The sequence below is a fragment of the Phoenix dactylifera genome, chromosome 12 (genome assembly GCF_051530095.1).
Source record: "Phoenix dactylifera cultivar Ajwa chromosome 12, Ajwa_hap1_PhDact_Kaust_v1.1, whole genome shotgun sequence".
Lineage (NCBI taxonomy): Eukaryota > Viridiplantae > Streptophyta > Magnoliopsida > Arecales > Arecaceae > Phoenix > Phoenix dactylifera.
This window is the reverse complement of record NC_143201.1, coordinates 21,293,250-21,436,661: the sequence shown is the minus strand read 5'-3', so window position 1 is coordinate 21,436,661 and position 143,412 is coordinate 21,293,250. Positions and strand designations below refer to the sequence as shown.

Sequence of the window (143,412 nt, the reverse complement as noted above, 5' to 3'; positions counted from 1 at the left end):
CGATCTTTCAAGCAGTGCCTTGCAACAGTGCAACCCCTTCTGAAATGCTTGTAGCAAAGAGAGAAGATAGACGAACAATTAAGAGCTAATTACTTAATTAATTACCAAGATTTATCATTAATCATGAAATGGAAAGAGAAAAGAAAGAAAGCAAGAGCACGCTAATGGATGATGGAAAGCCCTGCGGTGAGCAGACTGTGAGGGCTTTGCATACACGGGTTATTCCGGACGGCACCAAAGACTGATGACCATCTTAATAACATCAATTAATTTAGTAGATAAGATGATGATGATGATAATAAGAAGGGTTGGTCGGGTCATTAACAGGATAATTAATGGAGGGATCTCATGGATGTGAGGCAGCAACTCAGGAGGAGGTGGCAATGCAGCAGGGCTCCAGAATGAAGAGCGGCCTCCGCAGCAGGCTGCACCTCCTCATGTGGTGCAGCAGCTCCTCCCGGTTCCGCCGCTTCGACGTGAACAGCAGCTTGTTGTCGTCCGGCGGCGGGCAGTCGTCCGGCGGCGCGTACTGCCCGCCGCCGAGCTGCGGCCCCCTCCCGTGGAACGAGTGGTGGTGGTGGTAGTAGTAGTAGTAGCCCTCCGACGAGGTGCTGAAGGTGGAGGCGGCCGCCGCCGCCGCAGCCGCCGTGGTGGTGGTCGTCGGCGCCGCCCGTCGTGCAGGCGCCGCGGTCGCAGTGCTGCGGTGGTCTTGCAGGATTTCCTTTTTGTCGGGTGCTATCGGCTTGCATTCTGCCATCTTCTCGGCCCATCGGGTCTCGCCAGCCCCGACGAATTTGTTGATCACGAACGACGACCGCTGCACCTTCATCGCGCCGCTCTGTTGCTGGGGTTGTGTGCTGACCTTCACCTCTACCACTGTTCCTCTATCCACTACTTCCACTTCTTCCTCCACCTCCTCCTCCTCCTCCTCTTCCTCTTCCTCTTCTGCCTCTTCCTCCCCTTCTTCATCACAATTCTTCTCTTCTCTCAATTCTCCGTCTTCTGTTTGTGCCATTGACGTTGCTTCCTCCTCCTCCTCCTCCTCCTCTTCTTCTTCTTCTGGTTCACTTGGCTTAAAAACATCGTCTTCTTGCTGTTGTGTCATCACCAGGGTGTCGGAAGGATTGGTCTCGGCGTCATCAGGACCGTCGAAGGTGGCGTCGATTAAGGAAAGGAGCAGGCGGCCGTCCTGCCGCTGGGCGTGGAGGTAGTTCTGCGAGCGGACAGCGACTGCCTCGACGACAAGGCGGCCGTCGCGGCGGTACGGCCTCATGTGGATGCAGGGCCCATCGCGCCGGGAGATGGAAGAGAGCGGAGGTGGGAACGACCGTGGAGGTGACCTCCTGCTAATCGAGCAGTGGTAATTCACCTCCACCAGCTCCTTCCTTCCGCTCTGCACTCGTCGTTCTTCTACCGCCTTGGCCACTCTGAAGCGTGGCACTTCTTCCGCCATTGAAGTGCTGTAGATGGGTCCGCTGTGCTCTTCCTTCTCTGATTCAATCTTGGATGAGAGGCAGTCGAGCTCGTCGAGGAACGAGGAGAAGTCGGCGGAGCCCGTCTCGGACCCGAGGCTCTCGGTGCAGATCTCAAGGCTTTTTTGGCTCATCAGTTTCGACGACCGCCGCACCAGTGGGTGGACATAAGGGGCCGGGGGATCGGCGGTAGCGGCGGCGGCGGCCTCCTTGGCCTTCTGGGACTGGATCGAGCTCCATAAATCGAATTGCCCGGGCCGGTCATCGTCCTTCTCAACTTCCACCGGGTTTTCGACAGTCGTGTATTGCTCTGGCGGCGGCAGCCACTTCGTAAGCGAGATCGGTATGGTTTCTCTTGCTATGTTAGGCATAACTATGGACTCGAAGGGCGAGCAGGAACTCCTGCGCACAGCCACCGACATCTAGGGCCGAGAGAGACACCCGCAAAGTTCGGAAATGGAAAGGTACAAGAGATCACTGGAGGAAAAGAAAATCAAAAAGATGTCAAGCCAAGAGTTTTTACCACAAACTTAATTCAGAAGGATGGGAGCGGAGAGTCCGGCCCAAAGGTAATAATATATACTACTGTAGAAGAAGATCGATGTTAGGCAGTCTAGTTAGTACTAGTCTTACAAAGAATAGGCAAGTGGGTGTGGATAGTAGCAATAAGTGTTAAATTACCTCAAACAAGAATAACATCCACGGTCCAAGAAGCCGTTGGCTGGTTGCTGGTAGATGGAAGGACAGAGTGAGAGAGAGATGAGGGTTCGAGACAGAGGGAGGAAGAGAGACCACCAAGGGTTCCTCTCCACTCTCTCACTCTCGTTCTCCTCGAGCCGGAGCTATCTGGCTTCGGGTTCTCTGAACAGACGGGCCGATAACAAACGAGGGAGGACGGTGTGGTATTTGTAGGTGTGGAGAAAGGCAGGCTCTCCCCCTCTCACTGGCTGGGGGAACCTTTTGGCCGTCCAGGGCCCTCCACCACCACTATCCCCTCCACAATCACACCACCTTTTACTTTTTCCAGCTTTATATTGTACATTTAATTTCTCTCTCGCTCTCACGCACGCACCCTCTCACTCAGCTTTTTTAATACCCTTGGCTTAATTATTCTCTACTTGTTACCGCTTTCTGTTTAGCTAGCTTAGCTCAGCTCAGCGTAGCTTAATTCCGGTAGCGTCTTTTTAGTAGTGACTTGGTGACAGCAGAGCTCTCCTTTCCCACCGGCATCACAGTACCGGTTCCCGCTACATATTCTTCGCCCCCCACTTTCACGAATTACCGGGCTATTGATGCCGACTTCTGACGCCAGCCACCCAGATATCCCGTTTCTTTATTCCTCCCCCCCCCCCCCCCCCCCCTCTCGTTAATTTTAAACTAATCGAGTTGTTCTTATTTATCAAGTCCAGCCTCTAAAGGCGAGCAGGAAGAGCCAGGGATTCCGCTCTTTTTATTTCCTCTTCCTGTTGTCTTTCCATCCCGAATATATTATACATCGCTGCTTTTCTCCTCGCAGCTGGCCTAGCTTCCCCTCTCCCTGCTTGCCGGCCCCACTGACGAGCAACATATATATATATACCATCGCTTCCAAAAAACGTAGGAGCCTTGTGATTGGGTGACTCGGAGCGCTCTCCGGCACTCGTCGAGCCACTACGTTCCACGTGTCGAGAGACGGGACAAGCGCGTCCCGGCTCTCGCCTTTATGCGGACGCCGCGGAATCTCCGCCCTCGTGGACCAATCCCCTCCCTACCATCCGTAGGAAGGAGCATCGCATCCTCGGGTGCTTTAGCCTTTGCCCGCTAGTGGCACCAGAGAGAAGGGGATCCGCTTCTCAGCAGCAGCAGCAGCAGCAGCAGCAGGATTCCTTCTGTGGATAGATATATAGAGGCTGCCAACCCGACATGCCGATAATAAGCTATACGCCACACAACATTCTATCGCCGTGGCCTCTCCCTCCAATTCTTCGTTGACGCGGCTCTGCTCTCGTCCAAATCCCCTTCTCGCCTCAGATCAACCCATCAGGAGATCAGGCACGCGCGTAACAAAGCCTGGGTCTGTATGTGGTGCTGGGGCGAGGGGGGCTGCGGCCTGCCACGCGTTGCCGGGGGATTGGGCCCTAAAACCTCTAATCCGGACCTGGACGGGCCCAAAGCAGCCGGGCGCGGCCGTCATGTCTGGGCCCCGGCGTCGAGGGGCTATCCGGGCGAAGATTGCGCGTCACATCCCCTGCGTCCCGGCTTGGAAGCCCCAATTCTTAGCGCCTAAGCAGGAGGGGATGTTGATGTCGCATCGCAAAAGGAAATGAAAGGAAGGAAAAAGTACACGCCCTAAACGTGCAAGCCGGGAGGGACGGGGCCTTCGGATGGCTGATGATGGCCCAAAAGGCAGTTGGTGTGTCGATCATCTCAGAATTGGACTAGCAACAGCGGTCCGTAGCACCGCCCCCAGCAAATCAATCGGTCGGTGGCAACCGAAGATTCTGGCCCAAGTGGGCCCGCGATGATCCGCCGTACTGGGCGGCCAGAGGGGCCTCATGGCCCGCCCCGGATCCTATGGCCCACTGCAGCCAATCCGCTTCCTATATCGTGGCTGGTGCTCTGTACGTACTTCGCGTGCAGCCGCCCATCTGCCATTCATTCATAAATTCCGATCGAGAAATGCGAATTTAACAGTTGAAAGGTATATTTACTAACTTTGATTCTAGCTTGGGGCAGACATGTAACCTAATCATGTTATTTACTGTTCTATCGCCATCATCATTATTATTATTAAAGTTTTAAAAAAAAAATCTAAATTTTGTCTTGGATCAAGCATCATAGCGACTTGTATTGCACAAGAAGGGTCGTGTTAGAAGCAGCAGCTACCAATGAGAACTAGGGACTTATCTCCATCATTCTCTCTCTTGAAGATTCGGAGAGGACAGTATCTTGGAAATCTAGCGGATGGCTGTCGGGCTAGTGCAGGTTTGGTCAATGGAAATTTTGTACAAGGGGTAGCCGGTAGAGCAATACAAGATCTTTCATAATAGAAATGCAGACGCTACGCGACGTATGACCGAGCGTTGCTCCAACGACCGCAGCAAGAATATTATCCTTGCCATGAATCATTGGGACTGGACAATTTTTCCAGGCTTGGCTTGATACCGCTCCAAGTCAAAGATCAGCATCATGATTGCTTTTTTTCAAAGAAATCCATTGTTGTCGGGATTGGAGATTTCTGGAAGATCTTTTTCAATGGACTGATGATAGTCAATTAATTAGGACATGAAATATCAGAGACAAACCGGAGAAGAGAAAAAAAAATAGAATTTGACATCCAATCCTGCAGGGACACAAAGATCGCCCTTCACCAACAAAACTGGGTGATATTTTTAGCCAATTTACGATCTTGCGAGCCCAATAACCAACTTAATACAATTTGGATAAATAATTAGCCTCTATGTTCATTCACCTAAAGGAAAAATGTCTCATCCCGTGTTGAAATAGGGCTTGATACGCCACGGTTTCTCCTTGAACAACCTCTCAGTTTATGCCACTATTAACTTAGCTCAAGCTGATCACCAATGGACCTAATCTGGATTAACCTGCCACCTTATCCACATGATACTGCTCTTGCTTTGGATAAAAACCCATATTTATAGACCAAAAGACTTGCCTGCATGTCAATGTCCATGCTTCTATGATAGTATGATCATAAGACGGGTGAGAAGAAACCATTCAGGCAGTGAGATTTGGGATTCCTCATGCAGAATCCCCCCAAAAAAATGTGCTATGTTCGGTGCTTTTCGTAGATGGTATGTCATTTTCTTTTGTTTTGCTATCGAGAATGTTAGCTAGGGAAAAAGACAAAGTATATTAGATTATTATACAAATGGCTTGAGGCTCGGCCATACCTAATCTAATGTGTCGAAGGGTTGGTGCTAGTGGATCTGACCGTCAGGACCAGACGTAACCCACTTGACCACCTTTTTCTCTCATGGATGCACAAATTTTTTAATTTCTACGTAGCCTTGAGAGTTGAGATTCGTCTTTTGCATTGCCACCAAAAAAAATAAAAAACTAGCATCCACTCTTTTGTGGCACCGAGGCCTGCCATACGCCAATATAAAGGTAGCATCACGCGAGCAAAATTGACAACAGATCCAGTGCTTACGCAGAGATTCTCATGCAAACAGTCAGAAGATCGCGACTTGTCATGAATAATCCCAAGATCGAAAGCTACAATATGTGTAAACAAATCTACAACTAAAAATCATCCCTTGAATATTGCAAAATGCATTGCGAATCCCTTGATACAGGCATACTCGTAATAAATTTGATCGCAAGAAGAAGATTTGTTTCCTTTCCTTTTCTTTTCTTTTATTGATTTTTTTTTTCTTAGTTGGGAGGGGAGGGAGGTACACAAAAAATTTCTTTTCTGTAAGGATTCGTTTGGTTGGGTACGTCATGTTATGATATAATCTGATGATTTTTAGAAATTATTTATCTAAAACAATAATTATGGAAAAAATAGAATTTATCATGTTTAGCTAACAAAGAAATTATCATGAAAAATGGCATCAATAAAATATTACCATATTTAGCTAAAAGTAATCTTATATAAAAATATTGCCAAATTTACAACAATGCTCTTGAATAAACAATTGAAGTAATAACATTTTTCAATATTGGCTACTTCGAATATTGAAATATATTTACACGTTAATAAATATTTTTAAATTAATTATACATATATGAAAAAAATATAACTCTTATTATAAATAAATTTTAATATATTTTGATATATAAATAAATACATTAATTATTAATAAATCCTATGTTTGGTTATTGATAATTAATAAATAATTTTAATTTATTTATTAATAATTAATATTCTAATAAATATATTAATATATTAAATATATGATTACTTATAAATATTATCAATTGATATATTGATATATTTATAATATATTTAATATAAAAATAATATAATATATTAAACATAATTAATTCTAAATATGATAAATTCAGATTACCTTTACTTGGCAGTTTAACATAAAAAAATAAATTTATTTTACCTTCTCTCTCTAAAAAAAAATATAAGATCCATCATTTATTTCACTATGAATTTATTTTTTCATGCTAGATTATCCCTATCCAAATTGGCTCCAAGGAACATCTCCCCCTCCACTTAGCAAACACTTTCTATATTTTTAGAGTATAACCTTCTGAAGCTTGTGCAGATTATTTTCCTGCTCATGTTGTCTAGTGAGGGCATTAATCCATTTGTTTTGAATGATGAGTATTCTTATATGGGAGAACAAATTTATTTTGTTTCTCTCGAGAACAACAAATTTTAAGGACATTGTGGATTTTCTTTGATTTGTCTTTGACTTGCAGATTTAATTTTACTCATGTTACTGTGCAGTAAGGGTGGAAAAACGACATGGTGCACCACTAGTCTTTACCTCCTCCAGTTCGGTGGAATCTGAAGCAGCTTCCCATCCACCCTAGTATCATTTTCTGCATCCTGGTCCTGCCAAATGAGCCCAACATTTATTTCTCTTTTAATTGTGGGAACAACACCAAGATCTATAACCTTCTAGTGAAGGTGCAACCAATAGGTCATTTCTGTCCACATCGAACATTTTTCTAACGGGGTAGGAGCCCACTGGAGGCTGCTACGCGAGGGTGGGCTTGTCCCTTCCTCCCCCCTTCCCTTTTTTTAAAGCAAAAAAAAAAAAGAAAAAAAAAAAGAAAAAAAAGGTGCAACCAATGGGTTACAGCCCAGCTTGCTGATTAACCCAAATCCTTGGATTTCTACATGGTGGGGACAACTTGTCGTGTCTACTATTACAATCCAAAGTTATATTATATATTCCATAATGTAATAAAAGACCACTTGCTCATCTCTTTGACTCCATCATCACATCATCAAAAAGGTTCTTCAATAATTGTGTTGTTCCTTTTTGTTTTGTTTTGTTTTTTTAACAATTGCAGGGTAATACACAAATATGTTTCTATCATACGATGTTGAATGATTACTTTGATGCGAAGGATGTATTTGGGTTATAGAGATTTGCATGCTCCTTACTTTTAATTGTAACAGTTAGTGCACCCAAAAAGATCATTTGTTGCTTATAAATGCACAGGTTTCTGGATTTTTTGTTCTCTAATAAATCTAAATTATCATGCATTAAATTGAATGACCTCAATAATCTTGGACTTAATTAGATTTTTAGAGACACTATAATTAGAACACCGCACTTGCATCTACCTTCAAATCACTACGTATACCCAACTTTGTATGCACTTGGGTGGATTGCTGCTTGCAGAATCAGCTAGCATCCAAACATCAATTATGTGATGCCTTTTCTCTTTGCACTTGCTTTTCATGGTTTTAATCATGATCTAAATCATCAATGATGCACGCAATATGCACGTGTTCTCCTTTTTCTCTAGCTTGATTATAGTAACTTACGCATTAAGCAAAATTTTTTATTTAATGATGAAATTATCAGCTGTTGTTGCTATGGTAAAATTATGTTGAATGCTATCTCTACTTGATATAAATCATTCATTAAACTTAAGCCGGTTAGCCACTCTTGCCCATCTACATGCTAAATTTTATGGGTCAAGAGCATTATTCTCCTACATTTGAAGGGTTAAATACTTCAAACTGACTCTCATTTTGCTCCTTAATCTGTCCATGTGGCGCAATTTTTGGTTGAGCAACTACTTTTTGTTTTCTAACTATGAATAAGGGGACACATAAAATATTTTGATCCTTGATTTCAGTAGCCGAGGTGTTGTGTGCATTTCTTAATGGGCAATATTCCTCTCACAGTTTTGTCCTTTTTAAAAGGACCCTCTGGAAGAAAAGGGATGGCCCCTTCTTATAAGACACAATCTTTTTCGCTACTATTTCAATATGGGACTAAAGTACCAGGTCTCCCATCCGCCTCCCAACAAAACCAAATCGGAAAACATGGTACAATATTGCGCGTGTTGCCATCTCTGCTCGATCTTAATCATCTATATGTTGTAACTTTAAGCAATAAGATGCATGACATTTGGTAATGTACATGGCTACCTTCCTTGGTCCCAATCATCCACAACATGCATGATGGTACCACCATTATTGGATGGTGGAAGCTCAACCAACAGCTAAATCCAGTCAAGGAAAGTTTTGGTGAGGCCACCACCGGCAGCACCGCCCAACCCATTCACTGTGGACCATGGGCACCTCCCAATACGAGAACATGACCCACCGTACGCCATTCTCCCGGCATGCAATCTAGCGGAGGATCCACCCTCCAACACGACTGGGAGTCGAGATCCATGGGAGATCTCCCCTTGCCCCCATTTCCTCGGGAACAATCCAAGCCGAGAAAGATATAGCTTTTGAAGTGGCAAGAAAAGAGGAGAAAGGCTTTGCAATCTATACAACAGCATGAATCCAAATCTTTGAAACGTTCACCACTAAAATGAATGTTCAACAGTAACTTATGTTAAAAAATTTTGAAATTTTGAAGTATCTTCCAAAAAGAATTGCATCTCACTCATGTTCGCCAACTTTATTTTTAATTGTTAATTACAGCCATCCAAGCGTCCTCTCGTGTGCAACAGATACACATGAGCCAGAATGTAGTAGCTGCAATGCATGCAATATGTGGGTTCTGGAGTGAATGCATTTCTGACAGACGAAAGATAGTCATAATTCATGCCACTTAGGCCATGGATTTGATTTTTGAGTCACAGTCCCTCTGACATCGAGCCCAGCTCTTTCAGGTGCACATCAGGCACGTTGGTCCAGCCTGGGGAAGATTGGAACCGAGCCTGCAATGTAGGAAGTTTGGCCCCAAATGAACCACTTGATTTCTCGAATAATTTTTATCCATATTTCCCCGTTAAAATACACTTCAACAGCTCTGCAACAACTACGTACAAATGCACGAATTGATTTTTGTCACATTAAACTGTTACTTAGGCAGGGTTATAAGCAGTTATTCAACCCAGACCAAGTCATTCTTGAAGGGGATTTATTCATACCAAGAGAGAACAAAATATTTTTCATTAGGTGTGCGACGAGCAGTATATAAGACCAATAACGATGGTTGAAATGATCACTATTTTAATCTTCGTCGCTGAAAGAAGTGGAGTCTTAATCTGAGACCCAGGCGTGGAAGACTGGATGCTAGTTTGCTTGGGTTTATATTGGTTCGGCCGGCTGTTATTTCCTTTACGAAGAACGGAAATTTACAGTTTTGGAGGGGATATTGCTTTGGGGACATATTGGCCTCACTGAAACCTTATATTAAATTCATTCACATAACAAGCTCCAATCTGACCAGGCCTAATAAATGTCAGATTATGGCCAAGTTTCAGATGAAACCATGCTTGCTAATGATTAATTTCAAGCTTCAAATGAAAAAGAGAAGCATCCATGCATGGATGCTATATCACTTTAGAAGAATTAGATGGTACATGTATACATAAAGAAAATAAATTACGCAGTCTAGAGAAGCAACTCTGACATGAATGCTAGTCTCATCTTGCGAGTATTCAAGCAGAATAGGTTGTAAATCTGCTAAATGGGACTGAAATGTAGGGCCAATTGTTTCAGTTAGAGAGCTGAAAAGGATCAAAGCCACATAGCATAGAATCAGAAAAGCAAAATAAACACGAACCACCAATGAATATTTAGAAGAATTGGTGATGCACATAAATTACAAATAGGAATGCCAAGTTGTTCAAAGAAAACCACTCAATCATCAACCAAGAACCAGTAACTTTGACAGAAGAATTGGATGCGAAACATATATATACTGATACATATAAGTTGCATAAGGTGCACACCAGAATCATGAGAATGTGGAAGCTTATAATGTAATGTCAGAAAATAAAGCAAAACCATATATACATATATACATTCATACACATATACATAACACACACACACACAAATACATAATTTGGGCAACTTCAACAATATTATAATTGTCGTTTGGAGACCATCACAACTCAAAAAAAAGAAATAAAAAAAAGACTGTATATACATACACACACACACACACACATACATATAGATATTCAAAATCCCCATTTAACACAGTAGGAAGGAATGTACTCCTAGTATACAACTCCATGCCATGGGAGCAGCAATAATTGAAAAGAAATTTCTGATTTTATTGAATGAAATATATTAACCACTTCAAGCTCAAAGGTTTACAATGACTATTCATAAAGAAAAAAAAAATCCGCTAATAAAAAGATTTTTCTATAACAAAAATTTTTAAAAGTAAATAATTCTTTCATACAACCCCATGCCAGAGCAGCACCAATAATTGAAAATAAATTTCTAATTTAGTAACTTTATTGAATGAAACATATTACCCACTGCAAATATTTAGGAGAGTATTTTAAGAGAAACAAAAATTATGATCAGATTTTACTAGATTCATGCATAGGACCAAGAAAAACTCGGATCTACCAAAAAGGTTGAAAGGAATTTCAAAAAAAAATATGAATTATGCGGTGATGAATTACATGCCTTCCCCCAATTTTAGACCTAAGCCCAACCCAACTATTGCTCGAGGTGAGACATAGATCTGTAGAGAGAAAGACAGAAGCAGCAAGTGTCCACAGTGCAACTAGGAACACTATAATTTAAAAATGTCACAATATACAACAACCTTTATTGGCACAGTGAAAAATCTTCAGGTGCACCCACTTCTCTATGGACTTCTTGTGAACTTTGCTGCATTGAAAAAGAAAAGGTAATAAATCAGTCCACCCTCTAGCTGGGACAGCATGTTTAGCAAAAACACTCACAACATTGGCACTTGCTTGCCTCATTGAAGGACTGCAAGCAACATCACATTCATTGATTAAATATTAACAAATACATTATCCTCTCTATTTTATGAGATGCACTCAAATGACTAAAAAAGGAGGAGAAGAATATAGATGATACTATGATAACAACAGTACACAGAATTCGAAGCAATCTGGAGAAACAAGAGTTGATCCCAACCTATCCTATCTGGCGATGGGACAGTGAAAATAAATTATAAAGTAACAGACAAAGGGCATACATGTGATCATGGAGCAACATGCAGCATCCCACAACAAGATGCATGATAGTTAATATGAGATGCAGCTAGCTGTTTTAATATATGATGTGCATCTAAATCATACATGTTTGCAAGTTGCAACCTTGAAAGCTTTCTGCTTCATGAAAAAACAGAAGGTACTCGGGTAACTACACATCAACATAAACTAAGAAGGTATTAAATTCAAGAAACGTTTAAATTATGGCCAAAAAAGTTAAGACACTAATGGAAGCTACATGGCACAAATTGAGGAATAAAAGATAAAATTCCAAATCTAATAATACTGTAACAGCCCAGAACCTCGTCCCAAAAAGTTAACCGGAAGGTATTATTTGGATTTCTTGGCCATGTATAAGTATCCAACATCTATTTGGTGCATAGCCGATATGAGACTGAATACATGCCCGCACAAATCCTCATATACTTCCCTTGTTTAAGCTCTGGCATCCTCGCTAGGGTAAGGGTTAAAAAATTCATTCAAATCTAATCACAAGCACCACGATCGGCCCGTGGTTAGCCCCAATGGATAAGTACTACAATATCCCCTAGTCCACATAGGTCATGGGTCAGATCCGCTCTGATACCATTTGTCACAACCTAGGGCCTCACCCAAAGAGTCTAGTTAAAAAGCATTATTTGGATTGTTTAGCCATATATAAGTACTCAAGATCTACTCAGTGCATAGCCGATATAGGACTATACACAAGCCCACACGGATCCTCACAAATACAAAACTAAGGCAGAAGGGACCCAATACTGAGGAATGGTTGGCGTTGAGTAGATACATACATATGTATGGATGTATATATGTATATGTTTTCTAGTCGTTCCTCTCATAAGAGTTTACCGAAAAGAGTTTACCGAAAACACGATAAAGCAATGACTAAACAAATACTAGCCTGTTAAAATAATGATGATACTTATGGTTATTGCAATTATGTTCACGGAGCTGACTCCTTTGGAGTATGAGATAAAGATAACCACAAATTTGTTCCAGAAAATTCAACAACAGAGAGAGTTCAGACTGCAAGAAGTTAGACTATGAACTACGAAGAAATTCCACTCGCACATGCACATGAGAGATAGAGAGAGAGAGAGAGAGGTCACATGTAGGAAAGAGTACAATAGGAGCATGTTCATAAGAGATAAAAGTGAGCGCCCGAAGCTAACCACCTCAATAACCTATCTGGAACTTCTCCAGCACAGGAATGGAATCCAGATGAGCCAATGTTATGTACTTGTGGCAATAAACTATGGGTCCACTTTTCTGATAGGTAATCTCTGAAAGTTTTTTTCAGTCCCATAGACGGTATACATCCTCATTCTATGATGTGATCAAGAAGACGAGTAAAGAAAACTGAGGTTTTAACACGATAAGCTGATCAGCCATCTGACCATGCCCTATATGTTGTTTTTTTTTTAACCTTGACTTCCAATCAAAATGGAGGCTAGGACATCTATTATAATGACATCCATTCCAATCGGCATAAGACTGGCACACATCGCCTTACTGGTGAGGCAGCAATTGCATGGCGCTAGCTTGGAATGCTGCCAAGCATGGACACAGCACTGGCACAGAGGATACTTTAGTCGTTAGGCCAAGATATAGAGGGAAGTTAAATAGAAGGAGATGGCTTGCAAGATGATATGCGCCTCTCGTGACATATGGAGGATTCCCTAAAAAGAAGATTTTTCAAATTTAGTTCCCTCTCAGCCTCTTTTGTTTTAAGCGATTACAAAAGCGAAAAGAAAAAAATCATGCCAGATTTGGTTGTCTACATATTAATTAATATTAGAGCACCTTCCACATCCTCATTCACATGCACCAATAACTTTGATCCTACATTTGCATGACTATTTTGGAGATCATCAAAGTTTTGTTAGAAGGGTGGAGGAATGCTAGAGAGACAATTATGCCGGAGGTTTGAATGAAATTTTGTCGCATCAAATTAGACTATATTCGACAATCTGCACTGAAATCTCAATCGTACTATCTGTCGACCTGTCCACCAGAAGATAAAACTAGAGAGTCTAAGATGTTTGGTTGCAGCAAGATCAATAGAACCAGATCATGAACATCTCGTGAAAAGGAAAGCTCAGGATCCTCATCCACCAATTTCAAGAAAAGGTCATACATCGATACTCCTCTCCAATGTTCTTTACAAAATCTGCACTGAAATCTCAATCGTACTATCTGTCGACCTGTCGATCGGAAGATAAAACTACAGAGTCTAAGATGTTTGGTTGCAACAAGATCAATAGAACCACATCATGAACATCTTGTGAAAAGGCAAGCTCAGAATCCTCATCCACAAATTTCAAGAAAAGGTTATACATCTATACCCCCTCTCCAATGTTCTTTAAAAATCATCAGGTAAAAAAGCCGCCTGTTTCTAATTTCTTCGTTTGTTCAAATCGATAACCGGGGAAAAAATCTTCCTCTGTAAAATCATTCGCGCAAAGTTTTTTCCGCAAACCAAATAAAGAATCTCATGAGTGCTTTGAGAAGCCAGGAGAAGAGGAGGAGAAAAGGGAAGAGCAATTAACAGAAAGAGCATGGAGAAAGAATTCAAGAAAGAACAGATTGAAGGAGGAGGAGGAGAAGAAGGAGGAACACGGGGGAAGGGGAGACGGACCTGGGGTCGAGGGTGATCTTCTTGCGGAGGAGGACGGCGGAGAGCTGGCGGACGTTGGAGGTCTTGGCGGTGCCGAGGTGGTGGACGACCGCCGGCACTACCTGCGGGTTCTTCACCAGCCGCTTTATCTGCTCCTCCGCCTGCCGCCGGCGGCGTTGTCCGGCATCAAGAATTGGATCAGCAGCAGCTCCAGCCACCGCGCCATCGCTCTCTCTCTCTCCCTCTTGAGGTGGACGGGGCCGCGAAGTGAAGCATTTCGATGAGAAGGGGAGGAATATGTATTAATTTGATCAAATGGCACAATAAGATGATTATAGAACTGGCATTGCCGATTTTTTTTTTAAAAAAAAACAATTCATAATTTTATTTTTGCCTACAGAAAAACTGTTCTTATATGTCAAACCTATAATATCCGGATTTCGACTAAATTTATAGCCCTGTTCTTATAAAAAAAATTGAAAAGGTTATAGAGAATGAGTTTATGGTAGAAGAAAACTTGGGTCTTAAGGATGTAAACCGTTTGGATTTTAAGTAATAAAGGGCAATTTTATGTTGGATACAAATCTAGCTGAATCTGCAACCCAATCTGAAAGTCAAAACCTTGAATAAAGTTGACAGGCCCGAAGAGGATGGAGGGGACAAGAGTGGCAAGGTCTTAAATCAATGCAGGGGAATCTGCCAGGTTCAGTCGAGGCCAAAACACAATATAAAAGAAAGATGGGAGAAAAAGGTAGCAGGGCGACTTGGTTCTAGGTAGAAGGCTTGGTCGAATTCTAGCTAAGTCCACCCTCATTAATTCAATTTGGCCCCTGACAAGGCCAGCTCACAGGTCCATCACTTGAGCCTGCGATGGACCGACTCTTAATGATCTTGCGAATTTGCTTGTTCTAATGATTGTTTTGCTGGATTTATAAGAAAATATGAAACCATTTCATGGGCGTTTTTACATTTACACGTCTGGAAATACCATGAGAATTTTCTCATATTATCATACACATTACACAGTATGTAAGTCCATAAATATTACACAGGAGCATTCGTGCTTGTGTCATACATGGACCGAAGTGGGCTACCTCAAACAAACCTGATCCTGATTCCTGATAATTTTTCTGGAAATAATGGGTATGGACAAAACATGGTACTGCTATATGATAAGGATACCTTCCCCTTCCTTCTCCATGGTTTATCATCCTTTCTATTTCTACTCATCCCTTGAGCTTGTGTGTTAGACTCCTTATCAGGCCATCAAAACAAATAGTATGTTTCAATTAATCAATATTGTCGCTTGTTTATCTTTGTATTCCGATAACCATGCATTGACATCATTTTAAACCTAATTATGCCAATGTTATGCTAATTTGTTCTTTTTATTGCAAAATGATATGATCCATATAGCTGAGTTGATACTATATATCCTTCTAATTCAAAAAATTGGCATGTGGTGTATGTCAAGTTGCTGGGTAGAGAGATGAGATATTAAGGTGGGATATGGGTATTCCTCATTTTCCATTATTCCCATCCAAACATTGATAAAATCGGTATGTTTGCTTTATTTTTTAATACTTCTTCTAGAACATTAAGAAGATTAGCTGTGAAGATTTTTTTTTTTTTTTTTTTTTTTTTTTTGGGGGGGGGGGGGGGGGGGGGGTACTAAGGAGAGTAAGAAACTAAATCAAATGATTGTTTTTTCGTCGACACTTTTTTTTTTTTTGCCGGTATCAACAAATAAGAGAGAACAACGAAATAGAAACAAAAACTATCATTTGATAATTTCCACAAACACAAATTCTACAAGGTTAGAATTCTAACTCTTCTAAAATAGTATCTCATTGATGACCCGGGCTCCCCCAGAAGGAGGCCTTTTTAAACTTCCATCTAAATTGTGTAGGAAAGGCCCAAAACCAATCCTAGAGAACTATAAAAATTTATAGGGACTTTCTATCCACTTGCAAATAATCTACATCTTCACACACATGTCTATTTTAAAAAGCCTCTCTTTGAGATAGCACCTAAGTCGTTATGCCTTTCGTGTGGGTTAAAATTGATAAATTTCACAAGCAATTATCCTTTTTTTTGTCCCCATATTTTGTTCTCCATTCAAGAGCTAACCTATGGTTAAATTCAACGACAAATATCAAATCACACAAAACTTCTACGACATACAATCTACGACCCAGTGAACTTGCTGAAGCGTTCAACAAGACGGCAATTTTTGGTTATGACGATAAATCTAGTTTAATACTTGTGAAATATTTAATTATTCAAATGTATCAATAGAATTAAGCGAAAGCTTCGACAATGCATTTTAGGGCACTAGTACCTAGTTGCTTTGGTGAACCCCCTTTTTTTTTCATTTTTTCGCTTCAAAATAATAAGAAGCTTACTTTTTTCTATATCAAACATCAAAAGGACAATCCAATTATCATTGTAAAAAACACTGACCATTTTAAAAGCCTAGTTTCACTATGATTACGGAGTTTTAATCCTGCTGTAGAAATTTTCATGTTTGGTATATGTTCAATAAACAATGCACAAGCATGTCTATCTATTATTCTCTCTTCTCAAAATTACTTGTTTATGATTAAAACAATAACAAAAAATGAGAGCATATACTGTTACCTTTGGACATGAACATGGTAAATAGGGTATTATTGAATACCCAAAACGAGCGCCACGCAATTCTGCTTCCTTTTTTTTTTTTAACCATGAAAGCATTCCTTTAAATCATGACCTAAATTGATTATAGGTCTGTGATGGGTCAAATTGGTTGTTTCCAGCCTCTGTTTCTTCTCAAATATTCTCAATCAACCGAAAATGATAATAACTACCTCCATGGTAAGTATTCTAAATTTTTATTCACAGTTTACATATTCGAGAAGAAATGAAGATATTGAAAGATTTAATTAGATTCATCCAAAAATCCATATATATTATATATCTGTTATTAACATATTTAGGATTTGAAATCTAGTAAATGATTTATTTATCTATCTTTTTTTTCTATGATCCTAGTTGTTGAAGACATGGACGTATCTATTTGCTAGCTAATCATAGTATCCCAAAACATCCAAATATTACACTATGAAATCGTATATTATTTTAATAGTCCCTCCTTGCTTTGTTTAGTACTCCTGTTACCTCCACCAAAATACTTTACACATATGCATTTATCTTCACCTTCCTCATTGAAATTGTTTATCTATAGTATTTGCATGTATATAAGTACACGTGGACATACATAGATACATTTATACATACATTTACCTTGAGTTTTATACCAGATAGAAATGTGAAGATAAATTGATGAGAAAATGTTGCCAAGAACGAAAAGTTGCATGATCTGATACCATTGATCAATGTAAGTAGTTTTCTTTGCTCACGAGAGGTGAATGCTGGGGAAAGATTTGGACAACAATTTTGACACTATGACAAAGTGTCGTGCTAGCATGATGTTCCATGTAGATTGGGTGAGGGCCCATGCCAACGAATAGTAATATTCACCATATAACTACTCCATGTCGACATATAACTTTTTTTTTTTTGAAAATTGCTGCCGAATTTTATTTTGTATGGTATGGTCTTTTACCACCTGAGGGGCCGATCCCACAAAGTGTCGACCCTCATCTCAGGGCCGGCTCAACCCTTAGGCGACTGAGGTGGTCGCCTAAGACCCTGGCCTAAAAACTCTAGCTATAAATACGGTCAAACCAAATATGTTGGAGGATATAACCATTCCGATTTTCATTTCAATCTATTACGATTCCAGCCGCAAACTAATCACTCTCTGAAAATGTAGTAGAGATGTCAACTATGAAGAGTTCAACTCCATCCACTCGTATTACAATAATTAGATGTTGGATTTCGACAACAAAAAAAATTGATTCATAAAATAGTATGCCCTTTTTTTTACTAAGACGAATGTATGATACAGACCAACTCTCTCTTCCCGAAGAGCACTGAACAACTTTCTCTCTCCCTTAGCCAAATAGTATCTTCGGAGTGGTTGGTTATACATAAAGCCACCAAATCCACTGTTCTATTGATCTCACGATATATATACTTGGCGTAGAAGGCCAATCTATCGCAGGCCATAACCCGAATATCTCCAACCAGAGAGTGAAAGTCGTCTATACCAACTTTACTTTATTGGATTCAGCTAATAATCGCTATCAATAATTGTTGCCGAATCTTCCTACAGTATGAGCCCGCAGAGTCCGCCAAGCATTTCAATCGGTCTTTAACTGACCACACGCAGTGTACATGCAAGCTTTGAGCTTTATATAACCCAGACTGTCGACAGGAGCATTGGATTGTCGTCGTCATGAATTCCATACTCGAAGGAGGAGGCAAGTTTTAATGCCCTGTTTCTAACATGCAACAATTTATGCAGGTGGACCCCGGACAAGATCACTTCCCCACCAAAACATGCATGGTTTCCCGTCCGGTGTCCAACCAGGGATGATTGCGTCTGAAATTAAATGGGGAGGGCTCCAAAGCCTAGCACGCCATAAGTTGCTGCATTTCAACTTTTTTTTGCAGCGTATATTTATTGTTTTACAATATAATGCAATTTACCCCACTATTTGTCCATAAAACACAATCCTAACAGTAACTACATCATTATTCTGGTACGGATTTTTACAACTATATATCCCTTCACTTTTATAGCTACCAAGATACGCATTTGGAGTCAAAGGGGATGGTTATTACATTATGTCGGTAATCATGCAGTCTAATCCAAAATTCCAAGTCCTTAATTATTGTCGTCATGGAGAACGGTCCAGCTCGGCTGTTCCCAACTTGCCACTCATCTCAAAATATCCTTAGATATCAAAAATAATAATTGGCCACCCTAACGAGGCCCGGAGCAATGATATGCATACACTACCTAATTATAATTGACCCCGTAATGGAAAATATATATTGATGAGAAAAATTCCTACGGACCCGAAATTGCCGCATCTACCCAATAATAGCAACAATAATCCTCACCTAATCCTCTAACAACAAAATCTAAGTCCAACACCAGATCTCCCGGTTTCCTAATTATTCTTCTCAAAATTTTTTTAAAATCTGTCAAACATAAGTATTTGGGCTATGATGAGTGGTAATATTTAAGAACGTAGATTGGATGGTTTTTTATATAGCCTATTTTTTAAAAAATATTTTATGAACTAAAGAGAAAAAATTGTTGAAAATATTTTAAAATTTATTTTTTTTAATTTTATTGGGTATATGTATACTCAAAGCGGCCTGTTTTTAATTAAAAAGAAAAAGAAAAAAAGGGAGTTCACCAAACATAGGACCTTCCCACATTACCGTTGCCGTTACGAAGAATAGCTTAGCCCTAGTTTCCTCACGGCCCCCAGTCAGTCAACCAAACTCTCCCAAACCCATACGGCACGGGAGAATTGCGGGGTAGGATGGTATGTTATCCGTTTGGGACAAGGGTTGGGCCGCGACGGGACTTGACATCGCACGTTTAGTTGGCGCTGCTGTAATGGCAAAGCGGTGGGTCCCGGGGGCACGAAGCGGTGGCAATGGGACCGCACCCGGCGCGATGGCAATTTAGGAAACTCGCGACGACGAGAGGAAGATTTGGTAGGGGTGCGGACAAAAACAGGTCGCAAATGCCATCCAAATCGATTCCTTTTAGTTTGATTTGTATCAATTTTTTTTAAAAAAAATTAATTTGATTTCGGTTTGAAAAAGTTTGAGCCGTAAAAATTTGATTCTATTTTAGTTTAAATTTTCAGAAAACTGATTGAAACTGACCCGATTCTTTTTTTTTAATATAAAATAAATTTTTCATATTTAAATTTTGTTTTATCTATACATCTGCAGCTCTATTAAATATTGATTTTATATAAAATAAAATTTTTATATTTAGATTTAGTCTAATTTATTTATTAGCCTAAAAAGAATAACTTATACAATTATAGTATAAAAATATATATAAAAAATTAAAATACAATACATTTCAAAATGTTCGAGATAATTCCATCTTATTGGTTCAAAAAATGCTATATGAATGATTTACCATGAAGAAAGCCATTCAGTTTACAGCTCCATTTACTTTTCTGCAAACATGCTTTGCTCATAAGGCAATACGTTCGCCAAGCCTAATTTATTGAATATGCATTTGGTGAATTAAAAAGGCAATTGGCCAAATTTTTTTATCAATTTTAAAATAATTTTTATAAATAATTTATTTTGATTTTAATTAAAAAAATCTGGTTAAACCGGTTCGATTTTCGATTTAGCTCCAAAAACATAAACACGGGTGAGGAAGCGGATCCCGTCTTTGGCCATCCCGTCGCGTCGCGACGACCCAGGGAGGCAAAAGTTGGATCCCGAGGGCATGTTCGGCATTCCGGAGCCGCTTTGCAAGGGTAATTTCGGTATTTCAAAGAAGAATAGGTCCTTTGGGGTTTAGAATAATAATACTATTTTATTTTTATGACCCTTCCGCATCCTCCAGATCCCCTGCAACGTTCCCTAGGCCAAGGGCAAAGCGCAACACCGCAAAGCAAAAGGCCGGTTCTCTCTCTCCTCTCTTCTTCTCTCCTTGCTCTCTTTTTATAGCGTTTTTTTCTTTTAAGAGAGGATTTCTCTTTTCCATCACCTCATCTTCTGGTATAGTCCTCTGGCCCTTGTGGTGTGGTCTCGCTTCCTTTTTTTTCCTCTTTCTGGAAGGCGAGAAAGGGTGCGAGCGAGCTCCCGGAGAGGGATCTGGAGAAATGCGGGCTCCGATCGAGGGAGATTAGGGCTCGAGAGCGGCGGCGGAAGAATGCGGCACTTGGGCGCGGAGGGCGACGCAAGCTCCACCAAGAGACGAGGAGGAGGCGGCAGCGAGGAGGAGGAGGGGGAGGAAAGGGAGAAGCCGTTGCTGGCGGCGCCGCTGGCAAGGGTCACGACCGTGGCCGTAGCGCACCATCACCACCACCACCACCACCACCACCATCACCAGCCGAGGAACAGATCACAGGGCGGTGGGCGGCGGGTGACGCCGACCACCGGCCTAGGGGAGGGGGAAGCCGAGGCGGTGGTGGAGAAAGTGCTGCCGAACGGGGATCTGTACAAGGGAGGGTTCGCCGGGAACCAGCCGCACGGGAAGGGGAAGTATCTCTGGGCTGACGGGTGCATGTACGAGGGGGAGTGGCGGCGGGGGAAGGCGGCCGGGAAGGGCAAGTTCTCGTGGCCGTCTGGGGCGACCTTCGAGGGCGAGTTCCGGTCCGGGCGGATGGAGGGCTTCGGGACGTTCACCGGATCGGAGGGCGACACGTACCGGGGGTCGTGGATCGCAGACCGGAAACACGGGTACGGGAGCAAGTGGTACGCGAACGGGGACTACTACGAGGGGACGTGGCGGCGGAACCTCCAGGAGGGGCACGGCCGGTACTTGTGGCGGAACGGGAACCAGTACGTCGGGGAGTGGCGGAACGGGGTCATCTCCGGTCGCGGGGTCCTCATTTGGGCCAACGGCAACCGCTACGACGGCCAGTGGGAGAACGGTGTCCCCAAGGGGAGCGGCGTCTACTCCTGGCCGGACGGTAGCTGTTATGTCGGCAGCTGGAGCAAGGGCGAGCCGAAGACCCTTAATGGCACCTACTGCCCGGGCGCCGGCGGCGGACGGAAGGAGATCGCCGGCGGGAGGAGGAGCCCCTTCTCGCCTCTGGCTGATGCACTGTTGCCGGCATCGAGGAAGAGGTCGTCGGTGGACGGAGCGCCGGGGAGGGTGAGCGCCGCCACCGCCGAGAAGAACTTCCCCAGGATCTGCATCTGGGAGTCGGACGGCGAGGCTGGGGACATCACGTGCGATATCATCGACACGCTCGAGGCGTCGATGCTGTACAGGGACGGGACTTCCTTCGAGCCGGGCGGCGAGGACCTCGGAGCCGGTCAGCGGCGCCGGAGCCCGGGCAGCTTGACTGCAGGGGATGTGAAGAAGCCCGGGCAGACGATTTCCAAAGGCCACAAGAACTACGATCTCATGTTAAACCTTCAATTGGGCATCAGGTAGATGACGCGGTGACTCTTCTTCCCTGAAATAGTGCCCACCAGACATTCGTGGTAATTGGATCGGGGAAGAGTTTTTTTTTTTCATAATGATTTGATTTTGGGTTTCAGATACTCTGTTGGGAAGCCAGCTTCGATGCAGATGAGAGACCTCAGACCAGCAGATTTCGACCCAAGGGAGAAGTTTTGGACGAGGTTTCCTCCCGAGGGATCCAAGATTACTCCACCCCACCAGTCTGTCGAGTTTCGGTGGAAGGATTATTGCCCCATGGTCTTCAGGTAGCTTTATCTCATCCACTCGATATTGGAGACAATTTGATAGGCGTAATCTGTATAATAAATCAGTTGTATCTCATTGAGTTTTTGTTACAATTCATTTGATTTGCTTTTTGCTTGATGTATGAAATGATTTTTTTTTTTTTTTTGGATTCTGGCTTCCAGACACTTGAGAAAGTTGTTTTCTGTGGATCCGGCTGATTATATGGTCGCTATCTGTGGGGATGACGCATTGAGGGAACTGTCTTCGCCTGGGAAGAGTGGGAGTTTCTTCTACCTGACCCAGGATGACAGATTCATGATCAAGACAGTGAAAAAATCTGAAGTAAAGGTCAGATGACTAATCTTTATTCTGTATGTTACTCTTGGTGCTTCTATATTCATATGTACATTTATCAAATGTTTTTAATCCTCATGAAAAATAGAACCTCAACTTTTTTTGCGTGTCGAATTACTGTAGATGCCCTTAGTTTTGAAGATTGTCAAATAAGGACTCCTGAAGCAGATCCTTAATTGCTTCCATTAATATAAATGCAATTAGTAAAATGGGTACCTATAGGTGCAATATAACTTTTGATGTAGCTTAATAGTATGAGATTGCAATCTTGATGTGGAAATTAGCTACATTTGTTTTGCCATAGAAAAATGCTTAATGCTTCCAATCCTGTTAGGTCTACAAGTTAGAACCTGTTTGTTTTGTTTACTTGCTTTCAATTCAGATCTGATAAATGAATTGGTATGGCTTCTTCTTACAAATATGTACAACAGAATTTAAGAATGTGTCAAGGCTTATTTTTCTGCAAATGTAAAACTGGTATTGGAAATTCATTTAGTTCTGTGTGGATGCATTAATTCTGGCAAATATGCAACATGGATTAGAATTGGGTTGCTGGGTCCTTCATTTGCTCCACATTTTGTGTGCAGGTACTTATTAGGATGTTACCCAGTTATTATGAACATGTTCGTCGATATGAGAACTCGCTAGTCACAAAGTTCTATGGTGTGCACTGTGTAAAGCCAATAGGTGGGCAGAAGGTATGCAAATGTTAAACAGAATCTATAGTTATGTTAGCTGTTCTTTAGACTTTCCTGTATTAGGTGACCATTACATGGATTGTTTATAATGCTCATATGTGGAAAACAGGTCCGTTTCATTGTAATGGGCAATCTGTTCTGCTCAGAGTATCGTATCCACAGGCGATTTGACCTGAAAGGCTCATCCCATGGTCGAACAACTGATAAGGCTGAAGCAGAGATTGATGAGACGACCACCCTCAAGGACCTTGACCTCAATTTTGTATTTCGCCTGCAAAGACATTGGTTTAAAGAATTTATTCTGTAAGTACACTTATCTAAATGCTTGGACTGTATTGAAGTGGGCTTGACCATTTTGTGTTCTGCTGTGGGATAACATCTATGCATCTTCAGACAAATTAAGCGGGACTGTGAATTCTTGGAAGCAGAGAGGATTATGGATTATAGTCTCTTGGTGGGACTTCACTTCCGCGATGATGTTTCAGCTTCTAAGATGGGTCTATCTCCATACATTGCTTCTCCAAGTAAGTTGATGGCTTTGATAACCATGTTTTTAGACATGAAAGAAGCTGATGGGGTATCCTCGTTTGACCTAACACAAACAACATTGCTTGATCAGATTTTTTTGGCGAGAGGGAATCATTTCGAGGTGGAGGGAGATTGTCCGAGTTTCGCTTCTCAGTGTCAGGCTGTCAGGATATGGATTGGATTCTGGACGGCTGGTATGTCTTACCGTTTAATTTCGATATTCCTATTTAAATTTAATAAAGTTTCATGGGATTCATGTTTTTGTAAGCAATAGCCAAACGTCCAACTATATCAGTATTAAAAAGGAAAACAACCTCTAGATTTTATGGTTTTAGATTTGTTACCACAATAATCCTTAGTATGATGATGGATGATAATGACACCAAGATGACATTTCACTTGTTCTAATCCTCATATTTCCAGCTCAGACTGTTGCAAGAGGATCTTGTGGTCAAGCTTTATTCTTGTTCTAGTAGAATAATAGTGTTTAAATGCATCCTTTTATTGAACTTGACTTCTGAATATGCTATTGGACGTAGAGGTTCCTTTGCTTACGCTGGCTTATTTCTAAAAGAGAAAATGGTGGATTACTTTTAGCAGTCGCTGTCTGCTTTATTTCATGGATAAAATCAATTGTTTATGCAATCTTCTGCTTCTGGGATTTTGTTTTGTAACTTTCAAGATCATTGTTGCTACCTTCTTACTGAAGCCAGATGATTTCGTGCTCTGTCTTGCTTTCATAAACTGTGCTAGCTGAAACTCTGTTAATTCCCCCTTCTAAAGTCGCAGAACTTAAAATTCGCTATCAACTAGCAATGAGTGACAGTCTACTTATGTTCCTATAGAAATAGTAAAAGGAAGCAGCAAAACTCTTCTGAATTTGTCGCCTCCTTGCTGCCTCACCAGGTCCCACATCTTCATTCTAAGTGAAATAATGCAGTTCTCATAATGATGTTTAAACTTCATTGCCGTCTGCTTGCCTAACATAGGATGAGTGTGGCATGATTGGGCGCTAGCTGTTTGCTCCAACATTTTACAAAGGAGATAACATGATTTCTTAATTATTTTCATTACAATGATTATTGATCATTTTTAATTACGAACCAGCTACTCATGTTTCAAAGTTTTAATTTACACTTGCGCCCATTCTAATTGGATATTCCAAAATGACTTCTCTTTGCTCAGGAAGCCATTGATTCGGTTGGGTGCAAACATGCCGGCAAGAGCAGAGCACGTGCTGAGGAGTGAATCCGAGCCATGTCCTCTGATTGGAGGAGGGTTGTTGACATCTACCCAAAGTGGTGAAATCTATGATGTGATCCTCTATTTTGGGATAATTGACATCCTCCAGGATTATGATATCGCTAAGAAGCTGGAGCATGCCTACAAGTCATTGCAGGCGGATCCGAATTCCATCTCAGCAGTGGATCCGAAGCTCTACTCCAGAAGGTTCCAAGACTTCATAAGTAAAATCTTTGTGAAGGACGAGTGATAAGGAAATAAACAGAACAGACACCTAGGACAAAATTTGAGCATCCACAGTAGAAATGTTCAGGAAAAAAAAGACCGAATTAGATAGAACCATGGAGGAGGGACTTCTGTGATTTGAGGGATGTTCTATGTGCGCTCAGCAGCCATCGGCAATTGATGCATATTTATATATCTGCAGCTCCATGGTAGGAAGGGGAGAGCTGAAAATGCTGACGAATTGGGGACATGTTTTGCTCATGGGGAAGCAATTACAAGGTTGCTATAACTGGCGGGTAAGGCTGAATTTTGAAGCTCAGCCATGGGGAAGGCTTGTACATGCAATTTGGTGAGGAGAATTGGATTTTAGATTTTTTTTTCTTCCTCTTTTTTTCCTTTTCTTCCTGCTGCTTTGTTTCTTCTTTTTTTTTTTTGGCCCCCTAATGTTAAGATAGGGAGGGAATAGAATTTTTATTTCCTTAAAAGAAGGATTCTTAAGTTATTGGTTATGTAATAAGAAATGTACATGCAGACAACGGTCATGAGGATGGCTGAATCAGATTTAAATTACCCACTGCTGTATGTTGGCCGCTCACTTTGCTCTCCACCCTTTTGTTATGTTGTTTTCTCCTTTTCCAGTATTCATTTGTTTAGGGCTCTGAGGAGGACTAGACTTTTGCAGAGGAAGGCAGCGAAACTTACTACTACTTGTACCCCTTGTAGCTTGCGAGAGAGGAGGGGAATGTTGGAAGTGGGGAAAAGCAGTGGGAGGAAGGCATCAAAAGGAGGGAAAAGCTCTACAGCGAAGATGCGGGAGCTGATCCGATCTGTTGCTCTCGCGTATATATCCAATCCCCTCCATCCCTTCTCTCTTTCTACATTGCTTTGTCCCAAGCCAGCCCGGTCTTAATTCTTTTTTCTTATCTAACCTCGTCTTTTGCTTTCTATCTTTGAAGGGGCGAACGGGGCCAGCCTTTGTTTGACCGGTCGGACCCGGATGGGATACGACGGGGCTACGGGTTTGGTGGCTTGTCCCGGAGGGAAGAAGGGTGGAAATGGAAACCACGGAGAGAAGGGTATTTTAGTAGGGGATCATTTGCAATTCGAGGAGGGAAAGGAACGGGTGGGACTCACGTTGGCCATCGTGCCACCCTCCTCATCTCTACTTGGGGTCAAAGTCCATGTCAGGTCTTAATCTTAACCCTTTCCGTACTTGTTCTCTTTTCCACCTTTTTCCTCTCTTGTAAACTGGACTTCCATCACCAAGTCTTCTGGTTTTAAAAATAAGACGGGATGCGAGGGGAGGGGCTGAAATCTTTGTTTTTTCTAAACGAGATGGAGTACCGCGGCATGCACCGCAATCCAAAGTAGGTAAAACCCGTATCTTTAGATGCTGTACGTGTGTGTATCTTCTACATCTCGGTTTTCTGGAAATGAATCTATTCCATTATTCTACAAAAGCTTGGGGTTTTCATATTTTGAGGGAAAGGCTATGCGACTAAACCGGCAGCTTATATATGCCCCTGATAAGTCTTTTTTTATATATCTTTTAACTCATCGTCTTTTGATGTTTGATTGTGGTAAAGTAAGTTCTGCGCAGTCCCTCAATGACTTCGAATTTATTCCAAGAAACTCTTTCCTTGCAATAATTTTCACGAGACTAAATGTCTATAACTAATGATGTATTTCTTGAGAAAAGATTAATATGCTTTTATGCTCACGGTTTATTAGGTACTCAAATAGCGGTCATTAAATACTAGACAATAAGACCATTTCATTGCTACACTAGTAGAATAGCATATTTAAATTTTATTTTATTGTTGTTTACTGTTATTTCTTGCGCCGAAGACATACTAGACTGGTTGGACGATAGCCACGATTTCCGTTACCTATAAATGTACATGTGTATCTTCTAAATCTTACGTGCCTGGAAATGGAACTATTCCATTATTATTCGTGGCTATAGCTATCAGTATTATTGGGCTTTCCAACGACATTCGATTTTGTGTCATCTGGGAACCCACAATCTTTTGGAAACTGGTCTATTTGCAATCAGATGTGGATCTCATGCAACCTCATGTGGCAAGCGCCATGAATACCCACCCTTGTAAGTTTTAATTTCTGGCTATCTAGAATGAAAGAAAGTTCTTGGTAGCCTCTTGACAATTTCCCCAAAAGTTCCAACCATTAGTCCAAAACTAGAACCATCAGCATATTAAGCTCCAAATTGCTCATTGGAATGTAGAGAAGACAAGGGAAAAAGGAGAAGGAAAGGTAGCATGAAGCCGGCCGTGAGTGCTGCCATGTCTGAACATATAGAGCAATCCATTAATGTGTGGAGTCATAGGAGGAGAAGGTTTTCTACATACGCGTGATAAGGCTGTTGTTCCATCTTTTTGGCAGACCCCCCGTTCCAGCTAGCTTTAGTAGGTTTTAGCTAGCTGTTGCATCCTCAGGCCCCGTAATAGCTCAAAGGCGTTTTGTGGGAGTTGGTAACGTGGATGAGGCCATGACAAGTGGTGGTGGGGTTTGATGCTAAAGTTGGCGATTTGCTGCCGCTGCCGCAGTTACTGTTTCTTGTGCTTGAATCTTTTTGCCTGTTTTAGACCCCTGCTCTCGCAGCCACTTCTCGTAGCATTGAGGCTAGCAGGTCTTGGAACAGGTCACAAGGGAGGGGGCCCATTCAATTATTCATACAATTAAAGAATAGCTCTCAAAGGAATAATAAATACAACAGGACTAGCTTTTCAAAGAAATAATCAATACCATCCTGCTATCAATTCATGCCTCTTATTTAGGCCCCATTTGGTAGAGTTTTTGTATAATACCATACAATATCTTTTATGATCATTTTGTCATACTAAAATTACTTTTTCAATTTGTTTACTGAACACATATTAAAGTTTTACAACACTTTAGAAATATGTTACCAAACAGCAAATAGCTTTTTATAAAAGCTCTACTTTAAAAAATTCTACTTCTGAAAGCTCTACTACCAACAACTCTGTCAAACGAGGCTTTAGTATCAGCAATTTTTGCTTAAGGGGGTGCCATAAATGATTTTTGATTTTGGTTTGGATTCATATATAGATAAAATATCAAAATGCCTGGGGGAGAGTGGATGATGCTACTCTTTGGATATCTGGCTTTGTTGGTGATTTTTATTAGTTGATTAATTTTTATTTTTCTTGTTTAATGTGGAAGATGCAGCTTGATTGATTGAATGATTATATTAGCTTCATCAGACACATCCTCGACAAATGATTTTTTTTTTTGTTGTAAGTTTCAAAGAATGATTTTATGCCCATTAGGGCATCGGTTCCTCCAGTTCATTCATGGAATATTTGTGTACATGGCAATTTTGATGAGCCAGCAAAAGATTTGTATGAGATTCTTTTTTCCCTATAAATCCACCATTCCCGAAGAACTGGGCAAAAACTAGAGTTGCATAGGTAGTAAAGATCTGCAACCTACTCGATTCAATCGTAGGAATTTCCTACACTCGGGTTGTAGAGGTTGACACTCCCTGGATAGTGTTTCATGATGAATTAGAATACGAGACAAGTTATATGCTCTTGGATACCAAAGCACATGGTCTCACTACAAGGACCACTCAACTAACTAGCGAGAGAGATTCATGAACGTAAGTTGAGTTGTAATGAACCCCATTTGGATCGTGGGACCATCCATCGACATAGCTGATTATGGGAAAATAAAATATATTCATACAAAGAATTTGATCTTTGTCCTCGGTCCTCCATGCCAAGTGTTGACTATTACAATGAATCAAGGTATGGTTTTCTCTCTAACCAGTAAAAGACATAATTTCTTCTCCTAAATATGAGTTTTTCGACTGATAGATTCTCAAAGAAATCTTTGATTCAATAGCTTCTAATTATCATATGCTTGCAATGTGCATGTTTACATGACAAACTTACGCCAACATTTGGTCATGTGGTTCGCCCAATCTTTGGCTGGAAAGTCGAGGTTTGCTCGACTTTGAGCAGCAGCCGAGGATGCATGGACTGATACCTCTTTTATGACATGAAGGAACAAGAGTTTGGAACCACCGGGGACTAGGAAAAAAAAAATCTATGTCAAAAATTGGAATTTCTTTATCTTTCCCTATCATGCAAAACAAGAGACAAATATGATATATTGGTTTTCTAGCTTCACCTCCTAAAATGTCTTGCGGATTTAATATTCCAGATACTTTTACATCTCAAGTTGAATATTGGCGACCACAGCAACAAATGTGTTCTTACTATACACTCTTTGATGCCTCCATGCTTTAACAAGAGACCTGATTCCACTCTTGAATGTGGAATCATAGCCCAAGATGATCGAGTTGCATCAAATAATAAAATACAAATAACATATAATTATAATAGAACAACTTCATCTTAAAAAATATATGACAGATCTCTCTTGGGCTTGCAAACTTAGGTCTGATCTTTATGTCTAGTTTCTAATTTGGCCTTAAAGAGTGCCACAATCAAAGGGCCAGAAGACTACTGCAAGAAAGTGATTGATGGAATCCGTTTGTATAAAAAGTGCAAATGAAACTTGCTGCATGAGTGAGATGTAGTTTGGTCGAATTAAATTTTCATTTTTTTTCTTCTAGTCCAATACCTGACTGAATATCTTATAAGTGACCTATATTGCTAGATTATGTACTTGGGCACATAACTTCAGAAAGAAATCAGATAGAGGATTACCAAACCCACTAATGGCAATTCATGTATTATTTTATGCGGTTTAGCTAAAAAGTTCCTTTTTTTTGCTGAATAAAAAGTTCCTTTTAGCTGTGAACTAAAATGGTCATGCAATTGCATCGTGGACAGATCAAACTGCCCTCTCGTATCTTGTAATTATTTGCATCCACATGCCAAATCAGATGGATGGACACACCTCATGTGAACTATTTCATGTTTAGTCCAAAGGTTTGCATGTCTACATTAATCTAAAAACTATTTCATGGTCTTCTGCAGCATTCATTCATATGTAGACTTTATTATAGCAACAGCATGTGACCCCACAAGCTGAAGAACTTATTAATCATGGGCTGCAAACTAGTGAACAAAGTTGGAGCGCCGACCAAGGAAGAAAGCTTGAGCAGCATCGTCAATTTTGAAGAGCTATTATTGATTGGAAGCCTCAACCACCTCAGGCATTGTGACATTGCTTCAGACTACGACCCTGTTTGGGGGAGCTGTTGGCAGTAGAGCTGTTGAAAGTAGAGTTGTTGGAAGTAGAGCTGTCTGAAGTAGAGCTGTTATAAAAAGCTGTTTGTTGTTTAGTAACTATATTTTTAAAGTGCTGTGGCACTTTAACATATGTTTGGTAAATAAACTGAGAAAGTACTTTTATATGATAAAATTACCATAAAGGACATTGCATAGTATTATACAATAGAGCATGATAAAACATAACATATATTAATACATAATATACGATATAGTATTACTGTAATATAAAATATTATTATTATAATATAGTAATATGATATTGCATAGCATACCATAATGGTAATATAATTATTAGAGTAAATTAATTTTCTATAATATAACATAATATTAAATTATTTAACATAACATATTAATGTATTATGATATAATATAATATATATTATATTTATAGTATAATACAATAATAAAGGTATAAAATATTATAATTATTAGTATTAATTAATTTCTCATAATATAACATAATATTAAATTATTTAAAATAACCTATTAATGTATTATGATATAAGGTAATATAATATAATATGTATAGTATAATACAATAATAAAGGTATAAAATAATATATTATTAGTATAAATTAATTTTTCATAATATAACATAATATTAAATTATTTAACATTACATATTAATGTATTATGATGTAATGTAATATAATAATAGACTTATAGTATAATACAACAATAAATAACCATTTATCTGTTTAATAGATTATCTCTTTACTTAACTATTTGCAATGGCGACAAATTCACTGTACTTATCAATATCATAAGGATCAGAGATTATTTGCCACTCACTCATTATTTTTCTTTATATTTATTTATTTATACGTTCATTCGTATATATATTTTTATTTATGCATTTATTTATTTATTATTTTATCCATTGAAATATATTTATTTATTATCTTATCTTATTTATTCATTCATTCATTCATTTATATAAATATTTATTTATGCATTTATTTATTTATTTATTCTTTTCTTTTCTTTTCTTTTATTTCCTTTTCTTCTTTTTTTTTTCTTTTCTTTTTTTCTTCTCTTCTTCTCCTTCCTTCCTCTGCCCCCTTCTCCGTAGCACCGGAAGGGGGCCAGGCCGCGGCGGCCGCCGGAGGGGGCCGAACCGTGGTCGGCGGCAGTCTCGGTGGCCGACGGCGTCGGAGGGGGTGCGGCACTACGGCGGTGGGGGAGAGGGACGAGGTGCAGCGGCGGGGGAGAGGGAGGGGGTGTGGCGGCGGGGGAGAGGGAGGCACTGCAGCGGCGGCGGGGGGGAGGGAGGGGGTGCGGCGGTGGGGCACTGCAGCGGCGGGGGAGAGGGAGGCACTGCAGCGGCGGCGGGGGAGAGGGAGGGGGTACGGCGGCGGGGGAGAGGGAGGCACAGCAGCGGCGGTGCGGGGGGAGGGGTGGGGGTGCTGGTGGGTTGGGAGAGGAACAGGGCGGGGGGAGGGGGGGTGGGGGCGGGTCGGTTGGGAGAGGAACAGGCGATACGACGAGGTTTTGAGGGATGAATTTTTTTTTTTTACATGGGGATATTTTGGTCAAAAATATAGCTTTCCGAAAAAGTCAAAAATATAGCTTTCCGAAAAAGCTGAAAACAGCATTTTCGGAAAACTCCAAATTGGAGCTTTCCCCCAAAAGCTGTTTTCAGCTTCCCGCAAATCAAAAAATTTACCAAACACCATTTTTTAGCTAAAAGTACTTTTGGAGGGCTAGAAAGTGCTTTTTGGCCCTCCAAAAGCTCCCCCAAACAGGGCCTACATCCAGCTCGGAGTTGCTCATCTGAAATGGTTTACTTATCTGATTCAAAATTTCGAAGATCTAATCAAATTCACAGGGCAGGGAGAGAAATTTTTTCAGAATCGAAGCGTTAATTGCAATGTTTCGGCCAACTTAAGTGCTAAGCCATAGAGTAGTTGGATATAGCCAAACAAAATTGTGCCATATTATAGAATATTATTATATTGTATCACATTATTATATAATATTGCTATGTTATATTATATAATTGTGTTATAAAAATAAAATATTATTATATTGTTACAATATTAATCATTTTTCATAAACTACACTATTATAATAATATAATATATAGTTTATCAAACTTGAATTCTAATTATACTATAAAATAAGACTTTCTTATTATTATCGATACTTAAATTAATTTTGCTCTTTTCTCATGAATCAATCAAACATACAAATTCGCATAAGACTCAAGGATAGCGAGGTCACACTTGTGCACTTCCTAAAAAACTTACCTTTACATCCCAACAATCAGGCAGCTATGTCATAAACCCATCCAGACACATTCTTTAGGGGGGGAAAAAAGGGACAAAAATCTAGGTTTCACAAATGCAAAATATGTTTGAAATCTATAAAGCTAGGTTTCATTCACAATACCTGATTTTGAAAGATGGTGCTTTGGTAGAACTTCCTCTATTTATGCAGCAACAGTCTTAAATGCTTCTGATCCATGGTGAGAGGCTCAATTTTATTTTGGAGGATTCGAGAAGGATGATTTTCTCACCGAGCTCTTTTTTTTTTTTTGTGATACATACACCGAGCTCTTTCAAAACCATACATATATGTATAGAGATACGAATAGTGTAGCAGACTAGATGGCCTTCTATTATTTAGGACTCGACTCGGTTAGCTCCATCGTAGTTGCAAGCAATTCTACATGTTGATGCTCATGGTAGTATTTATTCCACAGCCGTATAATCGTGCCGTCCAATATTCATACATGTCAAATATCCATAATGTTAAAAAGAAAAAGAAGAAGAAGCATATAACTATACATACCTTTTCATGACTAAGTTACTTATGCTACTCTACTAAGATTAGATTTACTGAGTAATAATGACAACATATTACAAGTCCCTCTTCAACTCTAGGCTAGTATGTCCAATATCGATCATTCGTCCAAATCTCTCCATGGAGGTGATAGCAGCTGTCGTTCGTTGCGAAGGCAGGCACGGAGGAATGCTTCCTAATAAAGCGTTTTAATATGTTTTTGCTTGGGGACCTCGGCAGGCCTTGTTGTCCGCCACCTTTTTGCTCTCTTGGTGCCGCGTGAGCACCGACAGGCCCCGGCCGGCCATCCGAGGACCCGGTCGTCGTGCTTTTAAGTTTTAACCTGGGGTGGTTGGTCGGACCCGATATCCCAAGCGCGCTTCTCTTCTCGTCACCCCAAGTTGCTCTGAATTCCTCTTCAATTTCGATACAACTACGCGTACGCGCAGGCTTTTCTTTCTTTTGTAAATGCTTTTGTTTCCTTCTCCTTCTCTCTCTGTGCCGATGGGAATTGGCCGCTTGCTTGCTTCATCTAGAACTGTTGCTGCTGTACGAGGAGAACAGCAATTATATTCCTTTTTTAAGAACTCAACTTCTGCCAGTTCAATAATAATAATAATAATAACAATGATGATTATCTTGTAGCGAGCAATATTATTAGATAGCACTATTATTGTTGTCATGGTATTTGATGTTGGTATCCACTACATCAGCTAAACGATCGATGGCTGTTGCTTTGTTTTAGAAAGCTTGGTTTAGGAGCAGAGATTGGAAGATCTTGCCAACTTTTATTAGAAGGACGTCGATTTTGAGCTCGTATATATCATATACAATCTTAGTTGTAGAAAATTTTCATTATTGAGGGTATGCAACAAATTTTTTATTTTGAAAGGTGAGAGTTTGAGACATCTCCTTTGAGAACGCAGGCGCCAGCCGTTGGCGTGTGACAATTTTTTATTGATTGTATATTAATATAGAGGATATCCAATACATAGAATTGACCAGTTCAAGTAAAAAGAGAAACTTACCAAGATCTTTGCTTGGCTGAGTTGGAATCCATATCATATTCACCAAATAATTTTCAGAAGGAGAGAGATACTAGCGTAGAAGAAGGAAGAGAGATTGGCACTTTTGGAAGAAGTAGGAGGCCATGAATTGTTGACGACTCTTAGTAATGAGAAGTTCCTTCTTAGATTATATGTCTATAATTTCAGAATTGGTCAGATATTCTTACCTCCAAAGTACGCTGTCCTCTGAACCCTCTCTTACTTTGCCGGACGGAATATTCTATGGACAGTAGATATGGACATCCAGCAAGCCAGTTTTAGCTTTTTTATCTTCGTATACCACCACCCATCTCCTATCTCTTAGCACTAAAAGGCTAGCATGAAATCAAATTTTGCAGTTTTCTTTTCAGAAAGAAATTTCACTTTGCACCGAGATGATGCATCCTAACTTTTACTATATTTTTTGGGGCGAGCCAAGCATTCTTGTTTTGTTTATATTGGATGCCCCACCTACGCTTTAAGATTTGTCTGCCATTGAGTAGACTCCATATGTTGTAGCCCATAGTACATGATGATCAATTAGAATGAGGTCTTTCTTGTGAAATTTTTCTATCATATATAGTCCATTATTCCCATGAACATGGTAATGGTCCCTTAAGATCAAGGTTACGAAAAAGAGGCATCATGGAAGTATCACAAAAAGATTAAAAATCTTGATAAAATTTATATTTATTATACTTATATTCAATAGTTGGCAAAACTTATGCTTATACCGACCGTTCATATTGTGTGAAAAGTCAAAATTGCTCTTGCATAGAGAGAAGAATGCATTTATTTTTTTATATTCTTAGATGACTGTTATATTGCTTGAGGTTATTTTGGTTATTTTTTAATTTTTTCTGATATAATATTTGTATTTTATTTAAGGTTAACCATCTGATTGATATTGTATTAATATAGGTTAAAATAACATATAAATATAAATATCAGAAAGTAAGTGCAAGCTTTTCGAGCTGCTGGATATAAGTGTAATGTATCTCTAATTTGAGAAGAATTTTTTTAATTTCTTTATGTATATAAAAAAAAGAGGGTGGTGTGGGGGTTAAGGGATGAAGTAGGAACCTAGGCCGCCAGGCAAATCAAAATTTTGTATACTTTTTACTAGAAGATAAAATATTTTAAATTTTCTCTACCAACTTACTTTTTTTTTAAGAGCAATCATTTATGTTTTATTTTTATTTATTTATTTATTTTTGAGAGGGGAAGCAATTCTAAGTCTAAATTGTGGTAAAAAGGAATCTAAATCCGTACTCACCCAACCCAACATGAGTCGGAATCCAGGCCACAAGGCAAATCAAGTCAGAGACTCTTAAAAAACCAATTTCAAACTTTTTTTTTTTTTTTTGGATATGACGGATGCATCATCCCATCTAGTATGACTATCTAGTACTCCTATGGATCGAGACTTCACTTCCTCGTCGAATTGCCTGTCAGCAATTGGAACCGAATTGTACCGTTCTTGGATTTTTTTTAATCTTTTTGACCGCCCACTAATTAAAAGCATTTTTCTTCACTAAAATAAACCATAACCATTCATGTTTATGGCCATCAAATTAGATCATTATTGGTTTGTTTGATCAATAAACAACTCCTGTTCACGAAGACAATTCACATTTTCAGAGTTTCTATAACTTCAAATATCAACGCATTTGGTATAATTTACTTATGAAAAAAAAAAAGAGGGTGGTGGGTGGGTAGGGACTGATGAAGCAGGAGGATGGCCTACGTTGTTTTGTCGTGACTTAATCATCACTAAGCTGACCACTGGGCATGGTCTCTATCAATCCGTCCATCTTGTCTGAGAGAGATGCGAAAGGCGAAGGAGTGGTCTGTCTCTGCGCCTCGCTGCCGCCTGGCCGATGATTCCATCGGTTGGTTGGTTGGTTTGGGGGCATTTTTCCGGGAAGCGACGCGGTTTTCGCTGCGGAGCTCCCGATGCCATCAACGAACGGACTGGAAACGGCCCCCCTCTTCCCGCGTCCAAACGCCGTGGGGGGCTTGTCTTGTCGTTAACGCCCAGCGAAATGAGTTCAATGTGCGGCTCTGTCCGAGCGACCGCTGGCGCGTAAACTTGGGCTCCTGAGAGTCAGATCAGCACATGGAGTGCTGCGAAGTAATTGGGTGTTTCATTTTTGGAGCGAGAGGAATCCAGTGCTTCAAGAACACGCCTTTCATTTAAGATAAATTAGAGCACGTCATGTGGATCGCATATGACAGGGAGTATAGGTGACTGTCATTCTCCAGTATGACAAATACATTTGCAATTTTAGGTGGTTTTTTTTTTCTTTTGTTTTTTATTCGAAGTAAGAATTTGATTAGAGTGATATATGTTGGTTTTGAGATGAGAGTAATTATTGACAGATTGAAGAGATTTTGGACAGCTGGTATGCATTAAAAGCTACTCTACTCCCCAAAACTTCCAATCAGATTGAAGGAGATTCAGCCACAGTGGCTGTGTGGGTTAATGGAGTTAGTCCTTTACATCCAGCGGCAAGAAGGATCAAATCTCTAACCGAGAAAATTCAAAATAGAGGATCACTTGCTTCGAAGCATCATGATGGTGATGAAAAATAGAGGGTCACTCAGATTAAGCATGTATTTAGAAAAATTAACATAGCTATGGATTGGATGGTCGTCTATGTGGCCAGCCATACCGGTAGCACTTTGTGAGCTAGAGATGAGGAGCTGCCTCGAAAAGTCCACAACATTCTATTTTCCGATTTTATTGGATGCATTTGTACACTGAAGTACCTGTTTTAGCAAAAATAAATAAATAAATAAAACCTTTTCATACTGCCATGTCTTCCGTGAATGGGTGCGTTACCAATCTATTGAGCTACAAGGTTGTTTGGTTAAAAGGCAAAGGCCTTTGTTAGAGGCGTATGTGCGCCCGGCAATTTCAAGATTTTAGAAATGCATTATTTGTAAGCATACGGGAGATTAGAAGTTGACGCTACAAAATAAGATTCTGGGTAAGTTAAATTTGAGAACATATGTAAGTGTGGAAAACCTAGAATGTTCAACGTCTTGATATGCCAACCTCCAAAGAGAGGTTGATCTATGCTCCCAGAGCATTCATTTCAAGAGCCTGAGAACGTAACACATCTATGGCATCTTCTTCAAGCATGAAACAAAAGGCTAAGCCAGGAAACAGAATGGCCAGATGCGGATTGCGGACTTTTCCACGGTTCTGTTAAAAGGTTTCCAACATTTGCTATTGCTTCTTGATGGTCAGCGGTTCCCCACAACCCAAAAAAGTTGTTTCGATGGCACGCTTTAAGACCCACGCATGCTATGAAGCTCATCATAACTTCAAATCGATCATGCATCACCCAACCTCACGGGTAACATCCTGTCTTCTATTGTACATCTCCGTCAATCAACGTAGTACCCTATGCAGTCTCATTAAACTCACATGACGAATCAGAGAAGCGACTTCGCCATTTCATCAAATGGCAGGCAGGTTCCGGCTCACGTGCAGGCAAAGGTAAGAAGAGTACAAAGGCAATAAGTATTATTAGCCCAAAGAAAATTACTGCAATGGATTAAAGGATCTTTGATATGATTTAAGAATAGGTGGTCTCACGTGCAGTCATGGTACGATGGAATCAAAAATATAGACTCAATCATGCGGTGAAAGAACAAGTTCACTGCATGGCCTCCATGACTACCAATAAATTTGGCTCAAAATGATGGATAGCTCAGCATTATTCCAAAATTCACCATAAGAAATGACAATAAAATTACCCAGAAGAATCAATTGCTAATTAATGACCTCATGTAATATTAAACTAGACTGCAAAATCCCAACCTTACCGGAATTTGGTTTCGCCGTACATCGTTATGGTAATTTTCAGAAAATCCTGCTTGTCAGATCTACATGGTAAAATTCTAGCATGCAAGATGCTACCTTAATTGGATATGTTGATTCTCCCGCAAACATGAAAGCAACATCAAAATATTTTGTGAGACTCTTTCAGCATCCATCTTTAATCCCAATTTTACTCGAATCAATTCATTGCAAGTATTGGAGAAGAACAGGGTTCTGTTATTCTATAAAAAAAACAGATATCAGAAACACCATCTACCTTGTTTACAAGCCACATGGCCTTGAATGCTCGAAAATGGCGAGCATGCAGAATGGAATCACGAGATCCCATCAATTGAAAGAGACAGCAATAGGGGAGGGGGGATGGAAAAAAGAATAAGAGCCTGCTTCTATTCCAAACTGCCCGTCAGCAGATTATTTGATCACTGGGGATTTGGCCAAAGATATCAGGACATCCATCCCACTTCCCCTTTTCCCTGGCCTCCCAATAACCGCCAATGTAACGATATGCATCGCTTCCTTTATCTTTTGCAAACCACCTAGGCTTCCAGCCACTTTCCTGCATCTTCCGTGCCTGCATCACAACCAAGCCAGTCTATCATGGACAGCATCATAAATTTTTTACAAAACAAATCATGCAAGGAAAGTAATTAGCAGGATGTGATGACACTAGGCAGTGGAACGTAGACGGTAGACACACAAGCCCAATATCTGCCCCTCGAGTTTATGCTCTCATTTATGTGAGCATTGATGACATAAGGAAAAGGTGGGCAGGAGGATTGTGCCAGCTCAGTTGCTCGCAATCCATAAAATAGAATTGTACCAAAATTAAAGGTGACTCCTGATGAGCTCCAATTCTAGCAGTATCCTTGCCAAGCTCATGAGGAAAATAAATTCACTTTGGAACAAAGTTGATATGAAATTAACCTGTCGTTGCCTCTGTTCTAGTCTCAACTTCTCTGCATTTGCCTTTTCATACTCCCCATTTTCCAAGCATCTCTGATCAGGTCTTAGCCTTGAATCCGTGGGTGGCAGCTTTTCCTGCTTATCATTTGAGACATTAGCAAACATTGCAACAAGAAAGAGCTTTTAGTTTTATAGGACCAGGAAACTTGCAAAAGACAGATGGGTGAGGCTGAATTTAAAGCTTCTCACCTTTAACCCAGGGGTGAGTTCATTCAGTGTAATTGCAAAGCGTGTAAGGTTGTATCTCGTGGGGTTCTTAGGCGGTTTGCTACGATTCCACAATATGTGGGCCTCAGATAATGGTTCAGATCCCTTGCCCTTACCCAAGCAATCTCCATGAACAAAATGCATGCTCTCGTCCCATTTTCCAACGAGTGTTGCCACTGTTTTCCCATTCCGATCTTGAACTATGCCATGCACCTGAAAATGCATTAGTAGATCATGTAACAACAGTTTGTTTCATTTGTTAAATGACACAGGATGGATTCAATGGATTCTTGCTCGAGGGGAAAAGGAAAATGCCCCAATCAACAACAATCAATAAAAATGTTATAAACACCAGAGCAATTTATCTAGAAGATCATATAAATCACATGCACCCCAACTGCTTGTTTTATTTTTTATATGTTCTCGAAAAATAACAAAAAGGGAAAATATTTGGAAGAATCAAATTGCTACACTAGTTAAAGAATTAAACCATTGATTGGGAATTAATTTGTACCAATTACATCAGCAACTACTAGGCAGGAACAACAAAAACTTAGTAAATTGACTGGTTCATAATCACAAGCAACTCCATCTCACAAAAAATGGTCAACACATGTTTAAGCCCATAATTCACAAGTTCTCTTTCTTGATGAATGCAAATAACATTGTTTAGTTATATTACAGAGTTCTTCAACGAAGGAGAAGAAAACTAAAGTTATACAACAGATGCCACACAAGTATGAAAGTTCGGATACTTTTTTTAAAAAGAAATTCCAACTAATAACTAGAAGTCTGCATAACAAAACTAAAGAGATCAAATACAGTTTGAAAATTATGGGGTGATACACTGACAGCATTTACTGATGATGTTATATGAAAAGCGCACTTCATTGTGCTACCATTCAATGTATAAAAGGGTTGAGTGCACAGTTGAATAAAATGGTCACTTATGCTCAACCTTCAGCAACCAAGCGTATCAAAGACCACTAATGTGGTCTCCAGCAATATTGCCTCTCAACTATAGACACTCTTCCTCGGAGTTGCTCCACACAACCGTGCTCTTACATCATGTATTGACAACAAGGTGACACTAGGATATTTATCAGCAATATGTAATAGATTGGCTTCAATGCCACCAATTAGACTTTAGGGCTTGTAAACACTGCAAACATGTGATGAGCAACAAGCTTGAGAACAGAATATCATGATAGATAGAAATCCTTATCATTTTAATCAGAGGGCAAAAAGAAATCATAGGAAGGACAAAAGTTCCTAATTTTCTGATCTAATTTATTTGCATATATATGTTCACATCTAAATTTAAAAAAAAAAATCTGAGGAACAACAACAGAAAGAAACGAGGGAGAAGAAGATGAGGAGACAATAAAGGAGCAGGAGGCGTGGGATGAGAAGTAGAAGTAGAATAATTTAAATCTGTCATTAGATATGAATATATTAGAGTTTGAAAATTAATTAGAAGGTGTTGAGAGTTAAAAAATAGGATTGTTTATCATTATAGTTTAAAAATAATTAACAAAAATTGCTTAGATTATATGTCACTTATAAAGGATAGATTCTGTGAGAGTTCTATCTTTTTCACGAAAGGTGAATAGAGGGACAAAAGCTTTGGGTTAGCACAATCAGTCTACTTCACCTTTCTCTATTTGTTTTCACTTTCCACGTTCTTCCTATTTTCCCTTTTCAAACTTTCAGATGACATATCTAAGCTCTTCCTCTTCTTCTAATCCTGCTTCCCCCTCTACTCTTTCCTTCCCTTCTCTGCTAGGAACACTTGCCATCCATACTTATGAATGTAAGGAAAAGCTTATATGATTGCTTACACAACAAACTTCACAGTATGCTAGCCACTTCAAACATCTTTAAAGAAACACAAAATAATTATTATTAAAATCAAGCTTTCATTGTTTGAATATTTGAATTCATGCACCTCCTAAGAATGCAACCACTAGTTATATGCAGGCAGCATCTTTTATATTCAAGCACATCTTCCCTGTAGACTTCCTATTTATTATTAATGCATATGAATTCTTCCAGATTTATACTACAATTCTGCATACTCTTTCATGACCTTGGAGTTCCAAGTAACCTGCAGCTGTATCATTGTCCCAAAACCTGTGATAAACTTACTAACTATAATTCATAAAAAGAGCGATCGCCAATAGTAATGCAAGATTTTCACATATTCTAGTTACTACTCCAAATATTCAAATAAAATAAGTATAATACAAATGACACAATAAAATTACATTTTCCTTGACTTACAATTATATGACAACAACAAAAATGCACCAACCTTTCCCATCAACATGTTGTTGTCTATGGAGCATAACTCATTTGATATTGCTCCATAACATGATTGAGCAGGTTTTTGCAACCATCTGTTACACACCCATGACTTGTGCAAACACCCTAGGCCAATACTTCTTAGCAAGGAGGTTATTTAAGAGCTATTGGACCTCTAATAAAATAAAATAAATATCATTCTACCTAACTCTAATTTACCTGATGTGCTTGCAAACAACCAGTTCTCTAAGTATGACCGCTATAAAAGGTTAATAAGATCTTATCCATAGTAAAAAAAGAGCCCGATAAAAATTATAGACATCAAATTATTAGAAAAAAAAAACATATTCAAATAGAATAGGTCCCAAACAAGGGATGAGAACAATTCATATATGACATCTTTGACCAGCATGGTTTAATCTCAAGGAAAAAAGTAAACAATTATTGCTTCAAAAAATTAACCCCCCCAAGGAAACAGTTAAAATCAAGTGAGCTTTAACTATTATTTTGCTGGTCTATAAAATATTAAGGTGGAAAAAAAAAGAGAATCACCTGATGGGGGTTGCGATCTATTATTGACTGCTCCTTGAACTTTAGTTTACATGAGTATTCACGATTTCCTTGTATGCGCATGGTACCATAATGATCACAATAAAGTTTCCCCAATATAAGGTTGTAAATGGAAGTTGTCACCTGAGATAGTAGTTTACAGGTGTCAGAAGAAATCCCAAACCAGAGTTCAATTTCTTATGAATATATCCAATACCTTGCTCCATTGAAACACTTCACCATCATCAAACTCAAGTGTTAGAATACCAACAGGATCAAGCTGAATTGAACGACCCCAAAACTTGCTTTTCAAATTACTATCTCCCCAAAACTTCCATCCGTTACCCTCACAGTGACATGCGACAATCATAGGGTGATGACTGACCTGTGCAAACAGCGAAACAAACTATTAACCACCTTGCTGACTTGCAGCCATTCTCCATTCATAAAAAACTTCGTATAACATGAATGCAGTAACAATGCATAAAATTGCAGCAAAAAAAAAGAAAAAAAAACAAAGATGTGGAGAGGGGAAAAATGCAAACACAAGAAATGATGATGGTGATATACAAAGAAGCAGAGAGGGAAAAAAAGCAAATAAAAGACATGATGAATATGAACTTTAGTAAATATAGATGAATTTTTATTGCACCAGAATACAGCAAAAGAAATATAAAGAAGTGGAGAAGGGAAAGAAGTAAACAGAAGAAATGATGAAGGTGATATACAAAGAAATAGAGAAGGAAAAAAAGCAAACAGAAGATATGATGAATTTGCACCCCAGTAAATATAGATGAATTTTAAATAGAAAATAGGGTGAAAATAAGAATCTAGCACCTGACAAACAAAGAAAACATATATGATGACATGGTGGAACCAGTGCACTAAATAATGCTAAGTTACACAGCTTGTTGACATGTAGACTAGCAGGTGAAGTTGTCACACTACCTTAACTATGGAGATAAAGCCGCATTAATCAGGGAAATATGCAACTTTTTCTTTGCTATGTAATTCTTATATGATATTGGAAAGTGAGCATGGAAAGTGAAACAATTAGAAAACTTCTTGCAAAAGGAGGCCAGTGACAACTATATTTGTATGAAAAAAACTGTAATGTTAATAATCTATTTGATTTTATGGACAATATGTTGACAGTGCTACTATCCAAGATGAACTCAGGATCTCTCCATGGAGTAGGGCGCCAACATGCTGAGTCCAATTAGCTAACTCTCAATTTTTAAAATTTAATTTTTAAAATTTAAATATACTTAAAAGAGCAAGACTTCAGATATAAAAACAAAAGGTAGGATCACCAGCATCTTGATGCCCAGAATAAATAAAAAATGATATCAATAATTGAAATCCATTACTTTACCAACCTTTTCTGAGAAAAACCGGAGGCCTTTGTCTGGATAATCAGCTTCATATGTTTCCCCCAAAAGTGGATTGAAAGGCTTGCAGTGTCTGCCATCAGTTGAAGAATATCCAGAAACAGCAAATGCAGCAACATTAAGAATCCTCATAAGACCATTTCCCTAGAAAATTACATCAAGATTCAAATGTTAAATGATTATGTGAAAGACTCGTGCAGACAACATGAGCAGGTCACTGTTAATTTATTCTAAATTTCATATGAAATTACACTGCATAATTCCAAAGCAAAAAGGATGTATGTCGTTAACCATGATGGCGCACATTCTAATTATTACTTCTATATATAACAGAGTACTCCAAAAAGTTCCATGAGAACCAAGCAAAACAATAAGACTAGTGGCATCAACTCTATGACACAGAATTCTATCAAAACTACTTATGTAAAAAAGGCCTTCTCCATGTTCAGTCAAATCAAAAATATTTGAGTTACCAAAGATTACATCCATATACAAGTACCTTATATAATAATATCTTGCAGACATTGTATTTCTATTAAAAAGGATATCTCGCAAGGACAGCTCTTAATAAAACATATTGGCAATGCTGAAGTCAGAAATTGGAGAGCAACAATATGAATCTTTCTAAATGAAAGCATTCTAAAAGATGTTGAAAGGACATGGCAACGTCAAGTCGGCATATGGGCTCAAACTTCCCATAGTCACAGGAGTGTTTTGGTTATTACAACCACAAACATGATAAATCTACTTCGAATCTAAGGTGGACAATCGGGGAAGGCACATTCATGGATACCATGTACTCAACTACACAAGTACACATATTTCAGTAATTCAAGGTAAACAAGAACAGTTCCAGTTCCAACTATTTACATACAGCATCAAATGTAACCCCCTGGCTCAACGAAATTATGTAACAGTGGAATACCAAAGACTATGGTCCTGCTCCTTTCTCTTTGACAATGAAGCTTCCATGAAAGTCATCCAGTATGCAGCAAAGGTAGGTAATATTTTCTCCTATTTCTATGTTGGCTTGCCTTTTGAATTAGACTTTGAGACTACAAAATCTTAAAAATATATGACCAACCAAAACATAATCCTAAACCCCAATTCAACTATTTGAGCAAATATCTTACATAAAAATTCATTCTCATTATTCTGTTTATGTAATTTAATATGTGACCATATGAAGTTGCTCAGACTAACTTAACAGGAAAAGGAAAAAAAAATAAGACATGATAATTCGTGGGTTAACTTGAGATACAAGTTATAGTCAGGAGCAATTATACATAAACAAACAGAAGCAATTGGTCTGAGAGATTTAAATGGCTAATCAAGTCAAATAGATGCAAGAACTTCGTTCTTATAAAGATCTTCCAAAAAAAGGACATGATAACAATCAATATACTCACTGTATCAGAAGGTTCACCGTCTCGGTACTGGACTCCGTACCGGTGCCACACTAGCATAGTGTCGGTACGGTATGGTACGGAATTTTTTTGGCATACCAAGGGTCGGTACGCCACCAATACTGGTATGGTACGGTACGGTGCACCCGGTAGTATCCGGTTCAGTATGGTACAATATACCATATTGTATCATGGCATGTCTGCAAACCAATCACAAGTATATACTCAAATATAATCAACAGACCACATACCATTCCTAATCACCATATTCTGCACTGCTTTTTGGTTGCAAATGATGGAAACAAGCATTTATATTAGAAATACACATGCAACTATAAGGTGAATGTTCGTAGATTTTTAATAATAGAGGATACACAAGACAACTACACAGGAACAATAACACTCATATTTGGAAATCCATAAGCCAACTACTTAACCATACGCTGCAACACATATACAACCCAAGTCAAACGTTTTTTTTTTGGGGAATTGGGACATATTCATGCATCATATGCTATATTAACTCCAATTCCCAATTGTTTAGATGATAGAAACTTTTATACAAATTTGAAGCATAAAGTTATATATATATATATATATATATATATATATATATATATATATATATGTATATATAAATACATAATGCTGAAAGACTTTCATTGCAAATATCTGCATTAGAAGATCTAAAACAAAACAAAAGAGCAATAGAAATAACAAAAAATGAAAAGATTTTCACAATTACTGATGCCTAAAGATGAAGTAGCATTCATATTTCAATCACCAAAACAAGTAAAAGAATTTCAATGCGTACAAGAATCTACCTTTCTGCCCAAGTCATATGCACGGTCAAGGAGGTAGGAGGACTCCAGATCTTCAAAACATTTCTGTAAGGATGACAATGGTTCATTAAAATACACAGGAAGACAAACTTTGGTGAGATCCTTTCCAATGTTATCCTTAATCATCGACCAGAGGCTCACTCCTTTCTCTTTTTCAACTGGTTCGGGCAACTTTTTACGTCTCCTAACATACGGGTTACTAGTTCCCACTGACTTCATCGAAGCATCATTACCATCAACTTGACCAACTCCATAAAATTCCTCATCATCGGAATCGATTTCAGATTTATGAAATTCAGACTCACTGCTTTTAAAAGAACTTGATGAGAGAAAATCTCGTGTATCAAAAAATGTGTTTTCTTCATCATCAGTCTCCTCTTCAGCAGCATCATGCCTTTCATTCTCATCCTCAGTTTCACTGGCACTTCCCTCTGAACAAGCATTTGCACAAATAAATACAATCCGAAAATCAAATACAAGCACATGTTACAGATTCAAGACTTCATGCTGTACTTCATCTTCTGAAAGACCAAAAGAAAAAACATATGACAATTTTCATAGTAGAATAGATTTCCTTGAAAGAGAACCATCTTAATTTCAAGTCAGCAGGCATAAATAAATTGACAGTAGATCAAGAGTTACTTTTCAAAATGAGACCAATTGAATAATAAATCCTGATATTCTTTCTACTACTGCTAGGTTATTCCCTGTATGACAAAAAAATAACCTAGTTGGAAAAAAGGCAAATGTTTGATTTGAGGCATAAACAAAGTGAAAATGTGCTTCTAGAAACAACATGTTCACAACACAATATGTGTTTCTGAGAACACAAGCATGGCAATTCAGGAAAAATTATACAAGAAAATAAAAATGGAAAAAAATTGCTAATAGAAGGTTAAACAATAAGGTGCGTAGAGCTGCAACCAGTGTTTTGAAAAGGGAGATGTGTGGTACGTCAGTGGAAAGGGTACTGCATAGCACTTAGATAGAAAGTGGGCGCTTAAGTGGATGCCTATAGATTGGACCTTGGTTGCCAGAATCAAGAGCAGGTGCAAGAGCTGATATGGGTATGGAAGTGGGTGAGGGTAAGCAGATATTTTGAAAAAAACTAAGTGACTAGGAAATGGATGTGACTTAAGGTTTCTGATGAATTTCTGCGGCGGGTAGATTACCCTAGACAAAAGTTTCATGCTACAAAAGATTGGGCAGAAAATATTAAAAACTTAATCAAAACTCATTAACATATTGTAAGTAACTAAAAGATCAAAAAGAAAATGACAATAAATTTGAGAGAAGAAGGAAACTAAAGAAACACTATGAATTATCTGAAACCTATTCTAGTGTTAACTAGTAGAAATATAAATTTTCCTAACAAATTATACAATATTATTCCAATGAACATTCTTTAGCCAAAGATGCAGGAAGCCAAGCAACAGATTGTTGCTGCAGCAGGTGAGAGGAAAGCTTCACCAAACTTGCATATTATAAAGGATAGATGGGACTTGCAGATGGGCAGAAATTGCACCTGGCATGTATAACATGATTGAATAACATAATCTGAACTCTAGTATTTATCTGAACGACATTTCTTACAACTTAATGATTGTAAATTGTCCTTCATCATATGCAACCTACTACTTAAATCCAAAGTACCGATAACTAAGAATATAGGCCTTGAAAAAGATCTGCTATAGGCAGTCAGAGCAGTGATGGAATGGATGTTGAGGGATCTAGGCTTGGATGCAGAAGAAATCAGCGAGGTAGCAAGCTCAATAGTGAATTATATTTCATATTTAACTGACAGTAACGCCGAGCCTATATTATATGATCAGCGAAAAATGTTTTGAGAGAGGCGAGGAAGCTCCAAATAAGTAGGAGCTCAGCAATCAATTTCTAGGATGTTTGTAGGAACCATTAAGAAATTATTCCAGTGAGTTATTCTTTTAGGATTCATAGGGATTTAATGTATCATAGTCTTACTTGACCCTAAATCACCTGGATGTAGTGGAGTAGTGGGTCCAGTGGGACACCTATGAACTCACTTTGAGGAAGATTAACATCCGAGTCCTCTTGTAGACCATCTCGTCCAGAAGATGAAAGCAGAACTGGAGTATCTTTGCCTTGATCCATAGCAAGGTACGAAAATGCCTAACACGCAAGAGGCTACATGACTTAGCATTCACACATAGAAGTACTTGAATCAGGGCAAAAGAACATACAACAAGACCCATCAATGGATGGCTTTGTTCATGATGATGATCTTATTGTTCATGGGTTGCAGATTAGTCAGCTCGTGATGAGCCAAGGAATCCTCCATGACCAGCTAGAACCATCACAAAAGCAGTTGGCACGTGCGATGCGGAAATGTGTGTAAAGCATATTTCACCCACCATGAGTGAGGCTAGATAGGAATCAGAGGACTAGTCAACAATTTAATAGATAGATGTTTGGGTCACAATGCAGTGCGCTGGTCTCCAGGGCCAGTGACAACAGTAGGCAAAGCAAGTCCGAGGAAAGTACTAGTCATCAAACAATGCAGCTAACTATATAACACTTAGGAAAGATGACGGCAAGACACCAGATCCATCAGATCTCGTCTTGCCCAAGCATCTCGTGATACCAATGATAGTGATAGTGACAATTCTAATGATGGGTCTGGAGGTCAAGATGAACATGATGGTCAGCCTGCAATTAGTGGTGGTTATTCTTTGAGGTTCAGTCCATACACCCGCGAGTTAGAGTTCTTGTGCACGTTGCAGGATCATAACCGCGAGGCCAGAACAAAATCTAGATATGACAGGAAGATGCTATCTTACAAAAGGAGAGGATCTGAAGGTGGTGCAGCTTAGGGCACATAGGATCGAGGTTTTAAGGAAAGGTACGTAGAGAGATTGGAGAGTTGATAACTTATGTTTAAGCGTAGGAGGATTATATGCACACCTGGCAGGTTGGCACATTAGAAGCAAGTTGATGGAAAAAATTCGATGGGAGGGAAAAAAAGATGAGTAGTACGGCAATATCTGAGAGTTGTTACGTTGAATGAAATGAAGATTAGTGACAAATTGACGAGTGTATCAAATAGCTATAGTGGATAGCAGATTTCATCATATGCTGGAGGCTGATCTCCTAATGATCAGATAGTTAAAGTGAACAGTATGCTCTATCCATGTACGATTCATATGCACTCATCTTATCTAGGAGGATTGGACACAGCACGTTACCCCTTCTGGGGAATAACCGGGGACTAGAGCAAGATGTTGCTTTCTACTTTCCTGAACATGGATAGCCAGCCTCCTACGATGACCCCACTTATACGCAGCCACAGTATCAGGAGGCACAGATGAATCTCATATGACCAGTAGGAATGGGGATAGTATCTAGGTTAATCTAATATCCAAGGTCCGAAATATGAACAAGACCTAGATGTCTATAAGAACCATAGACACTCTATCTGGGATTGAATTTCCAAAGTGAGTTAGCATGCATCTTCTTTTTACTATACTCTATTATCATTTTAAATTATAAATGTTGATAGTTTATTGATCCATGTTGACTCAGTCAGTGTTGGTACTGATATCAACATTTCATTATCAAATACCCATTAAAAATGCAACTAAAACACTAAAAATACAAAAAAAGTCACCCAATAGATATGCTTGCTAACAAAAAAAAAGAAAATAAAAAACAAAAGAGGGACTTTTTGGTGTCCCAATACGTATGGGAATAGAGCCCTGTACCGTGTGTCATGGGATGGACCAATACCATACCACTTCAACCAAAAACTAGTACCACCTCTGTTACCAATTTTTTAAAACCTTGCATTGGAGTATTGGTCACGATGCCAATTTAGAGATAAGATGAAAAGGCTGTAAAAACTCCACTAAAAAACTCCATCACAATGTGAAGCACTGCATTTTACTCGGCTACAGTAAGATCGGTGAGAATTCAAGCTACTTAATTCTAAATGATGTCAATACCAGTAGTATAAGCATTAAGTTGAAAGGTTAAAAAAGAACATGCACGAATATAAAGCTTCAACATGGAGGATAAAAAGAAATGATAATGATATTACTGATACTAAATATGTAAACAAGGAAATAGCTTAGTCACATTACTGGCATACAAAATATTTAGGATGCAAACAAGTCAAATGACCTAGATAAACAAATAACTACATGAGGAATTAAGAGGACTTTCCCCAATGGCTGTTTGCAATTAGTCATATGCATCTATTTCCTATATATCTTTAGGGGCATATCTAGAATTTTAGGTACCAAAAATACATATATTTTTTCGCAGAGCGGTAAATAACCAATTGATATTTTAAGAGCACTTATGCCAAAATCTCTGAAGGAACAAATTGTTAAAATAATTTGGTTATTTTCCTTTTTGTTAATAGGATGTCATCCTCAACAAATCATCAAAGCATATACGCTAATTTCAAATCTTTGTAACAGCATAAGACGAAGCTTCAAATTTTTGGTGGGGCATAAATGCACATTTCAGAGTTTTGAACAAATATATTTACACTTTTACTTTCTGAGGGAAAAATAAGCAAAAAAGCACTTTTTGAAAGGTAAATCACACACACACACACACACATATATATATATATATGCACGCGCACACACTACAAAGATCCCTTTTTTTATTGCTGTCATCCTCAACAAATCATAAAGGCATATACGCTAAGTTCAAATCTTTGTAACAGCATAAGACGAAGATTCAAATTTTTGGTGGGACATAAATGCACCTTTCAGAGTTTTGAACAAATATATTTACACTTTTACTTTCTGAGGGAAAAATAAGCAAAAATGCACTTTTTACAAGGTAAATCATATATATATATATACACATATATATATATATACATATATATATATACATATATGTATATATATATATGTATATCTATATCTATATATGTATATCTATATCTATATTTATATGTATATGTATATCTATATGTATATGTATATGTATATGTATATGTATATGTACATGTGTATATATATATATGTATATATGTATATGTATATGTATATGTATATGTGTGTGTGTGTATATATATATATGTATATGTATATATATATGTATATGTATATATATATATATGTATATGTATATATATATATATATGTATATATATATATAAATGCAAGCGCACGCACTACAAAGATCCCTTTTTTTATTGATTTTTATTTTTTGAAGAAAAGGAAGTAAGCCACTTCGCCCCCCCCCCCCCCCCCCCCCCCCCCCCCCCAAATTTCTTCTCACTGATGTGAATCAACAAAACAAAAAAATCCTTTGATAAATTCACGTCTATTGTTTCCCTATGCATAGGAGAATGAAAAGACAAAAACACAAATAGTTTGCTCTTTCATTAAAATTATATATGAAAAGAAAAGAATTGCCCGAACATCCATCCAACATGTCAAGGCTTTGGCTACACATAGTTAAGTAGATACTAACAAACCTTCACATTTGCCCATTGAATATATTCCGTTTGAAGTAAAGCATCAGTCTGATTACAGTCAAGAGTTAAAGATTCTACATACTTTTCTAGGTATAAAAGATAATTAAAACAAAGATTATAGTACAAAAATAGCAAGAACATGTTTAAAACTAACATAAATAATCATACAAATCACATAATAAAAAAGAACCATAACAGATGATGTTTAACATAACACACATAAAAAAAATCTCATAATAAAATCAAGCAGGGTTTTGCTAGACAGGAAATAAGCAGTGGATTATGACAAAACATTCTATCATTCATCATACCACTAAATTTCTCATGTCTTGATCTAGAAGCAGATCCATACTCTTTTGACTGTCTTTGGCTCTCATCGACAAGGGTATTCTCCAAATCAACCTTTTCTGTCTACATGACAAAGCATCAAAAAGTAGTTTTTAAGCAGACAAATATGAGATATAAGATAAGATAATCTTGCTAAGCCAAGTAAAAATTGCTGTGTAAATAAAACAGAGGCTACATACTTGTCACTACTATATGGAGTACACAAGCAAAGGAAGAGAAGTGCAATGCTAATTGCATAGGTAGAAACAATCAAGTGCTGCTAATAGGTAGTGCATACAAGAAGTGAGAGGTGCTGACAACTTAGTGCAATTGGCGAGTATAAACATTTTAAGGTGTAAGACAGAGAATTGTCATTTTCTGTATACATTATAGCATTATATTGGTTCATAATATAGCTCCAAGAATATCCCTCAAACTTACGGAATAAGTATGCCTTCTCCGCAAAAAATTGTAGATTATTTAACTTGGTAAACAAAACAACTGCCTTCTCATTGGGTGCAATTTCTATAAATGAGTTACCTGTTAAACCTAAGTTCTTTTTTTTCCCTTTTCGCCTTTCTTTCTGCAAAGCTAAATGCAAGTCTTAAGTTGGACACATTCATAGGGAATAGTGAGATCTATGGAGAAAATTGAGGTACTATACTCGCCCCTTTATGTAGGTTTGTCGATCTTATAGTTTTCTTTAACGAGATCTATAGAGAAAATTGAGGTACTATACACGCCCCTTTATGCAGGTTTGTCAATCTTATGGTTTTCTTTTCTTTTTTTTGTGTGTGTGTGTGTTTTTTTTTTGGGGGGGGAGAGAGGGGGGGGGGGGGGGGGGGGGGGGGGGACGTGATAAACATATCAAGCTTAATTTCACGTCAGACCTAGACATCATCCTAACTTAATTTCACTTAAGAAAGAGTAGGAAAGATAATCGTAAGATGAGGAAAAAAAGGTGAGTTTCGGATGCCACAGGTTTCTTATATTTTTTAGTAGGATTGTAGAGAGAAAGAAGAGTATCACCTCCCAACACATACACCATGAATTCTGTGCCATTTTTCCTCCACTAGAGTCTGGACTTGGTTTGGTGCACCATATCTTCCCCTCCAGTTTTCAGTTGTTTCCTGACTGAATCACGAGGTATGTCAAGGGCTGGTCTTTCATGAGGATAGGTTTAACTTGCAATCAAGATCATATAGAATCTATAACTGGGTTAGGTTGCAGCACCTGATGCCACTCATTGAATATAATATCAGAATTATTTTGTAAACGTCAAACATTGGAGTAGAATTGTTGTTTTTGCAGCATTACACTTGCCAAAGTTTGGATTCAGATACATTGATTCTGTAAATACTGAATTTAGCCTTATAATTTTTATTCACTTCAGAGCATTCCTTATGCAAAAGTTGAATGTTGGAATAGAGAGTTACAAGAAAACCATTGGTAACAAACAATTTGCAGAAACACATTTCGATGAAGCATTTGGGACATCGAAGAGTATCAAGTGGAAAGGAGGTTGCCTTGCATAATCTCTACTAAATGTGACTGAAAGTAAACTAAAACTTGAGATGAATGGCAAAGGACTGTATTAGAAGATAAGTGGGAAGCCTAGACGAATGCATCCATTCTCACCAATAGCTTGTGAAATCAACATGTTAATCGATAAGTTGAAAACCAATGATTTAAAGAACTGCTTATTTTTGAACATCTTGTCTTGGGTTCATCGACTGCAAAAATCAACACCTAATACTGATTGGTTCCTTTCTACAAAGTGCACCTCAGCAACAATATACATAAGATAATATGAGATTCAGATAATGGCAAGGAAAAATTGCAAATGTTTGTCAAGGTCCAACATGGAGAATAGGACCAAGAAATGATGAGAAAGAAAGGTCCTCTTTATACCTCTAATTGGCGAAGGGTGTCGAGGAGGAGAGACTGCTTCTGCCTGAGGAGCAGAAGCTGGTTCTGCATCGAGGCGAACTCGGTCCTCATGATCTGCTCGCAGTCCTGGATGGCGGCTTCGCGGACCCCCTCCTCCTGCAGCCTCTGCCTTAGCTTCCCCGTCGACACCGCCACGTTTTCTGTCGGCGCCATCAGCTCGCTGTTCGACATCCTCGGGAACATCTCCTTCACCGCCCGCAGCGCCTCCATCCATGCCGCCCTGTCCTCCCTCGTCTCCGCCCTCAGGTGCAGCCTCTTCGTCCCCGTAAAGATCGAGAACCTCCTGTCGTCCGATTTACTCTCTCTAATCGATGAAACCTAAACCAGTAAAGATCCAAATAAAATTTTTAAAAATTTTCAGATAAAAAACAAGAAGGATGGAATCAAGATGGGATCGGATCTCAAGGGTGGGGAAAGAAGAGATTTGTTTCTTGCTTGCTTGCCTTGAGATGGACTTCGCCGAAGGGTTTGCGGAGTGGATGAGATTGGCCGTTCTTGCGGCGGGACAAACGACGCATGGACTCGTCCCCAATGACCTTGGACACCTTCTCGGTTTCGCAGTTGACCTCGATCCGATCGGGCCCGTGGATCTTGTAGTAGGAGAGGACACCATCCTGGAGGACGAACCACCGGGGCCGCCACCCCCTGCCGTAGTTGACCCATTTATACAGGATCCCGGCGATCCCATTGCCGACGATATCATTAATCCTGACCTCGCGGTGGTCCCCGCCGTGGAGGAGGAGGCCCTCACGCAGCGACGTGGACCGCAGGGACCCTGCGGCGAGGTCCGACCCCGCCGGCCGGTCGCCGCCGCCGTTGTTGGCGGGCCAGCGGAATCCATTGTGATGGTGGTGGTGAGGGGAGGCGTCGTGGCTCCGGACGGCGGCGGCGGAGGCCGAGTTGGACCGGACGGGGGGCGCCGGCGGCGGGGGCATAGAGGAGGGGAGGGGGGGCGGGGCAGCGGCAGCGGGGGAGACGGGGACCGTCGGGGCGCAGCAGAAGGGATGCATCCGAATACAAGGGGAGGAACCGAGAGGGGGGGGGGGGGGGGGGGGGGGGTTCGCGGATCGCGGGGGCGACGGGGGCGGCGACGTGGAAGGGAGCGGATCGCCCCCACGTGTTGCTACGTTTCCGAGGCGACGGTGGAAGCGGGGTGGCCGGCGAGATCGCTCGACGTGGCCGCGCAAATCGGCTGCAGTTTTGATTTCGTTTCGGGCGTCCCTGTCCACCCCCCAAAACCACCACCACCACCGCTCTAATACAAACCCATAAATACCCCAGGCTAAGGAACGAAAAACGTTATTCCTGTTATACTACAGATCGTCTATCTTCTTATAGATTCCTACCTAATAACAATAAATAATAATTACATAATTCTGCGATAAACTGTAGTAGTGAACAAATATTTATACGGCAATGTACCGGCTACTGCATCAGATGATGATGATACCAAGATCTCTTCACGGAGTCGGAGCTCCGTTGGGTACGGAGAAGGACTACATCAAGTATACAAATAGAGATTTTTTTTATAAAAAAAATATAGATCCGCCTTTTATATTTTTTAAAATTTAAATTTTATAGGTTCGAATATTAAAGATAGGACGCGAGAAAAGGATTACTTGATTGCCTCCGTGTACAAATGCCAGAGAAAAACTTGTGGCGCGATCACATGCTATGTGAGAAGGGGACCACTAGGCCACTCCTGCTTCACCGGCAGAGAGTTCGCTGCCGGCGCTTAGCATCCGCGCGACAGCTGGACTGGTCAAAGCCACTGACGCGTGGCGAGCGATATCGCCTAGGATTGGCCGCCCCACTCGGCTATTATTGTTTTCCTACCAGCTTTAAAAAATCTTTAATGAGGCGGCCTTTTTTTTTTCTCTCTCTCTCTCTCTCTGTCTTTCTATAATTTCAGGCCCCAGTCCCGGTCTAAAACGCTGGATCGAGCACGGGCGACATGGCTGCACGGACGCTGGGGGAATAGCAGCGTAGTGTGATGCCTAATGGGGCGTCGCCATCCACCGTCCGTCCGGTTCTAATTATTATAAGGCCGGTTGGTTGGGGAGGACCAAAAGCGTTCTTGAGACGCGATCCGTGATTTCGTCAGCGCGCGGACGTTCTACAGCGTAGCCTTCCGTTCGTTTTTGGCGTTAGACCGCTGCATTCGAACGTTAGCTTACCGGTCCGAGAAACTCTCTCCACGAGGTCCCAGCGACTCGGAAAGAATTTTACTTCACTAAAATACTTTTTAAACAAATTAATATTTAAATATATTATATTTTTTTAAAATATTTTTAGTATATTTGGTTAATTATGAAAAATAGTAAAAAATATATATTTTCTGAGTGGCTATGTTTAATTGAGTTTTTTTTTTTTTTGGAAAAGTTATGTTGTAAAGTATTTTTTATATCTTTAATATGGGCCATAGAGGGGAAAGAATATCAGCCATTAGGATTAAAGATATTTTTCTAAAACAAATTAGCTTAATTCCTAGCCGACTAGAAAATAGGTTTTTTATATCTCATATGTATTTCTATTTTTTATGAAAGATGGAAAACTTGTTTCATAGAAAAGCTACTTTTCTATCTCTCTTATTTTAAACTTCCAACCAAATATAAACTATTTTTGTCATTTTTTAGTTGACTATACTTTCTTTTTTCTCTTTTGGCGACCTGCGCTTACATCTCAAAACCCCAATAACTTCTCTTCCTATTCCCCTTTCTCCTGGTTGGGTTTTGTTGGATGTGATTGAGTACAATGAAGATAAAAAGAGAAGAAGGCTAAGGAAGAATACAGAACATAATATTGATAGATCTCTAGCAGCATATAGTAATAAAGGTATGGAATAGTTAGCATAATTTTAAGAATCATATAACAATCTGCATCATTTATAATATATTTTTTATTGGCATGATTATGTATCAATATATATTATTTTTCTTTATTAACATCATCTTTTTAAAATAATTTTAGAAATCTCATAACAACTCGTATCAGTTGGTAATATTTTTTATCTAATATTTTAGTCTCAACATCCACGTGACATCGATGTGTAATGCTGAGCAAAAAGAAAAACAAAAATCGTAAAAGGTTAGAAACTAATTAGAAAGGCCATTTTTTAAGAAAAAAAGCTACTCATCATCCACCCTTTTATTCTTCACTTTGCCCCTACTACAATCCAAGTTAGAGAAGAAAACAACAAGGACCTTTCCAGAAAGGAAAAGAAAACTTTCTGTTGCTGGTGATCCAAACCGAGAACGATTGACACGACGGTGTGAACGGGGTTCCGCCTGAGTTGTCTTGGTTGGTGCTGGTTGCGCTCCACCTTCCGCCAAGGAACCTGCAAACAAGCCTTGCACCACCACCAGGGTGGTGATGGCCCTCCGACGGTCAAGTCAGAGGAGATTGGAGGAGGAGAGATGATAATCACAAGTGGGAGAGAGTGCTCTGGGAGGTATTGCTTACCCCCCCCTTCTCCCCCCAGCCGCATATATACCTGGCTGGGAGGTCTCTCAGGGGGGTTTGTCGTCGTGGGGCACGATAGAATGGCCACCGACATGGCCGTTACGGGGCGTCGTGGAGCAGCGCTGGGTACGGTCATGGCAGGGCGTAGTGGAGCTCCGCTTTGTACGGTTGATACAGGAGATCGTGGGCAGCATCGGGTACAGCCGTTGCAGGGAGTAGTGGAGCAGGAGGCCGCGGCGTGCCTCTGGAGAATAGCCTGTCGTTATCAAAAGATCTCCGACTCGGGGTCGGAATGCTGGATCATAGGGCAGCCGACCCGGGGTCGGGCTGCGAAGCCGAGGAGGTCCGACTCGGGGTCGGAGTGCTGGATCATAGGGCAGCCGACCCGGGGTCGGGCTGCGGAGCCGAGGAGGTCCGACTCGGGGTCGGAGTGCTGGATCATAGGGCAGCCGACCCGGGGTCGGGCTGCGGAGCCGAGGAGGTCCGACTCGGGGTCGGAGTGCTGGATCATAGGGCAGCCGACCCGGGGTCGGGCTGCGGAGCCGAGGAGGTCCGACTCGGGGTCGGAGTGCTGGATCATAGGGCAGCCGACCCGGGGTCGGGCTGCGGAGCCGAGAAGGTCCGACTCGGGGTCGGAGTGCTGGATCATAGGGCAGCCGACCCGGGGTCAGGCTGCGGAGCCGAGGAGGTCCGACTCGGGGTCGGAGTGCTGGATCATAGGGCAGCTGTAGCTTTCCTGGATACGCGTGCCGATCACGTGGGGCATGGCGGCTCAATTCCCCCATAACAGTAGCCCCCCACTTCCGAGCCTGGAACCAGAAGGGGAACAGGTGAAGGGAGTGATGTTTCGAGATTGCCGCCATCCTTCGGAGAGGCGCGCGCGCTTCAAGCTTCCCGCCTTCTTTATGGCGTATGGCGGTTGCTGCTGACCTGGCAACCTGAGGATTTCGGCGGACATCCTTCCTTAATGGTGTCGATTCGCCTTTGGGGTGCGAGCGACCCTTCGGCGGCCAGGCGTCTTCTGGCGTCATCGAGGTGTCACTTGCCCTTTCGCCTATTTAATCGGGGGCCCTCCCCCGTCCGTCTTCTTCTTTACGGACATTTTCGAGTTTCTCCTTTGCGCTACCATTGTTGCCGCCGAAACGTTCGCTTGCTTTTCCTTTGACGCTCTCGGAGCCGTTCTTCCTCCTCTTCAAGTGAGTTTCCCACTCTTCTACTTTGAGCTCTTCATACTTTTTCTTTTTGTACTAGTGCACCCCAGTCGTTCCGGCCTTTCCCTCCTTCTTGACCCCGTCCTGACCGTAGATTGGCCATTAGGGATGGGCGAAGTGGGAGCAGATAGCATCAAGTCAAAACTGGTCGCCGAGGACTTAGACGGATTTGTGGCTCGGTACCACCTTCCCGAGGTCTGCAATGTCACGCTCCCAGGGCCTGAGGAGAGGATGTCTCATCCTCCTCGAGGGAAGATCGCCATCAATGAGGGCATCCTCCAGGCCGGGTTCCGCTTTCCCCCTTCAGACCTAGTCTTACAGGTGCTCCGGGGTTTAGGAATGGCACCGACGCAACTGGTGCCGAACTCGTGGCGTGCTCTGACGGTCTTCCAGGTTCTCTGTCGCTTGCATGCGATTCCCGCCACCTTGAACGTTTTCTGGGAGCTCTACGGCCTGAGCGGCCACCCCCAGGACAAAGGGTGGTGGTGCTTCACAGCGCGGCGAGGGTGCGGCCTTGTCAAGGAGGGTCCTACCTCCATTCACCACTGGAAGGAGCGCTTCTTTTTCGTTGATGCAGACCCCTCCTGGGAAATCAGGGCAATCTGGGGGACGCCGGTGAAGTCCCCAATTGGCCTGTCGAAGTTGTCGAGGGAGGAATCCGAGGGCGTCGCCGCCTTGAAGGGGTTGGTCGCCGAGGGCCAGCTTCCCCCGGTGGGCCGCCTTATTTCTGAGGATACCTTGGTGAACGTCGGTTTGAGCTCGGTCCCCACCGACCGTGAGTCCGCCATCGTTTCTTTAGCTCTTTTCTTCTCTTTCGTTCCTTCTTCCTTTCGGTTTCTCAGTCCCTGACCATCCCGTCCTTCTTGCAGAGGTCGACGACGTCATGCGGTCGGTGAAGTCGAAGGCTGTTGGTAGGGCGTCCCTGCTGGAAGCAGTCCGGAGGAGGAAACGAGCTCTTCCGAGCGGGGCCCCACCGGCGAAGAAGTCCTGTAAGGAGATACCTCCGATGCCGACCGACGAGTCCGGGCCCACCGGTCAGGGAGATGTCGTGGGCACCGACCGGCAGCTGACGCTGTATCAGCCCTCCGGTGGTAAGGTTGCCGCTACTCCGGAGGTGCCACCTGAGCCTGCTCAAGACGGACGGGTCGGACGTGATCGGTCCCCGACCCGGCCTTCGACTCGGTCGGCTCCTGATGACTCGAGGAGGGACGCGCCGAGGCCCCGGCCGAGCGGGACCCTATCAATTCCTGGGGCGACCCCCGCCCCGAGCGCGATCAGCCGGACTCTTCCCCAGGCGATGGATAAGGGTAAGGCTGCAGAACCACCATCCGGCTCCAGGGAGAAATCGGGGTCTGCCTTCACTACCGATGGCGCCCGAAATCTCATCGAAACAGTGTTGCTGGAGAAGGACCGTCGGCGGGTCCGGGAGTTGGATGTCTCTGACGTTGGGGCCGCCAGCTGCGTCTGTCTCATGTCGGTGAGTGTTCTTCTGGCCGTCTTTCACCATTTATTGGCTCTGTTGTTCTCCGCCTGACTCCCTTATTTTTCCTATTTCTTAGCTCGCCCAGTACATGATCCGTCTGGAGGAGTGCTACAAGGAACAGGCGGGGCTTTTGGCGAAGGCCGAGGACCGGCTGAAAGCAATGGAAGAGGGAGGCCGGGCTGCGGCAGGCAGGACGACCGGGGACCTCGAGGCGAGGCTCCGGGAGGCCGAAGAGCGGGCACTCGGCTTCGCCGCCCTGGAGGAGCAACTGTCAGAGGCTCGGGAGCAACTCAAAGCCGCCTCGGGCCTCGAAAGCAGGGTCAAGAAGGCGGAGGAACGGGCTGAAAAGCAGTCCCGGAAGATCGCGGACTATCGAGAGCGGTGGGAGAAGGCCCAGCGGTCTGCCGACAACGCCTGCGACCGAATCCGCTCTTTTGAAGCCAAACTAGGCGAACTGGAGTCGGCCCTGGAGAAGTCATGCACGGACGTCCAAGAGCTCCGTTCGCGCCTGAAGGAAGCCGAGGCCGCTCGGGTTGCTACCGAGGCGAAGCATAAAGAGGCTCAGGCTGATCTGCTGAGGGTCTCCTCTGAGGCCGAAGGCCGGATTGTGGCGAAGGTCTTGGAGGCCAAGGCTCAGATTATGGAGCGAGCTGAGGTGGAGCTGGCCGAGAAGAGGGCGGAAATCGGGCGTCAGGCGGTAGAGGCTTATCGCCAGTCCGCCGAGTTCGCCCATGATATGTCGGAGGCAGTGCGGACCTATCGCCAGTCTGACGAGTTTGTCCATGACGCGTCGGACGCGGGGGCCGAAGCCTTCACCTTGGGCTTCGAGGAGGGCCTGGCAAGGGTGTCAGCTAAGTATCCCGAAGTTGACCTGAGCGAGATCTCCCTCCTGGACTCCTCTCCGGCGCCATCGCCTGCTGGTTCTCCTGCTGCTTCCCTACCTCCCGCGGACGAGCCCGGCGTTCCCGACCCGGGAGTTCCTCCAAGCTGACCTCTTGTACCTTTCATTGTCTTTTTTATTTTTGTATGTCGGCGTTTTGCCCAATTGTATGGGCCTCGGCCCTGAAAATTAATGCACGTTGAATATTTCTTCATCTCGCCCTCGTCCTCTTTTTTTTTTTTTTTTTTTAGCTCTTGGTTGCTTCTTGCTGACTTTTGATTCCCGAAGTTCTTCCGGCGCTAGGCCAGGCATCCGAGGGTTAAACCTCAGGAAACTCTTCCGGCGCTAAGCCAGGCATCCGAGGGTTAGGCCTCAGGAAATTCTTCCGGCGCTAAGCCAGGCATCCGAGGGTTAGGCCTCAGGAAATTCTTCCGGCGCTAAGCCAGGCATCCGAGGGTTAGGCCTCAGGAAACTCTTCCGGCGCTGAGCCAGGCATCCGAGGGTTAGGCCTCAGGAAACTCTTCCGGCGCTAGGCCAGGCATCCGAGGGTTAGGCCTCAGGAAACTCTTCCGGCGCTAAGCCAGGCATCCGAGGGTTAGGCCTCAGGAAATTCTTCCGGCGCTAAGCCAGGCATCCGAGGGTTAGGCCTCAGGAAACTCTTCCGGCGCTGAGCCAGGCATCCGAGGGTTAGGCCTCAGGAAATTCTTCCGGCGCTAAGCCAGGCATCCGAGGGTTAGGCCTCAGGAAATTCTTCCGGCGCTAAGCCAGGCATCCGAGGGTTAGGCCTCAGGAAACTCTTCCGGCGCTGAGCCAGGCATCCGAGGGTTAGGCCTCAGGAAACTCTTCCGGCGCTAGGCCAGGCATCCGAGGGTTAAACCTCAGGAAACTCTTCCGGCGCTAAGCCAGGCATCCGAGGGTTAGGCCTCAGGAAATTCTTCCGGCGCTAAGCCAGGCATCCGAGGGTTAGGCCTCAGGAAATTCTTCCGGCGCTAAGCCAGGCATCCGAGGGTTAGGCCTCAGGAAACTCTTCCGGCGCTGAGCCAGGCATCCGAGGGTTAGGCCTCAGGAAACTCTTCCGGCGCTAGGCCAGGCATCCGAGGGTTAGGCCTCAGGAAACTCTTCCGGCGCTAAGCCAGGCATCCGAGGGTTAGGCCTCAGGAAATTCTTCCGGCGCTAAGCCAGGCATCCGAGGGTTAGGCCTCAGGAAACTCTTCCGGCGCTGAGCCAGGCATCCGAGGGTTAGGCCTCAGGAAATTCTTCCGGCGCTAAGCCAGGCATCCGAGGGTTAGGCCTCAGGAAACTCTTCCGGCGCTGAGCCAGGCATCCGAGGGTTAGGCCTCAGGAAACTCTTCCGGCGCTAGGCCAGGCATCCGAGGGTTAGGCCTCAGGAAACTCTTCCGGCGCTAAGCCAGGCATCCGAGGGTTAGGCCTCAGGAAATTCTTCCGGCGCTAAGCCAGGCATCCGAGGGTTAGGCCTCAGGAAACTCTTCCGGCGCTGAGCCAGGCATCCGAGGGTTAGGCCTCAGGAAATTCTTCCGGCGCTAAGCCAGGCATCCGAGGGTTAGGCCTCAGGAAATTCTTCCGGCGCTAAGCCAGGCATCCGAGGGTTAGGCCTCAGGAAATTCTTCCGCTCGCTGGTCGGCCAAGGCTGGCGCAAGCCGAAGCGACCGGTCGGGGCTTCCGGCTAGTCTGCTCCCGGGATGATCATCGGGTTAGCCAGGCATCTGAGGGTTGTCAAGCCTCAGGGAAATTCCGCTCGTTGGTCGGCCAAGGCTGGCGCAAGCCGAGGCGACCGGTCGGGGCTTCCGGCTAGTCTGCTCCCGGGATGATCATCGGGTTAGCCAGGCATCCGAGGGCCGAGCCTCGGGAGATTCCACTCGTTGGTCGGCCTAGGCTGGCGCAAGCCGAGGCGACCGGTCGGGGCTTCCGGCTAGTCTGCTCCCGGGATGATCATCGGGTTAGCCAGGCATCTGAGGGTTGTCAAGCCTCAGGGAAATTCCGCTCGTTGGTCGGCCAAGGCTGGCGCAAGCCGAGGCGACCGGTCGGGGCTTCCGGCTAGTCTGCTCCCGGGATGATCATCGGGTTAGCCAGGCATCTGAGGGTTGTCAAGCCTCAGGGAAATTCCACTCGTTGGTCGGCCACTTGTCGCTCGCCGCCCATCGGGGTTTCTCCGTGCCCAGCCGCGACCGTGTTTCTCCTCTCCTCCAAGCGTTGCCTGGGGGGAACACGAGAAGGGTATTAAACGCTAATTAATGCGTTACCTGGGAAATCAGATCGCCAGTTGCTGCTGGTGAGGAGTGTTAGTTGAGCGGCCGCGATACGCGGGTTCTTCGAGGAGGATGCGGCCTGGGCGCGAGCGGAGACACGTGGACCTAGGGGTATACGTCACCCGGATCGTCCTTTTTAAATTGTCTTTCTGGCCTTGTTGAAGCGGGTGAGATAATCCCGCAGGCTCTCTCCCTCGTTCTGCCGGACATCGAAGAGGGAGTCGGAGACCAGTCTTCGCCGGCTACTGACGGCGAAATGGCTGATGAAGAGACGGGTGAACTGGTGGAAGGACTGGATGGAATTAGCCTCCAGGCCGGCGAACCACGCCCTTGCCGGGCCGCGGAGGGTCGCCGGGAAGGCCTTGCAGAGGAGAGGATCCGATGCTCCATGGAGGAGCATAAGAGTCCTGAAACTCTCCACGTGGTCCCGTGGGTCCGCCGCCCCGTCGTAGGGTTCGATCGCCGGCATTTTGAACCCCGGCGGGTTTAGGGTTCGCAGGATCCTTGAGGCAAGCGCCGGCTGGGAGGAGATTTCCAAGTCGGCGAAGGGATCTTTGGAGTGGCCCTTCAGGACCTGGAGCTGTCTGTGGAGATCGTCCACCCGCCGGTCCAGGGAGCGCGACCGGTGGGTGGGAGACAAGGAGCGGCGCGAGGGGGACCGACTGGAGTGCGGGCCCCTCGAGGACTGGGGTGTCTGAGAACGCGCCCGGGTCCGCCTCTCGTACCCCGCGCAGCTCCGATGAGAAGGTCCTGGCAGAATGGACCGCACTCGAGAATCCTCCCCGCGCCGGCGCTCCTCTCCATGGGAGAGGAAGGAGCGCGGGTTGTGAGGAAGAGGCGAGTGCTCGGGGAGCAGCGGCTCCTGAGCCCGCTGCGGCACCCGAGAGATCACACCCTGCAGATTCTGCACTGCGTCCGCGAGGGTGCGAACCTGCTGGGCTAGCTGGTCGAACTGAGCAGGTTCGACCGTCTGAATGGGAGGAGAAGCGGTGGAATGCTGCTGAGAGTGTGTTGGGGACGCAGCAGCCTCCCGGCCAGAGGCGCGAGAGGCTCCGCGACCGGAAGCATTGGAAGCTCCGCGACCACCTCGCCGTGCCATTATGATCGTTCTGAGATTCGGCCCTTCCTCTAGCGCCAACTGTTGCTGGTGGTCCAAACCGAGAACGATTGACACGACGGTGTGAACGGGGTTCCGCCTGAGTTGTCTTGGTTGGTGCTGGTTGCGCTCCACCTTCCGCCAAGGAACCTGCAAACAAGCCTTGCACCACCACCAGGGTGGTGATGGCCCTCCGACGGTCAAGTCAGAGGAGATTGGAGGAGGAGAGATGATAATCACAAGTGGGAGAGAGTGCTCTGGGAGGTATTGCTTACCCCCCCTTCTCCCCCCAGCCGCATATATACCTGGCTGGGAGGTCTCTCAGGGGGGTTTGTCGTCGTGGGGCACGATAGAATGGCCACCGACATGGCCGTTACGGGGCGTCGTGGAGCAGCGCTGGGTACGGTCATGGCAGGGCGTAGTGGAGCTCCGCTTTGTACGGTTGATACAGGAGATCGTGGGCAGCATCGGGTACAGCCGTTGCAGGGAGTAGTGGAGCAGGAGGCCGCGGCGTGCCTCTGGAGAATAGCCTGTCGTTATCAAAAGATCTCCGACTCGGGGTCGGAATGCTGGATCATAGGGCAGCCGACCCGGGGTCGGGCTGCGGAGCCGAGGAGGTCCGACTCGGGGTCGGAGTGCTGGATCATAGGGCAGCCGACCCGGGGTCGGGCTGCGGAGCCGAGGAGGTCCGACTCGGGGTCGGAGTGCTGGATCATAGGGCAGCCGACCCGGGGTCGGGCTGCGGAGCCGAGGAGGTCCGACTCGGGGTCGGAGTGCTGGATCATAGGGCAGCCGACCCGGGGTCGGGCTGCGGAGCCGAGGAGGTCCGACTCGGGGTCGGAGTGCTGGATCATAGGGCAGCCGACCCTTTCCTGGATACGCGTGCCGATCACGTGGGGCATGGCGGCTCAATTCCCCCATAACACTTTCCATTACCCCTTGATGGCAAATGAGGCTGGAACAAAATGAAGCTTTTCTTTATCTATAGGAATGAGAAAAGGCTGTGAGAAGAATCAAATTAGGGTAAAAAGAAACTAAAGAGAGCAAAAACTTGTTTGGTTCGCGGGAAGCATTTCTCCTTCCAGGAATATGATTTCTGGAAAGAAGATTTCTAAGAAGAGAATGTCTAGGAATGTACTTTTGGTATGTTTTGTTTAACATAGAAAAGTAACGGATTTTTAAAGTGCTTATGTTTGGTTGACCATCCACTTTTCTGAAAAAAGTTATATGTAATTCCTATTATACCCTTAATAAAAGTTAAGTCTTTAATATCTCTTTAATGTTGAAGGACCTTTTTGGAAAAAATAAAAATGAAGTGATTTCTACCTAATGGTAAATAACTTTCTCATGTTTCTCATGGAAAAGACTTTCCTATGAAATGTGGAAATCATATTTTCATGAAAATACAACTTTCCTATTCCTCTACTTTGAAAACTCCAACCAAACAAGAGTCATCTTATTACTTTTCCGTTGACCACACTTTTTCCTTTTTTTTTCCCGCGAACCAAACGAGCCCATAAAACAATAAAAGGACTCAAGTAAGGAACCATGATTAAGAACCCACGATTAAGGATTTTTAAAGTATGAGGCTTGGTTTCTCTGCAGAAAGACTCAAAAGTAAGCGGATCAGCTGAGGGAGATTCGGTCGGGGTCCTTTGATCCGGTTTGACTCGATCGGCCGGCCGTCCGTCCCGCAGCGAAGGTCCTGCCGAGCCGGGTCCCTGTCGCCCGGTACTTTGGACGGCGCGCACGCTGCGTCCGCACCTGGGACCGGAGCTCTTCGGGCTTACGCTACTGTCGGCGGTCTGGTCCACGCGCTGCGTCCCCACCCGGGACCGGAGCTCTTCGGCCTACGCTGCTGTCGGCTGTCTGGCCGTGGACCAGACCGGGCGGGGCCTACGGGACGGCCCGGTGCGGAGCGACTGCCACGTTTCGGACCCCCCCGGACCCAAGAGCACTCGCCGGCGTTGAGCAGTACGAGTCGGGTTGACCGATGCCGCGAGGAGTTCCGTCCGCGCGGGCCCATTTGCATTGCGGCCACGGGGGGAGGCCACGCGGTATAAGAGTGGATGGAGTCGGAGACTGGCTTGTGTTGTCCCAGTCGTAGAGAAAGGCATAGCTAAAAAGATAGGGAAAAAAAAATGGAAAGCGAAAAAGAGGACGACGGCTATGAGCCCATGACAAAGGCTCGTCCACCCCATCAGTACCGTCAGGGAGAGCTCGAGGGTCGGGTGAGGATCGCTGTCGGCTGGCTAATCAACAACTTGCACACGTACTCCTTTGTCTACCCATGGGCCAATGTTCCCGTTGGGTCTCCAATTTAGCTGGCGTTAGTGATTGCCCGGATTATAGCAACGGGTTTCCTTATAGAATCTCATCCACATTGGAAAAGTTTAGCAAGACACCTGTACCATCCTGTCTGTATTCATGCGGGGCCCGCGATGGCACTCCCACAGAAGCATTAGTATGATCTCTCATGATATGATCGATTCGTTTACAGCGCGAAATCTGGACCATTTTGTCTGCACGAAGGATTCATCTTTTTGCCCAGGACAATACAAGCAAGCAGGCTGTGGTACGAGATGACATTTTCTCATGCAGGTTTTGTACGCATCAAGAGACGTTTGTTTCTACATGCATGCTTCGATCCTGCCGTCTTTTCTCAATCTTGACAACAGCTTCATGCAGCTCAGAACGTAGCCTAGACACTTCGGGTTCATCCCAATAGGCTTCAAGCTGGTGCATAAGCAGTTTCGAAGGGTGATCATGGAGTGGAGGCGGGGCTCGTAGAATTGGAGGAACAAGAAATGGGTGTTGAAGAAGCTGCGGTATTCTCAACCTCTCGTTGCGATCCCAAGCAAGACATCTCCGCATGAGATCGATAAGCCATGGATTGGAGACTGGTGCATACGCGATCTCATGGTTTCGATCAGTTACGACTTTGAACTTGGCCCAAAAGGTCTTGTATTCTGCTAATGGTGTCTTACCATATACCATCTGGTAAAGAATGCAGCCAAGAGACCAGATGTCTGATGGGCGGCCACACTTAATAGTGTTCCCGTCAGCATCTTGCTCATTGCACATGAATGCTTCTGGAGACATGTAGTTTAGGGTTCCCACCTGAATTTGAGTAGCCAACAGAAAATATTCTTGATTTTTCCTCTATTTATTTAACTTAATAATGAAGTTCAAAGGGAAAAAAAAAATGGATGATAGAAATGTGGTAACCTGTGCATCACGCTGGATGTTCGTTGTGTCACTCAATATAGCTTTTGCAATGCCGAAGTCGATAAGCTTCAGCGAGCCTCTGACTAATAGAAAGTTGGCAGGCTTCAAATCAGAGTGCACGATGCGCTCCTCGTGTATCGTATTTACAGCTTCAAGCATTTGCTGCAGGGGCAAAAGGATTTACTTTCTGTAAGCAAGGTGAAAAGTAAAGAACTATAGAATGATCAAATTTGATGCATATGTAACTCATACTGAATGATGAACTGTCATGCACCAATCACTAATGTAACCAATGTAACCAATGTAGCTGACAAAGACTGCAAATCAATGGACTCGATAATGACACAATGTTTTATTTGAAAACACTATAGAGATAAGTTAGTAGAGACTAAATATATGGAAATCACTCTTTGCGCACCAATGCTAATCGGATACTACTCGATTGGAGTTCAGCCTCAATTTTACATAAAAAAGAAATGGTTGCCATGTTGCTGGCTGTATTGCATTTATTCTTGCGTATACTTTGATTTTAGTGTCAGTGCACACTAAAGTCGGCGAATTTAAGATATGGTCTTAACAATTTCATGCATGATTTACATTAATATCTAAATAAAATTGGAAGGATTTGTCATAGAACACGGTGAACTGCATAATTTCTTGAGGTTGAATATTCCATTTATACATCTTACCTCCTTTCTCTTACACTCTGTTTTCATTCAAAACCTCCATAACCAAGCACTACACTATCTAATACCTTTATCAGAATTATAACATAATACTTAGATTTATGCGGATGATGATGAAATATTTGTTTCCTCCCTACTAGAACTGAACCAGATGATAAATGTGTGAACTCCAAAAAAAAAAAAAAATTCTAGCATGACTATTCCACATAAATTTTAAATAGTCAGATCTATCATGCAGTTGGAATAATGGTGAATCCAAATTTTTACCATCCACACTTCGTTTCCTTAAAAAGTGATAGAGATATCAGTTGAAAAGTGCATGATGCTGAAAAACGTGCCATTAGACTGTTGATATAGAGCGAACAAAGAACCAACATGGCTTTAAAATATTTGAAGAACACCTTCTACAAGTAAACGAGTTACAATTTATTTTCTAGAATTTGTATTTTATGAAAGGAGTTAGTTTAGCAATCTACTTCTACAACTTGACAAAAAATAGAACCCAAATGTCTTATTCCAACTTATGAGAGCAACAAGGTCATCTTTGTAATGCCTCAATTTACCTAAATGTCATAAAGATGTAAAACAACTAATTAAGCAAATTGATGAGTACCTGCCAATAAAACCGTAGCCAATTCTCATCCAGTTTCCAACCTGACTTATTCATCTCTTTCCACTTCTGTGCAAGCATGTGGGCCAAATCAATCTCTCCATACTCAAGCACCATGTATATATATTCATCATTTTTGATCCTTCCATCCTTTATGGTTGTGGAGCCATTCACGACTTCCTGAAGCAAAGTTTTATCTGTCACCTAGAAAATGAAGTCAGCAAGCATCAGTGCAAAGAAATGCTTGAAATTACATACTGTGAGTGCACATAGTCCAAAAAGAGTGTAAAGAATAGTGAAAAGGACTATGATTTTTTTTCTTCCTTCTGGAAATTATTTTTCCAGAAAGTCAGGATGGATTTGTAAAGACTAAGAAAATGATATTATATAACATAAAAATTACGCACGAGTTTGCTACCTCCTGCATTTTGGTAATACAGAAAGCCATAACTAGCTGGGAAAACATGTGCAAAAAGTATTAAACCACGTAGTTTTTCAACGAACGCAACAAGAAAGAATTGGCAACATATTCTTACCACTAAAACAAAATTTACTAGGGATTTGTGCTGATTGTATCTCGTATATCAAAGTGACACCAGTTTGCTACTAAGGTACATTTATAGATACTACCGTCCTGAAATGTGAAACACATGGATGGTAGAAGAGTTGGTCTTTTCAGCATTTTCACGCGAAAGTTTTCTTCAGACAACTTAACCAATAGGATCAAAACCTTACATATCTTGTTCAAGGTTTTGAAAAGTGGGTTACTGTATCCAACCAGCTGAGACATTGAAACAATGCCTATGCAAAACATGCATATGTATGTATATATATGGGCACATATGCAGTTGGAACTTTAGAATATCAAAAAATAAATGACCAAAAATAAAAATAAGCAGAAAATTAGAGTTAAAAATAAAAATTCAGAAAAAGAAGAAGAACTAAGTGTACAGTTTCACTCTAATTTAAGGTCCGTATTAGTATTTCAGGACATTCTAAGCAGAAAACGTATCGAAATCTTCCTATTTACTATTTATTATGCTAAAAGTACCAAAATGCAACAAATAAAGCTACAAATTATCAAATAGAGAGGAGATTTTTTTTTTTTTTTTGGTGGGGGGGGGGGGGGGGGAGCCCACTTGGCCTAGTCATGTGCCTAACACTACACCATGCAGCCTGGGGGCATATGGAGACAGAATTGGACCAGTGTAGCGCACACATCTGCATATGCAGCTGAGAGGCTGCAGTTTTAAAAAAGTTATCCCATTAGGTCAAGGCAAAAATACTAACCAGTTAATTAATTTTACTGAATTCAAATAATCTAATATACCAACTTAGTATTGCAACTTACAAAACTGCTGACTGCTATCATGGCACAGACATTAGCCTTTCTCCAATGATAGATTGGCAGCCAAGTAAAAAAAATAGAAATAGCAACAATGCTTCAAAACAATCTGAGCATATGAAGAAACTAGAATTGGTATGACACCTCCTAAATTCAATAGGTGAAGGGCATATATAGTGCATAATACAACATACTATTTCAGGTACTCGTTTAGTGATGACAGCAGGTGTTGTCAGAGACACCTCAATAGATTGCCTACAGCACTTAAGCAAGTTCAGTCATAAAAGGTCATGCTGCTTTCTTAGTTTATCTATATCATCTATACCACTACATAGTAATTGAAAAAGAAGGCATGTATATCAGGGCACATGCAAATATACACATAACCAGTATAATTTAATAACCGCAGGTGGATATTCCCTCCATTTCTCTTTAAAAACTGGAAAGAGACATGTAGATACACATAGAATCACTATAACTTAATTATATACGCAAGGAGAATGTAATATATTTACTTTCATAAGGTATTGAATACTGTTTATTTCCATTCACATTCCATCCAATGTAGAATAAACAATATGTTCTTCTCAATATTTTTCGAACACCAAACACAATCATTTTCAAGTTTTGCAGAAAACAAACCTAACATCTGACTAGGAATGTGATTTGAAGGAAGTGGGTTAGGTTCACCAGGACAACTCTTGACTTGATAACTACTCCACTTTCTACTCCCTAATTGTTCTTAATTCTCGGCACCTCATAAAGTCACTGCCATGTATTTCATGGTTCAGCAAAAGAAGAATAAAAAAAGAAAAATCATCTTATTACACGAGTTGTTTGCTTATCCTTCCACTTAGGAGATAGCATATTGGGATCCCCTGGTAAGAGCAAATTTCTCCCCATGCACATCACGTTTGAATGTTTTCAGATTTCTCGAATATTGAACGTCATTCTCTAAGCTGTAATTATATCGAGGACAACGTTCATATTGATCCTTATAAACAATGGAGGAAAGAAAATATCCTCAATCTACTCCTTACTTTATTTGTAACAAAGAATGTGCCTATGCACATTTTCCTTGTTCTTTCTAACATTAAGGAGACTAATGAGCCACAAGTCATAAGTCTAACTAGTTTTAAATAAATAGGATATAAAATTTTGGACTAAGAAGAGTGAATAGACAAAGTTCCAGGGATGGTTTCTGTTGCTGGTGGTCCAAACCGAGAACGATTGACACGACGGTGTGAACGGGGTTCCGCCTGAGTTGTCTTGGTTGGTGCTGGTTGCGCTCCACCTTCCGCCAAGGAACCTGCAAACAAGCCTTGCACCACCACCAGGGTGGTGATGGCCCTCCGACGGTCAAGTCAGAGGAGATTGGAGGAGGAGAGATGATAATCACAAGTGGGAGAGAGTGCTCTGGGAGGTATTGCTTACCCCCCCCCTTCTCCCCCCAGCCGCATATATACCTGGCTGGGAGGTCTCTCCGGGGGGTTTGTCGTCGTGGGGCACGATAGAATGGCCACTGACATGGCCGTTACGGGGCGTCGTGGAGCAGCGCTGGGTACGGTCATGGCAGGGCGTAGTGGAGCTCCGCTTTGTACGGTTGATACAGGAGATCGTGGGCAGCATCGGGTACAGCCGTTGCAGGGAGTAGTGGAGCAGGAGGCCGCGGCGTGCCTCTGGAGAATAGCCTGTCGTTATCAAAAGATCTCCGACTCGGGGTCGGAATGCTGGATCATAGGGCAGCCGACCCGGGGTCGGGCTGCGAAGCCGAGGAGGTCCGACTCGGGGTCGGAGTGCTGGATCATAGGGCAGCCGACCCGGGGTCGGGCTGCGGAGCCGAGGAGGTCCGACTCGGGGTCGGAGTGCTGGATCATAGGGCAGCTGTAGCTTTCCTGGATACGCGTGCCGATCACGTGGGGCATGGCGGCTCAATTCCCCCATAACAGTAGCCCCCCACTTCCGAGCCTGGAACCAGAAGGGGAACAGGTGAAGGGAGTGATGTTTCGAGATTGCCGCCATCCTTCGGAGAGGCGCGCGCGCTTCAAGCTTCCCGCCTTCTTTATGGCGTATGGCGGTTGCTGCTGACCTGGCAACCTGAGGATTTCGGCGGACATCCTTCCTTAATGGTGTCGATTCGCCTTTGGGGTGCGAGCGACCCTTCGGCGGCCAGGCGTCTTCTGGCGCCATCGAGGTGTCACTTGCCCTTTCGCCTATTTAATCGGGGGCCCTCCCCCGTCCGTCTTCTTCTTTACGGACATTTTCGAGTTTCTCCTTTGCGCTACCATTGTTGCCGCCGAAACGTTCGCTTGCTTTTCCTTTGACGCTCTCGGAGCCGTTCTTCCTCCTCTTCAAGTGAGTTTCCCACTCTTCTACTTTGAGCTCTTCATACTTTTTCTTTTTGTACTAGTGCACCCCAGTCGTTCCGGCCTTTCCCTCCTTCTTGACCCCGTCCTGACCGTAGATTGGCCATTAGGGATGGGCGAAGTGGGAGCAGATAGCATCAAGTCAAAACTGGTCGCCGAGGACTTAGACGGATTTGTGGCTCGGTACCACCTTCCCGAGGCCTGCAATGTCACGCTCCCAGGGCCTGAGGAGAGGATGTCTCATCCTCCTCGAGGGAAGATCGCCATCAATGAGGGCATCCTCCAGGCCGGGTTCCGCTTTCCCCCTTCAGACCTAGTCTTACAGGTGCTCCGGGGTTTAGGAATGGCACCGACGCAACTGGTGCCGAACTCGTGGCGTGCTCTGACGGTCTTCCAGGTTCTCTGTCGCTTGCATGCGATTCCCGCCACCTTGAACGTTTTCTGGGAGCTCTACGGCCTGAGCGGCCACCCCCAGGACAAAGGGTGGTGGTGCTTCGCAGCGCGGCGAGGGTGCGGCCTTGTCAAGGAGGGTCCTACCTCCATTCACCACTGGAAGGAGCGCTTCTTTTTCGTTGATGCAGACCCCTCCTGGGAAATCAGGGCAATCTGGGGGACGCCGGTGAAGTCCCCAATTGGCCTGTCGAAGTTGTCGAGGGAGGAATCCGAGGGCGTCGCCGCCTTGAAGGGGTTGGTCGCCGAGGGCCAGCTTCCCCCGGTGGGCCGCCTTATTTCTGAGGATACCTTGGTGAACGTCGGTTTGAGCTCGGTCCCCACCGACCGTGAGTCCGCCATCGTTTCTTTAGCTCTTGGTTGCTTCTTGCTGACTTTTGATTCCCGAAGTTCTTCCGGCGCTAGGCCAGGCATCCGAGGGTTAAACCTCAGGAAACTCTTCCGGCGCTAAGCCAGGCATCCGAGGGTTAGGCCTCAGGAAATTCTTCCGGCGCTAAGCCAGGCATCCGAGGGTTAGGCCTCAGGAAATTCTTCCGGCGCTAAGCCAGGCATCCGAGGGTTAGGCCTCAGGAAACTCTTCCGGCGCTGAGCCAGGCATCCGAGGGTTAGGCCTCAGGAAACTCTTCCGGCGCTAGGCCAGGCATCCGAGGGTTAGGCCTCAGGAAACTCTTCCGGCGCTAAGCCAGGCATCCGAGGGTTAGGCCTCAGGAAATTCTTCCGGCGCTAAGCCAGGCATCCGAGGGTTAGGCCTCAGGAAACTCTTCCGGCGCTGAGCCAGGCATCCGAGGGTTAGGCCTCAGGAAACTCTTCCGGCGCTAGGCCAGGCATCCGAGGGTTAGTCCTCAGGAAATTCTTCCGGCGCTAGGCCAGGCATCCGAGGGTTAGGCCTCAGGAAATTCTTCCGGCGCTAGGCCAGGCATCCGAGGGTTAGGCCTCAGGAAATTCTTCCGGCGCTAAGCCAGGCATCCGAGGGTTAGTCCTCAGGAAATTCTTCCGGCGCTAAGCCAGGCATCCGAGGGTTAGGCCTCAGAAAATTCTTCCGGCGCTAGGCCAGGCATCCGAGGGTTAGGCCTCAGGAAATTCTTCCGGCGCTAAGCCAGGCATCCGAGGGTTAGGCCTCAGGAAATTCTTCCGGCGCTAAGCCAGGCATCCGAGGGTTAGGCCTCAGGAAACTCTTCCGGCGCTAGGCCAGGCATCCGAGGGTTAGTCCTCAGGAAATTCTTCCGGCGCTAAGCCAGGCATCCGAGGGTTAGGCCTCAGGAAATTCTTCCGGCGCTAGGCCAGGCATCCGAGGGTTAGGCCTCAGGAAATTCTTCCGCTCGCTGGTCGGCCAAGGCTGGCGCAAGCCGAAGCGACCGGTCGGGGCTTCCGGCTAGTCTGCTCCCGGGATGATCATCGGGTTAACCAGGCATCTGAGGGTTGTCAAGCCTCAGGGAAATTCCGCTCGTTGGTCGGCCAAGGCTGGCGCAAGCCGAGGCGACCGGTCGGGGCTTCCGGCTAGTCTGCTCCCGGGATGATCATCGGGTTAGCCAGGCATCTGAGGGTTGTCAAGCCTCAGGAAAATTCCGCTCGTTGGTCGGCCAAGGCTGGCGCAAGCCGAGGCGACCGGTCGGGGCTTCCGGCTAGTCTGCTCCCGGGATGATCATCGGGTTAGCCAGGCATCTGAGTGTTGTCAAGCCTCAGGGAAATTCCGCTCGTTGGTCGGCCAAGGCTGGCGCAAGCCGAGGCGACCGGTCGGGGCTTCCGGCTAGTCTGCTCCCGGGATGATCATCGGGTTAGCCAGGCATCCGAGGGTTGTCAAGCCTCAGGGAAATTCCGCTCGTTGGTCGGCCAAGGCTGGCGCAAGCCGAGGCGACCGGTCGGGGCTTCCGGCTAGTCTGCTCCCGGGATGATCATCGGGTTAGCCAGGCATCCGAGGGCCGAGCCTCGGGAGATTCCACTCGTTGGTCGGCCTAGGCTGGCGCAAGCCGAGGCGACCGGTCGGGGCTTCCGGCTAGTCTGCTCCCGGGATGATCATCGGGTTAGCCAGGCATCTGAGGGTTGTCAAGCCTCAGGAAAATTCCGCTCGTTGGTCGGCCAAGGCTGGCGCAAGCCGAGGCGACCGGTCGGGGCTTCCGGCTAGTCTGCTCCCGGGATGATCATCGGGTTAGCCAGGCATCTGAGGGTTGTCAAGCCTCAGGGAAATTCCGCTCGTTGGTCGGCCAAGGCTGGCGCAAGCCGAGGCGACCGGTCGGGGCTTCCGGCTAGTCTGCTCCCGGGATGATCATCGGGTTAGCCAGGCATCCGAGGGCCGAGCCTCGGGAGATTCCACTCGTTGGTCGGCCTAGGCTGGCGCAAGCCGAGGCGACCGGTCGGGGCTTCCGGCTAGTCTGCTCCCGGGATGATCATCGGGTTAGCCAGGCATCTGAGGGTTGTCAAGCCTCAGGGAAATTCCACTCGTTGGTCGGCCACTTGTCGCTCGCCGCCCACCGGGGTTTCTCTGTGCCCAGCCGCGACCGTGTTTCTCCTCTCCTCCAAGCGTTGCCTTTTTAAATTGTCTTTCTGGCCTTGTTGTTCTACTGGTAATACATCCGCAGGTTAGCGGAATTCCAGCCCCTTGGAATTTCTCGGCCATCTAGGGCTTCCAACTGGTAGGAGCCAGGTCGGTTTACCCAACGAACTTTATACGGGCCTTCCCAATTTGGCGCTAGCTTCCCACCTTCCGTAGGTTGAGATGCCTTAGCTCGCCTCAGCACCAGATCTCCAATTCTGAAAAGCTTCGGTCGGACTTTGGAGTTGTAATATCGGGCCACCCTCTGCTGATACATTGCCATCCGTACCTGAGCCATTTCCCTTGCCTCTTCCAAGAGATCCAAGTTCCCTCGGAGTTGCTCTGAATTGGCCTCGGGTCGGTGCGCGGCCACCCGAGGCGAGGGGAGTCCGAGCTCCACGGGGGCAACGGCTTCCGTGCCATAGGTTAGGCTGAAAGGCGTCTCTCCAGTAGGAGTCCGTTGTGTGGTCCGATACGCCCAAAGGACATTCTCGAGTTCCTCGACCCAAGCTTGCCCCGTCCGGCCGATCCGCGCTTTGATACCTTGGAGGATTGTCCGATTTGTGACCTCGGCCTCGCCGTTGGTTTGGGGATGCGACACGGATGTGAACCGATGCTCGATCCCGAATTCCTCGCAGAAGTCCCGGAAGTGCTTGTTATCAAACTGTCGACCGTTATCCGAGATGAGGACCCGAGGTACTCCAAATCGGACAATGATGTTCTTCTTCACGAACTTCCGGACTTGTGCCTCCGTGATGGTGGCCAGTGGCTCTGCCTCCACCCACTTGGTGAAGTAGTCGATGGCGACAATCAAAAATTTCCGCTGGGCCGAAGCGACGGGGAATGGTCCGAGGATATCCATTCCCCACTGTGCGAAGGGCCAGGGCGCGGTGATTGGCGCCAAGGGGACAGAGGGGACTCTCTGGACGTTGGCGTGGCGCTGGCAGGCGTCGCATTTCCGCACGTGGTCCTTCGAGTCCTCCAACAAGGTCGGCCAATAGTAGCCTTGCCTCATGATCTTATGCGCCAAGGACCTAGCCCCCAAGTGCGATCCGCAGATGCCTTCGTGGACTTCGCCGAGGGCGTAGGCCGCTTCCGCGGGGCGGAGGCACCTTAAGAGGGGGGCGGTAAACGAGGTCCGATACAGCCTCCCTTCATAAAGTACGTAGTGGGCGGACTTCTTTACAAGCCGCCGGGCCTGATCTTCGTCTTCAGGGAGGATTCCTTCGGCGAGGTAGGCGACGAGCGGGTCCATCCAAGACGGCTCCGGATCAATTGCCATCACCGCTCCAGCCCCGTCAATGCTCGGGGCATCCAGGGTCTCCAGGTAGATTGCCCTCGACAAGTTGTGCGCGTCTGCGTCCACTAGGCGGGACAACCTGTCGGCCCTGGTATTTTCGCTCCTCGGGACCTGCTGAATGTCAACACTGCCGAGGTCGGGAATGAGTGTTTGCACCTTCCGGACGTAGCTCTGCATGGTCGGGCTCCGCGCCTCGAACTCCCCTCGAACCTGCCCGACCACCAGCTGGGAGTCGGTGAAGACTTTCAGACGCCGGATGCCGAGCTCCTTGGCGAGTTTGAGTCCCGCGACTAGGGCCTCGTACTCCGCCTCATTGTTAGTCACTGGAAATCCGAACCTCAAGGCATACTCGGCTATCACTCCATCGGGATTGGTGAGGACCAGCCCAGCCCCTCCACCTTCAGGGTTCGACGACCCGTCAATGTGGAGCGTCCAGATCGGGAGATCGAGGCTGGGTGTCTCCGGCGGCTTAGGTTCCGCCTCCTGCACAGTGCACTCAGCGAGAAAGTCCGCGAGCACCTGGGCCTTGATGGCTGGTCGGGGCTGGTAGCGGATGTCGAACTCACCAAGTTCTACTGCCCACTTCACCAGCCGTCCCGCATTCTCTGGATTGCTGAGAATCTGCCGCAGTGGTTGATCGGTCAAAAGGGTGACAGAATGAGCCTGGAAATAGGGGCGAAGCCTCCTGGTCGCAGTCAGCAGCGCGAAGGCGATCTTCTCAGCCTTCGTGTACCGCGTCTCGGCATCCCGGAGGACTCGGCTGATGTAGTATACAGGCTTCTGAAGTCTTGCCTCTTCCCGAACCAGTACTGCGCTGACTGCGGTTGGGGAGACCGCCAGGTAAAGGTAGAGCATCTCCCCCTCTTGGGGGTGGATGTTTTGTGCAACAATTGTCGGGAAAAGCCCATCTTTTGGAAGGCCTCGTAATACAAAATATCAGCTGAGCTTCCACTATCCACAAGAACACGCCTTACATCATAGTCCGCCATAGTGAGAGAGATCACCATGGCGTCATCGTGGGGAGTCTGAACCCCCTTTACATCTTCATCACAAAAAGTGAGTACATTTCCGACCCGCTGCCTCTTCGCGACGGCCACTCCTGATACTTCCGCCGAGCCCCCTGCGTTCCTCACGGGCCGAGAGCAGCCCCCAGTGATGGTGTGGATCACTCCCGCAACGGGTCGATTCTGCTCCCGAGGCTCCTGAGGGGCCGGGTCGGCTGGACGCGGGTCTGCGGGGGGACGTCGGTCGTTTACATATCGACCGAGACGCCCTCGGCGAATGAGAGCCTCGATCTCGTCCCGAAGCTGGAAGCAGTCTTCGGTATCGTGGCCGTGGTCTCGGTGGTACTCACAGTACGCCCGAGAAGGCTTCCTCCCAGGGATCTTCTTCATCTGCCTCGGGACCGGGAGGTCCTCCCGCCCCTTGACCTCCATGAGGATCTGGGCCCGGGGGGCCAGGAGTGGGGTGTACCGGTTGAAGCGTCGGTGCGGAGAACGAGGGCGTGTGGCGCCGTGGTTCCTTGCTGGTGACGGGCTTCTGCGCCGGCGTTGAGGCGTCGGGCTCCTCCTCTGGGGTGCCTCTTTTCGCCTTTTCTTCCCGGGCTTTAGAGGGGCCTCGGCGGCCTCCTTGTTCCGGTGGGAGGCTGCCTCCTCGGCGTCTGCATACTGGTTTGCCCGAGACAACAGCTCCGGGAAGCTCCGCGGCAGGCGTTTGTCCAGGGAGAAGGTGAGTCTGCCCTTCCGAAAGCCTCGCTTCAGGGCTGAGAGAGCCACCTCCTGGCTCAAATTCCGGACCTCCAGTGTTGCCTTGTTGAAGCGGGTGAGATAATCCCGCAGGCTCTCTCCCTCGTTCTGCCGGACATCGAAGAGGGAGTCGGAAACCAGTCTTCGCCGGCTACTGACGGCGAAATGGCTGATGAAGAGACGGGTGAACTGGTGGAAGGACTGGATGGAATTAGCCTCCAGGCCGGCGAACCACGCCCTTGCCGGGCCGCGGAGGGTCGCCGGGAAGGCCTTGCAGAGGAGAGGATCCGATGCTCCATGGAGGAGCATAAGAGTCCTGAAACTCTCCACGTGGTCCCGTGGGTCCGCCGCCCCGTCGTAGGGTTCGATCGCCGGCATTTTGAACCCCGGCGGGTTTAGGGTTCGCAGGATCCTTGAGGCAAGCGCCGGCTGGGAGGAGATTTCCAAGTCGGCGAAGGGATCTTTGGAGTGGCCCTTCAGGACCTGGAGCTGTCTGTGGAGATCGTCCACCCGCCGGTCCAGGGAGCGCGACCGGTGGGTGGGAGACAAGGAGCGGCGCGAGGGGGACCGACTGGAGTGCGGGCCCCTCGAGGACTGGGGTGTCTGAGAACGCGCCCGGGTCCGCCTCTCGTACCCCGCGCAGCTCCGATGAGAAGGTCCTGGCAGAATGGACCGCACTCGAGAATCCTCCCCGCGCCGGCGCTCCTCTCCATGGGAGAGGAAGGAGCGCGGGTTGTGAGGAAGAGGCGAGTGCTCGGGGAGCAGCGGCTCCTGAGCCCGCTGCGGCACCCGAGAGATCACACCCTGCAGATTCTGCACTGCCTCCGCGAGGGTGCGAACCTGCTGGGCTAGCTGGTCGAACTGAGCAGGTTCGACCGTCTGAATGGGAGGAGAAGCGGTGGAATGCTGCTGAGAGTGTGTTGGGGACGCAGCAGCCTCCCGGCCAGAGGCGCGAGAGGCTCCGCGACCGGAAGCATTGGAAGCTCCGCGACCACCTCGCCGTGCCATTACGATCGTTCTGAGATTCGGCCCTCCTTCTAGCGCCAACTGTTGCTGGTGGTCCAAACCGAGAACGATTGACACGACAGTGTGAACGGGGTTCCGCCTGAGTTGTCTTGGTTGGTGCTGGTTGCGCTCCACCTTCCGCCAAGGAACCTGCAAACAAGCCTTGCACCACCACCAGGGTGGTGATGGCCCTCCGACGGTCAAGTCAGAGGAGATTGGAGGAGGAGAGATGATAATCACAAGTGGGAGAGAGTGCTCTGGGAGGTATTGCTTACCCCCCCTTCTCCCCCCAGCCGCATATATACCTGGCTGGGAGGTCTCTCCGGGGGGTTTGTCGTCGTGGGGCACGATAGAATGGCCACTGACATGGCCGTTACGGGGCGTCGTGGAGCAGCGCTGGGTACGGTCATGGCAGGGCGTAGTGGAGCTCCGCTTTGTACGGTTGATACAGGAGATCGTGGGCAGCATCGGGTACAGCCGTTGCAGGGAGTAGTGGAGCAGGAGGCCGCGGCGTGCCTCTGGAGAATAGCCTGTCGTTATCAAAAGATCTCCGACTCGGGGTCGGAATGCTGGATCATAGGGCAGCCGACCCGGGGTCGGAGTGCTGGATCATAGGGCAGCCGACCCGGGGTCGGGCTGCGGAGCCGAGGAGGTCCGACTCGGGGTCGGAGTGCTGGATCATAGGGCAGCTGTAGCTTTCCTGGATACGCGTGCCGATCACGTGGGGCATGGCGGCTCAATTCCCCCATAACAGTTTCTACTGCCTCATCAACATACTTCTTTCTCTTGTCTTCTCAAACTACAATTAACCCAAACTTACCTATTGTTGTATATAAGAATAGAAGCAGATATATTTTCCACCTACCCACAGACTATTACTTTTTGGGTTATTGTAAGCTGTAACCATTAAACATGCTCTAGCTCTTCTTAGTCATCGATTTCCATTATGATACATTCATCAAGGATAAACTCTGTAAACTTAGGAAGGTCATTTGTGTCCTACATATAATAATTACAGCATGGTTTGGAAGATTTACTAGGGCTATTTGACAGGCTAAATGTAGGCAATACTGAGTCTATAAGCATGCTGAGCCGACAATGTCTTCCTAATACAAGTGACCCGAAATTGTGGCTACATAGAACAACTCCCAAAAAGTCAACACCAAGAAGTTCTCTTGCTCCGAAATGAAGAATCATGATCCTTGAGATACTACTTTTGTATAAATTATAAGATCAAGGATATTCAATTCCACATAAAAGTTTGTTTTAAACTTGCAATAAAAATTCATTAACAGAGGGTGTAATCAAGAGATAGAGCCTTTTATAATGTCAGCATTTTCAACATCCAATGGAGAAATTGATAAATTATCCTATTGTTGGTCTATGCACTTGAGAGGTACTATACAGCTTATGCTTGTAATCAGTTCAACACTTTTGGTAGCAGCTTTTACATACTGGGTTCCCTCAAGTTGTATCATTTCCATAGTCATCTGCTCCCAGGGTTTGCAAATAGAAAAGGAGCGGACAAGAGCTCAAGGAAAGAAACAGTTTGTAAACACACCAGCTCTAATTCAAGCATTTAACATTGAGAAAAGAATGTTTACATGTATGAGGTACTCGTGTAAAATTTAGAGGGGTATTGAGTAGGTTTGAACTAATTAGCACATTTAACACTAAATATCATATGATAATAAAAGTTTATATAATTAGGCTAGCTGAATTTGTTTCTATAAAGAAAATGTTTGATGCAATTTTTTGAAGTTCTAATGATACATGTAGCAAGAAATTCCTATTCAATAAAAAGGTATAAGAAAATCATACAGCAATATGATTGGCCACGCAAGCTAGTACCTCGTAATCAACAAGTTGAATAATATTGTTCTTCCCTTTCAGCCTGTTCAAATACACAATCTCTTGACAAAATCCACAAGCAGTAGGATAGTCACGGCCTTTGAGTTTGATCTTTTTCAGAGCATATATCGTGCAGTCTGATGATATGACTTTGTGAACTTCACTACTTCCTCCACTGCCTATCTTACCAAGCTTTTGATAGAGCTTTCCATTAACTTTGAAAAATACATCAGGGTCGTACTTCTTTTTACGAGGAGCCTTCTCTACTTTGTTAGATTGAGATGGCCCCAAATCCATATTCGATGATGGATTGTTTGCTGGCAGAGCCTGAGATTGCAAACGGTTGGCATCACCAGAAGGCCCTATCTCCTTTACACTTCCACCCAAATGAAGACCCTGTTGATGATTCTGAAGCCCATCAGCTTCCTTCAAGACACTCCCTCGCCCCTCAGCAAGGGCATTGTCCAGAACACATGATGAGTTCTCTGTAGTAGATGATGACATTTGTTGTGGAAAGGCAGTCTGCCCAGCCAGAGGAGCACGCGTGCACTGAAAAGTAGGGCCTGAATGGACTGACATTGTAGTGACACATGAAGAGCCCATAACTGAAGACCGAGTTGTTGGCTCTGCAAAATGCTGATTATGACTCTGTTCGATCCTCTTCTCCAACAATGTACTCCCACCAAACTTAGCAGTGCTCCCAGACACTTCCATATTCCCATGACCCTGCTGCATTGGATCCTGATCATTTGTGGCTGCCTGAGTGTTCAAATAGCTTTCCCCCTCTGTCAATGCAAGAGAACCCATATAAGATGAAATGTCGTCCATTGTACTATCAGTGGTCATTCTTGTATTAGCACCTGCATAAGAAGAACCTAAGAGAAGCAAAGAGACACAGAACTATGCATGGAACAAAACAATGCAGTTACAACAACAATAGCTCTTCAAAGACAGACTCTCAACTCATGATAGCAATCAGTAAGCAGTTCAAAATTTCTCTTACTCTGAAAAGTTATATGGGCATTGATAGCTGAAGCAAACTGATCCTTCTTCAAATGATCATCAGCCAAAGCATGTGGGGATGCCAAGTGAAAAGAAGAAACTGAGAAAGATGACTTTTTTTGATCAACCAGGAGTTCAGAATCGCCCTTTGGCAAGTCAAACGGGCTCATGTTCTCATCATGCACTGTAGTTATAGTTCCGATAATTGATGGGGGAGTAAGCGAGGAATCCCCTTGAGGAGTCGTCACCACTTCAGCCGCATTATCCTTCCTCTGATCAGATGCCACATTCGGTAACCTCGTACCTCCTACAACTGCTCCAATTTGTGACACTGTCTTACTGAAAGGATTTCCACTTACGGAAGGCGCAGAAGCAGTGCTCCTCGAAGGCTCTGTTTGTGAAACCAAGACACGGCTCGCACGGGTAACGTTAGAATGCATCATACCTGGAATCCTCTCAAGAAGAAACACAAATCGATTAACAAATCAGCCAGAGACTAATCATACCACTAGGGCTCTCTATTCAGTGTCAAGGACTCTAATTTTTTTAGCAATCCACGAATATAGATAAAAAGAATCAATTTTGGACGAACTGGAACCGAAAGCCCTAGATTCCGTCCCAAAGGAGAGGCATGGCAACTGAACATCGACCAAATCTTAGGAAAAAGAACAAGAATTGGGATCTTACCGAGAGGTCTGTGGCGCTTAAAGACCGCATGAACATGTCGGAGGAAATCCCGGGGTGAGAGGGAGGAGGAGGAGGAAGAAGAGGAGGTCAGATTGGCCTCTCCGGCGATCGGAGGGATCTGGCTGCTCGACCTCGGGGGAGGCGGAAGGTTAGCCTTCCTTTCCATCGGCGGCGGAACGAAACGGCATCTCGTCGGAGAGGAGGAGGCGGAGGGCGGCGGCGGAGGAGCGGATCACGGGAAGGTCCACAGCGGCGGAGGGGTCGGGGTGCCGTCCATCGGCGGAGCCCCGAACGGAACGCCGGTCTTCGCTTCTTATCGAGATTCTAAGAGCGGCGAAGGAGAAGGGAAAGGAGGAAGTGTTGTTTCGTCGTCCTCGTAGGAGGTAGAGGAAGGACCGAAGGAGGCAATTTGAAAAGGCTAATATTGCCGCTCTGCACATCCATCGGCCGTGTTGCGCTTTTGGAATAGTGCGCACGTTTGGACCGGCTCGGCCACGGTTTCTTCTAAAGAGGATTCGAACTCTTATGGGTTTGGATTTTGGTGGAGCTAATTACTTTTGATGCTAATGGTAAACAGGTTAGATTCGGGTGTGTGAGCCAGAGCTCGATCAGACTCAGGTCGTTAGGATGGTGCTATTTGTGTCAGATCAAGTCAAGTTGGATCGGGTCAGGTCAAGTTATAAATAACGATGAGGTTATGGGAGATTGGATTGGTCTTTCTTTTTCCTCCCCTCCTGTTACATGTTCTTGTTAGAGAGGGCAGTCGCGTTGGATTGAACTGACTCAATTTAGGTGTCAAAATGGATGACAGGAGTTGACCAATGGATGGATATGAATTGGAGTCCCGATCAATGCAAGTATCATGATTGCATATGCTGTGCCCCGATTTGGTTCGAACGCATCGGCTTTTATAAAAAAGCTATTTAAAGCTGCACATATACACAGAGAAGCAAATAGTACAGCAGAGCAGATTAGGTATGGACCTTAGAACATCTTCTCATATATGGTTGCTAAGTTGCATGATTTCTTGTTCTGGGATGTCTATAATTGTATCCATACAAAATGCAGAATTGCTAGGGCTCGGACCAATTCATTCATAGCACTACAGGAAGCTTCGCAAAAGCAGAACATAGAGGTAAACATGCAACAACTTCAATTTGCATTCCACGAGTATTTTTTGATCCATGGTGAATGAATCATGACATTTGTGAATTACTTGTAAGAATGATTCAGGGACTCATCCAGCCGGTCGAAAAATCATGAGCAATTTGGTAACCTCTATCCAAAAGTTAGGAGAATATTGTCACTATGACAAATGGAACCACAGGCCTTTAACATGACAAAAAGTTTTTTCATTTACCCTTTTTGTATCCAAACCACAATATTTAAGAATACATAAAAAAATATCAGTAATACATGTTTCAATAATTCAGTATTTAAGCAAAATTAGAAAGAAAAGATAAAAATCTGGGGCGAGCAAGCTCCAACCACTAACTACAGCAACATTCTGAACGACGTACCGACAGTTCAGTTCAATGTTTTACACAGATCTCTTCCATGGCTGCTAGAATGTGCGGCAACTTGAGGATTCTCGACAATATTGGAAGATTTCTATTGTCAGCATCTCTGGAAGTCAGTAAATTAGTTGCGATGTTGTCAATCACTGGCTGAGAGCTTATAAGAAGCTTCAGCGCGTGCCTCCTCAAGCTGCCTTGATAGATCTCTCATAAAAGGTGTACCGGTCCCATGAGTAATTCGGAGTACATCCATTGCCTTGGCGAATGATTTGAGAGCATCCTCAGTGCACCCAAGTGCCCTGCAGGAGGAGGAGAAATATATTTTCAGCTAGCAGCTGCCAAGATTTCCACAAATAACCAATGACAATTAATTTTCGATTCAAGTGATTTCACTTCACAAGTTTTGTCTCAGCTTCCAAACAGGCTTCACTTAGTAAACAAACCATTAATCTAGTTGGGATCTGGACTTGCAACTCATTCATTGAAATGCATCTAAAACAGTTGAGTTTGGAGATAATAATGATCAATTAGGCAGGCAGATAACAACCTGTAGCCCACAATTCAGTCAAGGAGAAGAGACAGAGAAAGGGAGGCCTAGGAGGGTATGGACAGATTACTGAGCTTGCATTCACAAAATTACAGGAATGGGGGGAATCACTTCCTAAAGGATTTAATAAACAGTAAGTGGAAGCGCTTGGAAATTCCAACACCAGCTCAGTAACTCCAGGTAAACCCTCCGAAAAAACTACTAAAAAGTGCAGTTCGAAAGCCATAAACATTATAACTAGGAATCCAAATAGTACCAAACACATGCAGGAAAGGAGAGAGGAGTGAGCATTTAAGGTGAGGTTCTGCCTAGAGAAAGAAAAGAAAAAAAAAAAAGACATGGTTTGAAGTTTTAACAAAAACACTGATTCCAAAACTAAAATATACTCATCTCATCAGAAATGATCCAAAACCCAGTCGTTCTGGAGTTTCTGTCAAAACTGGTTTGCAGGGTAAACTTACTGCATCTGCAGGTGTGCTGAGATACTGTTTTATCATTTCATTTCTTTGAATTCGCGGAAGCATTTTCTCAACATTAACTTAGATCTAAGAATATTCTTCTTCCAGCATGAATTTCAATATGCTTCATACTAAAGAACAATCCGTTTCAGATCAAGCACCTAAAACCCAATGTACTCTGATAGTCTTGATCAAAGTTTAGCAAAATAAATTACTACTACAGGGTTAGAGAATTAAGTAGGTTAGATTCTTTTACATTGAAGAGAAGATACTCTTATCAACCTTTCAGAGAATGATCAAGTATATTGCCTTGCACTTTTTGTTTCTTTTTAAGCTAGGATTGGCATCGTATTTTAGGAATTAAAGTAAAATTAGAGTCTAGGACGTGCTTGCATGTTTTTTTTTTCATTTTTCCTCTCCCATACAATCTGGTGGGGCCCAGAGAAATCTGGATGGCTGGGGCCTGCAGGGGGGACTTTTCGTTGTTTTAAGGTGGGACCCAGCTTCAGGATAATGAAGCCAAACAAAGCCTTTCCAATTATACGTCAGTACATCACCACACGTACTTCTATATTATCCAGAATTCCAGCCTTAATCTTCTGATCACAGTTCCACAATGTACTACCAAACCTCTACGATACATATGCAAGGCACTAGGCTGCTGCCACCCAAGAAAGTTGCAACAGTGTTTTGCTTAGATGGATAACTTTCCAACTCTGTATAGGTCAACCATAAAAAAAGACCATCTAATCCATTAGTCAGTCTTTTGATACATTTCCCAATGTCCACATTAGTTTCTAACCTTACAAAAATCAACTCTTTTTTTCTCATTGTTTAGCATATTTTGGAGATACCTAAGTGAGCTTATAACTTTTATAGGTTATCCTGAACAAGCTAACCAGATGTACCAAGATTGCAAAGAACACAAATGTTCACATAGAAACTACCAAAAGATTGTTGGAAAAAGGGATTAATTGATTCTTACCACTCAAGCTTCCCGCAAGCACAGAATTGCAGCCCTAGCAGCGGGTGAACTGCTGGATAGACTCCTGCAGCAAGGAAGAAGCAATTAACTGATTCTCATCACTCAAGAATTCAGTAAGTTTACTTATCTCTAAATGATGTCTAACGTATTGTTTTACTATTTCTCTTTTAGTTCCAACTTTCTTATTACATATTCTTACTAGTTTCAGATTAAAACCACTAAAGCTATACATACAGACAACGTGTTAATAGTCTAGTATGATGTCTATGCATTCTTGAAATGGAATTATTCCCTACATCCTTTCCAAAATTTTCAATATTTTTATTTTTACTTGTTTTTTGGTACGAGATTTTAATGTTTATATTTCTAAATTCTAATCTGCTTTAGACTTAAAGCACTGAGTTCATAAACAAAACTATCTAGAAGTTTTGAATTATAAATGATTTATAGTTAGGTCAAATATAATTATAGTTTAGGTCAATTTCTAAATGATTTATACTTGAATCAAAGATGACTCTAATTTGAATCCAGAACTGCCTCACTGAGTTGCTTTCTGGGTATCAATCTGGTCATTTTGGGTTGGATTTAGGTCAGCCATCCCGCTTGTACCCATGCACCTGAATTTCTAACATGTTCATTGCAGCTAAAGTCAATATAAGTAGTTTATTACACCTTAACCAATAGATTTATCCCATTTATATGAGGTTGACTTTATAAACTAAAGCTAACCGTTTTTAGCGTGCAAATATGCACAACAAAAAAGCAATAGATAATGAGAAAGTTACGACAAATAGAATATATTCACGAAATAGGAATTAATACATAAGCCAGTAACATCAAGTAACAGTTAAATAAAATCTAGATTTTGATAGAGTTCATACTTCGCAAATTATTTGTATTATAAGCAGGGTAAATTGCAGTAGGAATGTAGATTTCATGGTGACTGCATGGCACATAATTTGATCAATACAATGTGGAAGCATAAGACATTGAGTTGATTGAAGTTATACCAACACAGAAAGGTAGATCTTTTCCTGAAACAACCTTATATATGAAGAAGGTAACTTAGGTCTTAGCATCCAATGTTTATAATGTATACTGTTTTCAGTAGCATAAACCAACATATAAGGACAACTAAACACTAATGGTTGAAAAGCCATTCAAAGAACTAAGCATCATAGGTTTACTATTTATTAATGAATGCATATCTGCCATACTTTGATAAACTGGAATTGTTAATCTGCAATATGTTAAGGCACCTCTCCAGTCTTTTAGCTCCATCAAGATCTGCACAAGTATCAAAAATCATATATGAATTGATTTGCATCAATAGACAAACAACAGTAAATTTCTGACAGAAAGAGCAACGGATTATCTATTTCAAATGTTAAAGCATACAAACATAAATATGTAGATTATCTGATGCAAAAGTGGATGTGGTGTTTTTGTTCAGCATACTTTGTATTTTTGGAACTAAATTCTAAAACATAATTTGAAAAGAGTAGTAATCATTAGAAAAGGTAGTAATTTATCTCCAAAATATGTGGTGTTATTCATACATCAGTTAGAAAGGATAATGTTAGAAAGCAAGGAGATACACAAAGAAGTGATCAAGTAGTGACCACACCTTTATGAGAATCTCACGGGTTCGCAGCAAATTGATTGAAAATTGATGACAGAGCTTAACCTGGAGCTGCTCGATGGTTTTGTATATAGCACTTGCTTCAGAATAATCTATTTTCTTGTCAAGATTTTGAAATTGGCATAAGAATTAAAAATAGCCAGAACCAATTGATGAATCACTGTCCTTGCAACAGTTATATGTATAATTCCATAAAACAAGAAAACATAAATTATAAATCATGAAATTCAAGCATATGTTATGGCCTGCTATTTTAGCAGGTGAACACAGATCAGGATACTGCCAGAGGACAGAATGGTAGAAGCTTTTTCTGATAATTCTGCTACTTCACTAGCAATCTTCTTTATCTCTTGTTGATCCCCAGCAAGGCCACATTGCTGGCACAGAAAAGCTTTTTTATCTGCATACAGTGCTCAGTTAAACATTTGACATCGTGCATTAAAATGAAAATTTAAATAAAGAAGAATTTCATTAGTTAACACAGTTTACATAGGTCATTTCTGGACTAACCTGACTCAAGAAGCAAGAAGCCATTGCATTTCTTGTCCTTACATCTATAACCTTCCAGGATAGCATTTTCTCGAAGCTCCTCATATGAATTCTTGACAATTTGACAGCAAAACCAGGTCATGAAAAATTCAAACTAAGCAGAAAGTGAATTCCAAAAACAAAGGGAACAGGCCACTAAAATAAATAAATTAACCAAAAACCTTTGTGCAGCAAGAACATGTGCAGGTGAAAAAATACTGCTTGAGATCTTTTTGTCGTGTCTGGGTGGTTGCCGCAGTTTCTATATAACTTATCAAGACCTGACAAGGAGAAAGACGTTAGTACCTTCAAACCAAGTCCATATCCCTGGAAATTGAATGATATTGTAATTAAAATGATAATGACCAAGTTCAAGCGAAGATATAGGAGAAAGAACCCACCTCAGTACCCTTAGGTATAGGTTCCATAGCACGGACAAAAGCTACTCGACCTTCAAATACCAAAACTGAATTGGGCAAACAACTGAAATTCCAAATATTTCCAGCACAGAAATTTCTCCAATTTAGACCTAAGAAAAGAATTCACTAGAAGAAGCTTTTGCAGAAAAATAATAAAGAACATATATACAAGCTATGAACCTGTGGTTAATGATGGAAATTACAGGATATAGTCCAATCCCCAGGGGTCTAAGTTCATTATCACAGATCGTATGAGCATTGCATGCCAGCTGCATCATATTTATCACAACATGTCGTAAAGAATATGTGTATGCAAACAAACATACATGTGTACACAGATATAAACATCTAACTCTGTATAAGTGTTGGATATGCCAGTATCCCTGTTTATGGGCATGTGTGTCTGTATGCAAATTATATATAACATGTATGAGGTGAAAATATTAATGATTACCTTTGAGATAGTAGTGAAAGGTGGATGTGCGGTGATATGCTTTCGGGGTGTGGAATGGCTGCCACATATCAGTGCCAGCAACCTAATACAGTTGAAAACTCTGGGCAATAAAGAGTGTGCTAGTAAATATTTCTGGTGTGAACTTCAGAATGAGGATTAGTCAACAATTCATGTCAACATTGGTTTTGGGACCTTTTTGTAGATTTAAATCCAAGCAATTTTTACTTTTCAAGTGTTAAACTAAGCAACAAAATATTAAAAAGATACGAGAGCCAATCTACCTGCCTTAGCCAGACACTGGAAAAAAACATTTGGAAAGGATTCACTAATGAAATTATAGCCTTAAAGAACACAAGAAGATGTCCAATATATTCACCTCTCATAATAACCTATTGTTTTCAACTTGGTATATAGAAGCTTGCAGAAACCAATGCCATAGGCCTTCTAATGTTCATCTTGAGCAAGCATCTGGAAACCCCATTTGCAGTTTAATTTCTGGAACAACACTTGCACAAGCATAGTGATCGGTTATCACTATCCCTTTCCAAAAGCAATCTGATTTAAGATCCATTGGCAATCTATATTTTCTTTACACTAACAGCATCAGGACTCTTGCAGATGAGAGACATACATTTGACTTAAAAATTCTGTTCCTATAGGGCTCTTCATCTTGTAAGTCACTCGATCTGCCATGTTCCCTTATGTTTATCCAAGTCTAGGGGAGCCTTAAAGGGTTGCTCCAGTTGTATCAGCTTGAACTACACAAGTCTCCGTACCCATCAGCTGACCTTCTTGATTTGTGATAAACTCCCTTCTTGCCCAAAGTTGCCTCTTCATGGAAATTAACAACATTCTATGGAGGGTCAACATACATTATGAGCCAGTAAGAAAGCACAAATACTAATGAATCACTAGCCAACCGCAGGTAATAGACCTTGCCTATCATCAAGGTGCCTAGGCAACTTTAGTACAAAATTGATCATTTCTTTTCCCAACTATTTCTAGTTCACACAAATATACAGACATACATAAGTCTTTATGCAGAATGCACTAAACATTCTACACAGCATGGATGCAAACACCCACATACATACACCCACAGATATGGAATGAAGTTATCGAATAGGTATTGATAACACCCAGATATGAGATAAGCAATTAAATAGGTTTTCATCCAATCAAATAGCAAAAAAAAAGCCAAATATGGTACAGTAAAGGATGAGTTCTAAACATGAATGTGATGAAACCATTTTTAGAGATACTCAATAACTTATGTCCAGATTTTGAGACAAGGCTTTATGGTTATGGACCTTATGGTTATGGTTTGCACATGATGTCCTGCTTATTCCTATTTCTCCCAGGTATTTTTGTTGCATTGTTTGTTCTGGTGAAATGACAATTTGATCCTAGATGTAAGAAAAAATAAATGACAAACTGTCTCTGTGTGCAATAGCCTAAATTAGTTTTTTTAAAAAAAGTAAAAAACACAGACAATTGTACAGCAAGTATGCAACATTAATTTCAAATTCACCTTTGAAAAATTGTGTGTGATCTCCTGTAAATCAATCTCCAGTGAAGGAAGTACTAACTTGACAAGGTTGGCCATCTGTGCATAAAGCACTAGCTGTTCCTTATCAACATCAGAGATATCTTGGTGCATATAATTATAAAACAAAGAATGTATCATAGAAATATGGCACTGAAATAAATTTTCCACCAAATGAAAATAAATCTAGGATACGAGATTCCAAAGCCTCCACCAAGCTGTAGTTATCTATTGCAGTAATTGGAATAACCTAAACAAAAGGACAAGAAAAGTACGTCACAGTGCACAACTCTAATGCATAAATTGCTCTAATAGTTGGTTCATAAATAAATTGTAACCCCAGTATAGTAATGAATCAACACATCTTGTCTCAACAGGATTTTAGAAACCATGCAACATTACATATTTGAACACAAACACAAGCAAGAGAGAGAGAGAGAGAGAGAGAGAGTCTTTCAGCCATACTTCGCAGACTTAGTCTAATACAAAGTTAAACGTATAATCTTTTACATTACTTTGTAGCATTAGGACTTCATTTCCTGTGTAGGGACACCAAGAAGTACTTAAACACAACCATCAAATCAAATACAGAAGATGACAAAATCTGAAAAATTAAGTCTATTTATAAATAAAAAGCCTTCATTATAATGATAGAACAATTTAATAGCTAACTAAAGAGAGATGTAACATCGACAAGGAAAAACCCAATTTACCATATATCCATACCGATAGATAGATAGATAGATAGATAGATAGATAGATATCACCAAGAAGGTTCAAGTACCAGTTTTGGCACCCATACTGGCACCTGGCCATACCGTGTGCTGATATGACATATTTAGCATGCATCTATAGTGTAAGCTATTTAGATTTACTAGCAGATTAAGGTAGTGTAGATGTCAAATATATGGTTTTCTTGCATATTTTGGGCAGCTAGTTGTTTGTATAAAGGGAGTGTTGCATATCTTAGGATGATGGTATGTATCAAGTATCAGCATGGTGCTTCCCCAACTAAATTGAGGTGCAAATAAAATAGTTCAATCCTCCATTGCTAGTTGCGAAGCATTGAAAAGAATTGGTCATATGTTAGTAACTGAAAGCAATTGTACTTATTGGTAGCTTCGAGCAAATCAATTGAAATTGAGAAATATAGGTTCTAGTAGTACCTACAAAAATATCATGGTATGGGTATTAATTATTGAACAGTATAATAAGATATTAAGAGAAATATATAAGATTTTCGCTCTGCATTCCCAAAAAAAATTAGCATAGCAACATAGGCAGCATCGTACCTATCTCAATTAATTATTAATCACGTATCTGTGCTACCTTGTACAACAAGGAGAGTTGAAGAAAATTAAGTTTGATAAGAGGCCATTATGCATTAATACTAATAAAAATTTTTGAAACAACAAGAAAGAACTGAAGAAAAATGAGAAATTCAAACAAAAGAGCTACTGATCACTAGTACACATAAAGAGGATGAAAAGTTGAAATAGAAACTAACAGGATCATATGCACAATTGTTACATAAGAAAAAGAGCTGCTACAGAAAATTATTAACAAAATTAATGATCTAAATAAGTTCTATCCAAGCAACTGTAGCAACTTGCAGGAAAAGGTGACAACATAGCTTTCAGCTGGGCAGATGGAAAGAAAAACAGGAAATGAACATGCAAGAAGTTTGCAGAACATGCTATCCAAAGTTCCAAAGTCCAAACAATATCAAATATGTAATTCACCTGCTCATTTTGCAATTTTCTCCTTAGTATCAGTCTCACCATTAGACGAATAGTAGGAGTGAGCTTTTTCTTTCTCTCCTCACTGAGAGCCACAAGAGCTTGGCATTCTAGTTGATGTAACTTCCATTCTGATTTCTGATAACAATAAAACATAGTCCAAACATTAGATGACAAAATAAGCAATTGTCAAACTTACAGCAGTCATTTTGTTTCTTCGCCAACTCTCTGTACCATCATTATAGTGATGGAAGAAAGTGGGAACCATGTGATTATTTTGCCTATACATCTGATAGGCTGTGGAATTCATATTTCCACAACTGCAATAATTTATACTTCCACCTCAATGCACTTGTTGAAAATTGGGTGGGCCCTATTTTTGAAATTAAGGGTAGGAAGATTATCACTTGTAAATTCCAGAGTCCTTGGGGTCCACAGCTGATCCGATCGGGGAGAATGAAGATTTCCTTCAATCTGTTCAACTCGAATTTCTCGGAAGATAACTAGATGAAGATAGTAGTATTTCGAATGTAGTGCATTAAATTTTCTTTTCTTTCATTAATTCTCCAAATACACTAAATTGAGGTATATAGCCTCTATTTATAATACTAGTAAGGTCCTTCCTTTCACAATTTAGGTTGGATTCCTCTTCTAGTTCGAACAGGATTAGGTATCCTAAAATAAATATGACTAATAAAAATATTCTAAAAAAGCTAAAATTTAGAAATATTCTAGAAAAAGCTAAAATTCTTGAGGAGGTAAATCTCGATTTATACATCAACTCTGTCTTCTGTCGCTCCGACTGATTTTTCTCAAATAGAGAGCTGCACCCGGTCAAAATCTTATTCGAAAAGAAAACTTTCGGTTTAGCCAGCCTGTTTCGGAGCCTAGAGGATAGAATTTCATTCCAACTTAAGCTTCTAGTTGTAGATCTTGACAAATTATCCAATTTTTTTAAAAAAAAGATTATCTTAATCGAGCATCATATGTCCAAGTTATGACCTCCAAAAGTTTGGCCACCTGCGACTCGGCTTTCCGATGTGGCGATCTCGCTCCTGAACTCTATCCAGCCCTGCTAGTAGTGGCCAAAGTGTTCCACATTGAGTTTAGTAATCCTCTTGAATACTCGTAGTGACCAAAGTTATCCACATCGAGTCTAGTGATCCTTCTAGATATCTATAGTGGCCAAAGTAGTTAGTCTACATCGAGTTTGGTGATTCTCTTAAATACTCGTAGTGGCCAAAGTGATCCACATCGAGTTTGGTGATCATTTTGAATACTCGTAGTGGCTAAAGTGGTCCACACCAAATCCGGTGATCTTCCTAGATCAACAGCCCTTGATGGTCCCCATAGTCACTATCACATTCTTTATTGCATTTTCCTGGTAGACGAACCCAACTAGCATAGCATAATCAAGGGTTTGAAGGCAGCAGTTCATAGAATGGAACAGTTGGAAATGACCAAAATTACAAACATCTCATCACAATTCAAACTCCCAGGAAGATCATATACTTTATCATCGCTGGCCATAAAATGTTGGAATGGAAAAACTGTTACAATTGCTGTAGAAATCTATCCTTGTTGGGGACTTAGTACATAGTGAACCTTGACATATTGACATTCTTAGTATACAAAGAACCTTGACATATTGGCATATTCTTTTACTTTCATGAAACAATCCAAGTGATCTTAGAGCTATAGTCAAAAGATTTATCATTCAATTAGATCAGGTTTGTTTTTCAGATCATTGATCCTCTGATATATCTATTGCACACCTGAAAAGACTGCAGTACATATATATATACATGCATCTAGCATATGGATGCAACAACATCCTTCACAAATTAGAAGACTACCACAAGAATGTTCACATAATTTTTCATGAGTCACAATGTCTGGTGCTGCATTATGATCGACAAAGGTTTTTATCTCTGTGTGCTTCTAATGCAGGAAGGTGCTAACATGGATTTATATAAATACATAAGCCTACTGTGCAATACATATATATATATATATATATGCACAAAAGCTAAGTAAAAGAGCACATATGATGAACATTTATCAGACATTAAGGGCACAATTGGTTGCGCATGAGCAGGCATTCAAGGTCACTGCAGGTATGTGTGAAGTTACTTTAAGTATTTGTCCCAAAGTGGCCCCATGTAAGTTCACTCATTGAGAAGAATTGGGCTCAAAAATACAGGAAGTGACTTGCTAGTTGGGAGCCAAAGTTCCTTTTGCAAAATGAGTTCCCATCCATCCACTTACAGGCAACCAAAAAAGCCCCAAGAGTCAATCACCATACTCTTTTTTGAGTTAGTTCTTGTACTGATGGGCATTACCAAAACAAAGAAAGCAATAAAGTGAATTTATGATGCTACAATCTATGGAAAAAATAATTGACAAAAAAATATGACACCTGGCATGCGGTCCCACAATACCATGCAACCCGACAAGCTGAACATTTCCTTAGGTTGTTGGATGCAAAACATCCATCACAACTTGAGCCACCAGAAATTTTATTAGGTGTAGATGCATAAGGCTCTTGACAAATAATGACTTCTCCTGCAAGATATAACTCGTGTCAGAATTACAGAAATTAGGGATGCATTATTTCACCAGCTCATCAAGTATCATAATTTCACAAGTCAGATGTCAAACGATAAACACATTCCAGTCTAGGTTTGCAGCTAGAATACAACAAATACTAATCAGTAAGTGAATGGTGAGATGCGGTTAAAATGTCAACAGATGCATGAACCAATAATAGTTTCCATCTACTAGTTTGTTTTTGGGCATCCAATATATTCCTCAAATTCGTTGTTGTACTCTCCAACATTCCATGTTATTTCCTCTCTTCTACCAATCTCCAAAGGAGTTAGTGGTACATTCGAAGCTAAGTGGAGGAACTATCAAGTGGGGCCATCCTCAAAGCAGTAGAGTAGTTTGACCGGGAAGTCGTATTTCGCTCTATGAGCAAAAGATCATGTATCCGCTTGTGTCCACAGCACCTAGCTTGGAATTTGGCAACCAGAAATTTCTTCCCTCTATAAGCTATAAGGCATACATGAGCAAATGATCATGAAATTGATTATGCCTTCTAGCAGTTGGTTCTTCTTCAGTCAATCCATCAATTCGAGGTAAATAAGAAACTATAGACTCCACAGCTATCACATCCTAGAGGAAAACTGGCAAATTCTTCAAGGTGCATTACCAAGTTGACCAAAGTGTGGTGCTTAAATATTCTGGCTCAGCTGGTGTTTAACTCCCCTCTTTATAGCATTAACCACTCATCCAAGGAAAATATGAATCTTAGTAGACTCCACATCCGTGAAGATCACAATCAACTTGGACAGCAACAACAGTTGCCATTAACATCATGATCATGTCATCTTTTATCGACTATCAATCTCCACACTTGTTTGTCCTAACTTGAAGACAAGGAGACACTAATTACCCCAGTTTGTGGAGCGAGCTCTTCAATGACCCTACTCATGAAAATTTTCAGCTTCGCCATCTGCCTATCGGACGAGGCAAGTAGTTTTTGAGGATATTTTGCAAGACATTTCATCGAGCACTTTGGACTCAAAGAAAGCAGGAGGGGTTTGCAGCAGAGTTTTTCGATGGTGTGAATTCACCGCGAAAGAGAAGGAGATAAGCATGGGATGACCGACCCGGTGAGAAGTCACGGGCGGTGACGAGACCGCGGCCCTTCCCTGGGATGGAGGCGACGGTGAGGCCACGGGCGGAGAGGGCGGTCTGGAGGTCGTCCATCCAAGCCATCGGGGACACGCCGGGGGCTTCTCGCGGGCGCGCGCTTTTGATCGCCAGTGACTGGAAAGAAAGCGCTGCGCTGGTTTGCTGCAGCTACCTTCACTTCTTTGGTTCGCCCCGCGTTTTTCCCGACCCTTCCGCCGAACACCACCATTTTCCAGACACCCGCATAAAGTTTTTTTATGCCAACTTCGGGTCCATCCTTCAAGCTGCTCGTGGAGCTCGTCGGACACGTGGCGGTAAACAAGAGGAAGGAATTCAAATTGGAGAACATTTAATGGGAGAATATGAATATAGGCTGCCAAGCTAAATTCCAGGTATATTTTTAACGACTCATTTAGTTCAAAGAGAAGGGAAGGGAGAGGAGCATGATCAACAGAAAAAAAAAAAAAAAAATCATATTTCGTGGAAATTTTCAAAGATAAGAGATAAAAATATAGCCTTTTATGAAAATAAGATTTTCAGATTTTATAGAAAAGAAAAATCTCTACGGGGCATGAAAAACTTCAATTTTCATCCGTTGGAAATGGGAAAAAATTGCTTTTCAAAAATGCCCTTAAACTTTTATATAGAATGAGATTTTTATTATTATTAAGGACATGACTAATATTTTATATAATTTTTTCAGAAAAGTAAATGTTCCACAAATATAAGTTACTCTGCAATGTGCCACTTTTCTATAGTTAACCCAACATGTAAAGACCGTTTTTTCGGTCATCGTATATCTAGATATCAGCTTTGCAGAAAAAAAATTTTCTACAAATCAAACAAGTCCTAAGATTAATAGTAGGGGCTCATATGGACAATACACCTACTATATGTCATAAAGGGATTGGCGTAGCGTGTAATATTTGTTTGTCACGAAGGAGATTTGATTGATTATGAAACCACCAAATCTGACAAAATTTTAATGTGCATATCATAGACAACAGGAAATATTTTCCATATTTTAGATTCCATAAATCTAGGAGTGGGGGAGTTAAACCGCTGAAGTTGCACCTAAGAATTCCAAGTTAAGCTATGATAGGTAAGGTAAGGTAGATATTCAAAAAGTAGCCATTGTTTAACTATAAGCAATGCTAAGCTAACATCAGCCAAGATGAGCAATCTTTAAAAATCTAGGTTGCCTCAAAACTTTTTTTTCATGGAAAGAATACCACCAAGGTGCATGACTCTAGAAGCCCTAAACAAGAACCATTTTATATTTATGATGGTCATAATCTAAGAGAAATATGAATTATCATGTGAGACCAACCCACACTATAATTAGCCCAATCCAAATCCCTGGGAATGTCCCACCCAAAAGACAAATCGCTACCGAGCTACATTCGTTTTGATCAAAACATCGAGATAAGCCTCAATTCCTTTAATTTTCTTCTGATTAAAATATAATTCTACTTCTTTTTTTTTTTTTTGATACAACAGTGACTCTACGAGCTACACTCATAAAAATTCAAAAAAAAAATGACAAAGAAAGAAAAAAATGGCCGCAAGTCTCTCCCAAAAAAAACTGTCCTAAATGATGATGTATAGTATAAAACTCTTTCGAATAATTCTAATTTTGAAGCTCCATTTCCAACTGGTAAACTTTGTGAAATGACAGAGCTAATTCCAGTTTCCAACCGGCATCTCCTACACTCTGATATGATATGACAGCGGTTATACCCTTTGTATATGACAAAAGCCACGTACCTCTGGACCCTTGACAGAAAACTCGCACCTTGATGCGTGCTCTCACGTCCTTTTTCGGCCAATGTAGGGGAAAATTTGTTGCCTATAAAAGTGGGCTGGCATAGTCTTGAACTCCGCAGAGGATTGGCCAGTTACCAGCCCGCAGTTACTGTAGCTACCATTTGCAGTTTAATTCCACCACGAGAAATTCACATGCAACATACCATATAACTACAGCATGCAGTCCAAATGAAGCTCTCCTCTTATTAATTGTTACCTTTTTCACAAACTCAATGTGAGAGGGTGGTCATAAGAATCGCCTCCTCATGGTTCGGCATATTTGCTGCCAAAAAGATGTGTACATCCAAAAATTTATATACTGCCTTTTCCAGCTACATACATTATCTGCAGAGCAGAGGACAAGTTTCTTGAGTCAAATGCGCAGCTTTATATCGGTCGAGGAAAGAAATTTACATCATATTCAGAACTTTGTCATTAGACAGGGACCCTGTATGTTGGATCAACCATCTTTAATACAAACAGGTTCCCCTTGTCACCCCTGGAAACCCTGCAAACCAGAAAAAGAGCCATCGCAAAATCAGTGATTTCGTCATCAATAGAAACCAATGGATATAGCACCTCTCATGTGACATATCCATGGACTTGAGATTTTGAAGAGAATTGATGTTTCTAAGAGTACGATAAATTGTCTTGATTCTTGAGTGATTATCTTTGATAGCTACAAATCGTGGAACTCTCTAACAATCATAAACTACCTGCATCATCCTAATAATTTAATTGGTAAGATACTTTCTCATATTACAGTGTCACCAGAGGACAAGCAATGCAACAAGATAACGTGAGGGCTTGGTTGTTGTCTAAGAATAGTATAATGACCAGAAAAATCTTCAACAGTGTCTATCTAAAAATTGGATATGTCGAGCTACTAATTCTTCTCAAATTATTATAGACATAAAAAACTACATAGGTTTCTACCTTATGAATTGCATCTTTGGTATTACTAATTGTTACGGGGGAACTTAGCCACCATGCCCCACGTGACCGGCACGCGCGCCCAGGAAGACTACGGCTGCCCCTTGATCCAGCAATCCGACCTCGGGTCGGATATCTTCGGCTCCGCAGCCCGACCCCGAGTCGGCTGCCCCTTGATCCAGCAATCCGACCTCGGGTCGGATATCTTCGGCTCCGCAGCCCGACCCCGAGTCGGCTGCCCCTTGATCCAGCAATCCGACCTCGGGTCGGATATCTTCGGCTCCGCAGTCCGACCCCGAGTCGGTTGCCCCTTGATCCAGCAATCCGACCTCGGGTCGGCAATCTCTTGACAACAACAGACTGTTCCCCTGAGGCACGCCGCGGCCCCCTGCTCCACTACTTCCTGCAACGGCCGAATCCGGCGCTGCCCCACGATCCCCTGTAACAGCCGTACAAAGCGGAGCTCCACTACGCCCTGCCATGGCCGTACCCAACGCTGCCCCACGACGCCCTGTAACGGCCACGTCAGTGGCAACCCCATCGTGCCACACGATGACCAATCCCCAGAAAAACCCCCCAGCCTGATATATATGGGGCTGGGGGGGGAAGGGGGAGGGTAAAAAAAGATTTTCCAGAGTATCATCTTACCTGCTACCTCTCCTTCTCCTTCTCCTTCGATCTCCCCTGACTTGATCGTCGGAGGGCCCCTACTACCCTGGTGGTGGTGCGAGGCTTGCTTGCAGGTTTCACGGCGGAGGGCGGAGCGCAACCAAAGCAACTCAAAGGGAACCCCGTTCACACCGCTGTGCCAATCGTTCTCGGTTTGGACCCCCAGCAACAGTTGGCGCTAGAAGGAGGGCACCGGATCTCAGAGCGATCGTAATGGCACGGCGAGGTGGTCGTGGAGCTTCCAATGCTTCCGGTCGCGGGGCCTCTCGCGCCTCTGGCCGGGAGGCCGCTGCATCTCCAACACACTCTCAGCAACACTCCACCGCCCCACCGCCCATTCAGACGGTCGAAGCCGCCCAGTTCGACCAGCTAGCCCAGCAGGTTCGCACCCTCGCGGAGGCGGTGCAGAATCTGCAGGGTGCGATGTCCCGGGCGCCGCAGCGGGCTCAGGAGCCGCCGTTGCCTGAGCGTTCGCCTGTCCTCCTCAACCCGCGCTCCTTCCTCTCTCATGGGGAGGAGCGCCGGCGCGAGGAGGATTCTCGAGCACGCTCCATTCTGCCGGGACCTTCCCACCGGAGCTGCGCGGGGTACGAGAGGCGGGCCCAGGCGCGTTCCCAGACCCCCCAGTCCTCGAGGAACCCGCGCTCCAGTCGGTCCCCCTCTCGCCGCTCCTTGTCTCCCACCCACCGGTCGCGCTCCCTGGACCGGCGGGTGGACGATCTCCACCGACAACTCCAGGTCTTGAAGGGCCATTCCAAAGATCCCTTCGCCGACTTAGAGATCTCCTCCCAGCCGGCGCTCGCCTCGAGGATCCTGCGGACCCCGAATCCGCCGGGGTTCAAAATGCCGGCGATCGAGCCCTATGACTGGGCGGCGGACCCGCGGGATCACGTCGAGAGTTTCAGGACCCTTATGCTCCTCCACGGAGCATCAGATCCCCTTCTCTGCAAGGCTTTCCCGGCAACCCTCCGTGGCCCGGCGAGGGCATGGTTCGCCGGGCTGGAGGCTGACTCAATCCGGTCCTTCGACCAGTTCACTCGCCTCTTCATCACTCATTTCGCCGTCAGTAGCCGGCGGCGACTGGTCTCCGACTCCCTCTTTGATGTCCGGCAAAACGAGGGAGAAAGCCTGCGGGATTATCTTACCCGCTTCAACAGGGCTACGCTGGAGGTCCGGAACCTGAGTCAGGAGGTAGCTCTTTCAGCCCTGAAGCGTGGCTTCCGGAAGGGCAGACTCACCTTCTCCCTGGACAAACGCCTGCCGCGGAGCTTCCCAGAGCTGTTGTCCCGGGCGAACCAGTATGCGGACGCCGAGGAGGCGGCCGCCCACCGGAGCAAGGAGGCCGCCGAGATCCCTCAAAAGCTTGGGAAGAAAAGGCGGAAAGAGGCACGCCAGAGGAGGAGCCCGACGCCTCAGCGTCGGCGCAGAAGCCCGTCGCCGGCGAAGAACCACGGCGCCCCACGCCCTCGTTCTCCGCCCCGACGTTTTCACCGGTACACCCCTCTCCTGACTCCCCGGGCCCAGATCCTTATGGAGATCAAGGGGCGGGAGGACCTCCCGGCCCCGAGACAGATGCGGAGGATCCCTGGGAAGAGGCCCTCCCGGGCGTACTGTGAGTACCATCGAGACCACGGCCACGACACGGAGGACTGCTTCCAGCTTCGGGACGAGATCGAGGCTCTCATCCGCCGGGGGCGTCTCGGTCGATATGTGAGCGACCGACGTCCCCCCGCAGACCCGCGTCCGGCCGACCCGGCCCCTCCGGAGCCTCGGGAGCAGAATCGACCCGTTGCGGGCGTGATCCACACTATCACTGGGGGCTGCCCCCGGCCCGTGAGGAGCGCAGGGGGCTCGGCGGAGGCGTCGGGGGCGGTCGTCGCAAAGAGGCAGAGGGTCGGCAATGTAATCACCTTTTGTGATGAGGATGTAAAGGGGGTTCAGACCCCCCACGATGACGCCATGGTGATCTCCCTCACTATGGCAAACTATGATGTAAGGCGTGTTCTTGTGGATAGTGGAAGCTCAGCTGATATCTTGTTTTACGAGGCCTTCCAAAAGATGGGCTTGTCCAGACAATTGTTGCACAAAATATCCACCCCCCTCATAGGATTCACCGGTGACGCTGTTCCGGCGGAAGGTGTCGTTGAGCTGCCTGTGACTGCGGGCGTCGCACCCACAGAAACCACGGTGCGACTCGGGTTCTTGGTCGTCCGTGTTCCCTCGACCTACAACGCTATCCTCGGACGACCCGGACTGAACGCCCTTCGCGCGGTGGTCTCTACGTACCACTTGCTCATGCGGTTCCCCACGGCGGTCGGGATCGGGGAGGTCCGAGGCGACCAACCGACCGCACGGCAATGTTTCCTAGCGACCCTCAAAGGGAAGAAGCCCGCAGAAGCCCTAAGCGTCGAGTCCCTTGATGCCAGAGATGAGGTGGCCTTGCGGCAGGGGGAGCCGGCCGAGGGTATGGTCGAAGTTCCCCTCGAGGAAGGCCGCCGGGACCGGGTGGTCCGGGTCGGCGCCAATCTCGACCCGGGAGCTCGGGCCCGGTTGGTGGAATTCCTCCGAGCCAATGCCGATGTATTTGCCTGGTCGGCGGCCGATGTACCTGGGATCGACCCGGAGGTCATTTCTCACGCCCTCAACGTCGACCCGACCCACCGGCCAGTGAAGCAGAAGAAGAGACACTGTGCCCCGGATCGGATCCGGGTGGTCGACCAGGAGGTAGACAAACTCTTGGAGGCAGGATTCATAAGGGAGGTGAGTTACCCCGAGTGGCTGGCAAATGTTGTACTTGTCCGGAAGGCGAGCGGGAAGTGGAGGATGTGCGTCGACTATACCGACCTGAACAAGGCGTGCCCTAAGGATAGCTTCCCGCTTCCGCGGATAGACCAACTGGTCGACGCGACTTCCGGATATCAGCTGCTGTCTTTCATGGACGCCTTCTCCGGTTACAACCAGATAATGATGGCCCCACAGGACGAGGAGAAAACTGCCTTTATAACGGACCGGGGGCTGTACTGCTACAAGGTAATGCCCTTCGGTCTGAAGAACGCTGGCGCCACTTACCAGCGCCTCGTCAACAAAATCTTCAAAGAGCAAATTGGCCGGAACATGGAGGTGTACGTGGACGATATGCTGGTGAAGAGCCGCCAGGCAGACCAGCACATCGTGGATCTGGAGGAGACTTTCACCACCTTACGGAAGTTTCGCATGAAGCTGAACCCAGCGAAGTGCGCCTTTGGCGCTTCGGCCGGGAGGTTCCTTGGTTTCATTGTCAACCAGCGGGGTATCGAAGCCAACCCGGACAAAATCAAGGCCATCCAAGGTATGTCCCCTCCGACCAAAGTAAAGGAAGTTCAGGAGCTCGCTGGAAGGGTCGCCGCGCTCGGACGATTTGTGGCAAAATCGGCCGAACGCTGCCAACCATTCTTCAAGGTGTTAAAACGCCCAAAAGACTTCCTCTGGACGGCCGAATGTCAAGCAGCATTCGACCAGCTCAAGGAATACCTGGCGTCTCCTCCCCTACTGTCCAAGCCGCAAGAAGGGGAGATGCTCTACCTCTATCTGGCGGTCTCCCCAACCGCGGTCAGTGCGGTGCTGGTTCGGGAAGAGGCAAAGCTCCAGAAGCCTGTGTACTACATCAGCCGGGTCCTACGGGACGCCGAGACGCGGTATACGAAGGCTGAAAAGATCGCCTTCGCGCTGCTGACCGCGACCAGGAGGCTCCGCCCCTATTTCCAGACCCATTCTGTCACCCTCTTAACTGATCAACCGTTACGACAGATCCTCGGCAACCCCGAGAATGCGGGACGGCTGGTGAAGTGGGCAGTAGAACTCGGTGAGTTCGACATCCGCTACCAGCCTCGACCCGCCATCAAGGCCCAGGTGCTCGCGGACTTCCTCGCTGAGTGCACGGTGCAGGAGGCGGAACCTAGACCGCCGGAAACGCCCAGCCTCGACCTCCCGACCTGGACGCTTCACATCGATGGGTCGTCGAACCCCGAGGGTGGAGGGGCCGGGCTGGTCCTTACCAGTCCTGATGGAGTGATAGCCGAGTATGCCTTGAGTTTTGGATTTCCAGTTACCAACAACGAGGCGGAATACGAGGCCCTAGTCGTAGGACTCAAACTCACCGGGGAGCTCGGCATCCGGCGTTTGAAGGTCTTCACCGACTCCCAGCTGGTGGTCGGGCAGGTCCGTGGGGAGTTCGAGGCCCGGAGCCCGACCATGCAGAACTACGTCCGGAAGGTGCAAGCACTCATTTCCGACCTCGGCAGTGTCGACATCCAGCAGGTCCCCAGAAGCGAAAATGCCAGGGCCGACAGGTTGTCCCGCTTGGTGGGCGCAGAGGCGCACAACTTGTCGAGGGCAATCTACCTGGAGACCCTGGATGCCCCGAGCATCGGCGAGGCTGGAGCGGTGATGGCGATTGATCCGGAGCCGTCTTGGATGGACCCGCTCGTCGCCTACCTCGCCGAAGGGATCCTCCCTGAAGACGAAGATCAAGCTCGGCGACTTGTCAGGAAGTCCGCCCACTACGTACTCTATGAAGGGAGGCTGTATCGGACCTCGTTTACCGCCCCCCTCTTAAGGTGCCTCCGCCCCTCGGAGGCGGCCTACGTCCTCGGCGAAGTCCATGAGGGCGTCTGCGGATCGCACTCGGGGGCTAGGTCCTTGGCGCACAAGATCATGAGGCAAGGCTATTATTGGCCTACCTTGTTGGAGGACTCAAAGGATCACGTACGGAAATGCGACGCCTGCCAGCGCCACGCCAACGTCCAGAGAGCCCCTTCTGTCCCCTTGGCACCAATCACCGCACCCTGGCCCTTCGCACAGTGGGGAATGGATATCCTCGGACCATTCCCCGTCGCTTCCGCCCAGCGGAAATTCTTGATTGTTGCAATCGACTACTTCACCAAGTGGGTGGAGGCAGAGCCGCTGGCCACTATCACGGAGGTGCAAGTCCGGAAGTTCGTGAAGAAAAACATCATTGTCCGATTTGGGGTACCCCGGGTCCTCATCTCGGATAATGGTCGACAGTTCGACAACAAGCATTTCCGTGACTTCTGCGAGGAATTCGGGATCGAGCATCGGTTCACATCTGTGTCGCATCCCCAAACCAACGGTGAGGCCGAGGTGACAAACCGGACAATCCTCCAAGGAATTAAGGCGCGAATCGGTCGGACGGGGCAAGCTTGGGTCGAAGAACTCGAGAACGTCCTTTGGGCGTATCGGACCACGCATCGGACCCCTACCGGGGAGACGCCTTTCAGCCTAACCTATGGCACGGAAGCGGTTGTCCCCGTGGAGCTCGGACTCCCCTCGCCCCGGGTGGCTACGCACCGACCCGAGGCCAATTCGGAGCAACTCCGAGGAAACCTGGACCTCTTGGAAGAAGCGAGGGAAATGGCGCAGGTTCGGATGGCGATGTATCAGCGGAGGGTGGCCCGATATTATAACTCCAAGGTCCGACCAAAACTTTTCAGAATCGGAGATCTGGTGCTAAGGCGAGCCAAAGCATCTCAACCCGCGGAAGGTGGAAGCTGGCGCCAAATTGGGAAGGCCCGTATAGGGTTCGCTGGGTAAACCGACCTGGCTCCTACCAGTTGGAGGCCCTAGATGGTCGAGAAATTCCGAGCTGGAATTCCGCTAACCTACGGGTGTATTACCAGTAGAAAGACAAAGCCAGAAAGACAGTTCAAAAATGTATAGTCCTTTTCATCTCAATAATTCCTGGTTACAATGGCGTGTTCGTGTGATTACAAAGAATTCTCAGAGGGAAATTGGGGAGTAAAGAAAGTAAGGAAGAGGTGGGGACTCCGTTAAGCTGAAGATCTGGGATCCCGAACCCTCCATCCGAAGCAGCTGCAATCCCACCGGGCGTGGGTGCTTCCCCCCGGAGGCGCCATCGACGCCTCACGCAAAAGACGAAGAGCCGGCGCGGACGAAGAAGAAGTTCGCACTGCTTCTAGAGGAACGCCACCTCCAAGGGATATTCCGGTCCTCCCCAGGAGAAAGGGAGGAAAGGAATACAAGGGAGAAGAGTGCGAGGGGGCGCGATCCCGGATGAAGCGTCTAGCGCAGAGCTCAATCGGGAGGTGGGACTGAAAAGAGGGGGGATGTGATCCCAGATGAAACGCCTAGAGCGGAGTTCCGCCGGAGAGAATCTCCTTGTTGATCCCAGATGAAACGGCTAGTTGGCGGAAGTCGCGAGGGGCGCGCCTCCCGTTCCTCCGGCAGGGGTTTCCCAGCCACGCACCCGAGAGGAGGTCCACGATCCATGGCAACCTGAACAGCTCCGGCTTGGCAGGCTCCACCGCACCTGCACTTATATTTATAGCCAAACTGTGGCCCCCCGGTCGTTCCGATGCGGGTGGCTCCAATAAATGCGGGCGCATCGAATCCGGAGCCGTTCCGGCTCTCGAGGCGTATCCTCCCACGACCTCCTAAGCGTCGTTCTCCTTAATTGCATTCTTCATGCAGGACACTCCGGGCGGCGTGTATCCCACGGCCCACGTATCTCCGCACGCGCCCAGGCCGCATCCGCCTCAAAGAACGCGCGTATCGCGGCCGCTTAACTGGCACTCCTCGCAAGCAGCAACTGGCCGATCCGATTTTCCAGGTAACGCCTCAATTAGCATTTAATAGCCTTCTGGTGTTCCCCAGGCGACGCTTCGAGAGGAGGAGAAATACGACCGCAGCTGGCCACGGAAAAACCCCGTCGAGCGGCAAGTGATAGGCGCGCGACCAACGAGTGGAATTCCCCGAGGCTCGGCCCTCGGATGCCAGGCTAACCCGATGATCATCCCGGGAGCAGACTAGCCTGAAGCCCCGACCGGTCGCCTCGGCTTGCGCCAGCCTTGGCCGACCAACGAGCGAAATTCCCCGAGGCTCGGCCCTCGGATGCCAGGCTAACCCGATGATCATCCCGGGAACAGACTAGCCTGAAGCCCCGACCGGTCGCCTCGGCTTGCGCCAGCCTTGGCCGACCAACGAGCGGAATTCCCCGAGGCTCGGCCCTCGGATGCCAGGCTAACCCGATGATCATCCCGGGAACAGACTAGCCTGAAGCCCCGACCGGTCGCCTCGGCTTGCGCCAGCCTTGGCCGACCAACGAGCGGAATTCCCCGAGGCTCGGCCCTCGGATGCCAGGCTAACCCGATGATCATCCCGGGAACAGACTAGCCTGAAGCCCCGACCGGTCGCCTCGGCTTGCGCCAGCCTTGGCCGACCAACGAGCGGAATTCCCCGAGGCTCGGCCCTCGGATGCCAGGCTAACCCGATGATCATCCCGGGAGCAGACTAGCCTGAAGCCCCGACCGGTCGCCTCGGCTTGCGCCAGCCTTGGCCGACCAACGAGCGGAATTTTCCGAGGCTCGGCCCTCGGATGCCAGGCTAACCCGATGATCATCCCGGGAACAGACTAGCCTGAAGCCCCGACCGGTCGCCTCGGCTTGCGCCAGCCTTGGCCGACCAACGAGCGGAATTCCCCGAGGCTCGGCCCTCGGATGCCAGGCTAACCCGATGATCATCCCGGGAACAGACTAGCCTGAAGCCCCGACCGGTCGCCTCGGCTTGCGCCAGCCTTGGCCGACCAACGAGCGAAATTTCCCGAGGCTCGGCCCTCGGATGCCAGGCTAACCCGATGATCATCCCGGGAGCAGACTAGTCTGAAGCCCCGACCGGTCGCCTCGGCTTGCGCCAGCCTTGGCCGACCAACGAGCGGAATTCCCTGAGGCTCGGCCCTCGGATGCCAGGCTAACCCGATGATCATCCCGGGAGCAGACTAGCCTGAAGCCCCGACCGGTCGCCTCGGCTTGCGCCAGCCTTGGCCGACCAATGAGCGGAATTTCCTGAGGCCTAACCCTCGGATGCCTGGCCTAGCGCCGGAAGAATTTCCTGAGGCCTAACCCTCGGATGCCTGGCCTAGCGCCGGAAGAATTCCCTGAGGCCTAACCCTCGGATGCCTGGACTAGCGCCGGAAGAATTTCCTGAGGCCTAACCCTCGGATGCCTGGCCTAACGCCGGAAGAATTTCCTGAGGCTTAACCCTCGGATGCCTGGCCTAGCGCCGGAAGAATTTCCTGAGGCCTAACCCTCGGATGCCTGGCCTAGCGCCGGAAGAATTTCCTGAGGCCTAACCCTCGGATGCCTGGCCTAGTGCCGGAGGAACTTCAAGAGTCAGGAGTCGGCGAGACGCTACCAAGAGTTAAAAAGAGGAAGGACGAAAGTGAAATGGGGAAACACTTTGTTTGCATTAACTTTCGTTGCATCAGGGCCGAGACCCATACAACATGGCAAAACGCCAACATACAAAGAAAAGAACAAAGAAAAAGTACAGAGGGTCAGCTTAGAGGAACCCCTGGATCGGGAACGGCGAGCACGTCCGCGAAGGATAGGGAGACGGTTGGAGAACCGGCAGGTAATGGCATCGGAGGGGAGTCGAGGAGGGAGACCCCACTCAGGTCAATTCCGGGGTATTTAGTGGACACCCTTACCAGGCCTTCATCGAAGCCTAAGGCAAAGGAGTCGGACCCCGCATCCGACATGTCACGGATGAACTCGGCGGACTGACGATAGGCCTGTACCGCCTGACGCCCGATTTCTGCGCTCTTCTCGGCCAGCGCCGCCTCCGCTCGCTCCGTAATCTGAGCTTTCGCTTCCATGACCTTCGCCACAATCCGGTCGTCCGCCTCGGAGGAGACCCTCAGCAGATCGGCCCGAGCCTCCGTGTGCTTCGCCTTGGCAGCGACGCGAGCAGCCTCAGCCTCCTCCAGGCGCGAATGAAGCTCATGGTTGCTCGCACGAGTCCCCTCCAAGGCCGACTCCAATTCGGCCATCTTGGCTTCAAGAGATCGGGTTCGGTTGCGGGCGTTGTCGACCGACTGCTGGGCCTTCTCCCACCTTTCCCGGAAGTCGGCAGCCTTCCGGGACTGCTTTTCGGCTCGCTCCGCCTTCCTGATCTCGCTTTCGAGACCCGAGGCAACCTTGAGTTGCTCCTGAGCCTCCAACAGTTGCCTCTCGAGGGCGGCGAAGCCGAGTGCCCGCTCTTCGGCCACCTGGAGCCTCGTCTCGAGGTCCCAGGTCGTTCTCCCCGCCGCAGCCTGGCCTCCCTCCTCTACAGCTTTCAGTCGGCTCTCGGCCTTCGCCGGGAGCCTCGCCTGTTCCTCGTGGCTCTCCTCCAGACGGATCATGTACTGGGCGAGCTAAGAGACAGGAAAAATAAGAGCGTCAGACGGGGATCAATAGAGCCTATAAATGACGAAAGCGACCAAAAGAACACTCACCGACATGAGACAGACGCAGCTGGCAGCTCCGACTTCAGGGATCCTCATCTGCCGGACCTGCCTACGGTCACCCTCCAGCAGCACCATCTCGATGAGGTTTCGGGCGCCGGCGAAAGTGAAGGCCGACCCCGACTTCGCCCCGGAGCCGGACGGTGGTTCTGCGGCCTTACCCTTACCCATTGCTTGAGGGAGAGTCATGCCGACCGTGCTCGGGGCGGGGGCCGCGCCAGAAATCGACAGGGTCCCGCTCGGCCGGGGCCTCGGCGCGCCCCTCCTTCTCGTATCATCCGAGGCCGACCGAGTCGAAGGCCGGGCTGGGGACCGACCACGGGCGCGCCCGGATGACACCTCCGGAAAAGCGGTAGTCTCATCACCGAAGGGCTGATACGGCGTCAACTGTCGGTCCGAGCCCGCGGCGTCCCCCTGATCGGTGGGCCCGGACCCGTCTGTCGGCGTCGGAGTCGCCTGCTGGCGGAGCTTCTTTGCCGGTGGGACCCCGCTCGGAGGAGTCCGTTTCTTCCTCCGGACCGCTTCCAGTAGGGACGCCCTACTAACAGCCATTGCCCTGTCCGACTGCATGACGTCGTCGATTTCTGCAAAAAGAACGAGATGGTTAGAAACTGAGAAACTGATGGAAAGAAGAAACGAAAGAGGAGAAAAGAGCTAAAAAAGAAGAAGTGATGGCGGGCTCACGGTCGGCGGGGACCGAGCTCAGACCGACGTTCACCAAGGCATCCTCGGAAATAAGGCGAGCCACCGGGGGGAGCCGGCCCTCGGCAACCAACCCCCTCAAAACGGCGACGCCATCGGACTCCTCCCTTGACAACCTCGATAGGCCGATCGGGGACTTCATCGGCGTCTCCCAGGTTGTCCCGATTCCCCAAGAGGGATCTACGTCGATGAAAAAGAAACGCTCCTTCCAGCCATGAATGGAGGAAGGAGCCTCCTTGACGAGGCCGCACCCTCGCCGCGCCGCAAAGCACCACCACCCTCTGTCCCGGGGGTGGCCGTTCAGGCCGTAGCATTCCCAAAAGACATTCAGGGTGGCGGGAACCTCGTGCATGCGGCAGAGAACCTGGAAGGCCGTCAGGGTACGCCATGAGTTCGGCACCAGTTGCGTCGGCGCCACTCTTAAACCTCGAAGCACCTGCACGACTAAGTCCGAGGGGGGAAAGCGGAACCCAGCCCGAAGGATGTCCTCATTGATGGCGACCTTCCCTGGAGGAGGATGGGACATCCTCTCCTCAGGCCCCGGGAGCGTAACGTTGCAGGCTTCGGGAAGGTGGTACCGGGCCACGAACCTATCTAGGTCTTCGGGGACCAGCTCCGACTGAATGCGGTCCGCTCTTACTTCGTCCATCCCTAACGGCCAGAGAATCTACGGTCAGGACGGGGTCAAGAGGGGAGAAGGGACCGGAACGACTGGGGTACACTAATACGAAAGGAGAAAGTACGGAGAGCCCTAAATTGAAGAATGGGGCAACTCACCGGAAGGGAAGGAAGAACGGCTCCAAGAGCATCAAAAGAGGAGCGAACGAACAATCCGACAACAACGGCAGCAGCACAAGGGAGAAACTCGAGGATGCCTGTGGAAAGAAAGGCGGACGGGGAGGGCCCCCGGTTAAATAGGCGGAAAGGCGGGTGACGCCTCGGTGACGCCAGAGGACGCCTGGCTGCCGAAGGATCGTTCGCGCCCCAAAGGCGAATCGACGCCATTAAGGAAGGATGTCCGCCGAAATCCGCAGACTGCCAGATCAGCGACAACCGCCATACGCCATAAAGAAGGCGGGGAGCTCGGAGCGCGCGCGCCTTTCCGAGGGATGGCGGCAATCTCGAAGCGTCACTCCCTTCACCCGTTCCCCTCCTGGTTCCAGGCTCGGAAGTGGGGGGCTACTGTTACGGGGGAACTTAGCCACCATGCCCCACGTGACCGGCACGCGTGCCCAGGAAGACTACGGCTGCCCCTTGATCCAGCAATCCGACCTCGGGTCGGATATCTTCGGCTCCGCAGCCCGACCCCGAGTCGGCTGCCCCTTGATCCAGCAATCCGACCTCGGGTCGGATATCTTCGGCTCCGCAGCCCGACCCCGAGTCGGCTGCCCCTTGATCCAGCAATCCGACCTCGGGTCGGATATCTTCAGCTCCGCAGTCCGACCCCGAGTCGGTTGCCCCTTGATCCAGCAATCCGACCTCGGGTCGGCAATCTCTTGACAACAACAGACTGTTCCCCTGAGGCACGCCGCGGCCCCCTGCTCCACTACTTCCTGCAACGGCCGAATCCGGCGCTGCCCCACGATCCCCTGTAACAGCCGTACAAAGCGGAGCTCCACTACGCCCTGCCATGGCCGTACCCAGCGCTGCCCCACGACGCCCTGTAACGGCCACGTCAGTGGCAACCCCATCGTGCCACACGATGACCAATCCCCAGAAAAACCCCCCAGCCTGATATATATGGGGCTGGGGGGGGAAGGGGGAGGGTAAAAAAAGATTTTCCAGAGTATCATCTTACCTGCTACCTCTCCTTCTCCTTCTCCTTCGATCTCCCCTGACTTGATCGTCGGAGGGCCCCCACTACCCTGGTGGTGGTGCGAGGCTTGCTTGCAGGTTTCACGGCGGAGGGCGGAGCGCAACCAAAGCAACTCAAAGGGAACCCCGTTCACACCGCTGTGCCAATCGTTCTCGGTTTGGACCCCCAGCAACACTAATCATTCCCATATTTTCTTCTCTTTTGCGAATGAGCCTTAATGCAGTGGTAAGATTGCTCCGTTATGACCTGGGCGTCACACATTCAAAACAAAAAAATAGCTTCTCTATATGCAAGGGTAAGGTTACATATATCTGACCCTCCTCCAATAAAATTCAGAGATAGAGGGTAGCAACTAGATAGTCTATATGTAATATAGCACTAGATCTACTCCAAGTTTCCACGACAGCCAAAATTATAGGTCAGTCCGATACAAGCACCTTAGAGAGAGAGAGAGAGGTGCATCCTATTTGACTGATGGGTGGCATTTGTTGGATATGGGTCAAGTTAAATATCTATCAACCTGAACCAGACCCATTTATTAAATGGGTCAAAATCTAAAACCGAACCCACCCTCTTTATTAAACATATAACCTAATGCAACCTGCATAACCCATTTAATAAATAGGTAAAATCAAAATAAACAGACTAAATAGGTTTTTAAATGATTTAAACATGTTGTAACTATGTTGCAGTGATTTTTCCCACTACTAGAAATCATCGCATGTATGATTAGGTATGATATATGAAGTAAGTGGATGTGTACTATTGAGTGAATAGGCATAAGTGTGAGATATAACAACAGCAATTTGCCATGCATTAACATATTTTCATATGGGGGCATCTTTATTTCTAGAAACTCGTGACAGTAGTGGGAAAATCCAATGTGAGTGCTAACTTTAACAAGAAAACTAGCTCCAATTTTACATAATTGAGACTAAGATATAGAAAGGAGAAATACATTTGGTAACATGCTGCACACACTTACCGAATCTCTTCATCTAAGTAAGTGATTTCTAATTCACCACGTCCTCTTCCAGGTGCTTTAATAGGTACCTGTATGCAAACAGAAACAGCAATATAAAAGCATGACCAGTAAAGTTTCCAATAAAGCAATATATGCAGAACTAAACAAAAGAACAATATCAGAATGAGATGACATATCTTTCTTAGTCTCTTACTTATGACTAACACTTGGCAACACAGTCTTCTTTGACGCCAAGCCATATGGATATATATATCTAGTCTTTTTATATCTGGAAAAAATATTATGGTGTCTGAAATTGGCACGCACTATTATGAAAGAAGTCTGTTCACAATGGCAGAGCCAGGAATTTAAACGAGGGGGAGGACAAACAACAAAACAATATCAGAAGAATTATTATCTAAATCAAGGACATTAAAAAATGATTACTGTAAACACATACTACCACTCGTGTGTCATAATACTTCCATCTATTTGTCTGCAAAGCTAATATAAATTATTTTAGTAAATTTTTTCACCCCCTTCTAACATTTTATGAATTGTGACAATGACTTCTTTAAGAATGTATTTGCCATCTTCTAACAAATAGCATGAGGTAATCAACCAAAATTTTAGAGACAACAAAAAAATGTCCTGGATAATGGTTGCTGAATAAAAATTAAAAACAACATTAAAAATCAAAAAATAATGAATCAAATATTTTAACAACATAAATTGAATAGTAAAGAAGATGAGCAAATAAAACTTATATGCTTACATAAATCCAGCCTTCAGTAACTTGCCCATTAAAACATAACCAAATAAACTAAAGAATAAATACAAATGACAATGTATCATTGCCTTCTATGTAGACTCGTAATCCTTATTTAGCAAGGATTTCACAAATCCAAAATAGACTATTTATTCCTGGACAGGAAGGGTGTTGGTCCAATTAAAATGTTCTTTTTTCTTATTCTTGAGATAAAGAATCGGGAACTTAAAATGCTTTTTTCTATCAGTTAATAATTAGATCCCATATTTCCTAAAATACCTGGACAAAGAGTGGGAAAGGTATATCAACTATAGAAACCTTACTTGAATTTGAGGAAAAAAACCCATATGAGTTGGCGGGCTTTTTGGTTTAGAAATATACCAAACAAAAGCCAAAAGTTTAGGAGTCATCTGTGATCGAGTAGTGCAAAGCCATCTCTTGGATGAAATATTTCTTTGTTTCCTTTCCTTTTATAAGATTAGAATGGAACTTTGATTCCACACTAGAAAAGCAAAATCATTGGAATTCTGCAGGGGTGGGGAGGGGAGGGGGGACAAATGTTTGTCCAGAGTTCAAAAGATAGCAGGAAACATCAGCCATTTTTCAAGACAAACCCAACTTGTTAGCCACAAAATGATGAATTTTGTGCATAATTTTTACCCAGGTTTGATTGTGCCCTGATCAACTGTCTTTTACAAAAAATGCAAATTTAGCATGAACAATTATAACTAGACAAAAATGATTTCAACCGTGTGATTGCTGACGAGGTAAGCAAACAATGGCGAAACGAAAGGATTCAGTAAACCAATATGGTTTCATGCTTAAAAGGTCACTATGAAGATGATGACATGCGAAAAGGAAGAACCCAAAGCTACATCAGAAGCATGTTCATTTAGAAGGCATGTCTAATCTGAAACAACATAACCATGCATCAGAAAACATCCTAAGTATGAACAGAGATGTCCATGAATCCTGCTCTATGAAAGTAATATGACCATCAACATTAAAAAGTTCCAGATCGGAAATAAATAGTAGAAGAATATGATTTTAAAAGAGAAGACATCACTTACCAAACCAAATATTTTGAAAGTATCAAATCTAACGGCTACTCTTCTAGCATTGAGAGGCACCAAGTTGGCTGTTACCTGCAAGGACAACCCTGAATTTGAAGAGTACACTTCAGAGGAACTTTGTGCGAAGCTATGAAGACGCTAGAACAATTCAGTAATGTAGAGATAACAAAAGTTTATTTTATAGCAAGACTGCATAATATCACTAACTTCACAACTTTTGGTGGTGCTGATCAGACATCTAATTTGCTTTTTCCTCGATGTAACAAATTTTATTACGGAAACTACCTGTTAAAGAAGCAACATACCTGATCTTAAATATTTCTAAAAGTGCTTGAAAGTGCTAACTGCTCACATAGATATGTTCATGTTAAGAAAAACAATGAACAAATACATAGACATGAGTAGATATTGTATCAAAAAGAAATGTTGGAGTTAGTCATACCCATGTTGCAATTATCAGCAATGCATTGCAACATTTAAGTCCAAGTACACACGTCTAAACAGTATATATATTTTGTTATAGAGTCACATCTCCTTTAGCAATTATTCGGAAAAATAGTAGCTGACGAGATGCCTAGTAAAACTAGAAAACATTTTATCGCAAAAGTCTAGTGATAGGGCCAATAATAATAATATCCTATGATGAAAATAATGCACTTGATATGCTTTCAGTTTATGTAATTATAACCATCAGGTTACCAGTTTTCTTTGATATATATGAACTTCTACCTTTGTTGATGTGGCTAGTTAATTTAAACTTTAACAAAGCAGTATAATTTGGTTATTACAATATCTCCTGTGAACCTGCATAAACATGCAAATGGACACATAAGTATATCGTCCTCTTTCCCTCTCTCACCCACATAATTGTGTAAATTTTGGAAGTCGTTTCATTGCCATCTTGTACAGTTCCTTATTAATTCAACACCACATTGATGCCATGAAAGGAGCAGTAAATGACTTATTTGTACCAATAACTAGACAAAATCATATGGCAATTCCAATCCCTTGCTAACTTTTCCTCATCATGAATCCTCAAGAAAAATGAAAGACATTATTTTGCATTCTTCAATTCTTTGGAAACGGAAATTCATAACAGACAGCTTATTAAGGAAGCATGCATTTGCAAAAAGGCATGGTTTGAAGGAGGAAGAACCTGGTTGAAGTAAGGCCAAGTTTCCATATTTTCAGCTCTTAATGTGTCAGCATTGATAGCCTGATAGATCTTTCCATTTGGCCGTAAAAATTTTGGCCTCTGCAAAGTCAGTCCAATATCAATCTTTACAATATCCATCTTTACAAAGCACAATCATGACTTGCAGATATTCGATATAGAAAAGCAAGACAGAAGAAGTTACATCTTTAGATATCGAAAATTTTAATAAAGTGAATGTGCAGGAATAGTTGACGAGGTAAAAAATAGTTCAGATAAAGGAAAAAGGATCTTCACTCCATTGTTTCACAAAAGATAAAGAAATATCATCAGATTTTTCTTTCTGAGGAAATATCGACGAAATTCTGGATGAGGAGGAGAGGATTTCTCCATCTCTCTAAATTGTTCGATAATCAATCAATGAGCACAACAGACTTAAGAGTAACTAAAGACGGTTTCTACTTGTAGAGCGTCTTGACGCCATAAATGAGATTTAAACCCACAAAAATGAGAGCGAGAAGCAACCTGAGTTTGCAAAATTGATTTAGAAGTTGTATATAGGAGCTCCCATTTTCCATTAAGCAAATCCGATTTGAGTGGCTCCTTAACTGAATTGACTGCTTCCAATTCACGTGCAATCTGATTAATAGAAAGAAGCATAGAACGATGTCACAAGCTGAAGATGCCACTTCGTTATAAATTTACAGCAGATTAAAAAAGCTGCACCTGATCGATCCTCTCTTGGTCCTCGAGCGTGGCCTCGGCGCCGCGATCAAGAGGAGCGATCGCCTCAAAGAGCTCATCCTTGAGCGTCTCCCGGCTCTTGCCCTTCTTCTTGATAAAGGGCGGGAAGAAGGAGACCTTGGTCCTCCATCTCAGCGCGGCCTCGTTGGGGAGCGGAGAAGGGGCCACCGACAGGCCGCCCGTGCCCGCTGGCTTTCTCGGCGAGGGGAAGGAGACCTGAGAGCAAACGAGACGGAGGCTTCCGGAAGAGTGAGAGAGGGTTGGGAGGGAGGAAGGAGGGAAAGAAGAAGCCAACGCCATGGCGGAAGAGAGCAAGGAACGCGAGGGTGGACCGACGGAGGTTTGAGATGCGGTACGGTCATGGCCACTTTGGGGGGATAGGAGGCGAGTGGAAGGGATCGTTGCGAGCTTTTCCGAGACGCTTCTTCGCTTCGGCACCCGCCAGCCGTTGTCCTCCGTTGGATATCGGTTCGCCCACTCGTGATGATTGCTCCCCGAAGTCCAACGTGTCGTAAGGAGATTGGCTTTTAACAGCTTGAATCACAAACTTGTGAATAACGATCATTTTAGACTAATTATATATTTAGAGGGACAAATGGAACTGCATGATAAGTAGCTTCGTGTGTGGCCAGTCATCTTAAAAATATTGTATGAGTTGAAAAAAAAAATTGCCTCCGCTCCAAAGCCTACTATATTTTGATTTTTTTTGATATATCCCTAACAGAACTATATTTCATAAATAAATTCTAGATATAAAAAAAACAAAATGATCATGAATCATTAGATAATTCTTGATTAATTTAACTTGGAGAATAATTCAAATAATTGAAACATTCCCAATAAATTCGACGAATTCCCCTTCTTCATTAGATATCATTATTACAATCTTTGTATGTGCAAGGAGCCACTATAAACTTAACTGTGATTTTACGCACCAGATAATGAATAACATTTTTTTGTACTTTTTCTTAGATTAATTATCATAATATAAAATACTTTCATAGTTCAAGTTCATAAAGTCAAATGTTGGGTCTTCATATCTTACCAAGAAACAAGATTTCCTTAATTTGGCAATGGAGGACGGTAATTCACTACCAGGTACAGGGAATATTTCCAAGATACCTCCAAGTGTTTGGTCATAGCTTCTCTTGCAAGGTTGTTTGTATTCCAATTAGAGCTAATATTTTATAGGCCGAACCTCTAGTCTAAATTTTATTCATTTTTCATTGCACTTCGAGTTGAATCTATATAAAATTTAGTTGTTTTTTTTTTTTCACCCAAGTCTAGCTCATGGTCAGTTTTAATTTCAACCATGTCTTATGTAAGAAGGCCTATGCCATATTCCATCCTATCTTTTTCAATATAATCGCAGATTATATCGACCTTAAGCTAAAAGGAGCCAATTGTTTAGTAGAGGTAGCCCATGGAATCGATGATAAAGTTCTTGGCGACAAGGACTTTGTTTCGTCCCTTGCGCTGATCCCTTTGGGGGCAATCTTTCTATAAAAGAAAGAAGAATAGTATCTTAACGAAAGGTTTTCCCATGACAAAGTCGACGTAAGTGTAAAGCTAATAAATAGAGAAACGACCTTGGCATAAGAAGAGCATCCAATCATTGTCAAATAAGATCACTACCATGGAGAGAAGCCATGGCGTGATTACCACCTTATCAAATCCATTTGTCAGACCCTCCAATCTCCAGCCACAGACATAGATTTTGGCCCGGAGTTTGCAAGCAGCAACATCCCAAGGAATCCACAAAACGAAACAAGCTGAAGAGTTTGAAGCTGCTCGTCTGCCCACCTGGCATGTTTTGAATTCAGATTTAAATATTTAACCGTTTAACCCATTTTGACATGTTTACTAATTGAGTCGGATTATGACCCGATCTGTTTAATATATTTAAAACTTATTTAGTCTGTTTGAAACTTGCTTAACCTCTTTCTGACCTATTTAACCCGACCTGCTTAATCTATTTAAATTGTTTAAATCTATTTAACCCATTAAAAATCAGTTTAACCTGATTTAACCTATTTAATAAATGGATTATGTGAGTCATGATGGATTACCTATTTAATAAATAGGCCGGATTCAAATTTGAAATTTTGACATGTTTAATAAATAGATCAAGTTTAGATTGATGAATTTTTTATCCGAACCGTATCTAACCCGATCTATATCTAACTCGACTCGATCTGATTGCTATCCTAATTCAACTCTTGGACTAATGAATTCACCAATGGAGAACAATCAGTTAAATTGCCCGATTGCCTTATCGCAAATCATTTACTCATCTAAGGCTGGCCGCTATTATTTTTGACCTCCACCGGAGGTCAGTGGATTTAATTACCCCCAAGCCTTATTCCTTTCTTACCTGAACATCAGTGATGGTATGCTCCAATTCCTCCTGCTTCACAGCCCGATGTCATTCTCTTACATAGATGAATTTACATAAAGTCTAAAGGGACTCGTGAGGCAAGGCTTTTTTTTGGGAAGAACATTTGAGTTCTTTCGTAGAATATATGAACAAGCTTTAAAGACCAACAGGACCCAAGAATTTTATTTCAAAAATATTACTGAAAAAACAAAAATATCATTTTATTACATGGTTAAGGACTTCAGTATCAAATTTCATGATGATATTAAAGGAATTCATCAGAATACATTCAGTAAAAGTAACAATCAGAGCAGAGAGTGAAGCAAGATCATAACAGGCAAGCATAAACCATCAAGATTGCCAAATAAAAAAAAACAAAAAAAGAAGAAAAATAAATAGCATTCAAAGCATTTGAGTTAATTATATATATATATATATATACACACACACAAAAAGATCCCTTTATTTGCAGTACATCTTGCACTTATTTATCATCACAGTGAGCATCGTCTGGGATCGTATCCTCTTCAAATTTTCAAATTTCACACTCGTTACGCTCCACCGCCGCCGCGAGGCGGCGGGGGGTCGGCGAAGCCCATTCCGCCAGCGCGACCTCTACCGACGCCCGCAAATCTGAAGCCTCGCCCGTTCCAGCCCCTTCCTCCTCCACCTCCGCAGCCGCGGCCGAAAGCGAACCCAAACCCTCCGTTTCCGCCACCGCCGCCGCAGCCGCCCATACCGCCGCCTCAGCCGCTGACGGGGTTGGCTCTCCATCCAAACCCGCAGGCGCCGTTTCCGGGAGGCCCGGCGGCGGATCCGGGTCGAAAGCCAAAACCGACGTGTCCTCGAGGCGCAGAGCCGAAGCCCCGGCAGCAGTCACGCCCCCATCCTCTCCGGCCCCCGCCTCCGACGTGGCCCGATCCCCAACGGAAGTGCCATCCGCCGGGGTTGTGGCCCCAACCCCCTCCACGGCAGCCAGCCCTGCCCGCCATCTTCGCCGGGTTCCGTTCCGTCCCGTAGGCTTCTTTCTTTACGATTTATAAGGTAAGCCACGGCAACAGGATAAAGCAAATGAGGGTTGCTTGAAGTGCACTCCAGGACTTGTTTGTCAAAGCCTTAGCTGCTAAGATTCGTAACCAATGGGTATTTCTTTATGATTTATAAGGATAAAGTAAGAGATTTGGTGCATGAGCAAAAATGAACAAAAAGTTATATAATACTATATGAGACGGAGCTCCTATTCTTTGCCACCCATCTTAAAGAAAAAATTTAAAAATTAAATAAAAGAAAACTTCTCCGGCTAATGAAATCTATCCGTTTCATAATTATAAAAAAAAAATTACATTTACCAAAAGAGATCATCCATGAATCCGATTTCGTCGGATTCAAAATGAAAAAAATTGACCTTTTTTTTCATTAAGTCAAGCAACTCCATCTATCCTTTTTTTCATTAAGTCGTCTCGCCCATTCGCAACGACTTTCTTTTCCTCTCGAGTCCTCTTCTCCTTCTATAAATCCCTCTCTTTTTTAAGATCTTTGCACCTAAAAGTTCATAGAATCTAAGAAATAGCATATATATAATTTTTTATAGAAGACAAAGCTAGAAACCTATGTAGTAGTATTAATAGATATTATATTTTAAAACTATATATCGATTTATCTAGAGGTATATATTAAGTTGCCAGATGACTAATTTGCTTGGTGTGTATCACCGGACCATATAGCATGTACCAGTAAAAATAATATTCTGAAAATTGTGTATCGAATTATCTAGAAGTATGTATTAGCTACTGCTAGGTATGTATCAAAAAAGCTTGCAGCATATATCAGAAAGTCGATAAATATGTATCATATGGTCATATAGTATGTATTAGTAAACGTAATATTCTAGAAGTTGTATATCAATTTATTTAAAAGTATATATTGGGTTGCTAGATGACCTATTTGCTAAGTTTGTATCACCACGCTATGTACTTTGTATTGATGAACATCATATTTTAGAAACTGTATATCGATTTACTTAGATGTGTATAGTGGCGTGCTAGATAACTAATTTATTTGATACATATTTTCCGCCTATGAAGTATGTACTGGTAAAAGGCATGTTTTGGAAATGAGAAAGAAAAAAGAATGCTACGCGTGAGTAGGCTTCGTATTTTACCGTGTTTTCTCTAGTGCCCATTTTAAAAAAATCCCAAAAGTCAGAAACTTCTCTCACTCATGGAGTCGTCAGACCCATAATTAAAGAAATAAAAAAATAAATTGCATGGTATCCTCTTCCTTCCTTTTTTTCTAAAATATATTTTTATTTGTACATACTACATAGCCAAATAATACACACCAAGTAAATTAATTATTTAGCAAGCCAATAAATCTAGGTAAATTGATACATAATTTTTAGAATATGATGTTCACCAGTACACAGTACACATCAAACTATTACGCATTTAACAAATTAGTCATTCGGTAACCTCATATATACCTCCAAGCAAATTGATATACAGTTTTCAGAACATCATGTCACTAGTACACCCACATGGTCTAGTCATATATATTTTTCGACTTCCTGATATATATTATAAGCTCCTTTGTTACACATCCAATAGTAATCCAACATAACCTCTAGATAAATCGATATACAGTTTGCAGAATATGCTTTTTAACAGTGCACACTATATGATACCAAACAAATTAGTCATCTAGCAAACTTATATATTTCTAGGTAAATCGATACATAGTTTTCAAAATATGGTGTTAATTAGTACAATTATATAGGTTTCTAACTTTGTCTGATATAAGAAATTATATAGATACTATTCTTTAGATTCCATAAACTCTTAGGTACAAGATCCTTAAAAAGAGAGAGAAATTTGAAGGAGGAGAAGAGAACTAGAAAAGAGAAAGAGGACTTTTGGGAGAGATAGCTCGATGAGGAAAAGAATAAATAGAGAGGCTTGTCGGTCTTTCTTAGTGGGTGTGTGTGTAAGTTACAAAACTGACAGATTTTATTAGTAGAAGAAGCTCTTTTCCTAAATGGATGCTAAAGGAAAAGTGGCATAATAGAAGTCCCGCCCCAGATAAAGGGGGTTGCTAGATTTGGACTTTTAGACTGGTTGCTTCTAAGGTCATAGCCTTAACGACCAAGATTAGCAACCAACGGGTATCGGACCCACGCCATGGATTCTAGACATACGAACAAGGTGTAATATTATTGAATAACAAGGCATTTGTGGCTTTGAAATATATCCTCGGCGATGTTTTCTTGTAGCAGATGTTCCGAAATATAAGCTGTGACATGGTTTGGGCTTCATGATTGTACGCTTGGAATTGAAGATCAGCAACACTCGTGAGTGCAAACAGTGGCTGCAGAAACTTCCAATGAAGATCTTGGCAGATGGGAGGGGAGTAGGAATTGTGGGATGCATCATGTTTGGACATTTAATCAAAAGGAATGGGGATGTCAAAGGTCTTTAAAAGGGTGACAGACTGACGGACGATTTCCATTGAAACAAAAAACAGCAGCATGCAGACACACGAAGGAGCGAACAAGACCCAGAACTACGAGAACATGGGAAAAGTAGGAAGCAATTCCAACCACCGTGCCAAATATTTCCTGTTTTCTCATAATATCTACCAATGTTCTTCAGAAATCTGCTAATGAGCTGATGGGAGTTGGGATTTACTTGCAATCAATGAGCTGCCAAGCATAACCCCAAAATCGGGAATTATATCACCAATCACAAACAAGAATCAGCATGTGGCAGAATCACACCAAATACCACACTCAGATTCTTCGGATGGAAAATCTAAACAGCTCTGTTCATAGAAATCAAAATCATAAATAGTTGTTGTTTACGATCTGTTGCAATCTCACAAACAGGACTTTTTGTATGCCTACTTGTCTACAAGACACTACATTTACAGCTAACAAAGTAAATCCATTACAAGAGAAGGGTGCCAAAAAAAAAAAAAAGTTGATTCCTTCATTTATCAGACACAAGATTACATTTCAGTTCTGCAATATAGCTTCCCTTTAGTTGCCAATTTTGGAGATCTAATTAAACAAATTATGAAATGTGAAAATATGCCTATGCCTGTCATCCGCAGATATAACCGAATAAAAACAAAAGAGCTATCACCCTGCACTACTTTCCCTCTTTCCTGAGAGTTCTAATGACCGTGAGCAACTTGATCATGGAAGACTCATTCATATGTCCGCTTCCTCTTGAGGATCGCTGGTAATATGGAGATAGATCCAATAAAAAACAGAACTACCATTGTCTTAAAGTCATAGAGATCTCTGATTGATTTTAAATCCCCAAGAGCAAGGCCAGCCTGCAGGTTACCAATAGTTGCGTGTGGTTAGACAAGGAAATGTTCAAAAGTTACATTTATGCGATGAATGTTGAGGTAACCGAAGGTTGATACTAGTAAAATTTACATGAAAAAGAAGAAAAATAATGTCTGGCGTTCAAAGTAGCGACAAGTATAAAAAAGCAATCACCAATGAGACACTTTTTTCTTATTCATCAAGCATCTTACGCCTCTATGGAAGCCTGGCCTCCTTATAAATTACAATAATACAGAATATGCGAGACTGCAAGAAATTGCAAGTGATTGATTCCAGAGTTCCATACAGCAAACATACACGCGAAGGAAGAAAGTGGGTGCAGGAAAGTTTGCTGTATATGAACACATCTTGTAAGCATGGTATATATGCCGTACCGGCCCGAACAGAGCAGTACAGGGCATACCATACCGTACCGGCCCGAACTAAACAGTACCGATACTCGGTATGGATGGCGTACCAACATTCAATATGCTAAAAAATTTCATACCGTACCATACCAACACTATACTAGTATGGCACCAATATGAGGTCCGGTACCGAGACGGCGAACCTTGCTTGTAAGTATCTGTGTGGCATAGATGGTGTGTCATGGTTGAGAGTGCATAACCTCACTATTAATGGAGCCATATAGAATTACCAAAAACAATAAGAATAGAACTTAAACAAGTCGCAACCATATGAAAAAGGAACTAAGGTAAAGTTTTAAGGGCTCATGAGGGGAATTAAACTAACAAAAAGCCTGAATCAAGCGAAAGATAGAATTCCCCTAAAATTAGTAGCGAAAGAAGAATCTCAGGAATCCAGTTCTACCAATTCCAAAAAAGATTGCAATGTAGTTCCCAAAAAAGAGGATTGACATGGCTGTCTTGGGTGTCTTTGCCTACAGTGCCCAGTCAATCAAACTGGGCCCCAGACAAAGCCTGAAACAGGTGAGCCTATGGTAACAAATCCCTCCAAGGTATTTGAAAATCTTCCAACATTTTCCAAGATTTCCCCAAAAAAAACCCAATACGTGTATTAAAAAAAATATACATATAACAGATATTTTCTTCATTTTAAATACATAACTAAAATAGAATCAGCATATTGCTTAGCAATTTTACCATACGATTATGATAATGCTGAATTATCTTTCCATAGCCATACGTTTATGCAAAATGAAATCATGTAGCACAAAAGTTTGATTAAAGCACATAATAATTTGTTCATATGCTATGTTTACTTCAAAAGACCTGGGACTAAGAAATGACTGACATGAAGGGCACTCTCCTCGGCGTCCTTTCCTTTTTACCTCCTTTTTCATGACAAGATGAGAATTAGAGGTCTAAGTAGTTATAGTTTAAAAGGCAGCCCTAGTTAACTCAATGCAAATCGTAGTATAAAGGCAATTATGGTCAATATCAAGAAGGCGATTGTGCAAAGAACCCACTTCTAGTTTCATATTTTCTTCTGATTTTAATAGGCCGACTAATTGCCTTATCCTTGTAATTCATCAGAGAAAAGGAAGGTGCTGTTTAGCCTATATTACTTTAAAAAGATTGTCATTCCCTCCATATATGCCCTAAACAAATTTCTGAATATACTTTAAGTACATTTTTCTTCCTACATTTCATAGAGTTACTTCTCATCGTGATTGATTATATGCATTGTTTTTGTTCAGTGAAGACCATATGTAGAGTCTTTAGGTGATCTCCTCACCAAATGTTTCCTTTATTTTGCCTAAACTAGAAAACAACTTCCATCCTAGGTAATACAGTGACCCTAAAACATTATTGGCATACTCAAATACCAGCAAAAAAAATCCTACAATTCTTATCCATTATCACTGGAATAGGCACCATAATAATGTCAAATTTTTCATATTTTCACTTATTACCCCTAACAAGATGCCTCTAAAACTGTTTAATTGTATGACTTGACAAGGACTGAACTATTGACTAGTGATGACTAAGCAATCTATTTGAATATACAGAAGGTAAGCATGCCATGTATTTCAAGATTTAAGACAAATATTCGTGAGAGTCAAAATGAGTCAAAAAAAGGCTGGAGAATACATTAGCAGAATAATAAGCTACTCTAAAATCAAACAAATGACACCAATTATGTTTGTATTTTTTTCATGACATTTATACACCAATGCCCTATTGCAGAAAATTCACAAGCCATTTCTCCCTTTACCGGAAGTTTGTTGGGTATGACATTCAAACTCACAGCATTAATGAGCCTTAATCAAAAGCAACAAGCCTTGCCCTTAGAACATGCACTATATGTGTATCTTAGATTTAAAAGAAACGTAAGACGCATGCGCATAAAAATGTGCATAAACATTCATACAAATATACATAAAGTAAGTCTGGAAATGAGCCTGGGTCAGCCCGAGTTCCATCAGACTAAGCTGACTCCAAGTTGGGCTACGGGCTAGGCCCGAAAGTGTTCGGATCAGATTTGGGCTTAAATGCAGAGCCCATATTTTTTTTGGACTGGGATTGGGTATATCCTTGCCTTGGCTCAGGCCCAACTTGAGCCCGTGTACAAGGCCCAAAATGGAGCCCAAACCCAGCCCAGTCTAACTTCCAAAATAGGTCTAGTCCTCAATCCGGCTCCGACCATTTTACATTATGTGGCCTGACCAATTTGCAGGCTCCACCCCAGTCCCCTGATGTGCTAATCACTAATCTCCCCTCACTCGAAGGCCAGACCCTCAGTTTGAACGAAGTCTCCTGTCTCCCCTCCATGGCTCCACTAGTGTTTCTTCTCCCGTTCTCCGCCCCCACCGCCTCTCCATCCTCTTCGCCTTCAATCCCATGAGTAAGCTCCAGCCCTTCGAATTGTTGCCATTGTTGGTCGCCGGTTGCTGGTCGCCATTCTCTCATCAAAGTAGGCAAACGTGAGTCATGCGACCCTCCGCTCATTGGTCGACATGGTTTCCATTCAACTACAAAGGGTCCTTGGCTCCCTCACCATCCTCGACTTCTCTTCTGCCGAGTTCTTCCAAGTCTTCCCATCCGTTGACATTTCTGGGGCTTCATTGCATCCAAGTAACTCATGCTATAATCTATCGATCTTATCCTTTCATTGCAGTGAATTCAATTGCAGTATATCTACCTTGCATTAGATTAAGTGAAATAGCTAGAGTTTTATGTGATTCTTAATGCCTTCTTTAGAATTTTTTCCTCATTTTCTTTAGTAATTTCCTATGATTGTATGGATTCTAAACCTATTTATTTTGATTTTTTTGTTAATATTTTATATTAATGGTGGATTAGGTCTTTAACCTTGTTTGATACTAGAGAACTTGGGTTTGATTCCGGTCTTCACCCAAACAAAAAGGAGGATCTTTGCTTCTGCCCCTCCTGCTCCTACATATCAAAAGATAAAAAGGACATTACACGTGTAAAACTTCGGGGATCCATTATATCGTATTTTAATTAGAGCAATGTTATGCATTCTGATTTCCCCTCTAGACATGGTGCAGTTTTATCTATTGGCCAGCATAGAAGGACGTCTTTCTAATTGGAAGAGTTACAAAGAACTGACCATATCCAATCATTGTTTAACTAGCTAGATTTATGATTAGCACTTAATTTATATTGGAAACTATGGAAATCATATCGGTGGGAATGAAGGGCTGGGACAATTAGGTAGAACCACCTTCTATAGCATACGAAAGTCACAAATAAACAGGAAACCAGACTTGCCACCTTACCACTGGTTGCAACCTTGGACTTTCATTGTTTGAGTTCTTACTGTATTTGCAGAAATTTCATGGACTTCCTTTCCTGTATAATTTACAAGACTACATGATTCCACAACATTGTGCACCTAGAAGCCTGCTTCAGAGCCGTACAGTTTCAATTCCATATCGAGGAAAACTAGCACCTCATTTTGGGATGTGAAATACTCACAGGAAAGAGGGCACCAGATTCAGGTCATGTAACTAAATACTATGACATTTCTTAGGTGGATGCACATTCAAAAGAACTTTTAAGCATGACCCTTGTTAAAAATTATGGATGTCATGGTTGCCCGATGTAACAATCACACTCTAAGCCTTGAATATAATTGGTGCACTGTCAAATTATTTATGCTTTCCTGCTTCTAGATTTTGCTAGGTTTCAATATCCTTGAATTCCTTTATTGTTTTTTTTTGTTTATTGTATGGTGATGAACTAGAAGCAGGAATCTATCTCGGGATATATCTTTATAATTTAGTAATTATCTTTATAAATTTTTTATTCATATCTAGTTACAAGTTTACATATTTAATTTTCTTCATGTTCTAATTATTTGCTTTATACAAATGTAGGTTGTCACAACAATGGATGAGTGAAGAGGGATCAATCTCTCTCTTCCCTCTACCAAGATTGATTCCACATGGATGTTTATTTGGAAAGTTTAGTTCCAGTAAAAAATACTAGTAAAGTTAAGCTGTTAGAACTGATTTCTTTCCGTATACTCTTATTCTCACATGGTGTTGAAAAGTCATTGTTGATCATTGAGTCTTGGTATAAGCAATGGAATGTGTCTCGCTAAAATACTAGTCAAACGATGCTGTTAGAATTGATTTCTTTCTATAAATGCAGTGTGATACTGTTATTGTCATATGGTGTTTGAGAAGTAGGTGTTGATTGATTAGTCTCAATATAAGTAACAGAATACTTTGCATCAATGCACTAGTCAAATATTGCTGGTTGAATTGATTTGTTTCCATATATGTGATACTGTTATCATCACATGGTGTTTGATAAGTACTAGCAGATTAATTGGCCTCATCATAGCAACAGAATGGTTTTTTCCTATTTTTTGTTGAGCAAAGACGTAATGTAAATGTGGTGCTTAGGTTTTAGAAATACAGGAAATGAAATTTTATGTCTTTTGTTAGTAAGGGCTATGGACTAAGGTTACTTTCATGTATGATAGCAAATGGGAAGAGATGTAAATTATATATGTTTTTTTTTAATTATCCTTAATTTTGGTTAGGATCGCATAAAAGCACTTCACTGGTGCATACATGATTAGAATTAACAAATGATGATGAAAAAATCGGAGCCCGACTAGCAAATGCCTAGACACTTGTGCTGTTGGTTCCAAAAATCATGTTGGTCTGTCCAGATTCTTCATGGCTTTTTTAAATGGCAACAAAGAACAGATGCAGATGGTGTTGTGGATAGGCAAAGTGGAGTCATAACCATGTTACATGATCCAAATACTTCAAATATTTATTTATTTCGGCCTCCTTCCTAATAGCAGGGTCATGGCTTCCCCTCAAGCAGGTTGTGGGTTCTTAATTATAAGTTTCACGAGCATGAGATTTGGACAGTAGATAACACAAAAGTAGGTCTTAAATGAATATTAGGCGGATGAGAGTTCATGTCCACAAATTCAGGCCGGTCCAATTTTGGCCCAAATGGCTAAGTCGGGCCGGCCCAATCAGGTACAGGACGGGCTCAGGCCTGGGCTCGAGTTGGGCTCGGGCCTAAATTTTTCAAATGTTTTCGGGCTCGTTTCCAGCCCTACATAAAAGAGGTAAAAGTGTAAAACAAGATAAAAGTAGTGGTGAGTTTGAATAGGTAATTTTTATTTGTTATCTTGGATACCAACAGAACCACAATCAGTCAAACAATAATGAGGTTTACGTTGGTCAAGCAAGCAACTAGACAAAACCTCTTGTACCAAGCATGCGTGCATTATTGGAATAAATAAATCCAAATATTACGAGTCACAACACCTTGTTTCAGTTGCTCAGAACTAAAATGAAATGTAAATATTAATATTTCAATTTTTAAAATTGGTAGGCAAACCACAAAAGATGCATTGCATCCAGCGTGACTGCAGTAAATAATTTTTAAAAAGAAAAAAATAATATTGATGCAAACTGGTACAAAGAATAGAAGCATTCTGAATCTTAATCCAATATTTTGCCATCAAAACTAGCCATCACTATCTAAAAAAAATCAATGATATCAAGAAGGCTGAAAGGATAAGAATACAGTAGTTAGAAGAAACTTACTCTGACAGTAATGTAAGATGCTGGAATAAGACCAACCAATGTTGCAAGAAAAAAAACATGGAAAGGTATGTCAACAATTGGAGATGCCACATTTATAAATGTGTTAGGCAATGATGGAGTTATCCTCAGAAAAAGCATGTAATTTAACAGCTTGTCTCTGCGCTTTGCTACCTGCATTTAAAGGAACCCATATTCTCAGATATGAAATGATGATTAATCAATCAAGTGGGAGATCTAAGCTAGATTTAATAAAATAAATTCCTTAAAGGAGGTTTAACAGAGAAATGCTACATAGACCACATTTAAGTAAATGGTTGATGAAATAAAACAGGATTATTATTTATACCTGTGCCTGAAAGAACTTCAACTTTTCAGGCCACAACCAGCTAACTAAAGGCCTTCCAATCAACTTGGAAAGAAAATAGCAGGAGGATGCACCAGAAGTGGCAGTAAAAACGACCAACACAACACCCTTGACAATCCCAAAAAGAGCTCCAGCCAGCAATGACATGAATATAGTGCCTGGAATCATAAATGTCTGCATGAAGATGTATGTTGCACAGTACCCTAGCATAAATTTCGCTTGGTAGTCTCTTGCATACACAGCAATATTATCTCTGCATAAGAGATTCACCAAAAATTAAAAATAGTTCTCATCATTATAAATGTGCTAGTGGGCAATATTTTAAAAAGTAGCACCATAATAGATGATGTAAAGAAAGTGTCTAACGTTCTCACATCAATCTGAAGCAGAATAGATAAATAATAAAGAATAATTCAAGGCCAGTGCACGCTACAGATTCCAACCAATATGAAATTACTTCTCATGCTTGCCTTCTAAAAAAAGAACTTTAAGTAACCTAGCTTCAAAAGCTCTGCCCTGCATATGTTTTTTGACTGAAAAAGTGTAAAGCACAGAAAGCACGCATATAAAGAGTTGCTCTGGCTGCATACTGAACTGTTGCCATGCACTTCAGGGCACTTCACATGACTTTAACATAAAATGCCCTTTAGACGTGCACCCTCAGTGAAAAAACACAACCACATGTGAGAAACACAGGCAGGTTCTAAGGGAAATCATGGTGTTAGCTGGTGGTGCATATGAGAATTGGAACCTCAGATCTCCAAGCCACAAGATGGGAGAGATGGTACAGCCAGATGGAACTATGAGTCTCTTTTTTTCTTCTTTACTCTTTATGCTCTCTTTTTTCCTTTCTTGTATCACTTCTCTTCTTTCTCCCTTTATCTTGTCTTTTCAGCATAAAAGGCAATGCGACAGACCCTTGTACCCACAGCTATAGGGAAGAGATCAGCCTCTTATTTTCTTAAGAGAAAAACAAAGAAAAAGGAGGGAGGTAGGTCCCAGAAAGTTTAAGAATTTACAATTAACCCCCTAAAAACAGAGAACTATGAGATGGATTCCTAAAGCTCATAAGGAAGATTGTTAGGACTTGAATGACAGCTAGAGGCCTAAGATGGGACTTTTTTATACCAATAAAATTCTCCCTTCGCTCTTCTCATATTGCATCACCTGGTCAACTTCTCGGTGATTGTTGTCTCTAAAGACCAATGACAAAACCAGATGGTATTTCCATCCATAATCCAGGGAAAGAATGCAAATGCATGCATGAGTTTTCCTTTCTGTCTACTCTATCACTTTGTTCCTCTCTTCACATTTGTTTTGTTTCTCAACTCTTCTAGGCATGTGCTATATGTATCTTATGTAAGCAGGGCAACCTCATCATCTTGTATTCTCCTTTCTTTACTTTAGAATATTCTGTGAAAAGGAAAACAAACCAATCATCTATAAATTAAGGGTTCAAAATAACCTACTTTTGAAAACAAAGAATAGTGTAAGAACATGGTTTCTTATCATAAACTATATCAAACTTAATTAATCACACAAGAGGTCACTACAGATATCCCAAATGAAAGGACACATCTCATACTTTAAGAATTACCCCAATGTGACCTCTCCCAATCCAAAAAGACTTCACTACTATACTATTTTTCCTTAATATGAACATGATAAGTACCAAGAAAAATACATAAATGAACAAGCTATACACAGACTCATAAACTATGTCCAAGATAAACTTTCAAAAGTTAAGCACATAAAAATTCGGTGGGTTAAATATGTTTGTTTAGATGATATAGAACCTAATTTATTATACGACTATAGCTGAATCACAGGATTGAATGTGAAAGTACCTGCAATCATTTAACACATAGAAATTGCAAACTGAATATTATTTATGAAGTAATCTCCTGAAAATGCACTCCATTTTCTAATGGAACTAAGTTGTATAACCAGAACTCTTCATGGTTGTACTCTAGTTAGTAATTTTCTTCACAGATGCCTTGTCCAGTTGCCCCATCCTCTATGGGTGTTGGCATGATGGTCAAACCTGATTTCTTATTTTCAAAATATCCAGGAATGTGGGAGGGCAGGCAGAAAACTGCCTCCAGTCTTTGATATGTACGATGGTGGAAATGTAAAACAAGTGTCAAGCTACGCAAGGATAGCACACCAAGACATCAGGTTTGAACTGTAAATAGCAGGCACAAAGTATGTATCAAAGGGAAGGGTAGACAGAAGAAGACCTGCAGAAATAAGCGAAATACCACCAGGAGATTGATGTTGGAATTAGCTACTGCAGGGAACTTCTGCCATTCCTTGCTTTTATTTTCACTTTTTTTTTTAAAGCAATAAATCTTTGCTGCCAAAAGCTTCAGTCGAGTTCAATATCTTCTTGGGTTTTTTAAAACAAAAATGGAGAACAGAAGCAATACCAAAAGGGCCCTTAGTCAACTTTGATAAAGTGATTTTGGAATTGCACACATTGATAAGGCTCGAGAAGCTATCTCTCCAGCCAGCTAGATCAAGGGGAAGCAGGATGCTCCAGAATCTCTCTCCTAAGCCACTATTTTTTTTCAATCAAGATGGGAAAAAATATTTTGGCCCCGTGATAGCCATTTGTTATGTAAATAAAACAACAACCAATTGTTATCCCCATCAAATCTGATCAACAGAAGGAATTCAACGACATTTCTGTGGGCAAAAGCAGTCCATCAACATCATCAGACTTACGTAGGTAGAGATTGTGATTTTATCGCCAAACAAGGCTCAAAATTCTGCTTCCATACTATTATATATTCCAAAAGGGGAAAGTGAATTACCAAACAAAGCAAATAAAAAACAAACCAACCTACATTCAGCTGAAATGAGGAAATCAGGAACTCACTTGAGGACGCGAAGATCGGCAAGGTTGCGCGGCAGCCGGAGGATCTTATCATAGTCGGCCTCCGGCATGGTGACATAGATGCAGAATAGGCCGACGACGAAGATCGTGAAGACGGAGGCGGCGGCGGCTGCCTCCCCCCGGGTGAGGGGGAACTTGGCGTCGCGGGCGCCGACGGGCTTCTTGGTGGTGGGGGACTCCTCGGCGAGGGCGCTCTCCACGTCCCGGACGGCGGCGACCCGGAGGGGAGCCATGGAGACGAGGGCGGCGGTGCGGACGGAGGAGCAGCAGGAGGCGGCGATGGGGGGAAGGGGTCTCAGCTTCATTCTAAGGGGGCAAGCGGCATGGGGAGCGACGAGATCCCCGAAGAATCCGCTGAGAAGCTCCCAAAAGATCCAGGCGACGGAACGGCGCTCGATCGGGGAGGGGAAGTGGCGTTTCGCATCGGCCAGTGGAGCCCTAAATAGAGAGCGGGAGAGGGCCGAGAGGGTGGGTGTACGAAAGTGAGAGTCGCGGAAGACTGCGTGCGCTTGGTTCTATTTTCTTGTCAACTGAAAAGTTAAAGGTGGGGAAGATAGCCGAGACAGAAAGGGCCGTCTTGAGTTCTTGTTCTTGCTTGTCTGTTATGGTCATTGATGCGAATTATCTAATTAACAATAAAACAATCTAATAAAATAATTATGTTTATTTTTATTTTGATGCTATTTTGATACCATGTTACACAAGTTGTTGAATTTTTAGATTTTGATGAAATAATTTCAACCCATCCCTTTTAATGTAGAGAGGAGTCAATTTTACTTGATTGGTAATCCTCAGATTTGCTTCTATAGTACCTTTTTTTTAATGAATTAAAAAGCTTGCATATTGCCTTTTGAAAGTAGGTTGGTTTAATTTATATCTCTTGCATATCAAGATAGGTATCGATGGTAGTCTTGATCCAAACCAAATAGATGTTCTCTGGTCTCCTTTAATTCTCGAAGCTATTGCTCATTCTCTAATTAGATCATTTAGTAAAATTATTTAACAAGAATGAGATGCATATTTTTGATAGGCATGAATGGGATGCATATTTTCTATAACTGACTTCTAAAAAGTGTAAGAACTTAAGCTCTAGCCTTATAATCCATCACATTCATAATATTAATTTTCAAATTAAACTTGAATCGATCCATGCCAGTTCAAAACCAATCGAAGTAAATAAGATCGAGGTTTAAAGGCACGAGCATCTATACTAGTTCTAAATAAAAATATCTATTTCTCATAACTATATGAAAAGAACTCTTGAACCTACCACTCATTTGATAACTAAAAATCTATATGCATAAGCTATATAACAAGAATGCTCATGGAGGCTGACAACTCTTTCAAAACTTCTAGACGAGAAACTAGGCTCTTAAGCCAAGTAGGCATTTAATTAGATGGAAAAAATTCGCATAAATCAACATATAAATGCAATAATTAATATATCAAATCTTAATTATTTGTTATTTAGAGATATTAAGTACATTGCATGCGACATAATCAGGTATAGTCTCACTCTAATTTTTCTTCCACACCCTCCTTTCATATATTGGCAAATAAATAACACTTGTCCAACCCAAAGCCAAGGAGTTCATATTCTTCACGATATCGAGTTTTGCATCACAGAGAATTATACAGCTCTGGATCACTACCATGTGATCCCACAACAAAAATAGATGATTGTTAAATATCCAACAAGAGAGGTGCTTTCGATAGAGGTATTAAGATTGGTTATAAGAAATACTAGTTGTGTCTAATTAGTTGTTGGAGGTATTAAGATTTTTGATACCAGCATATCAATGGTAGAATTATGAACTCCATGAAAAAGATTGATTTATGCTACGTAAAGATTAAGAACTTTTATATTTACTTAGAGGGAGACTCCTTGATGGTTGTTAAATGACTTTTAGATTCATTTTTCCACTAATACCATAATTCATTTACTTTTACATAATTATTGGTGCAAGATGCATGCTCTGTTTTTTATTAGAGCATCGTATATTTACAAAGAAGCTAATAATGCTATTGATTGCATGGTGAGTTAGGTGACCGCTTGTTTTAAGATTATTCATCTTCATTATTTTTTTTTTAATTTTTGAATATTTTATTTTTAAATTTCATGAATATATCTATATTTGTATTAATTGATTCATCTAATTTATTAAAAAAATATCGAATGATATTCCTCGTCATGTACCATGTGTAGCGAGCAACGCTTTGCACGTGTTTGATTGTGATTTCTGACGGCGATCGAGGGAGCCCTGTGCGGTGCAACGCACGCAGGGGATCCCCGCCTCGTCCCTCAGGGCCTCATTCCCTGCCCATCCCGTTCCCTTACTTTATCCCCGCATACATTGAGTAATTACGCGGACGCATGCGATTCCTCTCTGTGTAATATCATCGATTATCGTAACGTTATAAATACGCGGGGGCGATGCTTCCGAAGTGGGTTGCCTCTCCCCGTTACCTCATGGCTTCTCTCGGCTCCCTCCCCTCCCTCCTCCCCAAACCCCTCCCTTTCTCCTGCCCCAACCCCAACCCTCGCTTTCTCCCCATCCGCGCCAAGTTCCGCACCAAGGCCGACGGGGAGAGAGGCAGCAATTTGCCGTCGCCACCGCAATCGGCGACGGAGAAGAAGTCCTTCGCCGTTGCCACGGGCGAAATGTTCCTCGGCCTCGCCTCCTTGCTCCTCCGCAGCAGGAGCTCTTCCGCCCCTGTCTCAGCGCCGCCTGGCGGCCCGGAGGTGTTCCAGGATGGGGAGGAGGCGTATTTCTCAGGAAAAGAGGAGTCGATTGCATCGGTGGTGGAGGACCCGGTGGACCAGGAGGTGATCTGGGAGCAGAGGTTGAAGGATTTAGAGGCCGAGAAGGAGAGGAAGAAGGTGACGAGCCCTGGGTTCAGCTTCTCGGCCGCTGGCCTTCTCTTTCCCTACCATCTTGGGGTTGCTCAGTTCCTTCTCGAGAAAGGCTACATCAAGGTAATTCTTTTGGCCCTCGTCACAAGCATTTCTTGTGTGCGGATTGTTTTAGGGGAATCTGAAAGTAGATTATCTAAAATGTTGCTCTGGTAAATGATATATGTAAATAGATATTCGATGTTTCTAAGCTCTGGAAATTAATGATTTGGGGCCGTGAAACTGTTCTTCATGAAGAACTTTGAGTTGGACCGTGCTGCACGTCTTCTCTCCGGTGCTTCTGTTTAACGTTTAAATCTTTTTAAGAAATGGAAATTAGGCTTCTGTGCTGCATAAATACATTGAGTTCCAGTGCGTCAGCATGCTTACTAAGTGGTGACAATGTATGTTTTGGTTCCTTTGTTAAGTTTATAAAAGGAAAAAGGGTAGCGAAGTGATTTACACATTACCAGAGGATTCCACATATGATCTATAGGTGCAAGTGCTAAAATACTGGTTATAGATATTGCCTGTTCATCTCAGCGATAGTTGTAATAAAAAAGACTGTTATGATCTATCTAGAGCACTTAAATATGCCTCTTATTTCTAGATTCTGGTTTACAAATGATGCCTATGACCTAACCACTAAAAGAAGTAAGGAATACTTTTATCAGAGTCAGATACTAGTATATTTTAATATCTTTAGTACAATATTGAGCTTATCTTACAAATCAAGAAACTTAAACACCTCCAATGACTAGCTCTGCTCCAAGTCTGGAACTTTGCTTAGCTTAGGATTTGTTGCCAGCAATCTTAGACCACACATCTCTTGAATATCATTGGATTTTTTTTTTTTCATGAAACAAATTTTCTAAGAGATGCTTCAGTAAATGAACTTGGCCTGTTGACATATTGATATAAACCAGTATTCTGTACAGGTGTGGCTGCGGATGACATGGCAGAATTGTTTCCAATATGCCAATGCTACAATTTATGCTAGTCCATGATTGTGTTTCGTTTGTTAGTAGTAATTGATTAGATCATGTCTTATAAGACTATCTTAGACTATCTTTTCAGTCTCATATGAATTGAATCATTTCACTGATTTAGGAAACCACACCATTAGCTGGCTCATCAGCTGGTGCAATAGTCTGTGCAGTAATTGCTTCGGGAAATAGCATGCAAGATGCCTTACAAGCAACCAAGATTCTGGCTGAGGATTGCCGGCGCAATGGCACTGCATTTCGGCTTGGGGTATTTATTAATTAGCAGTATTTTTTGTTGAATTAATCCTGCTTGTTTGCCAATTGTATTTGCTATTCATTAGAACATGCATTAATATTCTTTTTACTCTTGCTTTATGCATTTTCTTAACTAACTTGTAATTTTGGTATGCTGGGGCAAAATAGAAGTTCATGCGTTTTATGAAATGGGTGGCTGCACGCATCTTAATATGTCAAACACTTTTATATCCTTGTGCTTTATGCTTGCTCTTATTGTCTACTTTCAGAAACATGCTTTGTAATTGATATGCGTCATCAAAACTCAAGGATTAAGGTACCTGTGGTACCAACTTGTCATGATGGTACTGTATACAGCACATGGGACAGGTGTGGGGCACCAGTTAGGGCATGAACCAGGATATCCTACCCATCATGGTCGGAACCAATCGAGACTGTCTGGTACCAAAGCTGGTTTGGTTAGTACTAGCTGGGACCAACCAGGCCCCTTTGTTTTTCAAAAAAAGAGTTGTGGCTTTCCTATTATCTACCGTCGCAAGAGGGTCTCAGGTCTAGAGAGTGAAAGAGAGAGTAAGGGAGAGGAAAATGGGAGGGAAGGTGGGAGGCTCAAACCCAAATCCAGCTTGTTCTTACTGAAATTCGATCTCCTTGTTAGGTGCTAGAACCTATATTGGCACCATACACCCCCTCCATTGACGCATAAACCATGTTTAAGGATCTTAAAATTTTAAATATTTATTAAAAATTCAGTCAAGACAAAAAGTAAAAAAATGAAAAATGCATCCTGATATGGTATTGGGATGTTAGATCGTCTTGTATTGACCTGGGAGCAGACTTGTATGGTGGTTGTGGGATTTAAACCCTTGTTTGAGCTACATCAGAGCCCAGTCAAGGGAACCTACTTATTAGGCCATCTTGCCAAAAAGATGGAGATTGATATGAGCGCTAGATGTGTAGCACTTCAATTATTAAATTACGGGTTCGAAACAATGAATGCATATTGGAGATACTATCAATGAGAAGCCATAGCAATGATTTCTTAGATGTGGCTTTTGAGCATCTCTATTACCTATTTACCTTCATAATCCATGGAAGACTGATTAAGTTTTTATATGTTGGTTTAGAAGAGTATGGCCAATTTTTAACAGGAATTTATTGGCTGAAATGGAACATTTTCAAAACTGAAATATTTTGAATCTGAAAGGAATAAATTGAATCTGCAAAAAGAAAGACCTTTAAGTATAAAGCTATAAGGAAATTTGTAAACCTTAAAAATAGGAAAATAATAAAGATATAAGGAAAAAAAACTCCTAAACATGTTAGAGCTTGGTGGAACTTTTCTTGGCATGTTATCAAGGTTATCTTAGCTTCAAAGCACAGATAGGTAATTTTGGATCAAAACATTTTCCATTCGGTCCAACCCCCACCCTGCAAAAAAAAAAAAAAACTCAGATACATATGTCTGTGAGTGCACACACGTGTGCATCTGTATGCGCTTGCATTCATGTGCATTGTGTGTGTGCTGTGCATGTTGCCTATGTGTGCACTTATGCATACAAGTATGTGCATCCATGTGTGTGTGCATGTGCTTGTGCACATGCATGCCTGCATGTGTGTGGATGTATGTAGGTGTGTATGTTTAGATGTTTATGTGTGCATGTTAGTGTCTGCAATTGTGCATGTGCATTTGTGTGCATGCGTGTGTGTGCATGGTTGTGTGCTGGTGTCTGTGCATGTGTGTATCTGTGCAAGTCTCTTTGTTTGCATGTGAACTGTATAGTGAGAAGATGTTTCAGTCAAATGTCATTTCTCACAAGTAGAGTCCTCAAGATGAGTGTATCAGCTTGAGCTGACAATCTGTTGCACAAAGAAAAGAAAATCAGGTAGTGAATTGTGTGGGTAGGTTTAGATGACTTCCCAAAACTTTGCTAAGAGAGTATGAAGAGAGCGTTTCAAGATTCTTTGAATAATTTAAGGGTTCTATTGTGCCACTAATTTCACTACCAGGCCATGGCTAAACTTATTGATTTCATGGCAGCTTTCCGCTCAACCTTGTTGGAAGAAACATCAAAGCCATTATATTTTAGATGGTTTTTCCTTGTCTTAACTAAATTCAGAAACTTAACATATTTATAGTAAATAATTGAAAAAAGGATAAGTATGATATTTATGTGTCTATATAGCTGCATATACATGTTTCAAAATTTATAATTAAAAATATTCTTCAATATTTTCAATTCGGAGCACAAGTTGTCTTAGTTAGGTATATTAATTTTTTAGACTATTCCTTATACTAGAAACTAAAGCATTATTTTTTCATGAAGCAGTCAATAGATTCATGTCTAAATGTAGAAACTGTGTTTTTTCTGTTTCTTTTGAGATTAAATCCTGTTTTCTTTTAACAGTCTTCATGACTTTTTTTTTTATATGCGTATCGACTTTTGTGTTGTATATTCTTATGGGGGTAGCTTAGTTTGGGAATGGTTTTTATTAGAAGGTCAGAAAAGAAGATTCATTATTCATTGCAAAATTTTATCCATAAAATGTTTTTGTATGTACCATTTTCTATTATCTTAGCATCTCTTGTCTGGGTAAGAAATATGGGCTTATTGAAGGGACTTACTAAATGAGTCATTCTTAGACGCAATGGGAACTTTCAGCTATCACTAGCTGCAATTTACTCATGTACTTTATGTCATACAGCTCAACTTCGAGATTCTTTTCATTCTTGAGAGAGAGAACTTTCAGTGATTCATGAGATGCTCTGGGGCTTGGATATTAATGATTTGTTTGTTGCATGTAAAAAGATATGGAGGCAATGACTGCTCATAATATGCATTTCACTTGAAGGTCTATTTACATGTTTTGATTTGGTTTGTTATTATTGAGTTTATGGTGTGTAGAGCGATTAACACTTGCTACCCTCTAGGGTCATGGTTACAAGAACAGCTTGCTAAATGCATATTAGAGATCCTTAATTATGTGCATGTTTGATCGATTTGATGATGGTGAACAATTTTAACTATTAAATTTCAGACTACATAGACCATGTAGCTACTGACAGCCTTATATGAGAGAACAGTTGCACAGAGCTTTTGATGTTTTGCTGTGGTGGTTTCTCTAGTATACTTGTACATGTTCTTCACTCATAATTGTTTACACCACTTCCTTTTTTTTTTAGGTCTAGCATGAATTTTTCGTTCATGTAACTATTGTTATCTCCGGGGAGATTAATTTAAAATATTTAGCTGCTTGATCATTCAGGCCGTTTTGCCGGTGTCTGCATTGTATGCCATCCAAGTAGTAGGGAAGACAAAATATATCAATATTTGAGCTGTGATTCATTCATTGAAAAATATGGTTAGGACTCCATATTTAGGTTTTTGGATTTCAATTTTAGGCTTTTAAATACAACTAAACCATTCTAAGGTGATGAAATTAAAAGGATGGTGTAGGGCAATTGTTTAAGTTAAGGATATGGAAGAAATGAAAAGTTTTGGTTGCTTTCGGGATGAGCAATCATTGTAAAGAGGAGAGCACCTTCTGCTGCTTTTGTTTTGTTTGCACGTTTTCTGTAATGATTTGCCATGCTTATCTATGCCAAAAAAGGAAAAAAGATTGAGAAAGTTTACAGAGGAAGAAGGGGGAGAGTGAGCGCGACATGGAGGAGAAGAATGAGAGGGAATGAAGATCAATAAAGGGAACAAAAGGGAAATTTCTGGTTTCAGAAAATGCGTTTAAGTAGATGGATGTCTTCACTTAGGAACAACATGGTCTGCTGAGTGGTGATAAAAGTCTGCTACCAACATGATTAGTTCTTTCATTCATTATTTGTAGGGTTCTGAGTTGACTTTTATCAGTCTTTGAGTGTTTGCTTCTCCAGTTATCTGGGTGCTTGAGTATTTCTTGGAATCTTTGCTGCTTCTGAAAACTGCAATGGCTCTTGGTAATTTTCTTTTGAACTTGCAGGAAAGGCCTATGTTCCCTCCTGTTTGTTGCCTTCTAATCTAAATTAATTAAATTATGTATGATATGCTCCTGGCTTTCCTGTAAGTAACTCTTTTTTTTAAAAAAAGAAAAACCTTAGTGATTAGTTATTTCAAGTGATTCTTGAGTGCCTGCAATGTTGCTTATTTATAAAAAGGAATGTTATTCTATTAGATTCCTCTCATGTTGTGCAGGCAGTACTTAGGGATGTTCTTAGCAATTTTCTGCCAGACGATGTGCACATTAAGTCAAGTGGAAGGGTTCGTGGTAAGCTCACTTGTTACTTGTGCGTGGCCAGCAGCAGGACTGAGTTATTCATTTTTAATTGGCAGTATTTGCTTTCATTGCTCTTTACTTATTTCTTCCTGTGCCTATAGATTCATATATTTGTCCCATTATTCATCTTTTTCTCTAAATACAACTCTTGTTTACATTGTCATTTTTCTATTTCACTCCTTCTAAGAGTCTTTGGTTTTTCACCCAACATCTTGCCTTCAAGCATTACTAGTTATGCTGGATTTGTTGATTTGCTCACCTATCCTTTCGTAAGTGATTTTATTATCTCATTCATGTTGCTCAATTTATCCCCATGTTGTAAAATATCCAGTTACATTCTTGATTGTGGATACTGTTTGCTATTTGTAATTTTGTCCAAACCAAGTTGACGAGGTTTAGCGCACCTACAGAGGAATTTAATTCAAATTTTTGACATATTTTAAGTATCACTTCAAGTACCAGTACTAGTACTACTTTTATTCTCAGCATCATCCAAAACAACTTAGATTTCTTGTGTTCACTGATTTTCTTTTTGCATAGTCGCTATCACTCAATTATTTTGGAGGCCAAGGGGGTTACTTGTGGATCAATTTGACTCTAAAGAAGACCTCATTAATGCAGTCTTCACCTCTTCCTTTATTCCAGGGTATGCTGGTTCTGGATTTTGCTTTTAAGATTTGCAGGTGCTAATCTTGTGCTTGTCAAGTGAAAGAACAATAAGTTAATTTTTGAACTTGTCCAGCTATCTGGCTCCCAGGCCTGCAACTATATTCCGCAACCGCTTGTGCATTGATGGTGGCCTGACATTGTTTATGCCACCAACGTCTGCTTCAGAAACGGTGTGCAACTATACACTCAGATATCCTTACATTATATTTCTTGACAACTGCCTTTATGAAAGCCTATTTGGTTTCAATCCTTTGGACAATTCTAATGTGACATTTCAGTAACAATATATCCATTTGGTTTAAATAATTGTAGCACATTTTTAGAAAATGTCATGTCAATTTCAAAATGAACAAGAGGGAGTTCTTAAGGAATCTAATGTGTTTGCAAGTAGTAGCATTGACATGCATGTAAAAACACACATTTGCACATGCATGCTTATGCGTATCCTGCCAATGTGATTTAATCCAGATGTGCTCTTAAGTCAGCCAATTGGTGTATAATTGCACATCCAATGAAGTCTATTTTAGCAACCAAGAGACGTGGCCAGCATCTTACAATCATCATACAGTTGGTAGCCACATGAATAAGTAACCTAAACCCATCCCAAGCTATGACTGTTTTATAACAAAGAAATGGGACTCTAGTTCTCCCCAATTGTAGGTAGCAATCTAGTTTTGCACAACATTCCCATGAATCTATCTTATATGAGACAGACTTCTCATGCTAACGTAGTTACATAAACAATAACAATATGCATTTACTGGAAAAATGCCATGTCATATATGCTTTAAATACATTGCTTTACTCGTGCATCACTTCCGAGAAATCTTTTCATTAATAGCATTGCACCGCACATCATCTTCCTTAATAGCACATTTCATGGCAAGTGTGGGAGTCACTTCCTACTCTTAGTTGAAGCATAATTTCCATCAGATTTTCGTAAATCTATCTATTTAAGACATTGTGACCCTTATCCTGTTAGTTGAATTAATTGTGATGCTTATTACTATAGCAATGGGTAACTGTGTGGATTGGTGTGCTTGTGTGTGCGCAACAGTGTTTTATCAAAATAAAGTCTTTTGTTTTGATTTTGCCTCTGCTGCATGCAAATTCAAATCATGATTAGGTTCTTGTTATGCCGCATCAAGTGAAAAAATTAGTTGCTATGATGGGGACACTGCTTTGAAATGGTGTCTTAGATGGCTATAATGTAAATTGGATTTGTATAAAACAGCAACAAAGATGATAACAACAATTACCATTACAATGGGTTCAGTTATGGAGCACACTAGGATTTTAAAAGGAGTGAATGAGATTTGTGATTGGGTCTTCACCTGATGCTAATCTTCTCTGAGTTTTGCCAACAATTCTAGTTTAGGCCAGTTGGCAGGTAGGAGGTCCTATCTAAAAGAAAGGAAGAAGAGTAAAGGAGGGAAAGGAATGAAGGAATAATAAGATAAAGTTAGAAGGCGCATATATGGTATACTATTTATAAAATTAAATATAGTAAGCTGTTAACTATTTATCAATTTTCCCGCTATTATACTCTCTTTCGGACTAGCATTGCTAGTATTCTGAGCTCCAAGCAAATACTTTTTTGGGTCAAGTCATTAGGTTGTTTTTGCTGTTTAATTCTGTATCAAGCTAAGTTCCCAAGTCCATATAAAATTGGATCTCTTTATTATTTTGCGCATTACTTCTGTAGTTTCATTCACACAATCATAAGCCTACCTTCCTAAATCCATCTGCCTGCTCTTTGATCTCTTTATTTGTGCTTCGTCTTTAGATCTGGTTAAAACATGA

General features: G+C 43.3%; 8 protein-coding genes across 19 annotated transcripts in view; 2 read left to right on the top strand and 6 right to left on the bottom strand.

Annotated features, from left to right (window-relative positions):
- Window positions 1-131: 131 nt before the first annotated feature.
- On the bottom strand, window positions 132-2,351 carry LOC103701847 (uncharacterized). Its single transcript, XM_008784051.5, has 2 exons — window positions 2,154-2,351; window positions 132-1,949 (listed from the first exon to the last, which is right to left on the bottom strand). The coding sequence occupies exon 2, from the start codon at window positions 1,892-1,894 to the stop codon at window positions 368-370; it is 1,527 nt and encodes a 508-aa protein (XP_008782273.3). The 5' UTR covers window positions 1,895-1,949; window positions 2,154-2,351; the 3' UTR covers window positions 132-367.
- An 18,279-nt stretch (window positions 2,352-20,630) lies between these two features.
- Window positions 20,631-26,125, top strand: LOC103701845 (phosphatidylinositol 4-phosphate 5-kinase 2-like). The gene is made up of 8 exons (XM_008784050.5): window positions 20,631-22,224; window positions 22,336-22,503; window positions 22,666-22,831; window positions 23,425-23,535; window positions 23,645-23,838; window positions 23,929-24,059; window positions 24,155-24,257; window positions 25,249-26,125. Exons 1-8 carry the CDS (start codon window positions 20,996-20,998, stop codon window positions 25,553-25,555), a joined length of 2,409 nt encoding a protein of 802 aa, XP_008782272.2. The 5' UTR covers window positions 20,631-20,995; the 3' UTR covers window positions 25,556-26,125.
- A 12,487-nt stretch (window positions 26,126-38,612) lies between these two features.
- On the bottom strand, window positions 38,613-55,194 carry LOC103701844 (oxysterol-binding protein-related protein 1C-like). The gene is made up of 10 exons (XM_039130108.3): window positions 54,321-55,194; window positions 53,839-54,195; window positions 51,912-52,011; window positions 46,107-46,555; window positions 43,865-44,020; window positions 42,703-42,870; window positions 42,489-42,629; window positions 39,615-39,845; window positions 39,387-39,500; window positions 38,613-39,033 (listed from the first exon to the last, which is right to left on the bottom strand). The coding sequence occupies exons 1-10, from the start codon at window positions 54,885-54,887 to the stop codon at window positions 38,866-38,868; spliced, it is 2,451 nt and encodes an 816-aa protein (XP_038986036.2). The 5' UTR covers window positions 54,888-55,194; the 3' UTR covers window positions 38,613-38,865.
- An 11,502-nt stretch (window positions 55,195-66,696) lies between these two features.
- Window positions 66,697-84,255, bottom strand: LOC103701911 (serine/threonine-protein kinase MPS1-like). 2 transcript variants are annotated; one of them, XM_039130107.3, is made up of 6 exons: window positions 83,082-84,255; window positions 82,396-82,839; window positions 81,393-82,252; window positions 68,804-69,004; window positions 67,505-67,666; window positions 66,697-67,396 (listed from the first exon to the last, which is right to left on the bottom strand). In XM_039130107.3, the coding sequence occupies exons 1-6, from the start codon at window positions 83,245-83,247 to the stop codon at window positions 66,890-66,892; spliced, it is 2,340 nt and encodes a 779-aa protein (XP_038986035.1). In that variant the 5' UTR covers window positions 83,248-84,255; the 3' UTR covers window positions 66,697-66,889. The 2 variants fall into 2 exon arrangements, with proteins under 2 accessions (XP_038986035.1, XP_017696995.2); XM_017841506.5 differs by having other exon boundaries at window positions 81,393-82,177.
- Window positions 84,256-84,411: 156 nt separating this feature from the next.
- SDG37 (SET domain group 37) lies at window positions 84,412-96,899 on the bottom strand. Of its 4 annotated transcripts, none has more exons than XM_008784042.5 (14): window positions 96,591-96,899; window positions 95,336-95,481; window positions 92,920-93,054; window positions 91,373-91,427; window positions 91,163-91,281; window positions 89,358-89,446; window positions 89,160-89,241; window positions 88,941-89,039; window positions 88,741-88,831; window positions 88,511-88,630; window positions 88,216-88,322; window positions 87,806-87,875; window positions 86,589-86,652; window positions 84,412-84,897 (listed from the first exon to the last, which is right to left on the bottom strand). In XM_008784042.5, the coding sequence occupies exons 1-14, from the start codon at window positions 96,697-96,699 to the stop codon at window positions 84,738-84,740; spliced, it is 1,446 nt and encodes a 481-aa protein (XP_008782264.3). In that variant the 5' UTR covers window positions 96,700-96,899; the 3' UTR covers window positions 84,412-84,737. The 4 variants fall into 4 exon arrangements, with proteins under 4 accessions (XP_008782264.3, XP_088565180.1, XP_088565181.1 ...); XM_088709054.1 differs by having other exon boundaries at window positions 87,848-87,875; XM_088709055.1 differs by lacking the exons at window positions 91,163-91,281; window positions 91,373-91,427.
- Window positions 95,336-117,015, bottom strand: LOC103701843 (putative plastid-lipid-associated protein 4, chloroplastic). 8 transcript variants are annotated; one of them, XR_015972220.1, is made up of 8 exons: window positions 116,525-116,994; window positions 116,324-116,437; window positions 115,802-115,900; window positions 114,643-114,717; window positions 112,825-112,892; window positions 98,869-98,929; window positions 98,639-98,766; window positions 95,336-95,481 (listed from the first exon to the last, which is right to left on the bottom strand). XR_015972220.1 is itself a non-coding variant. In XM_088709058.1 (7 exons), exons 1-7 carry the CDS (start codon window positions 116,840-116,842, stop codon window positions 98,734-98,736), a joined length of 768 nt encoding a protein of 255 aa, XP_088565184.1. In that variant the 5' UTR covers window positions 116,843-116,994; the 3' UTR covers window positions 98,601-98,733. The 8 variants fall into 8 exon arrangements, 6 of the variants coding, with proteins under 6 accessions (XP_088565184.1, XP_089782865.1, XP_089782864.1 ...); XR_015972219.1 differs by lacking the exon at window positions 95,336-95,481 and adding an exon at window positions 98,052-98,530; XM_088709058.1 differs by lacking the exon at window positions 95,336-95,481 and having other exon boundaries at window positions 98,601-98,766.
- A 5,859-nt stretch (window positions 117,016-122,874) lies between these two features.
- Window positions 122,875-133,129, bottom strand: LOC103701839 (putative membrane protein At4g09580). Its single transcript, XM_008784039.5, has 4 exons — window positions 132,526-133,129; window positions 129,627-129,897; window positions 129,281-129,451; window positions 122,875-123,254 (listed from the first exon to the last, which is right to left on the bottom strand). The coding sequence occupies exons 1-4, from the start codon at window positions 132,846-132,848 to the stop codon at window positions 123,123-123,125; spliced, it is 897 nt and encodes a 298-aa protein (XP_008782261.3). The 5' UTR covers window positions 132,849-133,129; the 3' UTR covers window positions 122,875-123,122.
- Window positions 133,130-134,853: 1,724 nt separating this feature from the next.
- Window positions 134,854-143,412, top strand: part of LOC103701910 (uncharacterized) — a 10,913-nt gene continuing 2,354 nt past the window's right edge. Inside the window, exons 1-5 of the mRNA XM_008784128.5 lie at window positions 134,854-135,520; window positions 136,547-136,690; window positions 140,859-140,931; window positions 141,481-141,586; window positions 141,683-141,779. Coding sequence (XP_008782350.2) covers window positions 134,978-135,520; window positions 136,547-136,690; window positions 140,859-140,931; window positions 141,481-141,586; window positions 141,683-141,779 — 963 coding nt within the window. The 5' untranslated portion in view covers window positions 134,854-134,977. The remainder of the gene's footprint in view (window positions 135,521-136,546; window positions 136,691-140,858; window positions 140,932-141,480; window positions 141,587-141,682; window positions 141,780-143,412) is intronic.

Coding starts and splice junctions, on each gene's coding strand:
- LOC103701847 (XM_008784051.5), bottom strand. CDS start 1,894: ATGTCGGTGGCTGTGCGCAGGAGTTCCTGCTCGCCCTTCGAGTCCATA.
- LOC103701845 (XM_008784050.5), top strand. CDS start 20,996: ATGCGGCACTTGGGCGCGGAGGGCGACGCAAGCTCCACCAAGAGACGA. Junction 23,839..23,928: donor TGGTTTAAAGAATTTATTCT/GTAAGTACACTT, acceptor ATGCATCTTCAG/ACAAATTAAGCGGGACTGTG. Junction 24,258..25,248: donor GATTGGATTCTGGACGGCTG/GTATGTCTTACC, acceptor CTCTTTGCTCAG/GAAGCCATTGATTCGGTTGG.
- LOC103701844 (XM_039130108.3), bottom strand. CDS start 54,887: ATGCATCCCTTCTGCTGCGCCCCGACGGTCCCCGTCTCCCCCGCTGCC. Junction 44,021..46,106: donor CATATGACTTGGGCAGAAAG/GTAGATTCTTGT, acceptor GTAATTTTCTAG/GGAAATGGTCTTATGAGGAT. Junction 42,630..42,702: donor AAGTGTTTCAATGGAGCAAG/GTATTGGATATA, acceptor CTACTATCTCAG/GTGACAACTTCCATTTACAA.
- LOC103701911 (XM_039130107.3), bottom strand. CDS start 83,247: ATGGAAAGGAAGGCTAACCTTCCGCCTCCCCCGAGGTCGAGCAGCCAG. Junction 82,253..82,395: donor TGCCCATATAACTTTTCAGA/GTAAGAGAAATT, acceptor CTTCTTATGCAG/GTGCTAATACAAGAATGACC. Junction 69,005..81,392: donor TTCAACTTGTTGATTACGAG/GTACTAGCTTGC, acceptor TTCATTTTCTAG/GTGACAGATAAAACTTTGCT.
- SDG37 (XM_008784042.5), bottom strand. CDS start 96,699: ATGGCTTGGATGGACGACCTCCAGACCGCCCTCTCCGCCCGTGGCCTC. Junction 95,482..96,590: donor CGCCCGTGACTTCTCACCGG/GTCGGTCATCCC, acceptor TATATCTTGCAG/GAGAAGTCATTATTTGTCAA. Junction 93,055..95,335: donor ATTGTGGGACCGCATGCCAG/GTGTCATATTTT, acceptor TATTGTTATCAG/AAATCAGAATGGAAGTTACA.
- LOC103701843 (XM_089926739.1), bottom strand. Junction 109,232..109,312: donor GCTGCGTCTGTCTCATGTCG/GTGAGTGTTCTT, acceptor CCTGTCTCTTAG/CTCGCCCAGTACATGATCCG.
- LOC103701839 (XM_008784039.5), bottom strand. CDS start 132,848: ATGAAGCTGAGACCCCTTCCCCCCATCGCCGCCTCCTGCTGCTCCTCC. Junction 129,452..129,626: donor TGAAGTTCTTTCAGGCACAG/GTATAAATAATA, acceptor CTTTAAATGCAG/GTAGCAAAGCGCAGAGACAA. Junction 123,255..129,280: donor CATCTTACATTACTGTCAGA/GTAAGTTTCTTC, acceptor GGTAACCTGCAG/GCTGGCCTTGCTCTTGGGGA.